This window comes from Aotus nancymaae, unplaced genomic scaffold (assembly GCF_030222135.1).
Source record: "Aotus nancymaae isolate 86718 unplaced genomic scaffold, 86718_ANA_hifiasm-v0.15.2.pri h1tg000059l, whole genome shotgun sequence".
Taxonomy (NCBI): domain Eukaryota; kingdom Metazoa; phylum Chordata; class Mammalia; order Primates; family Aotidae; genus Aotus; species Aotus nancymaae.
In genome coordinates this window covers 32460605-32604783 of record NW_026988473.1, presented here as the reverse complement: position 1 = coordinate 32604783, position 144179 = coordinate 32460605, and the positions used below count along the sequence as shown (strand labels likewise).

The 144179-nt window shown below is 38.4% G+C and overlaps 1 long non-coding RNA gene across 1 annotated transcript; it reads left to right on the top strand.

The window, feature by feature from the left end:
• Positions 1 to 50812: 50812 nt before the first annotated feature.
• On the top strand, positions 50813 to 84946 carry LOC135270106 (uncharacterized). The gene is made up of 4 exons (XR_010338343.1): positions 50813 to 50935; positions 53909 to 54135; positions 55477 to 55547; positions 84861 to 84946. It is a non-coding gene; the product is annotated as an uncharacterized LOC135270106 (long non-coding RNA).
• Positions 84947 to 144179: the final 59233 nt, after the last annotated feature.

The window sequence follows — 144179 nt, the reverse complement described above, 5'->3', positions numbered from 1 at the left end:
TGTTGAATATAATACAACTTGAGTTGGTAGGGCTGTGGCAAACTACATAGCCCATGCTATTCCTAAAAGGAGCAGTTGTAATTTATTTTAAGATAATTGTTGCCGTGAAGAAACATGTCTAATGAGCCCATTATTGTCAGATCTCCAGAAGTTTTAAAAATCCATTAGGAATCTGGATTTTCATGCATAATCTCCTAATTTCAAAATGTTAAAGAATATCCAAGGTTTTAAAAATATATATATGGGCTAAATAAAATAAACCTATGGGTCAAACAAGGCCAGTGGTTTGCAATCTCTTAACTAAGTCTTCTGGTAGAGTCTAACTGGCTTGCTGGGAAACAAGTAAACTGAAAAAAAACTACTCAGATTATTAGGTAACACCCATGGCTACAGCAGCAGAGCCAGTGGGGCAAAAGCTGAATTACTGAATTCAAACAATTGTCAGCGTGATGCACATATGTTAGGGACATGGTTGTGTGTACATATTTTGATTTTGAACTCATTCGAATATTTAAATAACCACAGAGCAATTTTCTTTTGCAAGCTGCTGCCACGTAACATGCACTAATTCTTTATTTCTCTGGCTAGTATCGAGCTGTCATTATTCACTGGGGAGCCTTGCTGAGGAGGCAGTGGCTCAGTGCCCTTTAGTTCAGTTTGTGCTTCAACACCAGACTAAGCAGCCCTGTGGTTTGACATGCATTAATTACAACTAAACAAATGGTAGAGCCATTCCCAGTCTCAGTTAAAGCTGGTTGCACTGGCTTCTGGTATAAAGAGCCAGGACTGGGCCTGGTGGGAAGCTGGCTGGACATGGCTTTTCCTGGAAAGGTGATAACTGGAATTTTTGAAGAAACTAGGAAAGAGTGTAACTCAGGGTGTGTATGTGTATGTGTTTTTTAACCTAGAGATTCGGGTATATTTTTCATGAGTGAAGATCTATTACTTTCATCAAATATCAAATAGGTTTGCCACCTCCAAAGTACTCACCATCAAACTTTTGAGGCTGGAAACTCATCAAGTAGCGGGTGGAAGTATCTCCAGACCATCTTCTAAGCATTCAAAGCAGGAAGATTTACTGATGTGTAAACATGGGCCATAGTTTCCTGCTGCTTTTCTTTACCTGAAATGTTCTTTACGGTCAGCTCTGTCTAGCTAGTTATCTACCCCCACCAACTAAAATAAACAAATAATAAAATCCATAAACCATTTTCCAATCCTCAACAGGATGTTTTTAGTTTTTCTGAGAACATTTTTTCATAGCTCTCTGAAGACATTTATATTCTGCCTCTTGGTAATTGTATGTGTATGTGTGTGTGCATGTGTATTATATCTTTCTTTGCAGAATAATAAACTCTATGAGGGTAGCAGGAATGTCTTATTCATCTGGAAATCACTGGTAGTTGCTGGTACATGTTGGATAATCAATTTAGTATGTTTCATCCTGAATTTCACTGTTTGGTTGGATCCGTAACTCAGCTGGCATGATCTGTAAACTATTGTAGGTTCCCGGCCTATAAAAAGTTGACTGACTGTAATGACAGTGGATTGAGTGTTTGTATGCTCCTAGGGTTTCCTTGGAGAGACACTGGGAAAGAGAGTGCACATTTCTTTGCCTAACCCTTTGCAAGTTCCCAGCTGTAAAGGAAAGGTATAGTTAAGGAAATGATTTTCTTTCACTCTGTTAGAACCTTCTTGCTCTGTAAGTTTGTGAGAGCCCTCACCTTGCTTCCTCATACCCAAGCCCATCTAAATCATAAACTCAGTCTTGGTCTAGCTTCCTTCCCCACTACCTTTTGGAGCTTAATATATTAAGGGAATAAACAAATGAAAATGAGTAATCAGCATGTACTCTCCCCTTGCCTCTGACATCCAAATGACATAGGTCTCTCTTCCTGGGAGGCCTCATTGCTTTTGATTTGAAGTTGTTTCTACTCACCATATCGGCCCAGTCTTTATTATGACTTAGTCTCTATTTTGATATTTCCTGTGATGTAACAGAATTATCATAGACTTGAAGTTAGACAAACCTGATTTTGAATTTCAGTGTCATTGTTTACTAGCCTTATGAACTTGGTTGCTGAAATCTTCATTTTATTTCTTGGAAAACAAACTTTTAAAATAACACCTATTTTTCAAACTGATTAAAAAGATTAAATGAAATCATAATGTGAATGGCACAAAATAAGCACTCAAAGAGTGGCAGCTATTATTATACATATTCTATTCTATAAAAGATTTCTCTTTCAATATTTATGCCTCACCCAAACTTTGGTCTTAGGATATATCTTGTCATATAAAACACCTTACTTGAGGTTATGTATTCTGTATGACTTCCTAGTTGTAACTGTGACCTGTATCCCTTATGCTGTCCTCAAAGTGCCAAAATCATGGGGTTTATTGGTACCTGAATTGCTAACCAATCTCAATCTCTCTCTCTTTTTTTTTTTGAGATAGAGTCTCACTCTGTTGCCCAGGATGGAGTGCAGTGCCGCAATCTTGGCTCACTGCAACCCTTGTCTCCTGGGCTCAAGTGACTCTCTCATCCCACCCCAGCCTCTCAAGTGGCTGAGACTACAGTCATGCACTACCACACCTGGCTAATTTTTGTATTTCTAATAGAGATGAGGTTTCACTATCTTGGCCAGGCTGGTCTCAAACTCCTGACCTCAAGTGATCTGCCCACCTCAGCCTCCCAAAGTGCTGGGATTACAGGCCTGAGCCACTGTGCCTAACCCTCAGTCTTCTTAGCACAATGTTTCAGCAGCCATTACCAATCAGTCAGCACAGACATTGCTGACTTCTAAATTTCTACATTAATTAGACCCTACCACTTGAATTCGTCCATTCTCATATTGCTATAAAGAGCTACCTGAGGCCTAATTGATTCAAAGTTCTGCAGACTGTATAGGAAGCATGACTGGGAGGTCTCAGGAAACTTAGAATCATGATGGAAGGCCAAGGGGAAGCAGGCACATTTTACATGGCTGGAGAAGGGGAAAGAGAGAGGGAAGGGTTGATGCTACACACTTTTAAACAACCAGATATCCTGAAAACTCACTCACTATCACAAGAACAGCAAGGGAAAGATCCACCCCTGTAATCCAATTACCTCCCACCAGGCCCCTCCTCCAATGCAGGGGATTATAATTCAACCTGAGATTTGGGCGGGGACAAAAATCCAAAGTATATTATCACTTTAGACCTTACCACTTCCCTGAGCTCCAGACATATATCCAACCATCTTCATAGCTTCTCTTCTTCGATTCAACAGACTTCTTAAACTTAATGCTTCTAGTACAGAATCTTGATTTTCATTTTCAGAAAATCTCCCCTACTCCTTCTCATCTCAGAAATGGGACCATAATTTTTTCAGATGTGCTGAGTTCCCAATCCTAGAAGTAATCTTGAAATTTTTTTTTCTTCATATCTAATCAGTTGGTCCTGTTATTGTCTTCTCTGACCACTTCTTGTCCCACAAACTGCTACTTCTCAAGTCCCTTAGACCATCACACCTTTCCTGGATTATCATAAACTCTTCACCACATTTCCCCTTCACCCCATTCCAGTTCTTCTCATTCTATTCTTCATAAAGAAATTGGAGTGACACTTTAAAAGGTAAATCAGGTCACCCAACTTACCATCTCAAACCTCCCAGTGATTTCCCAGCCCATTATAAAATATCTCAAATCCTCATGATGTCCCCTAAAGTGACATATACTCTTGTAACTGCCTAAGTTCTAACATCATTTTTTCCCCTGTCCTCTACTACAGTTGTAAAATGCTTGTTCTTCTGCTTTTAAAACACTTCAAACTTATTTCCTGCCCAGGGACCTGCCTCTAACCTCATCATCCAGTCCCTCCTCATTCCTTATTTTTTTCATAGCATTTATTACCACACAAATTGTTTTTTGGTCAGTTTTTTTCTCCTTCCTCAGTAGAATGTAAAGTCTACTGGAATTTATATGAGGGACAGGACTATGTCAATTTTATTGCTGTAACTAACATCTAGAGCAGAATCTGTTATATAATAGCTGCCCAACAAATACTTTTCAGTAGGTAAATGAATGACTGCATGAATGTATTCATCCATCATCCTATTTTAGAATTTATCAAACACCATCACTTTTAACTATAATTCTGTTCTTATCCAACTACCTACTTATCCATCCACCCAAAGAAGATTTATTGGCACCAATTTTGTGCCCCATTGATAGTTTAATTAGAGAAACAAGATCTACTCAAGTACCAGGCAGGAGCATATTTTCACTTGATATAAACTGATGTTTCCACGTCTCTATGGGATTTTTTTTGTCCCTTAGCCACTTCTCTTCATAGCCACAAACTAATAGGCTCTCTCTTAATTCTTGCAACGCCTACTGGGTTTAATTCTTTAAAATCATCAGACTGCTTCTGGCTTCAGGGGATGCTGATCTAAGAATGAGGTATCGAGACCTCTTTCATCTGCAATCATTTAGAATCCAAGGACCAAAAAAAAAAAAAAAAAAAAAAAAAAAATTCTCAACCAAAAAGGCAAGGGACATCATTTTGGGATAAGACCGAAGTACCTGGTCCTGGTTTGGAAAATCAAATGGGTTGGCATTAGGCATGGCAGACTAATGTTAACCTACAGACTTATCAACATTGTGCATACGAGAGCCAGTTTTCATGTTTCTAGACCATGATATTTACTGTGTAAATTTCCTGGGTCTCCTTTTTTTAATGGTGTTCCTCTTTTCATTGATGATAATGTTAAAAGGCCTCTCTGGCACAGGTTTGCAATTTCTACGCTTTCTTGATATTAAAAGCATCATAGAGTTAAAATCAGGCTGCAGCTGCTGCTTGTTAGTACCATAACTTTGCCATATGTTCTAAGGTTTGTGAAATGGAGAATAAATCCCTTGGAGCTGGAGATTTTCAAACTCTTGGCTTTCAGTGTAAACATAAGTTATTCTACTTTTGAAAGAACTATGAGTGTCCTAACCATTTTGACCAAATCATCTTTGATCTCAGGAAGCCAGCGTAGTACGTAGCACAAAGTAAATGTGTAATTGATGTATGATGAGTGAGGTCTTTCTAACTTTTTGAATAACTGCCCAGTCTTGGAATAGGTTTAAGATTAACCTGCTTTCCTCTTGCTGCACTGAGTCAATCCTTTATAATAATAATAATTTAGAAAAGCAGACTCCAAATTGTCCTTTGGATGCAACTTTTTGATTTTACATCCCAGACATCGAATGATAAGATGGAAGATTCCTGGGCAGAAAAGCAGGAGACCTTGTTTCTGCTTCAGTATGGGCTGATAACTGGGTGTGTGAACTTTTGTAAGTTGTTTTACCTCTCTGAGCTTCTGTTTCTTTATTTGTAAAATGAAGGGCTCAAATTAGATCTCCTAAGAGCTCTTCCATGTTTCACATTCTGTGAGTTTCTTGCTTAGACACGCACATTATGTCTAAGCATGCTAAGGGAGAGTGTGTTATGGGGAGCTCATTGCATTTCAGGTGTTTTCCTCCATATTGAATTAAATCCTTATTTGTCTCTGCTTTGTACCTCCCACAACTTTATTTTAGGTTGTACAGTTGGCTGCCATGTTTTTTTTTTTTTTCTATTCTTCTTGAACTAAGTAGTAAAAGAGTTACTATGACAACGGAGTAATTTTCCTGGATGGCCACATTCAATTTGCTTAAGTAGATATTAGGATTGCAACATGTTTCATTAGCTCCAAGGCCCTTGGGATGTAACACCGAAGTACTGTGCAGGCCAGAGCTTCAGGTTAAGCCCATTGAAACCTGGATCTATTGACTGTGTAGAGATGACATTTTCCTTACAGGGCCTGTGTCTTAGTTGCTTGGACTTGATAAGTATCAAAAGAAATTACTAAAGGAAATTATAAGAAGATCTGCTACTTTAGCTAACAAAAAAAGAAATTGAATAAAAACTTTAAGCATAGTACTAGATACCATAAATCAGAAAGTAAATAGCCAAGATATTAAAAAATATGTTTTGCATCTGTTTGTTTATTTTCCTTTTATATGAAAGAGGAAAATAGACCTTTATCTAAATTAAAAATTCGATTCCCAAAGGCAGTATATTAAGCAGATGGAAATTATATGTAGCTAATGTCCAACAGTGAGAAAATGGAGTGAATTTGGTCATTTGAGTAAAATGCCAATTCTGATTAATAATCACAAGAGTAATAAACATTAATATTTATGATAATAGTAGTATTGGTGAACAATTTTGAATGCTATGTGTCAGACATTATGTTTATGATTACCACATGAAGTGTATGTTATTATTATTAATCTGGTTTTACAGATAAGAGAAATGGAGGTTTAGAGAGGTTGATGACCTGCCCAAAATCATGTTAAGTATGCCTACTTCGCACTATAAAGGCATTGTTGAGCAGTTATGACAGAGAGCATATGGCAATAAAGCGTGAAGTATTTATTACCTACAAAAAGTTCGTAAATGCTTGCTATAGGGCCCATTTTTCATCTGCGTTGAAGCAGCAGGAATCAAAATGCATCAAGAAGTTACAACTACTTCTTCAAAGCCTTGGACCAGGCAAGACACACATTTCCTCTATTTTCATTTCATTGATAAGAGCACATAGCCACAATAGATGGAAAATGCTGGAAAGTCTCTAGCTAAGTCTATAGCTAAGCCTCTTCTCAGAAATATCTCAACATCAGAAAGGGTGAGACATATATCTTGATAGACCACTATCTGTTTCTGTCACAAAACATCTACTCATATCTCAAAGGAATCACAGAAGTTATACTTAATTAGTTTATATTTATCAAGTGTACCCTATGTTTTGAATAACATGTTGGGTTATTACAGAGAGGTAAATAGTCGATCATATAAGTAAAACCACATATGTAGATTTATTTCATGCTTGTTATAGAAAATTCAAATTCAAGACAGTCATCTAGAATGATTATGGAGTGAATGATGGGCTGGTTGGGGAAGGGGGCCTGGTTCTTCGTTCAGTACTGACCTAGATGTTAGCTTTTGGCTATTACCAAGTAAGTAGGGCTGGGCGTGGGGGATTGGAGAATGATTTTCTTCCTCTTACAAGACTTGGGACAGAGACTGTCAAAATTGGGGATCAGTGGGCATGGAGATCCAGGTTACAAGGGGCATGCCATGAAGCTCACCAAAGAATGTGCTGGCAATGAAAGAAGATTGAAGTTGTCAGCAATAAAACTAGCCTCAGCCGGTGAGCTGTGGAGTCATAATATACTTGCCTGTCAGGTCTTTGTAATTTAAATTCAGTGCTTTTCCCTCTACTCCATACTATCCTTTCTTTATTTGATTAAATTCAATTAAGTGCCTACTTTTTCCTTGGCAGTGGGGATACTGAGAAAATAAGATGCCTTTGAGAAACATATGATTTAGTGGAGGAGATAAGCACAGAAATAGTTTCAATAAATATGGTAATTCTTTTCTGAATGCCATGCCCAGGTGCCTAATCCCCTGTGAGGGACTGGTTTAGGTTGTTAAGAATAACTTCGTCGATGTGATGACACCTGAGTTATGTCTTGATAGCTAAGTAGGATTAGGTGGAGAGAAGAGTAGGCACCAGGGGAGGGTTGCCCAGGGAGATAGGATGTCATAGGAATGCCCACAGATGTCTAAAGCAGTGCAGTGATTTGGAGGAAGTTAAAGTTTCTGAAATTGCTGGATCATAAAGTTCAAGTGGAAAAATATTAGAACTTGAAGCTGGAACAATAAGCAAGAGTTCAGATGACAGAGATCCATTAGACCATGTTGAAGACCTCAGATTCTATCCTTTCAGTGATGGGGACATTGTAACATTTCATCTCCCTGTTGCCCTTTCTTTGCAAATGGGACTGACTCAGGGCATTCAGAATAGAGTGTTCTGCTGACTTGTTATGAAAACTACAGTGTAAGGAGAGGCATGAAAAATGCTGCATATTCTACTAAACAAATAAGCCAAGCTTTAAATCAGAATCTTCAAAAACCCCCCAATCAATGGCGGCATCCTTAGTTTGGCCGTTGAACAGCTGAAAGGGAATAATTCCAAGGGTGTTTTATTTCTTGAGACTTTGAAAGGTAGGCTTTTTTTTTTTTAAAGCTGTCTAGCTTTGTCTTCAATATCATATGTCCTAATTGTTACTTTCAAATATATTTCTTTCCATTGTTCTGGGCGCTGTTCCACCTATACAGAATTAAAGGGCAATCTTTTCTTTGTGAGGGGGGTGGGCATCCACCCTGAAGCTCTAGATGACTCGCTGCTTCACTTCTTACCTGTTTACCTTTAAAAATAACTGCTTTCTGTCCAGCCTTGCTGGATGATGAAACGCGTTTTGAGCTCTCGGAGAAGGGACTCCTTTCCCTTTTTAGCAACTTCTCTTGTTTATATCAATGCCTTATTCCTGTATTTCACTCCTCCTTGCCACTTTTTCTATTCTCAATTGTCATTGCCATTTACTTTGGCAATAAATAAGGAATGAAAGGCAAAACAAAACAGCCCGCCACGGTTACTGACAATGATACGTGTGGGGAATTTTTCAGAAACCTCAGAGGAGACTCCAGTGGTTTCTCAGCTCGCAAGTTTCAGCTGCACCGGGAACAATGGCTCTTCTGCCTACCTTCAAAGGACAAGATGAGGCATGGGCCTTGTTTTTCCTTTTTCTTCCAAGATTCAAACTAGAGCAAACAATCTTTACTTAACCCACATGGAAAACTTACAAATAGAAACACATTCCTCCTCTCCTATTAGTGCTGGGATGAAAAGCAAACTTCAAATTAGTTAATGTTCATGTAGTTAAGTGGTTCCCTATTGACCGGGAGGATGGAGGTGGGGAGCTGACTTCGAGAGGAGCTACTGCTGGCAGGACAATAACAAAATGAAAGCCAAAATTACTCAGATTGCAGGAGAAAGGTTTAAAAAAAGCATACAGAAATTATCTAGACAGTACAGGACTTCACCTCCATTGGATGCTGGAGTCCCCCCTCCACATGACACATCTGGGTGGCACTGTGAAAAAGAAAGACTTTTGGGAAGGAACTATCCTGGTTGTTATCATGGTCCATGAATATTTATGGAGCAGCCCTTAATAGGGGTGCCTGGCGCCACCACACAGTTTTATTGTTTAGCGTATTGAAAACCAGCTCCAAGCTCACTCCTGGATCCTCTGAAGAGAATGTCTGGATTTCCAGCGGTGAAGTGGCTGCATCATTCCTGTTAGAAGACATGACCCTCTTGTTCCATGGGCAGGAATGTCTATAAGCATAATTTGAGAATTGAAAACGTTTGGGAACTGACCAGCCTTTACAGCAAGGGTCTTCAGAAAGTGTCAGCTATTTGCCTAGGGGTTAGCCATGTCATCCTCATACCTGTGGTGAAGTAAATATTTAAGAAAAATTCAGGGTAACACTATCCTGGTAATTAAGAAAAACAAACAAAAAGGACATACTAATTGTTCTGAACAATTAGAAAATTGAGTTAGAGGTCCTGAGTTAGAGGCAACCTTTGGCTTATTGCAACATCAGAAGCCCCCCAGAATGGCTCCTGTGAATCACCACACTCACCCTGAAATATCACTCTTAAGTCTTGAATATTTTAAGGGTTTTAACTATAAGGCCATGGGGTGTCCATGGATGGACATCAGACAGATATATAACTGGTTACATCAACTTGCTGAAATCCTAGGAAAATTTCATATATGTATCTGTATATGTGTATGCATATCTGTTTGCATATTTCTCAGAGAGGAGAGTCATTGCTTTTATCAGATATTAAAGGATTTTTCTAAGTCTTAAATACTGGAAACCACTGTTGAATTTTAGAATAGAGATGGACTTCAGAAATATCTGACCCAGTGCTTTTTCAAATTGCTTTGCTGTGCTCAAACTTTCGTGTGGATGAGATTCACCTGAGATGCTTGTTTAGATGCACGTTCCTGAGCCCTACCTCTAGACAGGCTGATTTAGCAGATTTTGGAGTGGGATCCAGAGTTCTGCTTTTTAAAGAAGAACCTCAGAGATCATGAGCCACATGCGTGAATCAAAGGTCCTACTGTGAAAGGGGAGTAAACTTAAGAGATACTAGGGCTGGGCACCATGGCTTATGCCTGTAATCCCAGCACTTTGGGAGGCCAAGGCAAGCGGATCACCAGGTCAGGAGATTGAGACCATCCTAGGCAACATGGTGAAACACTGTCTCTACTAAAAATACAAAAATTAGCTGGGCGTGGTGGTGTGCGTCTGTGGTCCCAGCTACTCGGGAGGCGAGTAGTTCAGGAAAATCACTTGAACCTGTGAGGAGGAGGTTACAGTGAGCCAAGATTGTGCCACTGCAGTCTAGCCTGGTGACAGATCAAGACTCCATCTCAAAAAAAAAAAAAGATACTGAGAAGTGTGATGGTCAAGTGCACAGGGTTGGTAGAAATCATCTTCAAGCTAGAACAGCTCTGCTTTTTTCCTGCTTCACATATTGAGCTCCCATGTAAGATTCTATTTGCACAAAGTCTAAAAAAATAGCATAGACATCACTGACATAATTCAACCACCTTCTTGTTATAGAAGAGGAAACTGAGGCCAAAGAAGTAAAGTGACACTGTTAAGGTCAGCTTTTAGTGATAGGGGACGAACAAGAACCCAAGCCCCCTGATTGTTTTTCCAGGCCTTTTCCAACACGGCTGATTCTCCTTAAAGCTACACACTGTAGTAAAAGCACTAGTTTTCAGCATATCATTGGGGAAGGAAGATAGGAAGTATTTAAACTTTTTTGCTCAGCCACATAAAGACGTCTTCCTGGCCAGATGCGGTAGGTCACGCCTGTAATCCTAGCAGGATTTAGGAAGCTGAGGTGGGTGGATTGCTTGAGCTCAGGTATTAATGACCAGCCTGGGCAACATGGTCAGACCTCATCTCTACGAATAAGAAAAATGAGCCTGGAGTAGTGGTGCGTACCTGTATTCCCAGCTACTCAGGAGGCTGAGGTGGGAGGATCACCTGAGTCTGGGGAGGTCAAGGCTGCAGTGAGCCGTGATCAAGTGATCAGACCACTGTACTCCAGCCTGGGCCACAGACTGAGACCTCATTAAAAAGCAAAAAAAAAAAAAAAAAAAAAAAAAAAGAATCAGGGGCCTAGGAATATTTAAACTGGAAGGGAACTGGATAATCAAGAAGACTTGGATGAGGCTGCCCTGGGAGCCTGATAGAAACAACAAAGGCATCTGGAGCCCATGCAATGAAAACAGCTTCATCGCTTTGTCTGGTGCCAGCCTTGCCACCCAAGAGGTATTACCTTCAAGAAGGCCCCAAGAAAATAACTTACTGTTAGGCCACCCTGTGAGTTCTTTTATTCATCTATAAGTATAAGTCTTTTCTTTGGTTTCAGGATTATCTGGTAATTAATGGCTTCAAAGTGATTCTTCAGATTTGACTAGAATTTCTAGCATGCTATAAAATTTCAGGTGAGTTTAATAGTGGGCAGGAAAATACACCATTCTCCATGGAGTTTAGAACTGTATTCATTTAGGAAGATGAATTTCAAAAGTTTTCAAAGCCCAGTTAAAGTAAATTTGGGTGGTGATATCAATTAACTAGGCTAACAGGAGTTGTAAAACCAGTCTGAAAATGTTTTCCAACCTCTTTCAAGATTTCTGATGCTGCTGGATTCTGATTTATGAAAACAGTTTTCATTTTCAATTTTGTTTTCTTTTTCAATTTTGGGCCTTGGCCAGTTTTAAGAACTAAGAATTTCAAGGCTGGTTTACAAAACTATCAAACTTCCTTTAACAAAAAACAAAAACTTCAGGAACTGTTAACATCGAATATGCAGTGATGCATGTTCCAGGATGCAAAAAATCAACTCCTTTAAAAAACCCAGAACTGTATTTTATACAGTTTTGTATAATGACTATTGACATTCAGAATTACGACCTGAGGTCCTGTATAATCCTGATGCGGCTAAGTCATCAATGGAGGATTCCATTCTAATCAGTCCCTATTTAGTGCCAAGTATATCCTACTGTGTTTTATTGTGTCATGGAGGTCCAGGCATGGATATATGCAGCCAGTTCTGATATGTCAGGGCCTGTCTGAAGGCCCGAAGGGATGTGCCCTCTAGTGCACTATTTCTGTGAGTAAACAAGGCAATTGGGAAAAGAAAAGCCAAAAGAGCACTATACCAGCTGCAGAAGGATCTTTCCTTGATGGGAAAGAATTGGGTGTATATATTTGAGAGGTAGATGAGGCTGTTAGAGAAGAGAGACTGTTGGCTTTATCTTGGAGAAATCTCATGAAGTTATTCCCTCCTGAGGCAGTGCCAGAAGTTTAGGAAGGTGAGGCCATATACTGGATATTTGATGTTTGTGGCATCTCCAGATTCACTTTCTGTTTTTCCCCTCCCTGCTGTGAACTCCAGAGCTGATCTCGGGCTCCCTCGTGCTCCGCTTCTGGTTGTCTTTGCTTAAGCCATTGCTAGAAGACAGGTAGGAGAAAGCAGAGTGGGGTCAGGGTATTATTATCCTGGTTCCTTCTGTGTTCTAGTCTGGGGATTTCTCTCAAATATAGGCCATAGCTTGTCAGTATCCTTCTTTGCCCCACTCTTGCTGTCTCTCCAGGTTCCCCACTGGTTCCCTTACCTTGCTTTTTCAGGCCTGGAACTGTTACTCTGTTACTCACCTTGGGGTAGTGCACTGTTCCTTGTAGTTTCTTTATATGTTGTCCACAACTCTGGCAAGAATCCTTTTATTAAACTTGCCTTAATTTTTCCAATTTGAGTGTGCCATCTGTTTTCTGTTGGGACTCTGACTAATACAGGTGTGTAGTAATGAGGCAGTGAAATGAATGTTGTGTCATTAAACATTCGATCCGAAACTGAAAGCACACAAAATAGGAAAGCTCTGGGCCTTAACATGAACAGGAGGATCTGGGGGATGTTGGGCTCTGGGCGCAGCCCTCCCAATTACCTGTTAGAAGTGATTAGAGCACTGTGGCAGTCTATCTAACTGTGGTCTTTTTAGATAGACTGCTGCTCAAATAAGGGTACCCTAGATAAAAATATCAAGACCCTCAGACAATAATGCTCTATTTCTGGATCTCTTTTAGACCATCTTCTATTTGCCTATTTTACTTGGTTTCTAATTTTTCAAGTTCCTCAGCCTACTTCACCTCTGCTTCTGACATGCCATTACAATGCAGTGTTTATTCTTAACTTCTCTTTAATTAATGTCTGTTTGGAGTGTTGACTTTGACCTTGGGACCTCTTTAGGACAGAATAATCACGATTTATAGTTAATGCATGTTGTATTCTTGCTATGGCCAGGCATTTTAGTAGATGTTTTAAATTCATAATTTTGTTTCATTCGTACTAAAACGTCATGATGTAGGTATTATTATTATCCCTATTTTACAGCTGAGGAAGCTTGCATGATTAATAAGTGGTAAAGCTAGAACTTAAACTCAGGTCATCCTATGTGAGTAAACTGTGCTTTGCCATTTGGCTCTTCACACCATTGCTACAGTAAAATAAACCCAGACCCTTTGTATGTGACTGGCTGAGCTTGTCCCTGGGAGGACACAGTGAAAGACTTCTATATAACCACAATATATTAAATGCCATTAATAACATGCAAAAGTGGATAAAGGTAATGATTTGGAGATTGTACCAGGACTTCCCTTCTTTTGTGCTATGAGAGGAATGGTTTGGGATGAAGTCCTATAATTTTGCATATAAGTATTAAGCCATTCATTCATTTATTTAATTCAATACGTATTTTTAAAATCTTCTAGTATGGGCTAGATGCTAGAATTGCAGAAAAAGATATAATACAGTATTTGCCTTGGTAAGGCTAAAAACCTAGTAAAATAAATAAGTATGGGAATATGTAAATATAATTTAATTCTTACAGATTTAAAGACTTCTTTTCATCTTAGTCAAGAATGCAGCTCTATGAAGACTGTTTGAAAATAGGTATTCATGTAAAGTATAAGGTCAATATATCTAAAACTGATATGTGTATATGAGCAGTGTATTAGTCAGGATACTCCAGAAAGACCAAACCAATAGGATGTGTGTACACAGTATATAGAAATAGATTTATTTGAAGGAATTGGCTGGCATAATTGTGGAGGCTGGCAAGTGCAAAATCTGCAAAATGGCTCAGCAGGGTGGAGAAGCAAAAAAGAGCTGACTCTATAGTTCAAGTCCAAAGGCTGCTTCCTGCCGCATTTCCTCTTGCCTGGAGGAGGTTAGTCTTTTGTTCTCTCCAGGCCTTCAGCTGATTGGAGGAAGCCCACCAGCAACACAGAGGGTAACTTACTTTATTTGAAGTCCACCAACGTAAGTATTAGTCTCATCCAAAAACACCCTCACAGAAAAATCCCAGAATAATGTATCTGGGTGCCACATATCTGGACACTATGGCCCAATCAAGTTGACACATAAACAAGAAGGCAGAAGGAGCCTCAGGAACCAACACAATTAGGTAAAACTGGGCTCTGGAGACTGCATGACCCTCTCACTTCTTCACCATGGGTTAGAAAGGCAGAACCAGTTGCCAATTCTCCAATTAAGCAGAGTAAACATGAGTCATGAGATCAGGAGGAAAGTTCTAGGCTACCACATGGAATTCTATTTTTTGCTTGCTTTCCATCATCCTCACCCTTTCTCACTAGGATAGTCCACACTCTTCTGTAATGGTAGTTGGTCATTATTTCTTGTTGACTAATCCTTAGATATGTGTCTGGCAAAGAATGACTTGCTATTGTAAGGGTTTGCTAGACTAGGTCCATATCAAGAACCAAATTATTATTTATTCATCCACTTTTACATTTTTTATTCATTTATTCAACACATTTGAAAAAGTACTAATGCCAAGATCTTTGCTAGGTTCAGAAAATTAGCAACTTTGCTATGAATACAACATTGAATACAATGGATGTGGTTCTTGCATTTATGGAGTATACTGATTTAGAGGCAAGAGGGATAATAAACCAATAGTTGTTTAAATAATTACTTTATTGTAATTGCAATAAGTGGCATGAAAAACAGGATAGGGTACAATGAGAGGATATAACTAGTTAAAATAGCAAGCGCTGAGAGCTATTCCCTTGTGCTCTTGGGCACATAAGTAATCTGTATTTCCAACCCAAATGCAAATACATTTTCAGTTGCATATGACAATATAATTGAATTATAGTAAATAAAATGTGAGCAAAAATAATATATGCCATTTCACAGTCTAGCCTATAAAATTCTCCCTTATACAATATTCTGTGTTCTTTTTGCTTTGACTTGAAACATATGAACATGATGGCCCTTGAATCTATGTGTTAAAAATGGCAGAACCACACATTGGAAACAGATTGGTTCTCTGAAATACCACACAGAAGTCACCTACCAAACACCAGCATTGGACTATTACATGTGGAAAATAAATTTATGTTGGTAGCCACTCTGATGCTGATACTTGCTCATTATGAAGCTAGAATTGCTATAACTTATGTAGAAACTAATTCTGAAGTTATGATTCAACATAAACTTGAAGTGAAGTACTATCTACATATAACAAACATTTACATTGACCTATCAGTAATATGTTAGGTGGGCAGAAAACTATTAAAGGTTGGATAAATGGAGGCCCATGCTATTAATTTGACCAAATATTTGGTAAAGTTATTGGCTATGATAACTTGAAGGCAGAAAATGGGCTTATTGAGCCTGTGGTTTCAGTTATTAATTGAAGGGTGACTTTGTATCCCAGAACACATATGACAATGTCTGGAGACATTTTTGTTAGTCATGACTAAGGAAGGGTGGTGCTATAAGCACAGAGTGGGTAGAGGCCAGGGATGCTGATAAACATCCCACAAGACACAGTATATACCCCTAAAACACTTAATTATCCTATCTAACATGTCAGTGGTGTTGAGGTTGATAAATTATTTTCTAGAGGATACAGCTGGGAAGATTCAGAATAATTATAAATTGGTTTTCATTTCCACCTTTTACCAAGAAGTTACTGGAAAAATAAATCCAGAAATAACTGGACAGTTGGCAAACAGTAAGAGAATACTGAAAATTTTTGATCCTTTAAAAAGTCCCACTTCAAGACTGTGAACCATAATAGATGAAATCTAAAGAGGTTTTGAGTAACAGTGACTCATTTAGACAGAACTCTGGAAATGCAGATTAGGTTAAAGGTGTGTGGCCTTCCCACCCAAGTCTAAGATATCACTGGTCTCAAGATATCATCTATTAATTTGAAAGACATTCCCTTGTTTTTGTTTAATGAATTTACTATTTTTAGGAAATGTTTAAGCAGATGCAGATTTTTTTTAAACAAAATAAAATAAAATTTTCTCAGCTCTTTTAAAATATACATACCTATTTTTTGAGGAGACATTTTCACTTGGTTGAATGATGTTTAATACAGCTTTGCAAATAGCTATTCACCCAGAATGTGGCTGATGGTCTGTGGAAGTATAAAGGAATACTTTGATTACATAATACATTATGCTTTTGCTCATAGTTTTTCTTATAAGACACTTTGGGTAAAGAAAGTAGCACAGAGTTGAATCCACCCAGCCCTATTACTAAATGGCTCTGTTATCTTGAGTTAGCTAACTGGCTTTTCTGAGTTTGTTAGCTACTTTGTAAGGTGACATTAATTTTATCATTGCCTCACTTAATTATTCGTTCGTAATTTAATAAACAAATAGGCATTGAGTACCCCCTGCATGCCAGGCACTGTACTATATGCTGGTGACTCAATGGACTTCAAAACCAACCACAGTCAGTATCCTTGTGGAGCATTAATACAGTGAGAAGATAGGTATTTATCAAAGAACTATAAAAATAAATGCAAAATTGCAACTTGACTATCTCCTAGAGGAAGGAGACATGGTGCTTTGAAAGCATATCATAGAGGGATTTGACCTAATCAAGGAGGTATTTGAAGGTTTCCCCAAGGAAATGATAATTGAATGGAGATCTGACAAAAGGAGTAGGTGCTAACTAGGACTGGGAGGATTAAAAACAAGGCAACAGATATGAAATAAGCTACTCTTTTCTTACTATCATTACTATTATTTAATAGAGACCGACTTAGCATTTTCATCTCATTGGTGAAGTGACACTGTGTCTTATGATAATTCCAGGTCTGGCATTATTTTGTAATTCCTTGTCTGGAATAAATCTTTTCAAACTTGAAGTTGATATACCCACAAAATTCTGACTGTCAAAGTAATTGCCAACTGTAGCACCCATGGGAAGATGATTATTTTACATTTTTCTTAATTTTGTACCTATTTCTCAATCTCTACCGATATTAAATAATAACTTTTATATCAACTGTATTTCCCATGTTAAACCTGAATTATGAAATTCTTTCTGCATCTTATCTAATGTATTGAAAAGAAAGTTAATTCTTTTCAGCTTAATCTTACCCAGTTCAAAGCTCTTGTAATAATGTACTTTATTTTTGAAGGCTTCCAACCAGTAAACTGCATACTTCAAAAAGGGACCATCTAAGCCGGATAGGCACCATTCAGCAACAAACCAGCCGACTCCCTAATACTAAGCAATTATGTAAGGACTGTCCAAACATAATAAAACAGCATTTCTCCCTCAGGGGAGGACTTAAAGGAATAGTCACCTATTTCATATAACATTGCTGCTTTCCCATCTGAACCAAGACTAAGTCAGCATGATTGGTTAAACTCTTCTTACTGAGAACAAACTGAACCCAGATGTGAATTGGGGAAGGCAGGCCAATTTTGCTTTTGGTCTTGGCAGTGCCAACGGTCCAAGTTTTTCAAAGCTTTACAGTACTTGGCACTTTGGGCCATGCTATAAAGATCAGGCTTATGAATGTTTATTATTCTCTGATAATTACTTTGCCATGATTTTCCAAATGGACAAAAGTCTTAAATTATATTTTTTCCTTCCTTTAGTGTAGTACTTGTGGTACGTGTGTTTGTATTACATAGACACTAAATATTGAAAGCTAGATTTCAGATCACTTTATGTTGGCTTAACTGAACACTCTTTAAAATAGAGAAAATATTGAGACTTTTAATTGCTGAGCCATTCTGAAGCAGAAACACTGTAATGCATCTTTTAATCTGTCTAATTTTGAAATGTATGAACGAAAACGCCCCTGTAGAGAAACAAAATGGCATGAGGCAAATGTTTGACATATAATAGTAATATAACTGGAATGAGGTAGAATCCTTTCCTCAGAAGTAATGGCTTAAATTTAGCAATTACTAGAGTCCATGAATGGAGTGGGTTTGTAATCCTAACATGTTAAGGAAAGATGAAGACATAGGTGGAAATCTGCTTGTGTTGTGAAGAGAAAGACATTAAGATCAATAAACAGCACTTAGTTGAAACCACTAATGAGGTATACAACATGTCTCAGAAATCACAAGTTTATTTTGCTTTTGTGAGAAGTCGGAATAACTTGTGGCTGAGGCTGTCAACACACTAGACCGCAGCCTTGTGGCAGCCTCTGGTTTTTCTAGTGCTTAAGAAGTGTCAGGTTCCAGGAGAAGGGCAGAAGCTCTGTCATCTGAAGCACACAGTTCATCAGCTTCATACTGGAAAACAACTTGAGATGTATCATCTTAAAACACAAAGGATGTAACTTTATGAAAATCGATTTCTTGTTATTCTTCCATACTCTCCATACTCCCACTTTTTACAGAAAAATGTGCCCTTTTGTGAAGCCGGTACTTTGAAAATGCGTAACACAGAAATTCCCCCTGATCTCTCCCCTTTTCCCCTGCTTCTTTCGTGAATTGACGAATATCCTTGTCCAGATTTTATTGGTGTGTTTAGCAGCGGGTGGGAAGGTAGGAGTGTGGGAGGAGAGGAAATAAAATGAAATAAAAAATTGATTTGTATTGCTCTGTTTGGCATTTAGTGAAGACTTGATTAGTCCTGGGGGTTCTTTCACTTCTCCAACTCCTCAAATTGCCATAATCCTTAGCTCTATACTTGGAACAATATGAGTGCCCTCTGGTGGACAAAATGTCATTTAAAAGTTTTGTGTATATTGACTGAACATGGGTAAGTATGGAGAAAGTAAGTCTTCTGTTTCAAATGTCCTCATTGAACTCCTGAAATCCATAAAAAAGTAGTTTCTGATGTTCAAGGGTGATGACAGCAGAAAATAGTTCCATAAAATGGGATAAAAGGCAAGTTGGGGTGGGTACTCCTGGTCCTATTTGCCACCAAAGTAGTGTCTTGGAACATAATTTGGAAGCCGAAGAGGAACTCAAATGTCTAAGGGGAAAGCCAATAACTCTACTTTTTGGCCATCTATGCAAAGATCAGAAATGTTCTCCTTAAGAAGGAGACATTAATGAAACAACGTAAGCACAGGCAAAGCCTCTAAAGATCTCTTACTGTTGGCATTTGGTGGTTAAAATTCTTTAGGAAAAAAAAGGGGTGGGAACCATAAGGGTTGTATAACCTATTACATGCCCAAATAATGCAAAAGACATAAAACAATGCAGGCCTTTACAGTAAAGACTTATAAAGCATGTTTTCTCATTTATTCAGACTCTATCTTCTCTGTTGGAGAATGACACATTAAACGTTGAATGCAGACTATCTAGTTATTTTAATTCTTCTTCAATTTTTGACTTACTAAAAGGTTAGCAATCTGACTTAAATTACCAAATTGACAAAGCTCTGGATTTACGGGCAGGTGTGTGTTGACAAATGTTTAACAACTGTTTCCAAAAAAGAAAGCCCTGCTTGGTGATACTTGCCAATTTCCATGGTGTAAATAGTATCATCATGGTTGATTTAAAGCTACCAACGTAACATCACTGACCATATCGTTCAAAAGACATGCACACAATTGACTTTCAGAAACTGCTACAAGGCAGTTCTAGAATGCCACTAAGTAAGAGACTTTTTTTTTCTGTAACTTTCATAGTTTGGACCATGAAGATATATTATTTTTGTAATAATTAAAAAAAACTCAAATAAAAGTTATTTTAAAAATTGACCCCAACTGAAGCAATTATTTCTAACATAAATTGTTTAATATACTCTACAATGTTTTAAGACTTACTATGTCTCTCATAAAAACTCTGTAATGTAGATAAAATAGATATATGTACTACTTCTTGACAGGGAAGGAATTTGAAGTCTAAGGGGGTTTAAGCAACTTATAAAACAAGTTCTATAATTCTAGATTTTTTTAAGCTGTTTATTTATTTCCCTGTTTTACATACTAGATGGCAAATTCAAAACTGAAATTGCTGGTTTCTAAACCACATTTGTAGTTTTCATTCAACTGTGGTGTTTACTCTGCTTTAAATAGAAAAGGATTATCTGAAGCTATCTCTTCAAGAAACTTGTGATTTTATAAAGCAATGGATTACTATATAATCCTGTGCCGTCACTGCTAGACTCCAAAATGATGACAAAAACCACCATCCATCCCAGCTCTCATGGACCTAGAAAACAAGATGATGGTTTGATTATATTTTCTACACTATCTTTTCCTTTTTGTCATGCTTTTATTATTTCAACTAATGATGATAAAATCCTTGATAACTCTAATTTCTGCCAATCATCCTCATATCCTTGAACTTAAGGAACTCATGTGCCTAGGTTGAGTATCTTCAAGACCACCCCAAACCACTGAGCCATGTGAAAACCAGAAGTTTAGGACAATGAAAGAGAACATATTTGTGAATCAAGAATATCTTTATTAGAATATTGCTTCAGATACTTACTGTGTGACTTTCTGCAAGTTACTGAATCTCTCTGATCTTGTTTCCTTTTCTGTAAATAATAATGCCTACCTCACAGTAAAGTTGAGTACACTAAGTTAGATGGTATTGATTAAACGCTTATTAAAATACCTGATCTATTGTGAACACTTGAAAAATGGTAGTAGTACTAGTAATACTATTTCACAATTAAATTAGTTTTTATTAAATCAAAATTTAGTAATAATTGAAATGGTTAGCTTTGTTCCAGTATTGCATAATATTAGTTTCCAGGTAAACAGATAATCAAATAACAAATAGCAAGAGACAGAGAATCCTGTGTATCTTTTTAACCCCAATAAACCAATTTATATTATGAACAATCTACGTATTTTTATATACTCTCTATGTATATTAGCATTCATTTACCCATTTCCATGGCTATTTTATCTTTCTTTTATAGATGAAAATACCACATTAGGTAAATGGAGCACTGCCTCCATGGAGATGGAGCTCTTTTAGAAAACGTTATTTTTTTGCTCTTGTAGCCCATGTCAGATATATTGTTGCATGTCTTTCTCCCAATTAACTCAACCTAATTGATTAAACCGTTGGATTTTGGTGTATTGCTTTCTGTTCCCTATGTTGATGAGATTAGCAACCAATCTTGATCAAGGTGTATATTTTAAGAAATGAATACCAAGAAAGCAAAGCAAGGGAACATTTTTATTCCATAGCTATATCAGGGATTGTGTTTGTCCCTGAGTTTGAAAATTTTGTTAGAATTCAATTATTTCTGTGCCTTAAAAATCATGATCATTTTTCTTATTATGATAGTAATTCAAGTTTACTATATAGAATTTGAAAACTATTCCAGAAAAGCACAACTGATTATAAATCACTCATAATCCAGAGAAAACAATCATCCACATATTTTCTATTTATATGTGTATGCATGGTGTGAGTACACGTGTATGTCTTTGGGTATAAACATGTTTATAAAAGCTTTTGTTTTAACCTAATAATATGTAAAGATCATTTCTTCATGCTTTTCAATATTCCTTCATGATTTCCTTCTTAGTGATGGTGTGCCAGTGTCTAGTGGGGAGATACCATGATTTATTTGGCTAACTTGTGTTGAACATTTAGAGTATTTCCCGTTTTTACTATTTTAAAATGATGAGATTTATATCCTTGTTCTTGATTATGAGTTTGTGCTTGGTTTTAAATTTATGACTTAGAGGTAGAAGTATTCAGGGCTGCCCCAATCTCCTGATGTCCTCTCTTAGGCACAGGATTCAGATCTTACAACTATGCTGCTGTTGAATTTGGCGACTTTAAAGGTTGCTTGGCACGTCCTTTTCCCAAGAGCCAACAGCAAGAAAGGTAAAAGAATAAGCGTTGCTTGAGAGCTGGCTCCTTTGTTGTAACCAGAGTGTATCTTACAAGAAGAAACAATATCACAAAATAGGGTTTACTTTATTCCTTGCTAATTATTTTCCTGTCAGCATCCTTGAAGAAATCCACTTCTTTTCCTTTCTTAGTGATGGGGTCCCCTGCAGGAAGCAAACCTACTCACATGGATGAGAACTGCATAGTCAAGGCAGCCCTACCAGGAATAGAAAACCCAAACCAGGAACTACAAAGCAAAATCGTTCTTCCCACAATGCCCCTCCAATGCCTTCTACTGACAAAGCTTAACAATGTCAAGCAAAGGCAACATTTAAAAGCCTAGGTACAGGCCGGGCGCGGTGGCTCAAGCCTGTAATCCCAGCACTTTGGGAGGCCGAGGCGGGTGGATCACGAGGTCAAGAGATCGAGACCATCTTGGTCAACATGGTGAAACCCCGTCTCTACTAATACAAAAAATTAGCTGGGCACGGTGGCGCGTGCCTGTAATCCCAGCTACTCAGGAGGCTGAGGCAGGAGAATTGCCTGAACCCAGGAGGCGGAGATTGCAGTGAGCCGAGATCGCGCCATTGCGCTCCAGCCTGAGTATCAAGAGCGAAACTCCGTCTCAAAAAAAAAACAACAACAAAAAAAAAGCCTAGGTACATCTTTTGCAGGACAGACAATGATGAATTTAGAGCTGAGGTGATACATAGATACCTAGAACAATCAGTTACCATATACACAACTGGGCACACAAAAAAAGCATTGCAAGTACAAAATTCTAATACATCTTTTCTCAAATGTCATCCTTTAAGGAGACAGTCAATGATGTAATATTGTGATGTAAATAACACTGTCTTCAACAAAATCCATGTAGAAAACATGACTGTATTGTATATATGTATATGTGTGTGTTTGTATATATATATATATATTTCTTATAGTACCTTTCTCAATATGCTCATACCAGTCTATCCACAGTGAAATTATTCAGTGCAAGTCTTATTCACATGATGCTTCAACTAAAGAATCTTAATTGATTATTGCCTCGTAGACATATCTAAGTCTGATTGAATTTTACCAATCTTGTGATCAACAAGCCTGGTGTCTGTCAACAAGGATTGTGGCTTCACATTTAATTGTATTTCTAATATCAAAGAATAGAGCAACATAATGGAGCATGGAACAGGAGAAGTTAGAAGCGCAAAACCATTAAAAGAAGTATAGCCATCATGGACAAAAACACTTTTAGGGAAAGCTTAAAGGTCCCTCAGTTCTGAGCTATCACCATCTACTAGTATTAAAAGGGCCATCACATAATAAGCCACAAGTTTTCCACTTGTCCTTTATAGTAGAGCAAGAAAGCTTTATATTAAATGGACAAATAGTAAATACTTTAGCCTACTCAACTCTGCTGTTACACCTCACAGGCAGCCACAGACAACATGTAAACAAGTGGGTATAACTGTGCCCCAGTAGACCTTAATTAGTTTGCCATAGGTTGTTGAGTCCTGCTTTTTAGGTAAATGATACTATAAAACTGTGTTAGTTTTCTTGTTGGGCAGAGGGGTCTCATCTTTTCCTTGCCAGTGTAGGAGCATGCCAACTCATTCACTGATTTGGAACAGAGGTCAGCATACTTTTTCAGTAAAGGGTCAGGTACTAAATGTTTTATCACTTGTGAGCCTCCTATTGTCTCCATCACTTCTTCTTTTCCTTCTCCTCCATCTTCTTCCTTACAACTCTTTAAAAATATGAAGTACTTTCTCAGCTTTCAGACCTTATAAGACAAGCCATGGTCTATAGTTCTGTAACCTCTGATCTAGAGGAGTGGTTTCAAAACTTTTTTTATGTTAAATACTAGAGATTTGGGCAGCACATTTCAAGGGATGAAAGTGAACCTATAGTTTTTTGGCTTCTTCTCAACTGAATTTGTTTACTGCTCTGAACTTACTCTCTTACATATTTATATTTCAAGACTTTCTCATCCTCCAACAAACACCACATTTTTCCTTGGTCCCAGCTTGACAATGTGTATCTTTTGTCTTTTACTCCTTGCAAATTATATGCCATCCTATAGTAGTACATTGTGTGACCTGATTACCTTAGCATTTTGTCAATGTTGCCTTAAAAGTATTTATTCTCTGTTTTTTTAAAAAAACCTTTTTATGTATTGAAAAAGTTTGGTAGCATGACTTTGAACAGTCTGCAGCATATGCCTTTTTTTCCCCTATTAGGGTGTGGCCATATTTGAACTATGTGAGCTACTTACACATGTTGCCTTTACTGTCTGTGTGTGGGGGATAAATTGTACTTCCAGGCAATATTTAATAGAGCATAGAAAAGAAAAGTTCTGGAAGTTGTATGTATGCCTATCTAACTACATTAGTTTGGAAAGAGGATTGAGGGCTATTTAGAAGCTCTTGTGATACTATACTCAAACCACATTCTCCTTAGATGCAAAGAATTCTTTTTTCTTGTGTCAGATTGAGTGTTAAGAGGCAAATGAAAACTAAACAAGAGTTCATAAGGTAAGAATTTCTATTACCACTTGACTTCTTACTGTCCGTGCACACTTGGAACAACTCACCATCCCCCTCTCTTTATTCATTCTTCATATACAAGATTGCAATTAAAATCCCCTACTTTACTATGATAATTAAATAAGATAATGTATACATAGCAAAACACTATTTGCACAAAAATGAATACTACTTATTAAACGCCTGTCCTGTGCCAGACATTTTCATGACATTCCTCTCCCCTATAAAAAACATACATTGCCCAATGTCTCATTTCCTTAAGAATCTGATGGAGCCAAGGACATATCTAATAATTTATTGTGGAGGATGCACATATGTGGTATATGTGTGAGATATTAAATACTAAAATTTCTTAAACTATCTCTCTCAAATAATATATTTTTACTTGAAAGGAGACCTAGAAGTCTTTGTATATAAACACCTGCTGAACAAAATTAAGTTGACTATATTCAGTACATAGAACACTATAATCAATCATTGCAAGGCGTTTTTGTTTTGTTTTGTTTTGTTTTGTTTTTGAGACAGAATCTTGCGTGTATTTATTTGGATATACAGTAATGCCCCATTATTTGAAGGGGATAACTTCCAAGACCCCCAGTGTATGCTCGAAACCATGGATAGTACCAAGCTGTATATATCTATAGTGTTTTTCTGTTGTAATAACCAAGACAGCTACTCAGTGACTAATGAGTGGATAGCCCATACAACGTGGACATGCTGGGCAAAGGGATGATTCACATCCAGGTGAGACAAGGCAAGATTTCATCATGCTACTCAGAATGGCACACAATTTAAAATTTATTGTTTATTTCTGGAATTTTCCATTTAATATTTTCAGTTCCTGGTTGACTGTGGGTAACTGAGGCTGCAGGAAATAAAACCATGAATAAAGGGGACTACTGTATATTTGTCTTTGAAAGATATATCTTAGTGAATTCTTTAAACACAAAATGTGAATTGTTATAAATTTAATTTCTGATTATTTCTTCCTTACATTTGAACTTAGGTATGTTTTTCTGACATATGAAAATGTATCATTATTTCTATGGGCCATATAAAACAACAGATGTATACATCACATGTTGTTTATTTGTTCCTCTTTTTGGTAGACACATGGGATAACTTTAACTCTTTACTACTATAAACAATGCCACAGTGATTATCCACTAAGGTAGACTATCACTGTTCATCAGTATTAATTGGCCCTTCTTGGGGAGGTCAATATTTTTCTGCTATGTTGGACTTAGACTTGGTCACATGAGTTATTTTGGTTGATGAAAAATGAGCAGAAGAGACACATGTCACTTCCAGGTGGAGGCATGTGTAGCATGTACTTTGTCTCTGCATCTGCAGATGGCTTTTCATCTGGAACCAACAATGTTCCAGATAATTCCTGCTCTGTTATCCTGAGTTCTGAGGTCAAGGTGATTCCTATAATCAAAGTCATCCTGCCACACAGTGTTTTGCAAGTAGTATACACAATAAATAAACCTGTGCTAATAGAAGTCAATAAGATTTGGGAAATGCTTGTTACTGCAGCAAATCCTATCCTATTGTGAATAGAACTGATGTCATGATGAGACAAGACTTTTAAGTTCCTCCCTCTGAAGGAGATTTGAAAGTATTTTGTTTGTAGAAAGAAGAATGAACCCAGTATTTGTAGCTGTAGTTCACAAAGGTGAATAAGGATGGTCATTAGGACCATTAAAAAATGTCAGTTTCCTCACTCTAGATATAGGATAGGATCATATTTGCTATCCCATTTGGACATGATCTTTTGTGAACCGTTGTGCAAATTTCTTTGGCTTATGTACTCAGGAACTGGAATGCTAGACTGTACACATTGTTCTTCACAGTGGATATACCAGTTTAGCCTTCCTTTAGCAGATCAGTAATTCTTCCGATTTGCGACATTCTCAACAACACTTTACATATCCATCTCTCCAAATGTTTTCAATCTTGTGGGTATAAATTAGTATCTAATTATTGCTTTATTTAGGATTCTTCTGAGTGCTATAGAGATTGAGTGCCTGTTCACTTAACTCTGAATCACATATGAACTGTACAAGTTTAAATTATGACCATTTAAGCATTGTGTTTTTGGTCAATGTTTTTGGAAATATACAAAGAACTATGGAATTCTTTGTATATTTTCGATGTTAAATTCTTATCAGATTTTGACATTGCAAATATCATGTCCTAGTCTGCCACTCATCTATTAACTTCAACAATGATGTTCATTAGACAGGTATCTTCAATTTTTATGTGAATTCACTAATTTTTCTTCTCACAACCTTTGATTTTTGAGTCTTTCAAAGAAACTTTTTCTTATCCTCAAAGGAACAAAAATAATTCTCTACTGCAATTTTTATCATTTTATAATTTTACCTTTCCCATTTAGGTATTTAATCCATTTGGAGTTGAAGTTGAAAATATAACATTTTTCATTAACATCATTATTTAAACAATTCATGTATCAGCCAGTGATCTCTGATGCCATCTCTACCATAGGATAGGGTCTTATACAAATGAATCCGTTTCTAAGTTTTCTACCATGTTCCATTGATCTACTTGTTGATTCTATATCACAACCACACTGTTGATTACTAGGTCTTATTAAATATTGGTTTATTAATGGATGTTTATTTTTTATTAAAAATTTTTAGGATAAACTTGTTGAAGTTCTCAGTGTTGTTTAGATTGGAACTACATTAAATTTATATAGTCATTTGGTTTAAAGTTAACAAGGTTAAAGTTCTGTTATCTCCCCCAAGAGAGAAGTATATTTCTTTGTTTATTCAAGTTTTATGGGGAGAGAGATGAGTCATTTTAAAACATTTTAGATTTTTTCTCTATAAAGATCTTGGTCACTTTTATTAGATTAATTCCTATACGTGTTTGTTTTTTCATTGCCATGTTATTTGCTAGTTATGACTGATAAGACAGATGTTACTGATATTTGGGGAACTGATCTTGTCTCTGGCTCCTTTGGCCAAATCTTATGAATTCTAATGGTTTGCTATAGATTTTGTCTCCCCGCCTCTCGTGAAAATGTACCATTTGTTATGTTTTTATAAAACAGGCCAGGTGTGGTGACTCATGTGGTTGGGCGAGGTGGCTTATGCCTGTAATCCCAGCACTTTGGGAGGCAGAGGTGGGCAAATCACTTGAGGCCAGAAGTTCGAGACCAGCCTGGCCAACATGGTGAAACCCTGTCTCTACTAAAAATACAAAAATTAGCCACTGAGCATGGTGGCGCATGCCTGTAATCCTAGCTACTCAGGAGGCTGAGGCAGGAGAATCATTTGAACAGGGGAGGTGGAGGTTGCAGTGAGCCGAGAACGTGCTACACTCACCACATGCGACTATCCAGGTCTAAAATGTCTTAAGTGGTAATGACAGGGTTGACAGAGAAGGAAGTTTTAAAATTATTATCATATTTTTTGAATGATTTAGTGTACTTATGGGTTCTATTTCTTTTTATGCTTATTTTGACTTTTTGTATGCTTTTCAAAAAATATATTAATTTCATCTAGATTTTTAAAAACATAATTCATTATGGTTGTTGAATGGTTTATAGTTTTTTATGATGCTAAAAAATCTGTTACTTTTATACTTATTTCTTCTTTCTCAATTGCTTATTTATGTTCTTCAGAAGCTGTACAAGGTCCTTCTCACTGCACTAGTTCTTAGTTGGGGATATTTGTTATGCTATGATATAATCCGGTCCTCCCCAGCTGTGCTTTTCAAAATACACCCCACAGTCACTTGCTGGAGGACACTTTAACTTGGCAGGTAGACCTTCTGAGTAAGATGGTTCCCACCCAGCTACTTTCTATGCTGTTCACTTGATTTATGGGACATTCACACATGTTGATCATATAACCTTTTCCACTTACTGTTACCTTCATCATTATCATGGTCTCTTTCAATATCCTGGTTTTCTTTCTGTCATATTTCTTGTTTCCTGATTAATGTATTCAGAGCTATACACTTCTATGTACTGCTCTAGCTACATTTCATAGATTTTTGCATATAGTAATTTTATTGAGTTCTGCTCCAATGGTTTTAAAATATCCTTCATGATTTTTCCTTTACCAAAGAATGTTAGTGATATTTATCTTTTATATGAAAATCATTTGTTATTAATTTTCAATTTTATTACATCCTAGTAACTCACATAAATATGATCTGTGTGATGTTGGTTCTAGCTACCATAACTGAATGACTGACTTTAATATATATATTTCAGGCACCATAGCAGGGGACAAGGGGAAAGAGGTCTCAGGGAATATCTGCATATGGTGCTGACTCTATTGCCCATACTAGAAGGGCATAATTAAATAAAAAACTAAAAATCAAACTTTCTCCACATGGAAGGATAGGAAATCTGAGGCTAAGAGAAGCAGGACTAGAGAACAGAAAACTGAAGGTTCATCACAAGAGTCCTCTCACCATAGTAATCCTTTCATTTTGAGGGTAAATATAAAATATATTTCATTTTATAGTCAAGACAATATGATGGATTTGGGGTTATTCTGGTGAAATCTGTAGTTAGGACAGTGGCAGAGACTGGATAGGTACTCACCAAACACATTTCCTCTTCTTTCTGAGTGCACTGCTGGTTTATCCTCCTAGCTCACTCTTCCTGAGGTAAAGACATGTGACCACTTCTCATGAACGGAAAGTAGGAAGAAATGTGTGTCCACTCCTAGGTCGAGGTTGCTGAGTGGGTAGTCCTCTCTATACCCTTGGTTCTTGCTACTAGTCAGATTCAGAGGGTCCTTTGGAGGAGTCCAAGGAGATAGCACAGCCACTTGATTGAAGGGCAACCTTCCCTAAATAAGAGGGAAACCTGGAGTCTCCTTCCCACAGCCCGATCCCCACTGAGTCACACTGAATTATGATATGAGCCACAGATAAATCTTTATCTTATTAAGCTACTGAAATTATGGGGTTACTTAGCACAGTAGCTACCAAGATAAATATAGAAAATTACAATACAAATTGGAAAGTGAGCTGTAACGTGTGAGAGATGGGGAGAGCTTCTGTTCCTTTGAGATAATCAAAGAAGATTTTATTGGAGGAGGTAATAGCTGAGCCAGATATATTTTTAAATTACGTAAGACATAGGTAATTAGAAATGGGAGAGACAGAGAGTAGGTAACCGTTTAAGAGGCAGAAATAAAAGAATGAAGGGGGAATAGGGAGGTGTGAATAGATCATATATTGCATGTTAGTTTGGGTGGCAAGAATGTTATGTGATAGGAGGGAGGTAAGAAGTAAGGGTAGAGAGGTAGAATGCTGAATTCCAATTTTATTCCCTAGGATTTTTTTTTTCACTAGAAGAGTAAGACAAAATAGCTTAGAAAGATGTTTAAGATGACCAATTTAGGTATAAACTCAGTTATATCCTTTTGTTACAATTAGACCCCTAATCATAACAGTGCCTAATAATAGGATGGAAGACACAGGGAAAAAGTACAAGATGAGCCTAGAGAGGTGGTGGGAGCTAGATCATAGCACCAAATCCAGGAGAGCAGATTTTCTTAGTTCTGTGGGGTATATTGGAGGGCTTCATGTGGAAGAATGCTGTGAATGTGGTGATTTGATTTGTACGTCTTAAATACGATGATTACTGTGTGGAGAACAAAAGTGCATTGGTGAGAATGGAAGCAGGGCACCAGTTAGGAGGCAGTGATTAAAGTGAGGCAGGTCCTCTCAAAGAACTTAAAGTCCTAGTTTCAGCATACTCCTTTGGGAAGGGTAATGCACTTGCAGGACAAAGTCAAGAAATTAGAAAAGAAGCACATTGCTATAATTCCTTAAAGTAGAAGTAAAAATCAAGCAAACGAATAAATAAATAATACATAAATACAAAGAGTAATAGCAAAAACAAGTAAACAAACAAACTTATAAGCCAAACAGTCTTCCTTAGACATGCATGTAGACTGATAATGTCTCAGAGACGCAGTCTGTGTATATCTGTCTAACCTACCCCACCCTATTCGCCTACCATGCTGTATTTTTCTTTATAGCACTCATCTCCACCTAAAATAATATAATCTATTTTTCACTCATTTATTACTAGTCTCTCCAAATCCCACTTGAACCCAAGAGGGCAGAGAACTCTTTTTTTCTTTCTTTTTTTTTTTTTTTTCCACTATAGCTCCTTGTTTAAAACAGTGCTTGGAGAGAAGAGGTATTATTTATTGAATGATCAAATAAATAAATAACTGGCTATTTGCTCCAATGTATTTTCCTGAAAAAAATATGTGGCTTTGTTGGAAACTTCAACTGCAGACTCAGGAAAGTTAAGGAGTTTTTCTTTAATAAAAAAAAAACCCAGGATGAAATAATGGAAATAGCACAAGCTCTGGCATCACACAGGCGTGTATTCAAATCCTGGCTTCTGTTTCTAGTATAGAATGCTGGGTACTTGAACCTACCTCTCTGAACTTCATTCCTTATCTTTAAAATAGTATGACTACTCTTACCATAATGTAATATATATAAAGCATAATGCCTGGATAGTACCTCCAACCCTATTTTTAAAAAATCATCTTTAATTTAATGAAATAAATGTTTAAAATTTTCTAGAATTCTTATTTTTTCTAGAATTCACATTCATATCCTGGAAAATTTGGCTGTGACTAACTTGTATATCTGCCTTTGTTCCTTCCATCCCTATCCTATTAAAATAAGCAATGTCATTCTTTTTTCCCTGTGCTTTTCTTGAATCCTGCTTCCTACCTACTACACCACACTGAGCCAGTGAAAACTTGTTTAACTGCACAGCGTTGCCTAGCAATGTCATGCTCCTCTCATGGTCTCTCTCTGGGATACGGTAACTGGAGTCCTGCTACTAATTCTTCTATCTTCATATATCTATATATCCAGTCTTTTAACAACCATTAGAAAGGACATTCTGCTTTTATTAGCTGAAGGTCTTATGGAAGAGTCACCATTGTTATTCATTCTAATAAGATTAGGCTGAACTGTTTCTCTCTCTTTTCTCTAAGTCACTCAGATTCTGTGTTTAAAAGGTCAATTACATTTATTTCAAATTGGTAAGACAAACATTTCCTGTGCATCCTGAAAATAAAATGGCCCAATGAACAGTCTCTTGAGAACATTTATTTTTAAAATTTTAAATATCTATCTGGCACTGAAATGTTTCTCCTGAATCTTAGGACTGTATTGAAAGTGATATTGAGCAGATGCTGTGTCTGAAATGGAATCCATACCCTAGGAAGCTGACACCAGGAGTGGTGTGGGTGAGGTGACCTGGCCCTGTTATTGTATCCTTCACCACTAAATGATCATCTTGGCCGTGCTATGAGTTGCAAGTATTAAACAGAAAAAGCAACAGCCCATTCACGGTGCCACATCATGGAGCACTGGAAGTGGGCCAGATATAATAAATATAATTGGAAATAGAAGTCATTTCAAATCACTTATCTGAGGACGACAAAGTGATCTCAAAGAACCAATTGATGGCCGGCTTGTCTTTAGAAATCCTCACTGCAAGAATATTCAGATGCAGTAAAAGAATTTAGAGTCTCCTATTGTGTGGAAACGGACTTTGATCCCTTACCAGTGGCTTTAGTAGTGCCTTCAGAAGCCTAAGCTGTTACATGCAGAGTCAAGAATAGCCTAAGCTGTTACATATGGAATCAAGAATCAGATGTAGGCCTGCCAGATTCCATACATTTATTTATTACATGATACCACATGGATTACAAACTCAAATGCCTATTGGGGTAGTCAGGTTGCTGGGCTAAACTAGAGGAGGTACACCTGTTTAAAGAGTAGATGTGCTCTGTGAAACTGCAGACACAGATAAGCCAGATATTTTGATGGCTTTAAGAGAGCCTGGTTGTCTGAATTTTCCTGTGGAATGCCTTGATTTTCAAAGCATTGACAGTTAAGTAAAGCAGTGCAGCCAAACATGTCTTTGGGGCCCATGCAGAACAGAGCCCAGCATTCTATGATGTCTGTGTATAGTCTTTGCTATTTGTACACATAGGCTGAATGAGATAAAGGTTATTCATGGGGTCCCACAGGTTCTTCCAAGAAAGCACAGCTACGTTTTGAGTGACAGGCTGCAGGTGAAAGGCCATCTAACAAAACCAACTTTCAAATGGAGACAATACAAATACAAATGTTCCCTGTCGGTTAGGCTCTCCTACCCCACAGGTGGACAGGAGGAAGTTCCCAAGGAAAAAATTTAGGAAAGAGAAGGAAGGAAGGATGGCAGAGGGAGAAGAGAGAAAGTGAGAGCATGGCATGGCAGCTGTTTCTGCTTAGGATCCAGTCTCCTGCTCTGACTGGGAAGGCAGGATACTGTCCATCCCTAAGCAAAGTTAAATTCTGCTGTGGCCTCAATCACTCTGGAAATCCAGAACTCTTAAATTAAACACCATGGCCTTGGGCTTCAATTTTTAGTAAACTCTTTACCACTAGGAAGGGAAAATCAAACTTCACATGGGCCATGTTTACTCTCTTTTCTCTGCCCTTGCAGGAATCAGGTGTTTGCTTAGCTTATGCATTTCCCCATTTTCCTGAGCATAAACTAGGATTTTGCTGTTAGCAGGGAGGTCAAGTGAGATCCTGCATTAGTTTTGAAGAAATTATATGTGCCTAGGAATCTATTGTTTCAACACTTTCTGAAAAGTGGAGTCAAAATCTGGGCCCACCCAATCAATGTGATAAAGGCAGTAAAATCTGTATCTTTGGAGCAGCTCTCTGAGTATCCCATTTTTCCATCTTCATGGCACCTTCTGAGGCCCAGGCATCCATCTTAGGTTCTATTCTAGCTCTCAAATGATACTGAATGAGTGTCTACAAAATAAAAAGGTATACTCCTTCACAAAATATTTGTAATTTCAAAGCTTTGCAGATGAGAATAACTGACTTCAGAATGCAAAAACACAAAGCTACAATTCCTAGCACAGGGATTTATTTAGTAGAGGGAGGAGAAGACAGGTTCTGGAAATAATCCAGGCAGTGTGGACAAGTTTAGTACTAAGAGTTTGAAGTCTGAGAACCAGTTAAACAGTGCAAGCTCAACCCTTCACTATGGATCAAGATTATCACTGTAGAACCTTTAAAGCTAGGCAATGTTGTTAAGGAGGTTGGGAGCAGAGAATAAAGACATGATTAGGGGGTGCTAGAATCTAGTTATTGAATGAAAGGCAAGAGAACCAGCTCAAGGCTGACTTGAGGGCAAGCCTCTGAGCTCTTTAAAGTTTCTAGAACATTGCAAAATGGTGGTGTGGCAGGCAGAACAATGGCCTCCCAAGATGTCCACACCCTAATCCCCCAAACTGGTGAATTTGTTACCTTACATGGCAAAAGGAACTTTGCATATGTGATTAAGTTGAAGATTTTGAGATGTGAAGATTATTTTAGATTATCCAATTGGGCCCATTATTATCACATGGGTCCTTGTAAGACAGAAGCCAGAGTGTCAGAGTCAGAGAGAGATTAGAAGATGCTTTACTGCTAGATTTGAAGATAAGAGAATTGGCCATTAGCCAAGGAACATAGACAGCCCCTAGAAACTGGAAAACAAACAAACAAAATAAAACAAAACAAACAAACAAAAGCCCAGTTGTTTCCTAGAGCCTCTAGAAGGATCACAGCCCTGCCAACAGTTTGATTTAGTCCCAGGAGTAAAATTTGGATTTCTGACCTATAGAATTTTAAGACAACATATTTCTGTTGTTTTAAACTACTAATTTTGTGATCATTTGTTACAGCAGCAATAGGAAATTAACGTCATGAACAAACATGTTTTGCTTTTGAAAACAGAAAGCATTGGTAACTTAAATTTCATTTCACATAAGAATCTCTGTGTCTGACTTCTTAAAAACATCTGACAAAGCTAGTATTATGTTTGTCTTAGAAAGAGTAACTTGGGTTGCACTATGCTGTGTCCTTTGGATGAGCATGGACTTCAGATGTATTAGTCCATTCTTTCATTGCTATCAAGAACTACCTGGGGCTGGGTAATTTATAAAGAGAAGAGATTTAACTGGCTCATGGTTCCACAGGCTGTACAGGAAGCATGGCTGGGGAGATCTCAGGAAATTTGCAATCATGGTAGAAGGTGAAGAGGAAGCAGGCACAGATTACATGGCCTGAAAAGGAAGAGAGAGAAGAGGGAGGTGCTACACACTTTTAAACAACCAGATCTTGTGAGAACTCACTATCACGATAATAGCAAGGAGAAAGTCCACCCCTGTGATCTAATCACCTCCCACCAGGCCCCTCCTCCTACACTTGGGATTACAATTTGACATGAGATTTGGGTGGGGACACAAATCTAAACCGTATCACCAGAGTTTTTATCACATCTTATTGCTGTGGTTATTGTGACATCTCTCTCCATATGTATGTATGTATTCATTTATTTTTTGAGTCAGCATCTTGCTGTGTTGCCCAGACTAAAGTACAGTGGCACGATTTCATTCACTGCAGCTGCCATCTTCTGAGCTCGAGTAATCCTCCCTTAGCCTCTTGAGTAGCTGAGACTACAGGCACATGCCAGCATGCCCAGCTATTTTCTGTATTTTTGTAGAGGCAGGATTTCACGACGTTGTCCAGGCTGGTCTCAAACTCTTGAGCTCAAGCAATCCACCCGCCTTGGCCTCCTAAAGTGTTGGGATTACAGGCATGAGCCACTGTGCCTAGCCTCTCCAATTTTATATCCCATGTACCCCTTTTGGTGGTTAAGTTCCGAGGCTGATCTGTTGTAGATCATCCTCTCTGACAAGCAACATGACCGGCTCCATAGTTTGGGTTTAGGCTAAATGTGCAAGTTGAAGTTAGATGAGCCCAGCACAGATGTCTATATTGGAGGAGCAAGGGAGCCAGGACCCTTGCTCTCATTCTACAGATCATATACTAACCATTATCTGCGGAATGATAGATAATGGAGTTGTTGCTTGGCTTCTTGAAAAACAGTCAGCCTGGGGCAACACCTGTAAAGTCCACCTCCTTTTCAAGTTGGCTTTGTCAGTAGCTCATCAGGCCTAGAGAGCAGATGTCATAGAGCCAGCGTGGCCCGTGGAAGACTCTTGCACAGCCCAGGCTGCGTGGAGCTCTGCCCTCGGTTCTCCATTGAGAGAGGCAGCTCTGACAGCAGGCATATGCAGACTGTGTGGTGACAGGCACAGGTAAAATGAGAAACGTCTGACAGCAGGTCAGATTTGCCCTTGTTATGTCACATGGAGCACATCACATTACCAGAGGGCCTCGTTTACTATAGAGGAACTTGGTATAAAACTAACAACCATAAATGCTTTTGTTTTTCTATGACCCAGCATGGTAATACGTTGGGAGCATTTGCTCTGCTCTGTCTAACATAATGGTGTCATGATGAGTTTCCCAGGATTTTATTGGCACTGATGTGAAATAGCTGTGTTTTTTTTCTCTCCAACGCTATAATTTTCTATGTTCTGATCCTGCAATCATAGCACCATTTGGGTTAACTCAATTGCTTTGTCGCTTTGGTATAGACAGCCCACACATAATGGCAATTTAAAAAATCATACAATTTTAATAATTGAGTGACTAAGACCCAGAGTGTCTGATACAGGAAGCTCATAATATTTTGTAATATGATTTTGAAAAGATAATAGAGGGTAGAGAAATGAGTACGACAAGAAAATGACAACACTTTCTTAAAGTGCTGCTATTAAGTGGGTATGACAAGCCCAGCTGGGTACCTACAACGTTTAGCAAAGAATGGGACCCTTCTAAGCTGCTGCCAGAGGCTGCTTGAGTGCGGCAAGAGTAACATGGTGGTGAATTTGCTTTCTTTCCTTCTTCTGCTGCCTTTGTTCCTGAGGATTATTTTACCACTCTCCTACCCTCTCCTGAAAGGCCTGGTGGAGCTCAGGGGCAATGGACCCCACTGCCATGCTAAGCTTTCTCTTTAATCTCTCCTGCTGGATGCAGTGGTTCTCAAAGTTTTTTGTTTTGTTTTGTTTTCCCCAAAGCACTAGAGTTCATTCTTCAAGAGAAATAGTTCGTGAAAGTTCAACATATAATACTGCATATGAAGGCAGCACACTCTGATGGAAGAGATGGAGAGACATGACAGATTCTGATAATCCTGCCTTTTCCTTCTCTCCCCATCCAGGGACACAGGGGATGATGTTTGAAATCCATTGGCTTGGAGCTCACTGAGAAACCTACCTTGAAGATGCTTTGAAATCATATTTACAAGGTTGCTTCAAGCCAAGGGTATAGAATTTCTAGTTCAACTACACTTCTAAAAATTCTGTGATTTGAACACTGTTCTGTGAGTAAGGCTCAGAGGGCCTCATCAGATGAAAATGCTATTTTTGTTTGTTTTACTTAATTTTTTTTTTGTTTTGGCAAATGCTTTGCTTGTTTGGTAAGCTAGAAGGAAGTCTTGGATTTGGAAAATTTTCCCCCAGTGGTCTTTCACAATTGTCATTTATCCAAAACAATTCCTCTCAGATCAAAGAAGAGGGTATGGACATTCCAATGTCCTGAGCACTTGGTTTTCTCTCTAATATTGCTTTCTTCTTTTTAGAAGTTTATGTGAAATGGTTTCTGCTTTTGCCTGATCACTCAGAGATTCTGGAGAGCTTATTTTTAGCTAACCTTTCTCAAAGCAGCATACACTTTGGGGTCTTCTCTCTCACATAACCAAAAGGGATAAAAATGGTACCCACGTTACCTAGCCTTAGGCCTTAATTTTGCTGCTTTCAAATAAGACTCTGAACACTCCAAGAGGCCAGGTGATTTTTTAATGACAAACTTTATGCTTTTTTGGTTTCTAATGTGTTAAAATATACCTAAGCTACTGTAGGAGATTTGAAAAGCTCTAAGTGAGATGGTCTTGATTTTGTTAAAGGAGTTGTTAACATGGTAAGATGAGTTGAAGTTCATCCCAGGTCATCAGTCACCAGGTAGATAACACAGATTTACTTGATGTCAAAACCAACCTTCTATTTCCCTAGCATTTCCACTATATTCACAGGATATTTTGGCATTGTATAGACAGCTTAGATGAAGTCTCCTTGGAAATGAAAGCTCACTGTAAAATTAGAGAAAACAGCCGTGTTTTATTCTTGATCCCAGGATCAAACTCAGAAAGTAACCTTATGGCAATCTCAGCCCTTCAGGGGCTCAGTTGCTCTCCAACGAAAAATCACTTCAGCTGTGTAGGTTGCTTTAGAGAAAAAAGGGTGTTAATAGAAGAATTGCCTTTCTTACTTCAATGCTGTGGACAGTGAGTGGCCAATTTACTCAGACCTGAGGGCTGTGAGCATAGATGGGTGGCTTTCAATGCCCAGCCCAGCTCAAAGTCGTGAGAGTAGATCAGAAACTAGATGGTGGTGTTTGGTGTCACTGTCTAAATTGTATAGATATTATTGCCAGACATTTAGGCACACAGTAGGAGAAGAGAAATTTTCTATTCTTCTGCAAGCCAGAGTCAGTCTCTCTTTCCTATTCCCCTTTCATTAAACTGCCTCCCTCTTAAAGAAACTGTGCCAGATCAGCCTACAAATATTTCCAAACCATTTTCTGAACCTCTTAAATAATGTTCCATATTGACCTGAAATTCCATTTCCCATAAATGCATAAATGGTTACTTTTTATGGTGATTGGAGTCAAGTTATTTCCCCTATTTAGAATGTTATTCCTCATTTCCGTTTGTCTAAACCTTGCTGTAATAGATTTCCCAAGGACTGCTATCTCTCCCCATAAGAGAATTTTAACTCCATACTCCAGTGACAGCAAACTTGACCTGTAAATTTCTTTGACTGATGAAGTGCGAACAAAAATTACTTAAGTCACTTCCAAGCAGCAGCTTTATAAAGTATTACATGGTTCTGTCATTATTCTTTTTCCTCTGCCATCAGACATGTGTGTTCCACATAGGTCATATTCTGTCAAGTTACTTGCAGAATAAAAGAGATGTGCAGCTGAACCACAATGGACATGTAATACAGGAGGGAAAAAGAAACTGTTGCTGAGATTTGGGGATTGTTTATTACCATAGCACATGATAGCATAATTTGACTAACGCCCTTGTTTATATTTCAAAGCCCAATTCAATGTCATTTCTTCTATAAAACTTCTTATTTCTGTAATATGATATCCCTGGATTTGAACCCTAAATTTGCCCCTTTGTGAGTAATAAGACATTGGATTTATTTATTCAGTCTTTCTAAGATTTAGTTCCTTTACCTGTAAAATGAGGAGAATACTAATACCTTAAGGAGTGTCACAAGATTTAACATAATTCATGTAAAGCTCTTAGCCCTCAGTAGTTAACTAGTATTATTTATCATGTAAGTTTTCCACTTCTTATTCATAGCATACAAGTTTATGCCTTATTCGGCCTTGAAGAAATTGAAGGCAAACTGCCTTGCATATAGGAAATGCTCAATAATTATTGAATAAACCAATGAATTAAAAAAATGCCTGTTGATATCCATCTCATTTTACTTTAATCTTGAGTTGAGGATGAAGGCCACCATTGATCATCTAGAAGTTCTACCCTGGAATTTGCCATGCACCATACAGTTTTAAAAGAGCAGAACATACTTTTCCATTAGCAAGTTGTCTTGCTCTCTTGAGAGTCAGAGAAGAAATTAGAGAAAGATTTTCTAGACTCCCATGTGGCAGAAAATACTTAGGAATTTCTTCAAGGCTGAATAAGGCATAAACTTGTATACTTTTGCTCAGGTGTCTTCTGTCCCTCTTTTCCAGGAAATTCTGAATGAACGAGCTAAATAATGGTTGTAGATAATATTCCTATTATTATCAAATAGAAAGGATGATTGTAAAATATAAGATTGGATTTTATACTCCCTGAATCCTTTTATAAAATGTTCTCATTTCATATGAGGAACACTCATACTGCTTTTTTATACTTACCCTTTAATACTTACCCTTTAGGGTAATTTCCTTTTTCCATTCGGAATTAATCCTGTTTTGTTAATGGCTCCCTAAAGTCTTCCTTTGCTAATAGTTGCTCACCCATCTGTGCATATGCATGCCATCCTGTAATTCTGGTTTCTAAGCACAGAAAAATTTTATCTCCAATGATACCAACTGGAGGACATAAAATATAAATCAACTTCTTAGGGTTTATCTCCCAAGCACTATCACTATGGATGATGTATCAGGAGATGAAAAGACATATGAAAGAGATTTATAATTAAGAATTTAGTCACCTACATCTAAATCAGTATTGTTCTCCTCCAATTAGATACTAAGTTTTAGGAGACTGTCTTTTATGCTTTAGAGAACGGAGTCAGAAAGATGGAAATGACTCCATCAATTATTTGTTGATTTACTGATTATCATTTTGCTCAAGCAATGAGTCTTGGCCCTGCAATAATACTATCAAGTAGTATACGCAAAGCCAAGGGCTAAATATGAATGCAGTTGAAATTAATTGAATGGCCTGAATAGCTATGATAATGCAAGATACCAGGGATAGTCTTCATGTTTAAGGTGTTAGAAGTAAGATGAAATCAATATCAGCTTCTCCATACCTTGATAAGAGAAGCACAGATATAACTATAAGCTTGAAGGAGTACAGAAGAATGAGAGATTGCCTTGAACAGATAATAGATGGCTTTGCATAGGAGTTCTGTTTGAGCTGGGTCTGAAAGGAGTAGTTATTATATGACAAAAGAACAATGTGGAAAAATAAGAGCCCTGATAACAGAAGGCATGTGAGAGAAAACAGTAGTATGTATTTAGAAAACTAGATCATTTAAACCTGTTGAGTGTGAGAGAGTTGGGTTGGGAGACAACCAGAAAAGACTTCTGTACATGGACTGGAAAGTATTATATAATTTTCAAGGTGGCAATTTTGATTGACTAGAAGATATGAATAGATGAAGAGAGCTGGATGTTCCAGAAAGAAGGGGAGGAAGAGTGGAGGGGGTAATCAGGCTGTAGGCTGAAGGTAAAGAATAAGCATAGCATTGATTTTTGGGTGTGACTGATTCACCTGAGACCAAACCCCAAACTCACTTGTCCTAGTCTAGCTTGAATGATAAATGCATGAAGATTTGAGAAGCTTCTTGAGGGTAGGCCCAATAATTTATCCCATTGATTTCTAGGCTCACACTCAGTGAATGCCCAGCAAAAGAACAGATTTATCAATCTTTTCATTTTTTTTCTGCTTTATTCATCCAATGCTGCCTATCAAAACCCTTGCCAGTTGTGCCCCCTCATGCTTTGATTCACACGAATATTAGATATTCATGAATATCTAATATTCACGTGGTGTCAGTTTCGGGCCAGGTTCTGTTCTAAGTGCTGTGTATGTGTTCCCTCATTGAAACCCTCTAATGAAGCTGGTGCCATATATGAGATTATTCCTAACAACCCCATGAGGGTGGTAGTAGAGATAAAAATCTGAGTCGCATCAATCAACTTTCCTAAGTGGAAGAAGTGGGATTGAACCTGGGCAATCTTTGTCCAAAGTCTGAGCATTTTACCACTGTGCTCTGGTTTCTAAAGATAGCATATATGTTTGCTGATGGGACCAACAGTGAAAGTATTTGCGTACAGCTTGCCTTCTGATAATTTTCCCACTTCTATGACTCTTGGCAATGTGCTGTACCGTTTCCAAAGAAACATGACAGAGTGGAAGGAAGATCTGCTTTGGAGTCTGGACTCTACATATACGGGTTATGTAGCCTTTGGTAAGATTCTTAACTTCTTTACAACTTCCCCATGACTCTTCATTTGTAAATGGGAATGGAAATTTACACGTTGCAGAGTTGGTGTGAAGATTGTGACTAATCCAGGTAAAATTTTCTGGCAGATAGTGAGTTCTCAATAAACATTAGCCATCAGAATTTGTTGTTCTTGTTAATGTGGTGGCCACCTGCTTCTCTTGCATCCCTAGGCTTGGATACATTTGAGAACAGATTAGGTACTAAATAAAGGCTGGCTGACTAGTTGACTGATTTTTTTTTTGCTTTGCTTGGGGGAGGACATCCCAGAACAATATGTTACTATTAGTCATTTTTCTCTAATTTGTACACAGTCTCTTTAATAACCATTTGCACTTGCCTAGCACTTTCTATTAACCAGAGTTGGTTTTACTAACATTAATGAGACTTGCAAAATACCTGTGTTATGACAGGATTATTATTAACCTGAGAAACTTTTCATCAAAGTTTATCACAGATTTAAAAAAGCTAATAATTTAACAGAAAAACCAAGGCTATAATATTCATATTCCTCACACAATGACTGGTTGTCTTCATTTAGAAGGGGCACTGTTTGGAAGACTCAGTGCTTTTTCTTTCTCATGACAGTTTCCAACTAAAGTCCATTGCTGACATCAAAGGCCACTGATGTGCAAATTATTTCTGTGTTCATTACTCTTTTACCTCATTCACAGAGCAGGATGATGCTTTGCACTCGTTTCTACTTAAAATGCTCCAGATTCGATAGATACCAGGAAACATGTATTTAGACTTCAAACAGTACAATTTAAAATAAATTCTGTTGCAAAAAGCAAGTCACACTAGTGACATGAACCAATGACCTACTATATTATGACACAAAAGAAACCACTGATAATTTGTTAACATAGTAGCTAGCTCTCTGGCTTGCCAGTATTTCATTTTACAACCTAAATACACATAATTTTTGTTCCAAAGAGTAAAGGAATCTATTTATACAATGTGAGCAATTTTTTAAAACTCAAGCAACAGATAATGAGACAGTTACTAATCCCATGTGGCAAATCCTACTCAAAGAGTACTTTCTCTCCTCTTGCAGCCAATCTGTTATTTGTTATTGTATTTTTTATTTAGTATTCTTTTTAAAAATTGGGTAGAGACCTCCTAGCTTTTGAATCTGCAAGGCAGAAAAATGCTGTACTACTTGTTACTCCTCATGATCACCATATGTAGAACAGATTATCCAAAGCTGTTTCCCTAACTCTTCTCACTAATTTTTTCCTCTCACTGTCTTACAACATAGGTGGTCTCTCTGAAGCTTTCTCACCAGCTAGATAAGTACATTTTTGCTAGTTATTTTACATCTTTGAGCTTCAGTTGGCTTTTATCTGTAATGGGGGAGAGAAGTTAGAGGTGCTTGCTATTTTTTAAAGTTTCTTTCTAGCTCTAAATTATATATATTTTGTCACAATGCACGACATTGTTAAAATGCAGTTTTGCTCCGGGAACGTTGTTTGAGCTGAAGTTAATCAAGAAGCTAAAGCACTGGTGTAGGTTAATCCATTAGTTTCCTCTTGATGCTGTAGCAAGTTACCAGAAACTTTGAGGCTTAAACAACACAAATTAATTATCTTATAGTTATGTAGGTTAGAAATTCTTTACAGGTTTTACTGGAATAAAGTCAAGGCATTTGCAGGGCTGTGTGGGTTCTGGAGGCTCTAGGGGAGAATCCATCTCCTTGTCTTTCCAGCTTCTGGGAGCTGCTTCATTCCTTGGCTCATGTCCCCTTTCTTTCATCTTCAAAGCCAGCAACATTGCATCTCTGTTTGTGACTCTTTTCCTCCTCATATTTTCCTGACTGACTCTCCTCTTCTACCTCTCTCTTTCACATGTAAAGACCCTTGTGATTATATGAAGCCATCCAGATAATCCAGGATAATCTTCTTAAAGGCTGTCTGATTAGCAAACTTAATTGCATTTGCAAACGTAATTCCACTTTGCCATGTAATCTGACATATTCACTGGTTCCAGGAATAAGGATGTGGATATCTTGAGGGAAGATATTATTCTGCCTATGACAGTTATATATGCGTTTATCTTTTTTTTTTTAAACTATTTTATGCCAGGCACCCTGTTAGGTATTGAGAATGGACTAGAAAGAAAAAATGGAATGGTCTCTGACATCTTGAAGTTTATAAAGAAGTGATATGCTATGGGTTAGATTGCCAGAGATGAGTGTTAAATTGCAACCATAATAAGGAAGGAGTGATATTATGATACACTATATCATATGGTTTAGAAGTGTGTCTCCTCCAAACTTTACATTGAAATGTGACTCCCAATGTTGAAGGTAGGCCTAGTGCTAGGTGTTTGGGACATGGGGGCGGAACCCTCGTGAATGGCTTGGTGCTGTCCTCTCAGCAATGAATGAGTTCTCCTCCATGAGTTCACATGATAGCTAATAGTTAAAATGAGTCTGCAACCTTCCCCTTTCTCTTTGGCCTCCTCTCTCATCATGTTACACACCTGCTCCCCTTCACTTTCTGCCATAGTAAAACTTTCCTGAGGTTCTGACCAGAAGCCAAGCTGATAGTAGTGCCATGGTTGTACAGTCTGCAGAACCATGGGCCAAATAAACCTCTTTCCTTTCTAAATTTCTCAGCCTCTGGCATTTCTTTATAGCAACACAAAATGAATTAATACACTATAAAAAGATTTTTTTTGACCTAGTAAAAGAGGCTTCTCTCAGGAAGTGGTGACCATTTAGTTGACATGAGTGAGCATGGCCATTCAGAGACTCTGATGATGCCTCTGTGGCTGGAGCTCCAGCAAAAGGGTGCTGTGATGTCTTATGAAACGATAATATGGAGGTGGGAGGGGCCAAATCATGCTCTGTACCTGTGTTGACGATGCCCAGAAAATGCTATTTGTGCTAATGGCATTTGAAAGCCATACAATAGTTTGAATACTGCATTGATCTGATGAAATCAGATTTTCAAAAGTTAATTTTGAGGATAGAAGACCCAGTCCTTGCCTTCAAGCAGCTCTTAGTAGTTCAATAGAAGTCATAAATGTAAGGTTTGTTCTCACCGAGCTTAAAGAGAAGAAACTGGGGCCAGCACAAGAAGATCTGATGCGAAGGAATTTATTCAGGCTCCCAGACGAGGTTCTGCAGTCCGACAGGAGGGGCCGGAGAAGTCGCACGGACTCCTCTCAGACGTGGAGTTTCATAGGGAGTGAAAGAGCTCGATTGGTTGTGGGAGAGCAGGACTGCTATTGGGTAAGTTACAAACCTTGATCTAGGACTTGGCTTGTTGTTGGTTGGAATTATTCGGCTGCTATTGGTTGTTAAGACTCGGCTGCTATTGGTTGTTAAGACTCAACTGCTATTGGTCAATAAGGCTTGACTGCTATTGGTTGACAAGAGGCTATGGTTACCAGACCTCGTTTGCATATTGGGTTCTTTAAGGGAAGGCCAGGATGTGCGAGCATGGGAGAAGGGAACATGCCTGAGCATGCCCAAGCTCGTCCGGGCTTGTCCAAACTCCCGGCGAGAGAAGGTGTGTCCGAGCTCCTGGCGAGGGAAGAAGGTGTGTGCGTGAGCTCCTGGCAAGGGAGGGGGGGAGCGTCTGAGCTCCCGGCGAGGGGGTGGGGAGGGGGTGCGTCCATGCTCCTGGCAAGGCAACCAGCCTTAGAGTAAACATGCACATGAAAAGTTAAATAACAAAAACTAAATAAGTAAGACAGACAATAAGACGGTACAGATAAGAGCTCTGAATTTAAAGGATGTAAATCAGTAATCTAAGAAGTTTTTCTGGGAAAAGATAGACTTGTGATAATGACAGTTATAATTCAATATTGATACTTTATTAAGGACACTAACTACATTAGTTATCTTTTGCTAGGTAGCAAATTACTACACATTACATTTAGTGGCTTAAATAACATTCATTTATTATTCCACAGATTTATAGGTCAGAAGTCCAGTGTACTATGTCTGGGTTCTCTGCTCAGGGTCTCAAAGGCTAGAATCAAAGTGTTAGCAGACTGCTTTCCTTTCTGAAGCTCTGAGGGAAGAATCTGCTGCCAAGTTCATTCAGGTTGTTGGCAGAATTCAGTTCATTGTGGTTGTTGGTCTCAGCTCCCCATTTCCTTGACATGTGGCCTTCTCTATCTTCAAGCCAGCAAGAGCAAATTCTTCTCATTCTCTGAATCTCTCTAACGTCTCTTTTCTGCTTTTAGGTGCTCATGGGGTTATATTGGGTCTACCCAGATAATCCAGGATAAATCCCTATTTTAAGCTCAAGTGATTAACCTTCATCACATCTGCAAAGTTGCTTTTTCCAAGTAAGGTGATAACATATTCTGAGATTAAGGCATGGAATATCCTTTGAGGGTGTGGGGGTGGGTGGGTGTGGGGGTCAATAGTACTCCCTGCCATACATACAGTATCAGATATAATGGGAAATTCCAAAGGATCTGCTTTTGAATTTCTTACATTATGACTGAGGAGAGAAGTTTAAGTACAATAATAACTAACTGAGTTGTTGTTGCATGTGTGTGTTTGATATTATGATCATAAACACCCACTAGACTCAAAAATATATACATGTTTTAAACAAAACAAAGAGGCCTTTGGTCAGCTGCAGAGCACATGACCAACGTAAAGTCTTTCAAATTCAATTTTTTAAAATTATACTCTAAGTTCTGGGGTACCTGTGCAGAACTTACAGGTTTGCTTTATAGGTACACACATGCCTTGGTGGTTTGCTGCCTCCATCCCCCTGTCACCTTCATCAGGCATTTCTCCCAATGTTATCCCTCCCCAACCTCCCACCCCCCATTATCCCTCCCCTAGCCCCCCATTCCCACCAACAGATCCCAGTGTGTGATGTTTCCTTCCCTGTGTCCATGTGTTCTCATTATTCAACACCCACCTGTGAGTGAGAACATGTGGTGTTTGGTTTTCTGTTCTTGTGTCAGTTTGCTGAGAATGATGGTTTCCAGCTCCATCCATGTCCCTGCAAAGGACATGAACTCATTGTTTTTTGTGGCTACATAGTATTCCATGGCATATATGTGCCACATTTTCTTTATCCAGTCTATCATTGATGGGCATTTGGGTTGGTTCCAGGTCTTTGCTATTGGAAACAGTGCCGCAATGAATATATGTGTGCATGTGTCTTTATAACAGAATGATTTATAATCCTTTGGATATATACCCAGTAATGGGATTGCTGGGTCAAATGGTATTTCTATTTCTAGATCCTTGAGGAATCTCTACACTGTCTTCCACAAAAGTTGAACTAATTTACACTCCCACCAACAGTGTAAAAGTGTTCCTATTTCTCCACATCCTCTCCAGCATCTGTTGTCTTCAGATTTTTTAATGATTGCCATTCTAACTGGTGTGAGATGGTATCTCAATATGGTTTTGATTTGCATTTCTCTAATGACCAGTGATGACGAGCATTTTTTCATAGGTTTGTTGGCTGCATAAATGTCTTATTTTGAAAAGTGTCTGTTCATATCCTTCACCCACTTTTTGATGGGGTTGTTTGCTTTTTTTGTAACTCTGCTTTAGTTCTCTGTAGATTCTGGATATTAGCCCTTTGTCAGATGGGTAGAAGGCACAATTTTTTTCCTATTTGTTGGTTGCTGGTTCACTCTATTGATTATTTCTTTTGCTGTGCAGAAGCTCTGGAGTTTAATTAGATCCCGTTTGTCTATTTTGGCTTTTGTTTCCATTGCTTTTGATGTTTTAGTCATGAAGTCCTTGCCTATGCCTATGTCCTGAATGGTGTTGCCTAGGTTTTCTTCTAGGGTTTTATGGTGTTAGGTCTTATGTTTAAATCTTTAATCCATCTGTAGTTAATTTTTATGTAAGGTTTAAGGAAGGGGTCCAGTTCCTGCTTTCTGCACATGGCTAGCCAGTTTTCCCAACACCATTTATTAAACAGGGAATCCTTTCCCCACTGCTTATTTTTATCAGGTTCATTAAAGATCAGATGGTTGTAGATGTGTGGTGTTAATTCCGAGGCCTCTGTTCTGTTCCATTGGTGTCTATCTCTGTTTTGGTACCAGTATCATGCTGTTTTGATTACTGTAGTCTTGTAGTATAGTTTGAAGTCAGGAAGCATGATGCCTCCAGCTTTGTTCTTTTTGCTCAGGATTGTCTTGGCTATGCAGGCTTTTTTTTGGTTTCATATGAAGTTTAAGGTAGTTTTTTCCAGTTCTGGCTATGCAGGCTTTTTTTTTTTTTTTTTGGTTTCATATGAAGTTTAAGGTGGTTTTTCCAGTTCTGTGAAGAAGGTCAATGGTAGCTTTATGGGGATAGCATTGAATCTATAAATTACTTTGGGCAGTATGGCCAGTTTCATGATATTGATTCTTTCTAACTATGAGCATGGAATGGTTTTACATCTGTTTGTGTCCTCCTTATTTCCTTGAGCAGTGTTTTGTAGTTCTCCTGGAAGGGGTCCTTCACATCCCTTGTTAGTTGTATTCCTAGGTATTTTACTCTCTCTATAGCAATTGTGAATGGGAGTTTCCTCATGATTTGGCTCTCTTTAAATCTGTTATTGGTGTATAGGAATGCTTGTGATTTTTGCACACTGATTTTGTATCCTGAGAGTGCTGAAATTGCTTATCATCTGAAGGAGATTTTGGGCTGAGACGATGGGGTCTTCTAAATATATAATCATGTCGTCTGCAAATAGAGACAATTTGACTTCGTCTTTTCCTAATTGAATACCCTTTATTTCTTTTTCTTTCCTGATTGTTCTGGCTAGAACTTCCAACACTACGTTGAATAGGAATTGTGAGAGAGGGCACCCTTGTCTGGTGCCAGTTTTCAAAGGGAATGCTTCCAGTTTTTGCCCATTCAGTATGATATTCGCTGTGGGTTTGTTGTAAATAGCTTTTATTATTTTGATATAAGTTCTACTGATACCTAGTTTGTTAAGAGTTTTTAGCATAAAGGTTGTTGAATTTTGTTGAAGGCCTTCTCTGCATCTATTGAGATGAACATGTGGTTTTTGTCTTTGGTTCTGTTTATGTGATGAATTACATTTATAAATTTGTGTATGTTGAACCAGCCTTGCATCCCCAGGATGAAGCCTACTCGATCTTGATGGATAAGCTTTTTGATGTGCTATTGTGTTTGATTTGCCAGTATTTTATTAAAGATTTTTGCATCAATGTTCATTATGGAAATTGGCCTGAAATTTTCTTCTTGAATGATGACTGGATAAACAATGAAATGCAGGTAGAAATAAAGATGTTCTTCGAAACCAATGAGAACGAAGACACAATGTACCAGAATCTCTGGGACACATTTAGAGCAGTGTCTAGAGGGAAACTTATAGCACTAAATGCCCATATGAGAAGTGAGGAAAGATCTAAAATCGACATTCTATTGAAAAAATTGAAAGAGCTAGAGGAGCAAGATCAAACAAATTCAAAAGCTAGCAGAAGACAAGAAATAACTAAGATCAGAGCAGAACTGAAGGAGATAGAGACACAAAAAACCCTTCAAAAAATCAATAAATCCAGGAGCTTGTTTTTTTTGAAAAGATCAATAAAATAGACAGACCACTTGCCAGACTAATAAAAAAGAAAAGAGAGAAGAATCGAATAGATGCAATAAAAATGATAAAGGGAATATCACCACCGATTCCACAGAAATACAAACTACCATCAGAGATGACTACAAACACCTCTATGCACATAAACCAGTAAATCTAGAAGATATGGACAAATTCCTGGACAGTTACACCCTCCCAAGACTAAACCAGGAAGAAGTTGAATCCCTGAATAGACCAATAACAAGGTCTGAAGTTGAGGCAGCAATTAATAACCTACCAAACAAAAAAACGTCCAGGTCTAGACAGGTTCACAGCCGAATTCTACCAGACGTACAAAGAGGAGCTGATACCATTCCTTCTGAAACTGTTCCACACAATACAAAAAGAGGGAATCCTCCCTAACTCATTTTATGAAACCAACATCATCCTGATACCAAAACCTGGCAGAGACACAACTGAAAAAGAAAACTTCAGGTCAAATTCAATTTTTTAAAAACAAAGTCTGTGGTGGCCAAACAAAATATACTTGTGGGTAAAATCTGGCCCATTGCCTGCTGGATGTGAACCTTGAGACAGGTTCTTTAAAAACTGGTGAAAAGATAAGGTAGAAAAATGACAAAATTTGAGACACTTGGTGCTAAAACTTTTCATTTCTTTTGTCATCACCAGCATTTGCTAAATAATTGCTCTCTCCTCCTTGAAACATGTTTTCTGGGACACCACTCTCTCAGTTCTGTTCCTACTTCAGTCTCCTTTGCCCCTTCTCTTCCCAATTCTGCATGCTGACGTGCCCCAGGACCCAGCCCTTGGAATTCCTTCCTGATCCATGTTCATTCTAGGTGATCTCATTCAGTCCCTTGGCTATAAATGCCATGTCTAGAAGGATGATGCCCCAATTTATACTTTTAGCCCTGACTTTCCCCCTGAACTCTTGTCATTTCTATCCAGCTGCCTTTTGGACATCTCCACATCCATTTCTAATAGCCAACTCCATCCTAATGTGTCCAAACTGGGCTTGTCTTTTTTCTTCCCAAACTTGCAGCTCTCTCAATCTTTTCCACCTCAGTAAATGGCTGCTCCATTCTTTCAGCTTCTCAGATCCAAAACCTTGGTGTCATTCATGATATTTTTCTTTGTTTCACACCCTACATCTCACCTATTAACAAGTCGCATCCACTAGATAGATCTTCCAGAATCTGGTCATCTCTCACTCCTCCTAATGCCATCACCTTGGAATAATGCAAAACCATGTCTTCCCTGGAATGGACCCCTTGTGTACACTCTTACCCCGAGCTACTGTCTATTATCCACACAGCAGCCAGAGTGATTTTGTTTTAAATGTGAAACCCAAGTCACATCATATCACTCCTTTCTTTATATACTCCAGCAGCTTCCCATCTTACCCAGAATAACTTTTAATGTCCTTCCCCTGGCATACCATCTGGCTCTCCCTGAATCCTTGACCTCATTTCCAATCTTTTCTTCTCTTTCATATTACTTTAATCACATCAACTACCTTGATCTTCCTTGAACAGACAAAGTGCACTCCATCATCCTTTTCTCTTCTTTTCTTACCCTGTTGCTTCATTTGGTTGTCTACTTAAATGTTAAATAATAGTGACATCTTACTTTGTTTAATTTTTAATTAGCATTTACCCTGCATGGTAAATGGCATGTTATGTATTTATATGTTTATTGGTCTAGTGACTGTCTTTCCTCACTAAAATGTAAGTAAAATCTGTGACATCAAGAACTTTGTTTTGTTGACTGAAGCACTCAGTACCTAGAACAGGGATAGAAATGTATTTATCAAATGGATTAATAATTTCCTCTCCCCCCAAAAAAATTTTTTTTGGCAGGGCTTTCATTCCGAAGTAGTGAGTCCTACACTAAGCTTTAAATGAAGAGATGAGCTTGGATTGATGGAGAAAAATGAAGCAAGTCTGGGAGGGGAGATAATTTCAACAAAGACACAAACTAGAATTGAGTAAGACACAGATCCTATAAATAACTATGAATAATATCTAGTGTTTATTGAGTACTTACTATGTATCAGGTACTGTTTCACTTTTTGAGTCATTTAGTTCTTGTAATAATGCTAGTAGGTAGTTGGCGTTACAGTTTTACTACTAAATGCTGGTTTATCCCATTGACTGCATGTTTAATGTAAAAAGACAGCCTTCCCCTTGACAAGCAGCAGTGATACGATAAAGATTGCTGGTCTTTCGAGAACACAAAAGAATATTCAATCAGAAGTCGACTGTGATATGGCACCTATATAAAATCCTAAATAGGAATAAACAGTTATGCAAAATGGCAGTTATTGCAACATTATATATGAGTAAAAAACAGTGCCAAGTTACTTCTTTCACATAGAAGTAAATCCAGGAATGGGAAAGACACCCCCCCCAACTGCCCACACATACATATACACGTTTTTTTCTAAAGGGAGTTTTTGTCTGCTCAAGAATTTAGACAAGTAATTGGCTGAGTTCCCAGAGTTCTGCACCTTAAACCAGAACTCACTATTTTTTTTTTTTCTTTTTTTCTGAGATGGAGTTTCGCTCTTGTTACCCAGGCTGGAGTGCAATGGCGCGATCTCGGCTCACCGCAACCTCCGCCTCCTGGGTTCAGGCAATTCTCCTGCCTCAGCCTCCCGAGTAGCTGGGACTACAGGCGTGTGCCACCACGCCCAGCTAATTTTTGTATTTTTAGTAGGGACGGGGTTTCACCATGTTGACCAGGATGGTCTCAATCTCTTGACCTTGTGATCCACCCGCCTCGGCCTCCCAAAGTGCTGGGATTACAGGCGTGAGCCACCGCGCCCGGCCAGAACTCACTATTTTAATCTAAGAAAAAGAAAAGAAATAAAAGGAAAAGAAAAGAAAACCTCAAGGGTACAGGCTTTAAAGTCATATGGACCTATGCTCCAATTCTCACTTTTTCATTTATAAAAAAGACAAACTAAAGAGATTTCCCTCATTTAATCCTCAGTTTCTTCACCTGTAAAATGGACTTAACAACTACATTATATCAGAGGGGACTTTGAGGAGATAATTGCTCTTTTCCTGTGAAATGAGATCCATTCCACTTTTTCTTGTGTCTTAGGCAATAACTGGAGCTACCATCAATCCAATTTTGTATTCTAGAACCTATACCACATCCAAACACTTCTCTCACCTTCTCTGTCTTTCCCATCCCTAGATTCTGCCAGTGCTGCCACCTACATATCTATCAGAGCCACTTACCTCTTTCTGTCTTTTCTCTTTGGGTCTCCTATACCCTTGTCAGTACAGATTCTCAGCTCTTGCCTAGATTATTGTAATAGCCTTCAAAAAAGGATTCATTCCTGTGCCTTGGCCTTCTTTCTCTTCATTTCCATATTGCAGTGAAAATAACATTCTCACAGTGAAAATATGATCAAGTTCTCTTCTAAACTCACAACTTTAAACCTTTTACTATTTTCTCTTTGATCATAGATATGTACGCAAATCTATACCTTGTCCCACCTTACCTAACGCACTTGTCTCATCATTCATTCTCTTCCCACCCCTCTCTTTCTGCTTTCCAACTCATTGGCTTTCTTTGCATTCTTCAAACACACCGTACCCCCTACTGCCTCAGAGCTTTTGTGTTCCCTTTGATCGAATGCTTTTGCCTCCGCCCACCCCATTTTCATTTACCGACCTGCATGATTCAGCCTTTATCTCACAGCCTGTGTCAGTTTCATTTTTAATGTGTTTTCTCAGTACCTTCTTACCCCTTTAGAACTCTATTATCAATTTGTAATTAAGGTACTCCCCCGCTTATCTGCGGTTTCACTTTCTGCAGTCTCAGTTATCCACGGCGAACCACATTTTGAAAATATTAAATAAAAAAATTCCAGAAATAAACAATTCATAAGCTTTAAATTGCCCGCTGTTCTTCATAGCATGATGAAATCTCACACCATCCCACTTCACCCTGCTCAGGATGAGAACCCTCTTTTTGTCCAGCATATCCAAGCTATATATGCTCCCTACACAGGAGTCTCTTCATAGGCATCTGGATTATCAGATCAGCTGGTTGTGATACTGCAGAGCTTCTTGTTCAAGTCACTCTTGTTTTACTTAATAATGCTTTAGCAATAATAATTTCATTATTGGTTACTGTTATTAATCTCTTGCTGTGCCTAATTTTTAAATTAAACTTTAACACAGATATGTATGTATCCATGGAAAAAATAGGAAATAGGAAAATAGGAAAAAAATAATATATAAATATGTGTGTGTGTGTGTGTGTGTGTGTGTGTGTGTGTGTGTATGATTTGCTTCTATCTATTATTTCAGGTCTCCACTGGGGTTTTTGGAACTTATCCTCGTTGGAAAAGAGGGGACAACTGTATGCATTATTACAGTGGTCATTTGATTGATTCCTCTAGGGGACTCTGCGCTCTGTGGAAGTAGAAACCTGTCTGCCTTTGTTGACTCTATTTCCAGTGCTTAGCACCACATCCTCTGCATCACAGATGCTTCATTAACATTTGCAGAATGAATAATCAAATAGGACTTTACAGAACATCTCCACATAGTAGGCTCTCAATCATACTAGTTATTACCACTATTATCTTTTAGTTGTTTGAGTCATAGAATCACCTGTTTATTCCCTGAAGAATACCAGTTAGAGTACACTTTTGTCTTAATGGCTTCAACATTTTGCAAGAGCAGACCACAAATGTCCCCCCAATAGTTGAAAAACCTTCCTGTGTGTACAACTCTTTAACTTAACATTTAACTCTGCACTTAAATATGAAATAATGAATGCCAAATAAAATGATTTCTAGTATTGTTTAAAAGGAGTTTCCAGTAACTAGCCAATGAATCTCTTAAATATGAAATAATGAATGCCAAATAAAATGATTTCTAGTATTGTTTAAAAGGAGTTTCCAGTAACTAGCCAATGAATCTCTTCTTTTTTAAAGACCCATCTCAGTTTATAAAAAAATAAAACTTGGTGCATGCCCGTAATCCCAGCTACTTAGGAGGCTGAGGCAGGAGAATCGCTTGAACCCCGGAGGAAGAGTTTGCAGTGAGCTGAGACTGCACCATTGCACTGCAGCCTGTGAAACAAGAGCAAAACACCATCTCAAAAAAAAAAAAATAAAAATAAAACTATCATTAGCATAAGGGATGCTGCCTGTTTCCTTTGGTAAGTAGGCAAGCAGCCCATTCTTCTAACAATTGAATCATATTCATGAACCATAAATTAAAAAGGAGATTATGACCCAAATCTTTCTTTTATTAAATATAATTGGAATTTCATCTGTTAATAGATCATGTCTACCTACTTTGATTTTAGACTGTCTTTCCAAATTTATTTCTGGCTACTTCTTTTTTTTTTTACTGCTTTCCATTCATACAGAACTGCTTGCTATTTTCTATCTACATCCCAAAAGTTTCTCATTCTGTGCTTTCACTAGTGCCTTCTTTGTTTCCTAGCATGTCTGTTATTCCACCAATACTTCAAGGCCCACTCAAGGCAATCTCCTTATTGACTTCCAACTTGGAAAGAAATCTCTATCTCTTGGGTCTTCCTGCAATTGTCTTTTTTTTTTTTTTAAATTTTCTGCAATGGCATTTGTAATTTCACCTTTTGTAACTTTATAATCGGTTATGCAGATTTGTTATATCTTCTGCTAACTTTTAAGATCCTTAAGGGAAGAGTTTATGTCTGACTCAATTATTATCTGGCATCTTACCTGTATATTGATGGCCTTAGATAAACATTTGCTAAATGAATAAATTAAAAGGTAAAAATGTAAATGGAAGAGGAGAAATACAGACTTTAATAAAATGCTGTTAACCTAGAAGAACCTAGAATTCATATTGATGGAATATATCCATGATCCCAGATTATACCTGTCTATAAAACAAAAAAATGAAAAAACAATCAATATATCCTGAGAGAAGCCTTATGTTACTCCTAATCATTTTCTTGAGATATAAATTAATCAGGATTCAAAATGGTTTTGTGTATACATTTGAACTTTAGTTTTTACTTGTTCCTCATATAACATATTAGAAAAAACATAGTCCTACAAATTGTTGAATAGAAACAAGTAAGATCACATTTATAGTATTGAAGAGCTGGACAGAAATGAGTATAGCAAGTCCATTCATAGACTTCATTCATGGAGTTATCCAGTCCATATAAATAATGGGCACTGATATGGTTTGGCTGTATTCCCACCCAGATCTCTGAATTGTAGCTCCCATAATTCCCATGTGTTGTGGGAGGGACCCGGTGTGAGATAATTGAATGGTGAGGGCAATTTCCCCAATACTCTTCTCATGGTAGTGAATAAGTCTCAAGGGATCTGAAGATTTTATAAGGGTTTCCCTTTTCACTTGGATCTCTCATTCTTTCTTGTAAGATGGTGCCTTTTGCTTTCTGCCATGATTGTGAGGCCTCCCCAGCCACGTGGAAGTGTGAGTTCATTATACCTCTTTTTCTTTATCAATTGCCAAGACTCTGATATTTCTTTATCAGCAGCATGAAAACAGACCAATACAGGAACCACGACTGAAAATGACATCTGGATCAAGGATGGCAAATACCAGGTACATGCACTTCTATTTCTGCATTCAGTGAACAGAGTAGACATCACTCACCAAACCTGACACTCTTTCCCACCAACACAGGTGATCTTAGAATTTTTCCTAACTCAGCACTCCAGATACGACTACCAGTTGCTATATATGGTATATCTCAAATTTAAATGATTCTAAATGTTGAAGGAATTTTCTCAAGGCCTTTTATCTTTTGTTTTGTTTTAGTTTCAGGTGACTAATAACATATTTTAAGTCACATAAAACTTCCTGAATCCAGTAAGAGATATGTATTCGATCATTATAGAATTGTATGAGTGAATAAAACAATTTCTCCAGTGATCACAATATACCTGTTCTTCTGTAATACCTCCTACAAAACCCATGCTCTAGGCAACAATGATGCCTAAACTGTATTCATTATTAGATCTGGTAGATATCAAAGCCTCCTAGGCAATTGACTCTGTACTACTAATTTTTTTTTCGAAAAATAATAGGTTGCTTGGGAAAGGCTCAAATTTCTCTCTCTGTCTCTCTCTCTCTCTCTCTCTGTCTCTCTCTCTCTCTCTCTCTCTCTCTCTCTCTCTCTCTCTCTGTGTATGTGTGTGTGTGTGTGTGTGTTAGGCAGAGAGATAGAGAGACTTCATCTGAATTCTATTAAGGAGTTAATGTCATCAACTTTTCTAGAAACCAAAAATAGCCTAGGATTCATTTTTGAATTTTGGTGGCCTTGACCAAGAATAGTACAGGGAGCTTCCACTGACTGCAGTTACTTATTGTACTCATGGTTATGTAGGTCTGGACCACTGGTTCTCAACTGGGGCCATTTTGTTCCCAAATCTCTCCTAAGGGATATTGTCGATATCTGGAGAAATTTTTTGTTGTCAAAACTGGGAAAGGAGGTGCCACTAGCACTAGTGGGTAGAGGCCAGGGATGCTTCTGGAATCCTGCAGTGTACAGGACACACCATACAATACAGTCATTCAGCCCCAAATGTCAATAGTAAAACTTTTGAGAAATTCTAATTTAGAGAATTGCTCTAGAATGTGAGCTCACTGAGGGTCTTTCTGATTTTCTTAGAGTCCATAGCACAATGCCTGGAACATATTAAGTGCTTATTATTTCTTAAATTATTGAATGGAAGAATGGATGAACAATTCCATTTTAGCAGCTCATGATATTGCTTAGGAAATGGAGCGATTCTTACTTTATCTTCACAGCATCTTTTTTTAACCAATGAGCATGAACACCCTTAAAGCCAGTAATGATGGAGTTCCCAGTATATTAAAGAGGCAAATAAATACTCTTGCTTTGGCCCAAAGTATCAATCTTCATTGTGGAATTAAACAATGAAGAACCGATGGCTGAAAGATCTATGACAGTATCTCTATCATTGGAAATATAAGACTTTCTTTTTAGGCCATGTATGAGTTTTCATCAATTTTTGGTTGTGAGGATAAATTAATTTTAAGACATATTTTTCTCTTTTATTGCCAAGTTAACTTTAGCTATATTAACAATAGTGACAACAATGTCATAAAAAAGATAGTCAATCTTCCCAGCTCATGTGGTGGAGTTGAGTCTTTGACAAGCTTATTTCCAATAATTTATTATCCAAAATGTTATCAAGACAGCTAAAACAACTTGGATGTGTAAAGTTCAAGATACTGTCAGAAGGTCTTTAGGAATTAGAACGTATATTATGAATCTCTGTATTTCCAAGACTCTGCTCTGTTAGGGATGAATTTTGTCTTAAAACTCAGCGTGGGCATAGTTGGACATGTATCTGTCAGGGTTTCTTTGAAAGCTATCTCTTAGGTCTCATCCTGTGACTTCTGTCAGTCACTGGGTAAAAACAAAGTTAAAAAAAAAACTCATGCAGGAGGAAAGAGAATTGACATTTGTCAAGCAACAGCATGATGCCAGGGTTTAAAAATACACCTTTTTCTCAATTAATCGTCATAACTAATCCATGAATATGTATTATGTCTTTGTGTGTTTTATAGATGAGGAGACTGTTACTCAGAGAGGTTAATAACCTCCACCAGGATTACTCAGATATAAGTGGCAGAGTTTACATAGAACCCAGGTCTTTCTTATCAATTGAGGCCTCAATTTTTTTCCCCATCTAGCATTTATTTATTTAGGCCTCTAGCTAGCTACAAGTGTGTTCCTTTACCCAGATACTTTCTCTTCCATGTTTAAAAGAATATACATAAAATATATAGAAAGTATTGTAAACAATAAAATAGATTGAAGGTAAGTTTCAGGGTTTTTTTTTTTTTTTTCTGTTAAGCAGCAAGAAAATTCCTCTCCTGAGCTAATATATTTAAATCTGTTAAAAAAATAATCTAGGCAACTACTGTAATAAATTTTTTTTTTTTTTTAAGAGACGCACTTGCAAAAGGCTGGGTTGCAGGACAAGGTCTTTCCAAAAAGTTCTATAAACAACCTCCCATTATCCATTTATATATATACACACACACAAACACATACATGCACACATTCCTCAAAGTAGGTTTGAAATGCTATCTATGATTTGCGAATTACTTAAATTTTCTGTCCTAATGAGTAACATGGGAATAATAATTCCTGCCTCACAAAGTTATTGTAAGGACTGGATAAGGTGATGTGGATAAGAGTTTAGAACAGTGGGCTGGATGTGGTGGCTCACGCCTGTAATTCTGGCACTTTGGGAGGCCGAGGCAGGATCACCTAAGGTTGGGAGTTTGAGACCAGCCTGACCAACATGGAAAAACCCTGTGTCTATTAAAAATACAAAAAATTAGCTGGGCGTGGTGGCGCATGCCTGTAATCTCAGCTACTTGGGAGGCTGAGGCAGGAGAATCGCTTGAACCTGCGAGGCGGGGGTTGCAGTGAGCCGAGATCGTGCCACTGCATTCCAGCTTGGGCAACAAGAGCAAAACTCCATCTCAAAAAAAAAAAAAAAGTTTAGAACAGTGTCTGCTTATTGCAAGTGTTCTGTAGTGATTTCTCTCTCAGATCTTTACAGAGGACAAGCACCCTGGGGTCCTGCTAGCAGTGCCTTGGTGTCACATGTTAAGATAACTTTGTTGATATTCCATTTTCCCACCATCTTAGTGGATTTTCAAGCAGCCTCTTGAAATTCATTGTTCATTGTCAGTCAATGAATTGTGCAAAATTGCTTTCTCATCTTTCCTTCAATCACTTGCATATCGTCCTCAAGGTGACACCTCTTCAGGTGTCTGAATCTGCCTATTAACAAGGCTTTATTACCAAGATTCATCAATCCCTGGGAAAACAAAATGGAAGATAAATTGTGGTCACCTTCTGTAATAGTCATATGTAACTCCGAAGCAATTAAAATTTACAATTTAGATGTATACATGTTTGCATTTTTCAAACAAAGTCAAGAACCAAAGTATGAGATGCATATAAGCAATAAGAAATGTCCCGTGGCTCTCCAACACACGAGATTTGCCCAATGCCTTAAATAGTCTGATTATTTTCATGATCACAGCTAATGTTGATCCCAGTATGCCTTTGTAAAATCTCCTTTATAAATCAAAATTTTATTTGTTCAAAAAGATAAGTCATGCTTTCTCCAAATGATATCTCCCAAATAAGATATTCTGTGGACCACATCTAAGGGAAATGTGTCTATATTAAACCTGACTTTTCACAGAAATGAGAAACATGTTGCGTTTTTTGCTCTGTGGTCATTCTTTGACTGAACAATGAAATTCATGCTGAGAAATGTACTCTCAAACTGTGTATCAGAGCTCTAGAATTCTGGAAAAAAATTGTTCCTTTATCGTTTTGATGACTGATCTTAATGATTCCAGTGTGCAGTATTTTCTTCACTCACCAAATGCTTAAACTTCATGTTTTGATATTAGCATGGAAAGCAAAGTGAGCTAAGATGTATCTCCAACCAGTTTGCCTTATATATGAATAGCTTTATTTTCTACCAATCAAGAAAATTATCTTCCAGGATCAAGCCTGGAGTTAATCTTGAAAAACTCAAACTTGTGTAAGTAATTGGATTGTTTTTGGAAAAGGATAGAGGTGGCCACCAACCAGACCATGGTTTGTTCAGGAAAAAAATAATTCTGTGGTTGTTACCTGTTCCACAAAATGCTCAACCACATCTTGCTTTTTCAGATTCAGTTTTCTTTCCCAGATCATTCCAAAATTGCAGCTAAATATAGTGCTTTTTAGACTTGCCAAGTTGTGACTCCCTAAAAGTTAATTTGGAAATATCTGTCAAAGATATTGACAGAGTGACCAAAGCAGACCTGTGACTTTATTTCAGGGAGAAGTGCCTGGCAGGAAAACCAAGTGATGTTTTATTTCAAAGGATTTAGGCAGGCTGGGAAAAAAAACTCAGTGTCTGAAAGAAAATTTTACATTTATTATTTCCTAGTCTTTTAGATGCTCCCGTTATGGCAGTTGCAAACAGACAAATAAAATTACAATAAATTCAAGCAAGCAGTCACACAAATAATCCAAAGAAGACAATATGTGTATGTACTCTAGAAACTGAAAGCCCCAGGGCTGATTGGTAATGAAATGCCTGTGGAATTAAAATAACATCAGAAAGTTTTTTTGGAATAATAAACTGTCAAAAGTAAACCGCCCTGCTCAGGATTCTGCTTGTTCCCTGCAAAGAGTTTCCAACACAAGAGGAAAGTTCCTCATTTGCAAAAGTACAGCTAGCAGAATGGAGAGAAGGAAGGCAGAAGACTTTGTCTTTTCCCTCTCTCTTCATTGTGGCCGTGATAAAAAGCTCCAGGGCCTCCTGTCCATGACCTTAGTCCTTTGGAGAAGGCTGGTCGGGGGAGTGCAGGCCGGGCTCAAGCTTGCCATTAGTCAGTGATCTGTGAATAGCTCTCGGTCCCTTAATGACGTGAGCGCAGGCTCCAAAGGGAGCGGGTGACTCAGAGCGCAGGAGGCTCGGAGATTGCCTGAGCAGCCATTAGCACGTCATTGGTAATCCCAGCGACACCTTTCACATCCGCGGTATTTGTCTCCATGCTCTCCGCGGAAGGCTGCGAGAATGTTTTATTTAAGGGCTCTGGGCTGCCTTCTGCCTGACAGGATTGCTTGTCTGCAGGGCTTACTAACACTTGCAGATCTTCCAAGAGAAGAGGGGTGGGGGATGCGGAATTCCTAGTATAGTTACAGGCCATTTCCGTGAACGCAGACATTATGCCTCTGCACGTTGGAAATTACATGGCAGATTAAAACTGTAGCCCTTGCCCTTTTACTTCATGACAGAAAGAAGCAAAGGAAAGGCTCAGTCATTACTGTGCAAAGTCTGCTTAATTCCATAAACATCTATTAAACGTCTACTATGGAAGTAGTGTAATATACAATAGCGATCAATAGCACATCTTGTGGCATCTGATATAACTGAATTTGAATGACAATTCTATTGCTATTTGTGTGACTTCAGGTGAGTTACTTAAAGTCTCTGAGCCTTGTTATCTGCAAAATGGATTCAACAGTGATCTTCTCAAAGGATAGTTGCAAAGGTTAAATGATAACAGTGTATATATAGCACTTGGCAAATAATAAGCACATAAGTGGCAGCTATTTGATTTCTATTTACTGAGCACCGGGCTAGGTGCTGGACTACTGGGCACATGGGACACAGTTCCTCCTTAAAGGAACTCACAGAGCAAGGAGAGGCAAACAAGGAAACAAACAATTGTAATGTGGGGTGATAAGTCTATATTAGCATAGTGGTTCTAAAATTTTAATATGCATTAGGATGATCTGGGCATCTTTAATTAAACAAGCAAAGAAAGAGAGGGAGAGAGAAAGAAAGACATCTATTAAAGAGTAGGCAAAAGACATGAACAGACACATCTCAGAAGAAGACATACAAACAGCCAAAAAATATGTGGAAAAATGCTCCACATCACTAATCATCAGGGAAATGCAAATCAAAGCTACAATGAGATACTATCTCACACCAGTCAGAATGGCTATTACTAAAAAGTTAAAAAACAGCAGATGCTGAGGCTGCGAAGAAAAGGGAGGGTCTATACACTGTTGGTGGGAATGTAAATTAGTTCAGCCACTGTGAAAAGCAGTCTAGAGATTTCTCAAAGACTTAAGATAGAACTACCATTTCTACCCATAAATCCCATTATTGAGTATATATTCCAAAAGAAAATTAATCATTCTATTAAAAAGACACATGCACTCATATGTTCATCTCAGCACTAATCACAATAGCAAATGCATGGAATCAACCTAAGGGCCCATCAATGGTGGATTGGATAAAGAAAATATGGTACATATACAACATGGAATACTATGTAGCCATAAAAAAGAACAAAATTATGTCCTTTGCAATAACATGGACACAGCGGGAGGCCATTATCCTAAGTGAATTAATGCAGGAACAGAAAACCAAATACTGTATCTTCTTACTCGTATGTGGGAGCTGAACACTGATTACACGGGCTGCTAGAAGGGAGGAGGCAGAAATGGGGGCAAGCACTGAAAAATTCACTTTTGGGTACTATGCTCAGTCTCTGAGTGATGGGATCAATTATAATCTAAACGTGAGCATTCTGCAGTATACCCAGGTAACGCACCTGCACATGTACCCCCTGAATCTAAAATAAAGGTTAAAACTATTAAAAGAAAGGAAAGGAGAAGAAGATTTTGATTCAGTAGGTCTGGCAGGGGAAGGCTGAGAATCTGCATTTCTATCAAGCACCTACGTGTTGATGAGGGAATCTGGTCCAAGGACAGTACTTTGAGAAGCAAGAACCTAGAGCAATGGATGTATAGGTACATGGAGAGCAAACAAAGGGGCAGCAGATTCCTCTCTGTTCACCTTTGAGTTTCTGCCTGTGGATGCTAGACAGTCTTCACCCTTTCATCCAGTTCTTCCGTCTCCCTGCTAGCTGCCCAGGACCTCACTGGAGTCCAACACCAAACACAAATGTAAAATGCTAAGCAAAGGAAGGAACAGGGAAGCCAGGGACAACTTTGGTAAGAACAAATCTTGAGCTAACCCTTCATAGCTGTGGTGGACATGTGTGGTCATCTAGATAGGTCAGAGAAAAGAGCAGGAAAGTATGCTTTTACTGTCAAGTGCATGAAATTGTTGGTTTAACATATTTTAAGAGCTAAGGAATATGCAACAGGAGTTAAATATAGTTATTGAACATTTGCCACATTTATGAACTTCAAAAATGTTAAGAGAACATTTTTATTTTTTCCTTCTCACACGGGAGGCTTTGGAGATGTGTACAATTAGCACGGATTATCAACCCCAGTGGGTGGGGAGTCCCATGTGCACCTCCCACGATTTCTTACGAGTGTAACTCCTGCAGGCAGCATCAAGCAAACACAGCTCTGGCTGCTTTCCTTTTGACAACTAAGGTTTCATTCCAAATCAAACCTAGAGGCAATGCCTGGGCTTAATTGTAAGCATTTCGGAGTTGGAATGGTTAGATTCGCACTCAACCTTTCTGCAAATCTGTGTTTGGGAAACTGACACTTTCTAGTATGGCTTTTCCATATTATCTGTGTTTTTTCCTTCAATTTGTCCACACTTCTGAGACTCTGCTCACTCGGATTCTCCTGCCTGAGGTACTCTCCCAACTCTCCTCACCCAGTTGAATTTTAAAACCTAGTTCATTGTTCTAGTCTAGGCAATCTTCATCCCACACTACGTTCTTTTCTTTTCAATCAGATCATCCAGCTGAACTGTAAGACTGTAAGGTCTTTGAGGGCAGAGTCTGTGGGTAGTCTTTATACTACCTAGTTCCTAGACATCTGCATGGTAGAGGTCACAGTCTTACACACTAATAGTGATTAGGAGCATTTGCTTTGCGATTGGTCCGTGCTGGGTTTGAATCCCAGCTGTGTGATTCAACAGATGTCTAACCCTGAGAAATCACAATAGCAACAGCACAACTGTACTAACAGTGTTAATAATGAACATTTTTGAGTTCTTATGACATGCTAGGTCATTGTGCAAGTATTTTATGTATGTTCTCTTATTCAATCATTGTAACAACCTTATGAGGTTGACGCTGTATTGCTTGGTCAAAGTCTTAACTTATTTGTCTATAAAATGAAGAGAGTAATTGCAATTTCAGTAATAGCTATCTCTTCTATAAATAAGATGATATATGCAAAATTTGTCACAGTGTGTTACATGAGTGATTAAGCATGTGTGAGCCTGTATGCATACACAGACACACACAGACACACACATAGACACACATACACACACACACATATGTTGAAACTATGTACCTGGGAAGCCCAAATGCCTCCAACTCATCTTGAGACACCTGCTCCTATTCTTTCTTTCCCTATTTCAGTTATTCGCATTACCACCCATCCACTCACCCAAGTAAACCAGTAAACTAAGATGCATCCTAGGTACAACTTGTTCCTGTAGCACATACTGTGTGCCACACACTGTTCTAAGCACTTTATCATAAAAACCGTATGGGGTCTGCATCCTTATAATTCACACTCTACATTTTAATTAAACTTTAATACACAAGGCTGTGAGGTATGTACCTATTTTGGAGATGAGTAAACTGAGGCACAAAGTGAATAAGTAACTGGCAGATGGTCTCAGCTTGGCCACAGTGCTATCCTCAGCCCCATTTCTAATTGATCACCATGTCCTATTTATACTACTTTATAGACAGTTTTCTAACCTGTATCATTTTTTTTTTCAATTCCCATTGTCATTTCTTAGGACTTTGCTACAATCATCTAATTGGTTTCCCTGCCTCTGATTTTTCACCCCTTCTAAATCATCCTCCACCTGCTACAACATTGACCTTTCTAGGGGTACAGTTATTATTAATTCTTAGTGTATCATCTTTCGATGGTCCTAATTTCTCTTAGAATCTAAGTCCGAGTTTTGGGCCCTCCATCATGTGGCCTCTCATCTTTTGTCACCTACTTTCCCTATTTGTTACTTTATAAGCGAACTGAATTATTTGCAGTTACCAGAATTTCCACTGTAGGCAGTGTGGATAGAAAAACAATAATAATGAAGGAATCAGGTAGTATATTAGCTCTTTACAGATGTTATGAACTTATTCAATCTTTGGAACAACCCTATGAGGCCTATACTACTGTAATTACCATTTTACACACAAGGCACAAAGTGGCTTACAAACTGAGGCAAAGAGGATTAAGTAACTTGCCCAATTTTATACAACTTAGATTTAAATCCAAGTAGTCTTGGCTCCATAGTGTATGCTCTTTGCCAGCATGCTTGGAAAAGCAAGTAGGGTATGCTGATGAAGTGAGAATGTATTTAAAGAAAGACCAGCTCTCTACCCAGTCAGGTGCCTAAGGAGGGCATAGTTTGGTCTATATCCTTGCAGGTCCAGAAATCTGATCTCAATGCTATTCCTGCCCACACTCACAATGACCTGATTTATGAAGCCAGAATGCAAATTTACTAAGTTACAATGAGCTCTACAACTCTCAGTTGAACTAGATAGACCATAGAAACACATCATCCTTTTTTAAGTGCAGTATCAGAGGAGGAGAAATAAGTATATAATTCTCATATGCTTTATACTTCAAGCTCAGATAGCCAACTTCATCCACGTGAACTACTGGGATACATCTTTGAGGTGGACAGGGTACTTGCATTTGCTTGACAGCCTCCTCCCCTCACCATGCTGAGAGACAAGGCGTGGATGGACACTGGCCTGTTACTACTACTGCCTTACTCATCCTGTGGGAATATCCTATGAGTATTTCTTGATCTACATTCCTACTCTTCATCTGGTTACAGGTACAGGAGCCATTCTTTTCTTAAAGTTTGTTTTGAATATCTCAACTCCAAATCATAAGGTGTGGATTTTATTGGTTAATGACTTTAGGACAGTCACATTTTCTTTGCTTTCAACAATGTTGATCACTTTTATAAACTGGATTCCTCCAAGTTTCCTCACAACTCTTTGCCTTTGCATATACTAGTCAGACTACTTGACTAACTTTCTTTCTTTTTTTTTTTTTTTTTGAAAAATAGGAAGGAGGAAAAAGGAAGAGAAAGAGAGAGAGAGAATGGGGAGGAGGGAGAAGGAAAAGAAAGAGGGAGAGAGAATGGGAGTATTGCTTTCTTGCCCAGGCTAGAATGCAATTTAGTAATGGGTATTGAAAAGCTCTTTTATACTGATAATTATACTTAATGATGTAGTCAGGAAGGAATAAGGGAAGAAGATAACAAACAAACAGCCAACCAATATTTAATTTAAACCTATGAAATGCTATGCGATTACTGAGGAGTGATTTACTTCCAATTATATAGTCACCTTTGGAATAGGTGTGAGGTGGTAATGTATGTTTTGTGTATTTGAAGTGGAGAGTTCTATAAATGTTTATTAAGTTTACTTGTTCCGGGTCTGAGTTCAAGTTCTGAATATCCTTGTTAATTTTCTATCTCGTTGATCTATAGAATCGTTAGCTCTTCTTGTTACATTGATCCTTTTGCCATTATGTAATGTCATTCCTCGCCTCTTTTGATCTTTGTTGCTTTAAAGTCTACTTTATCAGAGGCGAGATTTGCATCTCCTGCTTTTTGTTTATTAGTTTATTTTTACTCTCTGTTTGATTGGTAAATCTTCCTCCTTCTCTCTGAGTCTTTGTGTATTGTTGCATGTAAGATGGGCCCGGATGCAGCATACCGATGGGTTTTGGCTTTTTATCCAATTAAAATATATATAGGTTTAATACCGGCGTTTGATGCTAGCTGGCTGTTTTGCCCATTAGTTGATGTAAATTTTTTATTGTGCTAAAGTTCTTTGCTTTTTGATATATTTTTGGAAAGGCTGATATTGGTTGTTCCTTTATATGTATAGTGCTTCTTTCAGAAGCTCTTGTAAAGCAGGCCTGGTGGTGGTGAACTCTCTAAGTACTTGTTTGTTCGCAAAAGATTTAATTTTTCCTTCACTCATAAAGTTTAGTTTGGCTGGATAGGAAATTCTGGGTTGAAAGTTCTTTTCTTTAAGGATGTTAAATATTGGTCCCCACTCTTTTCTGGCTTGTAGGGTTTCTGCTGAGAGATCTGCTGTAAGTCTGATAGGTTTCCCTTTATGGGTAACCTGACCTTTCTCTCTGGCTGCCCTTAGTATTTTCTCCTTCATTTCAACCCTAATAAATCTGGCGATTATGTGCCTTGGGGTTGGTCTTCTTGAAGAATATCTTTGTGGTGTTCTCTGTATTACCTGGAGTTGAATATTACCCTGCCTTGCCAGGTTGGGAAAATTTTCCTGAATGATATCCTGAAGAGTATTTTCCAACTTGGATTCATTCTCTTCATCACATTCAGGTACACCTATCAAACGTAAATTAGGTCTTTTCACATAGTCCCATATTTCCTGGAGACTTTGCTCATTCCTTTTCATCCTTTTTTCTGCATTCTTGTCTTCTCGTTTCATTTCACTGAGCTGGTCCTCGACTTCTGATATCCTTCCTTCTGCTTGATCAATTCGACTGTTTAAACTTGTGCATGCTTCACGAAGTTCTCGTGTTGTGTTTTTCAGCTCCATCAATTCACTTATATTCTTCTCTAAATTGTCCATTCTCGTTAACATTTCGTCAAACCTTTTTTCAAGGTTCTTAGTTTCTTTGCATTGGGTTAGAACAAGTTCTTTTAATTCACAGAAGTTTCTTATCACCCACGTTTTGAAACCTGCTTCTGTTATTGGAACACACGTGTAATCTATTAAGCCTTGTTCCGTTACTGATGAGGAATTGCAATCCCCTGTAGAGGGAGAGGCATTCTGATTTTGAGTATTCTCTACCTTTTCACGCTGGTTTCTTCCCTTCATTATATATTTGTCCGTCTGTCGTCTTTATAATTACCGGCTTTCTAACTGGGTCTCTGACGTCCAACTTGTTGATTCCCTGCGCCGAGATCTGAGCAATCCACTGAGCCGGCCAAAACAGTGGTGTTAAGATTGATGGTGCTTTTCTGTCCGGGAATCTCCGGACTCTGCACCAAGAACTGGCGTGCTAAGGCACCAGCAAAACCACCACGCCGGCCACAAGAGTCGCCCTGGCGACCCGTGGGGCTCCTCCACTGGGAATCTCCTGGTCCGTGAGCAACAAATATTCGTCTGAAAGTGTGGCGTCCTCTCGTTCTTTGCGCTTTCACTGGGAGGTACGTGCCCGAGCTGCTAATCATCAGCCATCTTGGATCTCTCCTCTGACTAACTTTTTTTTAACTCCAGGAAACAGTCTCCAATTTGGCCACACCAGGTTGGGTAACCCACTTGTGTGTGTACACTACCTTGCTATCTTCGATGACATTTCTCATAATGTGTCTACTTATTTGTACTTGCAATTTTGTATGTAATGCCTGCATTTTCTCTGTGTATCTGGCTCAGAGTCTTGCATGAGATTGCAGTGAAGATATCAGCTGGGGCTGCATTCTTCTAAAGGTTTCACTGGGTCTGAAAGATCTGCTTCCAGTGGATCTTACTCACATACACAGACAATTACTGCTGGTTGTTGGATGAAGGCCTAAGTTAATCCATCTTAGCTATGTGGCTGCATCCTTAGGGCTACCTGAGTGTCCTTATGAAGCAGCAGCTGGCTTCCCCTGGAATGATTGATTCAAGATAGCAAGATAGAAGTGATGCAAACCATTGTTTCTACAATATACTATTGGCTGTACAGCTCATTCCTACTCAGTCTGGGAGGGACTACACAAGGGTGTGACTACCAGGAGGCCATTTTGGAGGCTGGCCACCACAGCCCATACTTGCCTTTGTCTGTCTTGCTGATTACAAACACAGAGCCTGGTGCTTGTTGAACAGTAGAAGCTCTATAAATAGTGACTGGAGCCAAAAGATAAAGGAAGAAAGATAAAGAAGGAGGTGGGGGTGGGGGAAGGAGAGAGAGAGAAGGAAGGAGAGAAGAAAGGAAGAAGCAGAGGAGAAAAGAAAAAAATGATTTCTTCACCTGTGTCCCTGAAAGGATTATTGGCTGCTTAAGAATAGGGACTGGGATCCTCTTCAAAAATCACTTTAGCTGAATCAGTTTGTTCCTAGCTTAGCACACACTGGAATCTTAATGAACGTCAGTTGATTGAATGATTGAATGAGTGAGTGACTAGTACATGAATGAGTACTGAATTAAAGCCAGTTTGTCTTGTTTTCTGACTTTGAGCAAAAGCTCACTGAGGGCTAGAACTGGATAATTTCCTTCTTTACTCTTGTTATGCCTATGATGTTATTGAGCTCACGTTAAGCCCCTAAAAATACCCTCATTGAATGAATGCGTGAATGAATGAACAGGTCATAGAAATCACTATCTAATGACGCTTTATACATATTTTATGTAATTTGTATAGTGCAGGAATATGGTATATCAGCACAAAAGCCCAGTTTCCCTCCTTCTTCATCTCTGCCTAAACAGCAGAATGGTGGATGGTATGTTCATAGAATATATCCATTTTTTTTGGGAGGGGAGGGAAGGTTGTCACTGCTGTTTGCAAAGTAAATGTGGTGCCCTTAAAGTATCTACAAAAGGATTCTCAAATGTAAACTTCTAAGTTCACTAGCATTACAAATTGAGTTGCTTCTTTTAGTACAGGCCTTTAAAGTTTATTTTCTGTAAAGGAAATCATGGTTCTTCATTTTTGTGTAGCACTGAATAGTTTATAGAATACTTTCATATTCATTTTCTCATTTAATCCTTAGAGTAACATTATGGGATGGGTGATATTATCCCTGATTTTTAAGATTAAGAGGCTATTATTTTTGCTAGGTTGTGATTGTCCAAGATCACATTATTTTGGATGCAGCAGAGCTAGAATGAGAACAAAAATCACTCTTCCAATTCTCAAAATTTCTCCCTTAACAGAAAAACCACAGTATGTGTGTGTATGTGCATGTGTGTGTGTATGTTTGTATATCATTTCTTTCCATATCCTGAAAACTCTCAGAAGTTTCCATTTTATTTAAAAAATATCATCCAATGTCATCCATAGCCTTGTTGGAGAGAGACTGAAACAGCAAACAACAGTAGTCAATCTAGAAAGTATGCAGTTTCTATCAAAAAGGTCTGGGGACAAATGCAAGTATCTCAGCTGGAGGGCAGAGGCTGTCTTTGGACAGATACTGTTACAGGTAGGTGTGGGGTGAATTAAGATAGTCTGATAGGAGACACTCTACCTCAAGACATTGATTCAAATGTAGAACTCTTCCCCTGGTGTCTTGGGCGTGTTTGTTGGAAAGCAGAAAAAAGAAATGAACACACATAAGTTAAGAATAAGGAAGTGCGTTGCATAGTTATAGGAAAATTGCCCATAAATAAAATGCTGGAATTATAGCCAAGCCTCAAGACACCCAGAAAACCAACAGCCATCTCTCTTCTATCCTTGCTTTGTTTCTGGATGCATATGGGAACTCATCTTTTCTTCTCTTCAGAACTGTTTTTATCCCTTTTTCTTAAACTGATTGTTCTTATTCACTCACTTATAGCAAGTGGTTCATATCTTTTCCAGTTGGCAGTCTCTGATCTCCATGACCTTTCTGCTTGGGTTTCTTCAAAGTGTCATAACCGTTTGGTGTCCAGATACCAAAAGCGTAGAAGAGGAAATATGAGTAGTCAGTCTTGGGCAAGTGTTTGCCTCTGGTCCAAGTGTTGTACTGGCCCGAGCATAGAAAGTCAACACCAAGACAAAAGTATGTCAAATTGCAGGCTCTTTATTGCCGGTGGCCACGGAGGACTCGCGTCTCTCCAACCCGTGGCTCTGAAAGGAGGGTGTCAAGACCTTTTATACCCGTAAAACCACCTCGGGAGTGAGCGTGAGGGGCAGGGATGGGGGTGAGGGGCTTCAGACGTTCTGAGGGCTAGTGGATTCTGTAAATCACCTCCTGGGCAGAGATGAGGGTGAGGGGCTCTGGACACTCCGAGGGCCAGGGGAATTTTGACATTCTGATTGTTACTTAAGTGGTTCACAAAAGTCAAGATTAGCATTTGTTTACACATTGTCTGGGTAGGGTGGAAATTACAGTCCTTAATTACTTATTCACATTTGGGTTATAGAGAGCAGTTTCAACAGAAAGACAAGGTATGGTTGAGGTATGCAGGTTTACGGGGCATTTACCATGTCACACAAGTAACCATGATCAAGAAGAGAGGTGACATGAGATGAATATCAGGAGTCCATGGCTGTGGGCTGTATGTTTCTCTAAGAAGAAAATTAATACAACTTCTGGGTCATTGAAGACCTTATAAAACAAAAACTAAGAGGAGCAAAACCAGGATACATTTGATGAGCACTGGATGCAGGATTAAAGCATGGTCATTATGGGATGACTTAACAGTCAACTTCTAAGCTACTTATCCAGAGATCCTTAAGATGGCTTTAAGTAGGGGTACAATTGTCCGCAGTCCCCAGCCTTCAGTACAATGGAACTGAGAGAGGTGAGGAGTCTTAGCTGAGAAGACAAAAGTGCTATAGGTGTATAGAGTCAAGATCGTTAGTCTTTTTGAAGCTAGGAGAGCCGATTGTTTATCTGGGTTAAAGATTTTCTGAGACTAAAATTTTGGCTTTCTGGGTAGACCCAACAGGTATTTTTGCCTCAATAAAAATAGCAACATTAAAATCCCCAGGCAGCTTCTGGAGCTATACTTGTCATTGAGGAAGGCAGAAAACCAACATCTGATGAGCAACTGCTATGGGCCAGGTACTTTTCCTACGTTATTTAATTCTTCCATGGCAATCCTCTGAAGTAGTGATTAACATCACCCCTGTTTTACAGAGGAGGAAATGGGTTAAGTAATAAACAAACAATACTCTGCTTCTCAAGCTACCAGTCAGTCTAAGCCCTTTTTAGCTGCAGCTCTTCCTTCCCCATCTCTCTTCTTTTCTCTTTCTCTTCTTTCCTTTCCTTCCCCTCCTCTCCTTTTCCTCCTTTTCTTCATTTCCCTCCCTTTCTTTTTCATTCCATTTCATTGAATTTTTTTAAAGACTTTGAATCAGACTTTGTTTCTCAGTGCCTTTTTGGACTCCCTCTTTGCTACATTCTTCCAATTAATCAGATCTGGGAGTGTTTCATTCCCTGTCATCCCTTGCCCTGTTGATGGTGATGCTAGACCCTCAGGTCCTACCCATAGACCCAGAATTGCCTGTTCCTAGTTCCTGACTCTCCATATATAGCTGCCCATCCCAGGGCACTTGAGCGGCCTTTTTGGCCCAAGTGCCATTGTTCTGGATGCTGCCAATTGCTGAAACCATTACAGTCACTGTCAAGTTTGGAGCCTCTTGTACTTTTTGGCAGTCAACAGTTAGCATTTCTTTTTCAAACTTGAAATGCCCAAAGCACTCCTCATTATTAGCAAAAGGGTCTCAAGACTCACACTTTCACTCCAGTCAGATTTGGGTCCAAATGTGATTACAGTGAGAGCAATTGTGATGATAAATCTGGCCAGCTCCTCTGTAACTCAATCAGTTGGACACTAATAAAGGGAATTGGTAAGGGCTTCAGGGAAGAGTCAGGACAGCAATTAAGGGGCTGGCCTTTAAAGACAATATTGGAAATATTTAAGGCTTTACATTTGGGTCTGGTGGCAGGGAAGAAAAGGTTATGATCTCATAGAACATGCTGAAGAGTAATTTCTCCCATGCTGTGGGAGCCTCTGTGGGGTTGGGGTAGTAGGCCACAGTGGCGCTCTAAGATGCTGCCTGTGGGGTTTTCCTTGCTCTCTCCCCTAAAAAATTATAACATCATGACAGTGTTATTACTTTTGTTCCTTTCTTATCCCACACAAGTCTTGCTCTCATATCCTCTGCTCCACCAGCATCTCTGTAACATAATGAAAGGTAGATGTTTCAGTCCTCATTCTATGTAAACTCTCAACAACATTTGGCATTCTTATCCACTTCCTGTTTACCTTACTCTCCTGTTATTTTCCTCCTACTACCTTGCCTGTTCTTTTCTAGGGTCCTTTGGGTTATTCTCATCTGATATCTGACTTTCACCTGACCAACACTTATGTAGCATTTGTTATGTATTAGGCACCTGTCAAAGCACCCTATATACACTATCTCAGCAAATCCTCCTAACAGCCCATGAGAAGTCGTCCCAGCTTTACAGATAAGGAAATTGAGACCCAAGAAAGTTATATGACTCTTAGAGTTGGGGATTTGAACTTAGGAAATATAATTACAGCATCCCTGTTTTGACAACTAGACGAAACTGCTTCTGTTTATTGAAACTCCTCCTACTCTTATTCCTAAACCTTCTTATCTTCTCAGTCTGTGCTTCCTCTCTAGGCAGTTGTGGCAATTGCTGTGGCTTAAATTACCATCGAAAGGCTAATAACTCCCACAATTATGTTGATAATCCTAATCTCTCTTCTCACCTCTAGATATTTACATTCAACCATTACTAGACATTTCCACTGAATACCCAACAGAGACTTCAAATAAAACATGTCCATATTCTTAAGACTCATTGTACATCTCCTTCCCACCACTTGTCACAATTGCAATTAAATAATTACTTTTGTAATTATTTGCTTCTGTCTTCTGTGTTAGAATGGAAACATGATGAGAACAGATCTTGGTGGCCACAACTCCTATCACGGTGTCTGGCATACTTTAGCTGCTCAAAACTGCTTTTTGGAATGAATGAGTAACTTTTGAATGAGTGAATAGGAAATAAGTTTTTAAAAGAAAGAAAGTCCTATTACACCTATTACATTTTTCATTTCAATATACAACTCTGTAATGTCAATCAATCCCTGCATACATTTTAAGTAAGTCATATTCATACTGAATTAAAACTTAGTATTCCCTTCTTTTCACCTAACATTAAATCTTTAAATAGTTTCCATATGTATTCTATTATGTTAATATTGCATGTGTTAAATAACAGTTCTCTATATTGTTGGCAAAGATTTCCTCCCAACATTTAATTAATATAGACATATTTGTAATAAACATTTTTATGCACACAGCTATGTAGTTCTTGTGAAATATTTTCTTAAAATAAATCCCTAGAATTATTCCAAGTTTAAATGGCGTGAACATTGTTATGTGTGCTGACATATATTATAAAATTACTATAAAAGATGGTTGCATTGACACCACTCACAGCAATAGATGAGGGTTTGATCAGCATTGGCAACAGCATCTCAGTTTCTGAATGCAAACTTGGATGAATTGCAGAACAGCAGATGGAATGTTTCTTATGTACAAAAGAATCTCACTCCTGGCCCAATTATGTTATCTTTCTACCTATCATTTAAAAATATTTTTATTGTGGTAAAATATATATAACATTAAACTTACCATTTTAATAACTTTAAAGTGTAACATCGTGGTATTAATGATGTTGTGCAAGTAACATCACTGTCTATTCCAGAACTTAATTGTCATCTCAAATAGAACCTCCATACCCATCAAATAGTCACTCCCCATTTCCCCCTTCCCCTATCCCCAGGCCCTGGAAACCACTAACCTGCTTCATGTCTCTATGATTTGCCTATACTGACTATTTCACACACGTGGAATCAGGTGTTCAAACAAAAAAAAGTGTACATTTTCATAGCACCTCTATTCACAATGGGGAAAAGCTGGAAATGACCTAAATGTCCATAAACAGATAATTGAATAAACAAAATATGATATATCCATGCAATGGTATATTGCTCAGCTATAAAAAAGAATGAAATACTGATACACTCTACAATGTGGACGAACCTAGAAAACATTATTCTAAGTTTAAAAACACAGATATTCATCTCTTTTATACTTCGTCAAACCATTTTAACAGTGTACATCAACATAAACAGCTTAGGAAGATGAAATACAGTTGAAAGGAACAAAAGATTCAGCAAAAAAATACAACCTAAAACACTCATTTTCTGGGACTGACTTTATGCTAATTAAATGTAACAAGCATTTATTGAGTACCACTGGGAGTCACTATTCTATGTGCTAATACTGTAAACTGAATGAAAAACAGCCCTGATTTCAACAAAATGATGTCCTAGGAAAGATATAAACATGTCAATAAATAATTAACATGTTTAACATGCATAGTGTATTATACAGAACAATATATTCTGTGTTGTGAGACCCCGATGACGGAAAAACTAATTCTGTCTGGAAAAATCAAAGAAAGATACAGAAAGGGGCTATCATTTTTGTTTGTTCCTGAACTTTCAGTAGGGACTGTCAGGCAGGGAACTGAGGTTTAAGTGTGTTAGGGCAAGGAAAATGACTTTAACCTTCCCCTTCCTTTATACTGATTTAGATCTCTATGGGTCTCACAATTGTTGAAATCAGGGCTGTTTTTAATTCAGTTTATAGCATTAGCACATAGAATAGTGACTCCCAGTGGTACTCAATAAATGCTTGTTAAATTTAATTAGCATAAAGTCAGTCCCAGAAAAATGAATGTTTTAGGTTGTATTTCTTGCTGAATCTTTTGTTCCTTTCAACTGTATTTATGTTCCCATAAAGTAATATTACATCAGTGCAAAAGTGATTGCCATTTTGCCATTACTTTCTTTGGGAAAACCGCAATCACTTCTGCACCAGCCTAATATCACTTTATCACTACAGTTTTGAAATAAGCTGAGAATAATTTTTATTTTATTTTTACAAAAAAGACAACTCGAGCCTTGAGGATGCTCAATGACAATAATTTTTCAATATTAGTAATGTCAATATTAATTGGCATTAATAATAGGGATTCAATGCCACCATTTTTTAGTACATTTTTTTTGGTTTCTAAGAAGAAATAGGATATAGATTCAGTGATCTTCTTACATGAAAGGGAAAAGTTTCACTGCTTGTTAGAATTGTAATAATTTTAATTCAAAACACTTCTGACTGGTCCTTCAAATGCATGAAAAAGTGAGTCTACCATCTCTGACTCTGAATGCTCATAGTACAGAATGAGTACCCAAAACATGCAGTAGATGTGCCACTGTGCCTCCTTCCTGCTCCGTGACAGGTATGTCTAATTAATGATTATGGTCATTGCTGATGAGTGCAGACATGCCTCTTAATGCCTATTCATATAGGCAGCCATACCATGATTAATCAGCAGCAATTGATAGAATTCTATTGCTATGTCTGTCAGAGAGGAGAGTATATTGAGTCAGAAGTTGTGGGTTTGAGGCCTAATTCTTTATGCAGCAAGTTAAGTAACTTCTCTGAGCCTCAGTTGCTTCAGTAGGAACATGCTATCAATATTGACTTTAAGGGTTGTTGTAGGAGGATTGAATATGGTCACATGAATTAAAGCACACAGCTCAGTAATATAGTAGGTGCTCAGTAAATAAGTGTAGTAAAATAAGGATCCTTCTGATTTGCCTAGTTCTTTCTGCATCTTGCTTCAACACATCTCTTTCTGTCCAAAAGAGAAATGACAGCTGTTCCTATTATTGCCAGTGTGGCTGCCATTCTTGCTTTTATCCAAATGAAAAAATACTAGGAGCCATTTTCTGATTCTTCTATTTCACCCTTTGTCATTAAATTCTGCCAATTTATTTGAAGCAACTCTAATTCTTTTCCCTCCTTTGAGCTGACCGAACACTTCCCTGACACTGGCCTTGGTTCATAATTATATTCCTGCATTATTTCATCAGCTTCCTGTTTTTCCTTCCTCTATGCTGCAGTTTTTCAACCTCTGCACTATTAACATTTTGGGCTGGATGAGTCTTCATTGTGAAGGGCTGTTCAGCACATCTTAGGATGTTTAGCAACATCTATGACCTCTGGCTGCTAGATCCCAGGGGCATTTCCTCAGTTGTGACAACCACGAATGTCTCCAGACATCACCAAATAGTTTCTGGTGGGTGAAGGAGGAAATAAATTGCCCTCAGTTGAGAACCACTGCTCTAACATTATTGTTTTAAATCATTTTACCAAGCTGAGAGATTAATTGTCAATCGGTAGTATTCTTGCTATATTTCTTCACTTCAAGGACTGTTAATTGATTTCTATTTCCCAAAGACATATCTTTGCCTAGTTGTTAAGTTCATCAATAATCGGCCCTAGTTATTTTTCTTTAACTAGAACTTTTTAAAGTTTAACGTACCTATGAATCGTAAAGTCATCTTTTAAAAATGCAAATTCTGCCTTAGTAGGTCTGGGTGAGGCCTGAGACACTGCATTCGAAAAAGTTCCCAGGTGGACTTGATGCTGCTGAACTGTAGAGAACTTTGAGTCGCAAAGTGTTGAAGGACCTCAACCAAGTGCTTCAATACCTGCTGAGCGTTCATAAAGGACCAGGTCCTGCTTAAGAGGAGCTCATAGAACAGCAGAAGGGAGAGATAAATAAACAAGTAACTATAATACAAGTTGATACTTGTTATCATTGAAGTAGGACTACAAAGATGTGAAGATGCAAGTAAGGGAGAGATTCATTCTACCTGGGGCTGGTAAGTGAGGGGTAAAGAGGAAATACTTGCAATGATTAGAGAAAGCTTTGCTGTGGAAGTCCTCCTTCATTTGGGCCTGTAGAATAGGTAGGTCGTCTATCAGGTGGAGAGGAAAGGGAGGTACCTTTCCTGGAAGTGAGAACAGCATGATCAAAATCAGAGAGATATAAAAATGCAGGAACTGTATTCAGTGTGGCTAGCTCTCAGGTTGGGAGTGAAGAGGCTCAGTAAACTGCCTTCAGACTGGGAAGTGCCTTGTCTGTTATACTATGTATTTGATATTTATTATGTTAGCCAGAGGGTTTTTAAGTAGGAAAAAAACACGATCAGGTGCTTGTGTTTGAAAGACCATGCTGATGGCTATGTGGATGGTGGGTATAATGAGGAACATCTAGGAGTCAAGCCAAGCTGCTAGAGGTGAGCGTCTTAACTAGGATGAGAGCAGAGGAGGCTGTGGTGAGCTAGAGCTGACTCACACCAGCCCACGCGCGTCGATGGGGGGCGTCTCTTCCCAACGCCAAATGTAATCATGGTGGTAGCTTGAAATCAGCCACAGTGGGAATATACACCATGAAAAGTGGCAAATGCCAGAAATATTTCCCTGAGAGCCAATTGTTAAGCATTTATTAGCACAACACTGTGTGTCACTGAGGAAGCCAGGTGTTACAGCCACCTGGAGGTGTTTATTAGATGTGTCAGAATGAAAAACAAGAAAACATCACCAATAACATGCCCTTATTTGGGCAATTTAGTTGAGTCATTTATTCATACAATACATATTAATTGAGGACCCCCTGTATGCCTGGCATTGTTCCAAATACTTGTCCCTGTGGAGCTTACATTCTAGTAACATGGTGTCACTAACTGAGAAAAGCTGCGGGCAGTGGAAGATACTTATTTTAGTCTGGGATGTGGATGGTATCCAGATGGAGTTGGATATGGTTTGGCTGTGCCCCCACCCAAATCTCCTCTAGAATTGTAGTTCCCATAATCCCCACGTGTCATGGAAGGAACCTTGTAGGAGGTGATTAGATTATGGGGGCAATTCCCCCACGCTCTTCTCATTATAGTGAGTGAGTTCTCGCAAGATCTGATGCTTTTATAAGGGCTTTCCCTCCCCACCCCCTTCACTCAGCGCTTCTTCCTGCCACCAGGTGAAGGATGTCTTAACTTCCCCTTCTGCCGTGATTGTAAGTTTCCTGAGGCTTCCCGAGTCATGCTGAACTATGAATAAATTAAATCTCTTTCCTTTATAAATTACCTAGTCCCAGGCAGCATGAGAATGGACTAATACAGAGTCTTTCAGAATTCACAGAGAGTCTTTTAGTTATAAATGTACAGCCATATCCTGTGCTATACTTTCTAGAGCATTTCGGATACAATTCTAATTAAATATTTACAATAACTTAGTCGGGCAAACGGGAGAGGTAGCTGTTGCTCAGATGGGAAAAACTAAGGCTCAGCTATTTGAAGAGATTTGCTCAAAGTCACAGAGCAAGTTAGCGTCTGAGTCGGGATTTGAGTCCTGGGTTTCTGGCAACTAGCCTAGTCCTGTCTGCACAGTGCCCATTCTATTGTCTGCTCAATCACCATTATACAAATGATCACTATCAATTATATGATGGGACCATCATGGAGATGTTCCCCTGCAGGCTGATGCCATTTTCACCCACAAAGTGCTTCCCGGGCTGTGATCTCAGTTCCTGCTCACAGCCCTAGGTGCTACTCCATGGTGCTCATTTGGGCTTGTTGCTAGGTGCAGCTGAGCTGAGAGTCACAGGCTCCCTGCTCCCTGCAGTAAGCCATGGTTGCTCTGATTAGCTAATAGAGGTTTTGCCTGCTGTTGCTATCAGAGACAAATCTCTTCCAGTCCTGTTTCTGCTTCCCTTTCCCTGTACCTGCTCTTGATTCCTTTCCATCTCACTAATTTCTGTCCCAAAATTATACAGTGTTACCTCAGTGATTTACTAAATAATAATAATAAAGAAAAAACAGTAAAAACAGGTAGCAGTAGAATCTATATTTGTTGAATGATGAGTACAGTATCCATAAATACATTCTTAAAATAGAAAATGCTCCAGACTGGTTCAAAACTTGTACTACAATATTATAAATATTAAGTTTATAATGTTATAATATTAAAAGAGGAAGGCCTGATAAATGGACTTAGAAAATCGGGGCTCCAATTGCTCAAGAGTCAGGAGTTAATAAAACCAAATACTGCTCATGTTTGAGATGATTAAATGCTTTTCTGTAGGCATTTGGGTGAACACCCAGACGGAACAGGAACTATTTTCCAAATGGCATATCACACTAACTTTCCAAAGTGCAGCTACTTTCACATAACTAGCTTTCCCTTTTTCTTTTGTAAAAGCATTTTTGTGTGCACATGAGTATATGTCTGAATATATATTTATATATGAGACTATATATATAGACATGAGTGTATCTAAAGCAGCTACAGTAGTGTTGCTTGGCTGAGTAGGAGGTGATACAGGACTGTGCTATTAGTGAGCGGGAGGTAGGAGGTGGCTATGGCTGATGGGCAGGCGTGTGAGGTAATCGCAGGGTAATACTGTCTGCAGGTATTTTTAGATGACACCAGAATGAGAGGATGTTGGTTGGTGGTGATGGTCTTTCTTCTTCTAGAATGCAGTGATGAAACACACATAATAAGAACATAAGGCTTGCCAATTTGGAGCAGACCTTTTGTCCATCCAGCCTAAACTATTGATGACAGAGGCATAAACAGCTGTGTTGTGGGAGAGTAGGTTTTTAATCTTCCTTGGCATCCACCATAAATGTTAGGGACTATGCCCTCGAAATCCTGGGTTTCCCTTAATAAGTCACTGTAGATGTGTCATCTTTTAATCTATTTCAATCTTTTAAATAAACGTTGGCTTGGGCTATTTCTTGGGGAAAAAAGTGTTTCTTGGTTTGGCAAAGTTTGCTTTCCACTGCGTCAAGCAGAACGTCTTTAAATTATCTTCAACTTACTCTTTTTTTCCTCAAGCTTTAAGGGGGCACACAAGTTATTTAGCTCTAAAATTCAGTGCATTTTGTAGGATTTTAGCTTATCATCATGTTTTCCCTGTGAGAAATATACCAACTGTAATCAAATGAGATTATGAAGATGTGTTCTGGAAACTGTAAAATTTCTATAAAGTTTCTGTCATTTTTACAATTTTTACTGTTGTTTTACTCATGATCAAAACCTAGACGCCTTCCCCAACTCACATCCATTTTCCAGATCCTAGTTATTTTGTCAAATAACTACCTACTAATGTAACATTGTTTTAAAATTTAAATGCTACGTTCAATGGTGGAAGCTCTTTAGGATCTATATCCCTGAGAGGAACGATATAGTTAAAAATATTCATTGGGACAAACCAGCTTGAACTTTCTCACATTACATCTCCCATTCCTGTTGAATATAGGCAAGACCAAGTCTCTTTTATCTGGAAAGCCAATATCTGAGATACAGGTTTAAAAGCTCTTTCTTCTTTTTCTTTTTTTTTTTTTACTATGAGAGTATTCTAAAGTGTGCTAGGAAAATTTAAAACAATATTCATATTAGAACAGCACTTTAAAAAGCAAATTGCTCATAAATATTAGTTGAAGTACCCTTAAAGAAATTTGATGTATTAATATACTTTTACATTTCAGTATAGCTTGTTTTTATATACAATCCTCCTATAACTTTGACAGAGTTATAATTTATGTCTGTGTGTGTGTGTGTGTGTGTGTGTGTGTGTGTGTAATTTAGTTTCAAGACTTGTTGTAGGCCCTGAATATCTCTTGCTGGGTTTCCCATCTGAGTAATGGCATCTGCCTCCAAAGAGTCACTAGTGTAAAACCTACAAGTCTTCCACCTTCATATGCAATCGGTTTCCAGGTGCTGTACAGTCCATCCACTTTTCTCCATCTACCCTACCACATTTTGAGTCCAAACTGTAATCTTTTATAGGTTCCAGCAATAGTCTCCAACTAGTCTCTCTGCATTCACTGTTGCTTTCATCAATCCAGTCTGCAGCTAGAGTAATTTTTTTTTAAAAATGCAAATTGGATGACATTACTTTCTATTGGCGAGACCAGCTCCCAATACATCAACGTGGGTTTAAGATCTCTCAAAGTGATGAAGTGGTCGGTGAAAAAGAAAGAGAGACAAGGAAAAAGTTTTCCTTAAACCTGGGCCCAGGGGAGACACCACATAATGCTGCTCCGTGGTTGTCTGACATTCCTTTGAGAACCTCAGTTTTTTATTGTGCTCTTTCAATAGGGGAGGAGGAGCGAAGTTACGCAAAGTTTCGGTGATAATCATACAAAAAGAATACACATTTGCAGAAACTGGTGCACAAAAATCACAACGTGGTATTATAAAAGCAGAACAATGTAAAGATAACTTTCTGTGTGTCAGCATAGAAATCATACACCTTAGCAAGATTGTAGGTTAAACATAAACTTATGATTACCAGCAAGAACATATTGGGCTCACAGCTACAGGGGGAACAGGATCTGACACAGGACAACCAGCCTGACCACAAAATCTGCAAGAGGAGGGGGCCTCTATGCAGGCCTGGAGGAGCAATGGGAGAAGAAGGACTTTGACATCGTATCTCAGCCACAGAGACAGACGCCCCTTATGCATCCATTTAAAGGCTCTCCATAAGGGTTGTATTCCCTTTCCAGGGCCCTAATCAATATGCCTTTCCTGGGAAAGGAATCTAGGTAATAAGCCTCTCCATTACACATCCATTTATAGGCTCTCTGCAACGAGAAGCCCATTACGCACTGTCATCTCTCTCCGGCAGTCAAGTTATGTGGTTAGTCCCTTTCACAGAGTTCCTGTTTTTACCAGAACAGTTCAATAGAGCCAAAGTTACAAGTTGCAGCTCAGCAGAGCCAAAGTTACAAGCTACATCTCAGCAGAACCAAAGACAAGTTACCTCTCAACATTTCACATTATCCTTCATTTTCTCAAGTATAATCGATACAGTAAGTAACAAGCATCACAAAGCAAATAACTCCCAAATTCTAAGATAATTTACAGGTTAAAAATCAACAAGAGTTTCTTCTTATTTGAGGTAGCTTGGGTTTTGCCAATTCTTCCAGAAGCTTGGGGTTGCTCAGTCACCACAGAGGGGTTCAGAGTATTCCCAGCAACTTTTCTACTTCAAAGGTTTATTCCTGCTTTTAGGTTGGAACTCATTACTCTTACCACAGTCTGTAAGGCCGGCAGGAACCTGTCTATATTCTGTTCTCCACCTTCTCTCCCATCAGATACCAAATTACTACTCCAGCCCCATAGATCTTCTCTCTTTTTTCCGTCGTGCCATTAAAGATTTCTATCCCCTCTTTCTGGAACACTCAACTCCTCCTCTCGATGAGGCATACCCTGACATACATGGGCACGCACACACACGTCCCTGAAGTCTTTACCGAGTTAATGCCTACTCACTGTTTTAGGCCTCTTCTTAAAAGGAACTTAGGAAGCCTGTTTTGACCACTCAGTTCCCCAGACCACCTGCCTTATGTCTTCCGAGTCCTATCTCCTAATACCCACTTTCTGATTTTTGATTAAAAAACCCAGAGCAATTCTAAATATATAATTTCTCTGTGATTCATTTATGTCTCTCTTTCCTTCTAGACCATAGGCTCAGTGAGGGCAAATAGCTCCTCTGATTTACTGCTGTATCCCTAGCACTTAACATTGGTCCTCATCCATGATGGCCATCCATTCAATAGTTATTTATTGGATTGACATATGATTGTTCTGTAAATATTACAGTGATCTCTTCTAATGCAATCTCTTTCTAACCTATTGTTAAGGCACTGTTTGGTATCGAGATAATCAAGTGGTTTCTCTTTCAGGTAAATACCAAAGTCATATGCCTCAGGTTGCACACTACCATCAACCTGTGGGAAAAGAATGTTAATATCACTGGCTTGCACCTAGAAAACCTCAGTCATCCTAAATGACTTTATTTAAAGTTCCTCAGAAATACACAAGGACTATGGCATTCTATTGGGGAAAATTTTAATAAATCTTCTTAGGTCATTTGACTTTCTCATTCTACTATTTTTGTCAAAAAAAATTTAGTTTGTCTATAGAATGGCCTTTAATTCAGGAATTACAATATTATTTAACATGCATAAATCAATCCATTTATTTACTTATTATTTTGGTATTTATTCCCTGGACTGCTTAGCAGAATTTATTTCCTTCTTTTTTTTAGGGGTATATCTATATCTATCTATGTAAAATCTCTTTATATATATTTACATAAATTTATTAAAATTGTTATTTATATAAAACATTTTAAACTTACTGATTTTTTTTTTTCTAGAGATGAGAGCTCACTGTGTTGCTCAGGCAGGTCTTGAACACCTCGCCTTAATAAGTGATCCTTTCACCTCAGCCTCCTAGAGCACTGGGATTACAGGTGTGAGCCACTGTGCCCAGGGATAAGTCAATCCTAAGTCCCTGGCACTTATAATATTGGAATATATAGGCTTAATATGCCCAGCATGAAGATTCTCTCCTCAAAAGACTAAGTTCTTTGACACTTGTGAAATGGTTTTGTTATTTACATAAGGATAGGCCTTAAAGAGCAGTTTAACAGTAGCTGCTGTTTCTTCAAGAATCACATATTTTTTGCTGCCTTTTGGAACTCATCCTATCAACACTAGCGGCATACATGAGTGAATTAATAAAATAGTTTAGGCCAAAAGGGCAAATTAGAAGGCAATCAGTATATTGTTTTCTGTAGCCAAGTTATGGAATCCCTAATTGCCCTTCTACCTCTGAAAGTCTGTTGAATAAATACCCACAGTTTCCTGGGCAGAGTTAGATTAGTGACCCTGAGTGGAGACTTCCTCACCTGGCAGAACCTTCTTGTCCCCAACCAATGGAAGAGAGTTAGGAAATTATGTCTATCCCAAGAGGACTTTCCAGTAATTGTGCCGGGAAGGGATATTTTGATGGCAAAAAAAATTATAGAAGTATGAAACTCATGATGAAGTTTTTTAAGGAAAAAAGAATAGTTTCTAAATCTCCTTTAGGCATTTTGAGAAAATATTTTGGTATGTATTCTATGATGTCAAACTCTGGCTTCTTAATGATTAGTATAAATGGTCATGAAGAGGCCAATTTTCTTTCTTATAGTAGCCACCGAGGCTGACAGGATCCGGCCTGTATATTCATAAGAAAATCGTATATGCAGGTCACCCTTCCTTCCTCTTTCCATCTTCCTTCACGTTGTTGACTAAAGATTGCCGAAATAAAACTTTTATTGGTCCCCAAACCAAAGCTGCCTCTTCCATGAGAGAATTTTACTTTGGGTTGATATTTAACTAGAAGCAACAAAAAAATATTTAGTGGAAGGGACGTGAAATTTTATGTCAGGAAACGTGAGTTTCCTTACTATTCCTTACTGCATGCACAATCTTGGTCTGCTCCTTAGCAATTCTGAGCCTTTATTTTTTTTGTCCCTAAAAGAAAACCAATGCTAGGACCTGTCTTTCAGGGTTACAATAAAAATACAGCATGATCATGGATATAAAAAATGCTTGATAAACTGAAAAAAGCTCTACACTTGTTAGTTACCATTGTCATTAATTAGCAACATAGACTGTTTATGCTATTGGCAATTACTAGGGCATCGATCATAAATTTAGCATCAGCCAAATGCTCTCCAAAGACAGCTGACATTTAAATAAACATGTCCTTTATCTGTGGAACTGGAGACTTTATATTCTATCACTGTATTAAGTCAAGCAAATTATTTGAACTATATTATTTAGATTATTCTGTAGCAGTTTCCTAGGTGACTTTTAGTTTATGATACTCTATGATTTTGTAAAGATTTGATATTAAAATTATCCGCTTAAAGTAGCCTTTCTCTATTTTTTTGCAGAACGTGGGCTAAAGATAGCACTCATAATGCTGTTGTTAAACAGCATCATTTTTGCTAGGATAAATAAATTCTTTCTTGATTATAAATCTAAGGTAAGTTTTGACCGCACCTAGATTTAAGTTCTTTATGACAGGAAATAAGACTTCTATGACTTCATGTTTTTTTTTCCATTTTTATTAAATGTATTAGACTGTTTAGAACTAAATTTTGTGAAATTTAATGGAATATCTGCCCAATCTATTCACTTAAGTACATAGGAACATCTTTGCCTTGAAATTGCTCTTGGTGAATGGAATCCTGGTTTTTGTTAAGTTACATTGTATATTAGCCAGTACATTGCTTTCAGTCATTTTGGGTTCAATGGAGTGTAAATCTTAAATATAGAAATAAATACAGTCAGGGCAAAGATGCTATATAATTCAGATTTCCTATGTCTTAATGAGTAATCCCACAGTGTTGATTCAATTCTGTATCCTTTTAGGACTCAACCTGATAAAGAGAAAATTGCATTGTAGTTTACAATAGTAAGAATGAGTAGTTATGCAATAAAGCTTTACTACCCCCGCAACAAGAAAAATCCACATTTCAGAGAAATGTCATGGTTGAGACCTTTTACCTCTTTCAATTGTTCATCCTTATCCCTCCCACATTAAAAAATTACAAAAGTGGCCGGGCGCAGTGGCTCACGCCTGTAATCCCAGCACTTTGGGAGGCCAAGGCGGGTGGATCACGAGGTCAAGAGATCGAGACAATCCTGGTCAACATGGTGAAACCCCGTCTCTACTAAAAATACAAAAAATTAGCTGGGCATTGTGGCACGTGCCTGTAATCCCAGCTACTCAGGAGGCTGAGGCAGGAGAATTGCCTGAACCCAGGAGGCGGAGGTTACAGTGAGCTGAGATCACGCCATTGCACTCCAGCCTGGGTAACAAGAGCAAAACTCCATCTCAAAAAAAAAAAAAAAAAAAATTACTAAAGTTTGGTTTTTCTTCTCTATGTCCATAGAATATTCACACTTAATACCTACCGTATCTCCTCATCTCTGGGCAGGGTTCCCTTGGCTGTACTCTGGCTCCTTTAGTAGTTTCTCTGATATCTGGGCCCCCTATGGGAGCCCGAGCATAAAAAGGAGGCAATACAGGACTGGGCTTATCCTACATGTCCTCCCAAGAGTCAAATTCTTTTTTCTTTTTTTTTTTTTTTAGACAGAGTCTCACTCTGTCACAAGGCTGGAGTGCAGTGGTACGATCTTGGCTCACTGCAACCTCCACCTCCCAGGTTCAAGCAATTCTTGTGCCTCAGCCTCCCAAGTAGCTGGGACTACAAATGTGAGCCACATGCCCAGATAATTTTTTGTATTTTAGTAGAGACATGGTTTCACCATGTTGCCGAGACTGGTCTCCAACTCCTGAGCTCAGGCAATATCCCTGCCTTGGCATCCCGAAATGCCAAGAGTCAACCTCTTAAGCTGGACTTTCATATCTTACTATCAATCTCCTAAGGCCACATTCTATTAAGCACTTATGTTTTAAGTAAGATAAAAGAGAATTTGATCCATCAATATGCCTTGAGGTTTGCATCTTGCTGAGGCCAATCTTGTCAACTTTTTAGATTCTCCTTTCTTGTGTCAGAGGATTCAAGGTCCAATTAAGACCTATCCGTAAAAGAAGCTACATCCATCTGGTGTTTATTACACACCATCTGGTGTATAATAAAAATATTATAACCAGATGTTTTAAAACTTAGAAAAGTTTTTATCTATTTCATTTATTTCATTAAACATTTCAGAGCAATGTATTAGACACTTGGGATACAAAATAATGCCAGTTATAGTTTTTACCTTTAAAGAGTTCACTAGCTCATGGTTGTCATTGCTATTAGTACCTAGCTCAATACCTGAGACATAATATGCAACCAAGCAATGTTTGCATATTATGAAAAAAGAATAAAAGAATTAGATGTTTAGTTTTGTATAAGTTTTGCATTAGCATATCTATAGTATTTTACAGAAAAGGAATTGAAACCTTCATTCCTGTGTCTATTAAGTCTCCGGGTGTCCCATTTGAAAGTTTAATAGTTCACTAGAATCTGCATTCAATATTACTCCCCCCAGTGAAGAAATATTCACACCATTCTATCAGATGAAGGTCACCCCAAAATCCTTTTTGTTTTATTTTTTCTTAAACAGAATGGATGGGATGGAAATCATTTTCGCAGTTTGTTTCTTTTCCACATGGCAGAATTTTCTCCAAAATGCTCAACTGTTATTTCAGGTACTTTCCAAATTGTCCAGTCTCTCGCAGTTAGATCTGGGAAGTAAAATGAACTCTTGAGAGTGATTCTTTGAGAACGTGTATTACTCCCTTGTCCATTCAATTGTAAGAGGAAATGGTGTGATCTTCAAGGTCAGGGAAGGTATGTACAAAAGTACATTTTGAAGACTGTGACAGGTACATTTAAAAGAACAGTCTCACTTGTTTGGAAGGTTTCTTTAGAGAAACAACAACTTAGAATCATAGAGTCATGAATTTTGAAGTTAGCTCAAAAACCGGATCATTTCGGAATTTACTCAGACTTTTTTAGATTTCCTGCTCAACTTTATCAAGTGCCACTAGTGGAAATAATCAGTAAAAATAGTAGAATAGGATGCTTCATGTAAGTGGTCCAAGCACATTCAGATAAATGAACTTAGAGCACCAAGTACTTTGTTTCAGTCACACCAGATTAGACTGCGTTGCTTTCACATTCTGAGACAAAACTAAACTTTGTGGAAACAACATCCTGCAAGGAGTAGCTGCCTTCTTGGTTTTGCCCTCTCTGGGCAGCATAATCTTTACTGTAATAGTTAAGCAGTACTTATTTTATCCATTTTGGATACAAAGATGCTTATGCCTGGCATGGTTTTGAACACAGGATTTATGAGGGCAAACAAACAGTGTATAAATAAATGAATGTTCGTAGTTACACAGTGAACTTAACTAAAATTTACCTCCAACAGTTACAAAAGCTATAGAGTGCTTATCTTACTTGTATTTCATACTGGTTTCTGCCTTCTCAAACCATGGCCCTAATTATTATTTATAGAAATGGCTTCATATTTTTATTTTTAATTACTCAATGTTTACTTTTGTTTAAATTCCTGTCTGGTGTGGTTAAGAGCATGCGCTTAAGTTCCTTACTTGGCTTGGCCATTTATAATACTAGCCATGTGATGTTTGTCTATTTAACATTTAAGTTTCTTCCTATGTGCAAACTGGGAATCCTTATAACATTTGGCTCACTGTGTGGTTGTGAGAATTAATGGATTGGTACCTGATCTTAGTTCATTGAAGCATTCAGTTAAGTCTTAACTATGACTATTTTTACTATCTGTAGAAAATTTACAAGCTTATATCATAAAGAAGCTTTCCCAAATGTCTATCATGCGTTATTTACAACTGTGAAAATGATCTGAGCAGCCCAGGGGTGTCCTCTCTCATGGTCTTACACTATGGCCTTTGTTCCATGAGCTACCTGTGGACCTCTACACTTATTTGAACCTATCTTTGGGCAACTTAAATCTCTGCATAATTTATTTATAAAATTATAAATTATTTTTTGTCTATGAAATTCTGTATCCTGTGGACAAGATCCCTCTTTTCAGAGAAGCTATGTTAGTCACATGGAACATTTTTATTTAACTCTCTGAAAGAGAGACCTAGGTGGTTAAGTTGCTATTTTAATGAAGTAATAGGTTTGGACATCTGTTCTACAGTAGATACTCAGTTTAGGTAATTTACTGACCCTGCATGCAATAGACTTCTATCTCGGTGTTTGAGGCACACTTTCTATTCTTTGTAATGATTTGCTGTGACAAAACAATGCCTCCCTACTCTCGCTGTACATTCGCTGAAAATGTCTCCCTCAATCCACTGATATTCAAACTGCCCTGAATTGCTTAATTCTTCTTAGATCAAAGCTGATTTATTCTTTCAAGGACTCCTAGTGTATGGGAGGGACACTGGGGATGTGGGTGAAGGCAGTTTATTTTAAAATTTTCAAGAACCCCTAATCTGCTGTCTCTCTGACACTCCTTCTTTATCTCATTATTCTTGTCATTTCTGGGAACATTGCAGATGCCAGTTTGTGTTTGTGCATAAAAAAATATGGTAGTGAGGAATTGACCCTTTTGCCATACTAGCTGGGTCCATTCCCTTTAATATGGAAATGGGACCATTGAGGGAAGAATGGCCAATGGTTGAAGTGAAGCTCCTCTGCAAGTGAATTTAGATTATATAACAAGCTAAAAACACATTTCCAAAAGCATATTTGAGAAGAAATTTTCCATTTATGGTACAATGACTTGTTCTGGGCCAGATGCCCACTGAAGTCACTTAGGGCATACAATGTTCAGTTATCTTTGAGATGAAAATCTCTCAGGGATTGCAAAGCCTCTAGGCCAATGTACTGAGTCAGGATTGATGTAAGCACTGTTATAGGACCAAGAAGCAAAGATCTCCTTTTGTTTATTATTTCCAAGGTATTAGAAGACACAAGGTATATCCATGAATTTGTTTAAGATGAGGCTTTCTCTCCCTTGGGCTGCTGCTGAGACTGCTGAGAGTCAGCAACCTTCAGCTGCTTAGAAACTCTGTTAGTTGGCTGAATGGTTCTTTGAGGCACTGGCTTGACTCTTTCTGAAGTCACATCTTTGACTTCATCTTTATATATGTTTCCCATTTCTCATATAATCAAATGGGACAGTGCTTCTAAACTTCCTGACATTATATAACAAGGATCTCCTTCGCCAGATTCCAGTAATAGTTTCTTTACTCTGCTATTAAGCCCTCACCTGCAGCCTTCACAGAGTATTCTACTAGTAGATCCTTAAAGATGCTTCAGGATTTCACTGACATTTTTCTCAGATTCTCTCCAGCTGCCATCTACTGTCCATTTTCAAAGCCACTTTCATAATTTAGGCTTATGTTATGGTAGCACATAATTCTTTGTATGGAAATCTGCATTAGGTATCTGTTGCATAATGATTTACACTAAAACTTTATGGCTTTAGTGATAATAATCATTGTCTCATAGAGTTTCTGTGGGTCAGGTCCAAGGACAGCTTTGCTGTTTGGTGCTATCTCAGAGTCTGCCATTAGATTACAGTCAAGATGCCAATCTGAACTGCGGTTATTTGAAAGCTGAACATGACTGAAGGATCTACTTCCAAGCTGGTTCAAATAAATGACTTGTTGCTGGAGGCCTCATTTTCTTCCTACGTGGATCTCTCCACAGGGCTGCTTGAGTCTACTCATAACATAGCAGCTAATTTCTCCAAGAGTGTGACTCAAGTGAGAGTAAGGCAAAAGCCATTATGCTGTTTGTAACCTAGCCTTGGTAGTCAGATACCATTATTTCTGCAATAATCTAATGGTTACACAACTCAGCCCTATTTATTATGGGAGGGAGGGACTACATAAGGGTGTGAATATTATGATACAAAGATATTTGGGAGACATCTTGAAGACTGAATACAGCAGGAGATAATCCAGAAATTAGCAAATGGTGGAAGCCAAGCAGTGGTGTACTAATAAACCAGCTTTTTGAAAACTAAAACCAAAATATCCTAATTGTAGTGTTTTTCATGATATAAATGCTCTTACTGTATTCGATTTTAAGCTACCAATGGTTTAACAACAGGCTTGCAAAATTCCCAAATACTTCACAATTGATTTTCATGAGTCAGCAAGAGCCAACTCCAGCATACCATTACCCCCAGGGCCAGAAAGGGAGGAGGCTATGTTCTTGGAGGCTAGGAATCAAGGCTCTTTGAGGAAAGCTGAAACTCCAGTGGGCTTGTCAAGTGCCAGTTGGAGACTTATGGAAGAATCTCAAGAGCTGCTTGAGAAGCTGGTGATATAGGGACCTCAAGAATACAGGCAGCAGGAGTTAGTCCCTTGCAACTTAGAGCAGAAAAAGGAAAGGGGTGCAGAAGGACTGGCTCATTTTGGTGTCAAAAAATGTAAGAGCTTGGAAAAATCTATAGAGACAGAGAACACATTAGTAGTTGACTGAGGCTGAGGGTGAGAACAGAAATTAACTGTAAATGGGCATGAGGGATCTTTTTGATATGAATGAAATGTTCTAAAATTGGGTTTTGAGAATGGTTACACAACTCTGTAAATTTACTTAAGTTTTTTCTTTTTAATGGAACAGCTAAGATTCTATCCAAATCTCTAATTCTACCAGACCATGTGACTATGGGGTATCAGAAGAAAAAGAAAAGTTTGCCCATTATACAGTGTCTGGTATTTTAGCCTTTAAGGCAGCCCCAATGATCTCCATCTCTTGGCATTTAACTTCTTGTTTAATCCCTTCCCTTTGAGTTTGGGCTTGCTTCTAATCAATAGACTATGACAAAGGTGAGGAGATGTTATTCCCTTGGTTATGTTACATTGCATAAGATTTCATCTTAATAGTAAATTCATCTCTTTGTCTTCAAAGTCTCTTCCTAGCTTTGAAGAAGAAAGCTACTCTGAGTCCTGTAGTCAACACAAATACATTGTGTCAACAATATGAATGAGCTTGGAAGTGGCTTTTTCCCCAGTTAAGCCACCAGATGAGAATGCAGCCCAGCTGGCACTTTAATTGCAACTTGTAAGATGCTGAACTGTGGACTCAACTAAGCTCTGCCTGAACTTCTGATCCACATAAATATAAGAGAATAAATATATACCTTCATCAGATGCTAAGTTTGTGATAATTTTTCATAACCACAATAGAAAAATAAGAAACCCTTATTTGAATATAGATATATAAAAATTTATGGTTATATTTATGTTCAATGTTTATGCTATCATAATTTTGTGAACACATTTTTGCAGGTAAATGATGTGGTGTTCTATAGTTACATTTTATTTCTTTCAAAATTTTTTCTTTTCCAGGATAAATAATTCTATTGGTTTTCTTTGGTTTGCTTTCTATATATCAACCACTAATTTATTACCAAACCCCTTGTATAACTGTAAATCTATTATCAATATGGTCAAACATATGAGGCAAACTCTCAGCTTAATTGTTGCTATTGAGAAGTTTAATTCCATTCTGATTCTGTCTCCTCATTCCCACCCCAGAAAGCTTTTCAGTTATCTTCATCTTCTGAATTCTGAATTTTTATGATGATGTATCATGGTGGTAGCTCTCTTTTATTCATTGTGTTGGACACCCAGTAGGAACTTTCAGTGAGGAAACATATGTCAGTTCTGGAACGTTTGTTTTTCATACTTTCTCTCTCTTCTTTTGGGAGAGGTGATGTCCTCCTTTACGTTTCTCCTCAAGTGGGAAGACCTTTACATCCTGTTTTTGCTCTGGATTTCTCTTTCCTGCCTTCTCAAAGACTTCATTCCTACAATTATATTCTGGGGCTGAGGAGTGCAAATTAAGTTACTTATCTGTTTTCCTCTTTAGGTTTCAGTATTTTAGGATCTGTTGAATCAGTTATCACTCATCCATCTGCCTTCCAGCTTCCAAAATGTTGCTGTATTCTCCTCTTCCTTTTTTTATATTTGTGAGCTTAGCCCTTTTAAAAAGATCACTTTACTGTCATTTCAGTGTATTTTTGGGAAGAGGGGAATATAAACTCTTTGTTCATTCTAATATCTTTAACCAGAATCTGACCTCTCTACATTTTACTTTCCTGTTAGCCTCTAATAATAATCTTATGAGGTAAGCAGGGAAGATATCATTGTCCCTCTATTATTGGTAAAATACTCATAATTCAGAGAGGTTTAACGACTTGTTTGGAGTTACTAAACAGGCTGAGAAATATTCAAGTCTCAGCAGCTATAATTTGTTGTTCTTGCCATGTATAGCATATTGCTTCCCGATTCTGGCCAATAGACTCAAAGGTTAGTAAATTTGGAAGTGGTGTTCTATTCCAGTTATTCCTAAAATGTATAGCAGAGAACACTAGTCCCAGAAGCTCTTTAAAAAATATTCCACAATCAACATGGTGAAACCCGTCTCTACTATATATACAAAAAAATTAGCTGGGTATGGTGGCATGTGCCTGTAATCCCAGCTACTCGGGAGGCAAAGGCAGGAGAATCACTTGAACTCAAGAGGCAGAGATTACAGTGAGCTGAGATCACACCACTGCACTTCAGCCTAGTGACAGAGTGAGACTCCATCTAAAAAAAGAAAAATTCCACACTCAACCACATTTGAGAAGCACTGTACACTAATGGATTTCCTTAATTTTATGATACCACTAATTGTAGGAAGTAATTATTAAGAGTTAATAACAGGTTTTAGTGGAGCCATAGATAAATAAACTTATAAAGCACTATATTATAAAAAGCATAGAATTTGAAAAATGTAAAAAGTATTTTTAAAAGCGTATCTTAGAATTAAGCAAATATAATATATCTCCTTTGCATTACCTTTTTATAGTCTTTCACATATTAAAGAATCTGAAAATTGTAATAAAGAAACCTGTTAAAATAGTTAATTCAGCATTTCTCATTTGACATCAATTAATATTCCAAATAATTCATTTATTTATGTAATAACTATTTGTTGAGCCTCTGCTGTTTACAGGGCACCATACTGTGTGCTAGATATTGGCAAAATGATAAATGATTCCAGCCCCTCAAGGAGTTTAAGTGAGGTAGCTGTGTGTCAATAGAAATCTCAACCTAAACTGATAAATTAGTTTACTGTGAGGAACTAACATTCCAATTAAAACCAGAAGGGGTATGTGTTACTGAACTTCACTGGGGTGTTGGGCAGTGGAGGTTGTGGGGTTGGAGATGGGGAGAGAACGAAGAGCATTCCAGGAATAGATAATGTTGTTGCAGACGCCACATTGAGAAATGCTAAGAATTTCTCAACCACCTTTACAGACAAGAATAGTACAGGCGAGATAAGTTAGGATTAAAGAATGCTGATGTTGAATGGAGTCTTAGACATCTAGTACAATACTACATCCAGTACATAAATTCCCATATCCTTAGATAGATGCTCTTTCCCTTTCAAATGATATAAGTGGCAGGGAACTAAAATGTCTTACAGGTTGAGAGATATCTGAGTAATTTCTCTGTTTTAGGTTCATAAAGTATTTTTTTAATGCCAAGCCAGGATTATCTTATATTTGTAATGTTTGTGTTAATTTTTTGACATATACAGAGAAAACACTGAGAAGATAATACAGCAATTAAACACAAAACCTCATATAGAAATAATGCCAAAAGTTCTGAACATAAGACCCAGACCAGATTATCTTCCTGAGCCTCACCTTGCCTGCTCCTCCCCATTTTAAGCTTTACAGGAAGCTTCCTAGTTCTCATATCTCATTGGCAACATATGTAACAGTCTATCAGAAAACATTTTAAATATCTGTGGGTCCCCACGGCTAAAAAATCTTCAGGGCCTTCGGCATTTCTAAGATGCCAAAATTTCAAGAACCTTCATTCTCCTGATTTATCTGAAAATATTCCTAGAAAACCTAGAGGTTTCCACTCATTTGGCTCTAGGAAGTACCTCTGTCAATATAGGGACATGATAACTTTCTATTTGTTTAAATACAAAGCCTTCAGTGAACCATTTCAGGCTCCTTTGCCTCACTTGATATTGATAGGGAGTTTCCCTCACTGCAGCTCTATGCTGTCAATATCTTTCAATAGTATATTCTTTCCCTGAGTGGAGTAGGTTATTGCAGCAAAGCAAAATTAATTTTGCATGTTACTCTGCAGTTTGGGTATTCAGATGGAACACATGTACCCTGTATCTATATTTCACCTTATTTGATGTGCCAATAGGCCACACACATGCCAGTCACTGAGGGAAGCCAAAGATGCTAGAGAGATAGATATTTTTGGAATTTCCAGGACTCCCCTTACTCTTCCTGACTAGTCTCCACTTGACCTCATGCCCTGTTTTAGACTTGATTCTTTTATAATTTTCACTCAGCTCTGACTCTTGATACTCCTACAAGTGCTTTGACTGGCTCTTATTTCTTTGGCTAGTTCTCTTCCCAATGGCCTCACATAAGATATCTTTGTCTTCATTTTAACTTCTTGGATCATTGTCACTATAATAACCTCCTTGTATATCACACAAGCAGGGCCCATGTTTTCCATTTGTGAAAACAAAAAACATACAGCATGAATACCTGGGAAAACTAGTTTCCCATTAATTCTAGAGAGTTCTTCATGATACCTAAATTCCTGGGAGATTTTTATTAATATCTGATACATGCAATTGTTACACAGTGTAGATAAAGATCTCCATACGTAAGACCTACATGAAGGCTTGGAGAAGAAAGTCCCAGTCCCAGTCCTTAAGTCTGAGCTCCTTGAAAAGTATCAGAGTCCCACTGAATAAATATTTGGTAATAAACCTTGTAAAATATTGGATAATTTTTCTCAATTCTTCATTCCTTTTTATGCCTCTCATTAGAGTGGATAGAATATCCTTCCTGGCTCCATTGGATGTTGGGCTAAGTCAGGTGAGTTTCTTTGGTCAGTGGAACATTAGCAGAGGTGTTACAAGCAAAGGCTTTATGTGTGCTTGCCTGGATTGCTTGTTTTCTTGCACTTTGGCCATTGACTGTGAGAAAAGGACCCCTGGTCCTATAATGAGAGACTTAAAGAAGGCTTGAACCTGACCTGACACTTGGGGAAAAGCTACCCTGGCCAGCCTTCAGCCTCATTAGCAAGAAAACGTTTCTTGTATGTCACTGAGATTTTGGAGTTGTTTACTATGCAGCTTTATCCTAGCAGAAACCTAACTAAGAAAATTATCTTTTATACTACTTTAAGAATGATTGACTTCAAAATGTTGTCTTTATTCTTTCTCCTGTAAGGCTTTCTGTTACAGGTTAAATTGTGTTCCCAAAAAAGATAAGATACAGTCCTAACCTCTGGTACCTTGAATGTGATCTTATTTGGAAATAGGACCTTTACAGATGTAATCAGGTTAAAATGAGGTCATATTTGATTAGAATGGGCCCTAATTGAATATGATTGGTGTCTTTATAAGAAGGAAAAAGAGAAACATAGAAATGTAGAACACTGCACAAAACAGAGGCAGAGATCAGTGTAACACAATTGCAAGCCACGGAAGGCCAGGGATTCATGGGCACTACCAGAAGCTAGGAAGAGACAAAGAAAGACTCCACCTAGAGTCTTAAAAGGAAAATGGCCCTACTGACACCTGACTTCAGACATCTGGCTTCCAGAGCTGTGAGAAAATAAGTTTTTGGTTTTTCATGCCATCTAGTTTGTGGTATGGCGACCTTAAGAAACAAATACACTTTTCCTAATAATCCTAAACCCACAAGTTCTTTCTCTCTTAACAAAATATACTGCATTTAGTTACTTTCATCTCTCCTACTAGGATTTGCATCCCTGAGGGTCCCTGAGGAGTCTCACCCCTTAGACTTTGCAAAATGGTAACTGCAAAGAACCACATATGAAGTTACAGCATGTTAGTGCTACTTGACTCTTAGTAGATATTTACATGGTTGTCTTGGAAAGAGCAGCAAATTTACAGTGAGAGAATATGTTTCTCATGCCTGGATTCTTCCCTTAATTGTCGTGTGATCTCATAAAATTTACTCAACCTCTGAGAGCTTCATTATCCTTATCTATAAAGCAATCACAAAATAATTACCTCACAGAGTTCCATGAAGATTAAGTGAGTTAATGGATCTGAAAATGTTTCATGGATAGCCAAATTGCAATAAAATGTTGGGTTGTTTTGTGATTATTAATATGAACTGTGTTGCATTCTGTCATTTCCTCGGCACATATTTATGAGTGCTTACTAATGAGTGTTGAGCACTGTGCAATGCGTAGTATACATGGAGCTTACTAATGAGGTAAATTCATTGTATGAGATTAAACAAGGTGTGGGATGCAGAATAATGGGGTAGGGGATCAACTTCAGAGAGAGTTGACAGTCTTCTCTGATGAGTTGATATTTGAGAACTGAATGATGAAAATATGTCATCCATGTGGAAAGCCAGAAGAAAAGTATTTCAGGCAGAGGCAAAAGCAAAGCCCAGAGATCTTGTTTTGAAAAAGAGCTTGGCCAAGTTCTAGAGATTGAGAGAAGGTAAAGGAGACAAGAACCAAGTGAAGTGGGCTCGAATCACATCATTTGATATTTGGGAGGCAGGGAGGGGACAGATCTTCCAGTACCTTGCAGGCCATGGTCAAGAGTTTAGATTTTAATTCTAAATGAAATAGGGGAACTATTGGAGGATGTTATATAAAGGGGTAACAAGGAACTTCAATTAAAAAAAGAAACTCTCCAACTTCTATTATGGACTAGACAGTGGGAGGAGTGGGAGGAAACGTAGGAAGATAGTAGTTAGGAAGGAGGCTATGGTAGTTATCTGGGTGAGAGGTGGATGATAGCATGGACTAGGATAACATCAATGATAATTTTAGTAACTTGGATTAGGGTAGATATTTTCAAAAGAGAACTGACAGGTCTTTGTGGATCCTTAAGTGAGCGCTTGAGAGACAGTAAATGAAGACTTCCAGGTTATGTGCTTTTGTAACTGTGTATATACCGGCCTCTTTTATTGATATGCAGAGATGGCTTTTGGGGGAATATTTAAGAGTTAACAAGAAATTTTTCTTCATGTTTTCCTTCAGATGTCAACTTTGGATCTTAACAAAAGGGACAGAAATTCTTGTCTAAGGTACATGGAACTCAGGTGTTGATATGGTTTGGCTGTGTCTAAACCGAAAATCTTATCTTAATTGTCGTCCGCATAATCTCTACAATTCCCATGTGTCATGGGAGAGACCAGGTGGAGGTAATTGAAGCATGGGGGTTGTATCACCTATGGTGTTCTCGTGATAGTGAGTGGTTCTCAAGAGATCTGATAGTTTGATGAGAGGCTCTTCCCCATTCGCTCGGCACTTCTTCCCGCTGCCTTTTGAAGAAGGTACCTTGCTTCCCCTTCACCTTTGGCCGTGATTATGAGTTTCCTGAGGCTCCCTCAGCCATGCTCAACTGTGAATCAATTAAACCTCTTTCTTTTATAAATAACCCAGTCTCAGGAGGTTCTTTATAGCAGTGTGAAAACAGACTAATACAGGTATCAACTAGCCCTTATGGTTAAGAACAGTGATTGGCAAATTGCCTTAGTTGAGGACACTATGCCCAAACTATACCCATACCACAGATATAAACAACATAAATTTATTTCTCATAGATCTAGAGGCTCATAAGTCTAAGAGCAAGGCAATGGCAAATCCAGTGTCTAGTGAGGACACTCTTTCTGGTTTGCAAATGGCTGTCTTCTCACATCCTCACATAGTGAAGAACAGAGAGAGGAAGCAAGATCTAGGGTCTCTTCCTCAGCAATGGCATTAATCTCATGATGATGGTTTGCCATTATGAGCTAATTACCTCTCAAAGGCCCCACCTCCTAATACAACAACATTGGGAGTTAGGATTTCAATGTATTAATTTTGGGGTGATACAATCATTCAATCCATAGCATAACCTTTTTCTTAAAGATCCAGATGGTAAATATTTTAGGCTTTTCAGTACAAGAAGCAAAATAGTAGATATTATGTGGGTACTTATATATAATCATTTTAATGTAATCATTTTTAAAATAAAATACATTTTGTAGCTCACGGCCATAAATAGGCAGAGGACCACACTTGGTCTTTGGGAGGCGGTTTGCTGAACCCTGGTTAAGATCAGCAGATGGCAAACTACTGTCCATGGACCAAATCCAGCCAAGCACTTGTCTTTGTAAATAAAATTTTACTGATACACAATCACACTCCATTGTTTACACATTGTCTATGGCTGCTTTCCTGCTACAAAGCAGAGTTGAGTAGTTGCAACAGAGACTATATGTCCCACAAATCTATGTGATTTACCAGCTGGCCCTTCAGAAGAGAAGTTTGCCGGCCAGGCCTGGTGGCTCATGCCTGTAATCCCAGCACTTTGGGAGAAAAGTTTGCCAACTCTGGTCTAGATAACAGTGCTGGAGCCCCCTTCTGTTCTATGGAAAGGCTCTTACTTTCTCTAAGTTTTCTGCAGTCTTCCAGGGGCTCATATTCTCATGGTTCTCTCCACATCCAAGTTATTGTAGGTAAAAATGGATTATTTCAGCACCTCACACGTGTTCTCCCTGTCGTGTTACTTCAGAAGGAGAATTCTATCTTCACTGCTTGATATCCATAACCACTACAGGACAAAACCCAAGTGATGAAACATTCTTCCAGAACTTTGTATGAGACTTAGGTTTTGAGGATATGGAGGGGGATTATACATCATTAAAACAATACCTTAAAGTTGATTATGGGACAGTTCCCATTTTCCTCCTTTAAAAATTCCCCTGACCTCATTGGCTAACTTAGACTCTAATCTCTCACCATGATGCTCTGCTCTCTTCATTTTTCTCTTTTTTCTTTTAAGTAAGTTCTCTGCTTTCTCCCATCCCTAAATTTCAGTTCCTTCATCTTGCTCAGTAGTTAAGCTATGTTTTTATTGCTTTCTGCCATTGTATGATAGGTTTCAATTGCTACTCTTTAAAAGATTTATCAAGATTTTTTTCTTAAACAAAAATTACTTCCTCTTAAGAATTCCATTTCTAACCTTAAGCTAATAATTTCTTTTTATCTTAACATTAAGATATCATAGGTGGTGAACAGCCATCCTCTGCACAGTTACCTGCTCCACCATCTTGTCACAGTTACGACATTTCTGTATTTGGAGACACTGTTGGTTCCTTCATATGTGTCAAGCAGTGTGTTAGTTATGTAAACTGCAGAACAATGATCTCATTTAACTCACCCAACTTTGTGATTTAAATCTTTGTATCCCCATTTTGTGGACAAGAAAATTGAGGTTTATATGTGTTTGTATTCAGCGTCACATCTCTGATCAACAGAATTTAAATTCATCTTTCTGCTGCTAATGTTCAAGCTGTTTTTACTGCACCACAGAGTTTTGAATCTGGCCAAGCTTTTATAGAACACCAGATACAAACAGAGAAAATATATTATTTTCTGGAGAGCAAGAAAATAACGAAGTATTAGTTGATATTTTTAGACACTCTCAACTGTTGGGCCAGATTGTGGAGAACAGGAAAATGACAAATATCGTATTTCTGTTCCAAAAAGGACAATAAACCACGTAAGTAGCTCTCCCTAGGTTAGTATACAAAGCAGGTGTGGGGGAAAATATGAGAAACAACCTTGTGGGTTCCAGTGAGGAAACACTTCAAAAAATATCATTTGATTAAGAGACAGCCCGCATGATTCAATGAAGAGGCGGAGGTATTGCCTTGGAAAGGCATCAGATAAAGAAATACTAAATGCCTGTAGAAGTGTCGTGGGTATGGGGGCTAAAAACAGCTTGTGGAATGGCAAACTTTCTGAAAAACATGGCAACAGCAAGTGTCCATAAATGGCAACTTCACTCTCTGTGGATGAGTGGGAAACAGCAGAGGGTAATTTTTAGATTGCTTGTTTTTTTACGTTAGTGGAGTGAAGTGATGCCATTGGAAATATTAAGAAGGATGAAAATGTGTTGGTGACGAAAGAACACTCATGAAAATAGAATAGCACCAGGACGTGGTAACCTGATGGAGATCATTTGATGCCTAAATAGAGAATATTGTTGATACCTGAAAAATAGTGCTGTCAGCCAACTGACCAGAATAGACCTCTTTTTCTTTATGTAGCACGCTGGTGTAAAACAGTGTTCTCCACATAGGGAGGCCTTTTGGAGTTTCCTTCTTTATCTTTAGGTAACAGAAAATCTGAAATAATCAGATGTCTGAAGCTTGGGGAATTCTGGAAAGTTATATTTTCTGATTATTTGTTTAATTGTTTATCTTGTTTCACAAATGTCCAAATTTCATTTGCTGCCTTTCTAATGGATGCTTGAAAATCTTGCTATGCTGCAAGACTTCTTTGGATTAATAAGGCTCCTTTATCCATTTAATAGATTTTTATTGAGCAATTGGAGTATAGCAGGTTTTATGGTGGGTGTGGATATCTTAAAGATGATTAAGATAAGGACCCTGCTTTGTAACATTCCAGGAACATTAAAGGTGGCCATTAAACCTGAAACAGATTGAGATGACTGCAGATAGAAACATATTCTGTTTCTAAACTAAGAACCCTAAGAGAGTATCTTTTATGATCATCAGACTCGTGTCTCCAAAACATGAGAAGCAAATATATCAGATGGAAAACTCTAGTAAGCTCGATTCTGGTTGGCTGACGAAATGGTTTGGCTCTGGGTCCCCATCCAAATCTCATCTGGAATTGTAATCCCCATGTGTTGAGGGAGGGACCTGGTGGGAGGTGATTTTGGATCATGGGAGTTTCCTCCATTATCCTCTCATGATAATGAGGGAGTTCTCAGATCTTCTGAGGGAGTTCTCACAAGATCTGATGGTTGTAAAGTGGCATTTCCCCTGTACCCTCTCTCTCTCTCCTGCCACCATGTAAGACTTGCCTTGCTTCCCCTTCACCTTCTGACATGATTGTAAGTTTGCTGAGGCCTTCCCAGCCATGCAAAACTGAGTCAGTTAAACATTTTTCCTTTATAAAGTACTCAGTTTCAAGTATTTTTTATAGCAGTATGAAAATGGACTAAGAAAGCTGAGTTTAGTGTATATCAAACTATAATGAAGATATCAAATTCAATCTTATCATTTTTTGGATTAATATTTTTTATTACTTGCATGATTTTTGTGGTAAGAACCCATTGTCCTGGATTATTAGGATGAAATCAAATATTTATGCCATTTTTAAAGTAAGACAAAACAAGTGATCTCTTAGCAAAGAATATTGCCTAGGGAAACTTTGAGGGCTAGGCATATTTTGAAGAAAGTAGGTGTTTGGGAATTTGAAATTAATGTCTCATTAAGAAACATTGCTAAAATTTTATTTTATCATGTGATTATAATCACACCTACACAGCACAAATAATCCAAATGAATAAGGCCTTTTGTGAAATTTTCCCATCAGCTTGTATTGATTAAATGATCACTGAATAACAGTTACACTGTGAAAGATACTCTAGAAAGCACTGGGTGAGAGTGAGAAACAGGATACAAAATGGATAAAACACAGAACCCAAGATGCAGTCAAGATGGAGACCAAGACATTTCTCATGTGGCTAGAGTACAGTGTTGAAAAAGATAGATACTCTCAAGAGAAGATCCAAAATTCAGTTGGAATTCAAAAGCCAAAGAAGTCACATGTAATTGAAGGGATATCAGGAATGATTTAATGAAGGAGATCATGTTGAAGCTGAGCTTCATGGTTAGATGATATTTTAACAGGAGAAAAGTAGGTAAAGTGCCCAGATGTACAGAATGTTGTGAGTACAAATATAGCATCAGAAAACTTCAGGCTATGCCTGGGGGATAGATCATGGTTCAGTTTGGCCAAAGTGATAGATTTCAAATTTTGGTTAGTAATAAAACTCCTTTTTTTTCCATTGCCAAGTGAAAGGTTATGCTGAACTCCAAAATATAACATAAATAAAAATAACAAACTGCTCTAATTAAAGGGTATGTGTGAGGGGTAAATGTGCATCTGTGTATGTGTGTGTGTGATAGAAGACAACCAGAAGGAACGTATTAATGTCTTAGGGCCATCATAAGAAATTACCACAGACTTGGTGGCTTCAAACAACAGAAATTTATCCTCTCATAGTATGAAATCAAGGTGTTAATTGGGCCATGTTCCCTCTGAAGCCTCTAGAGAAGAACCTTTCCTCACTTCTCCCAGTCTCTGGTGGCTGCCAGTAATTCTTGGTGCTCCTCAGCTTGTGGCAATATGATTTCAATCTCTGCTCCATCTTCACATGGCCTTCTTTCTTGTGTCTGTGTGTATATCTGCATCCAAACCTCCTACTTCCTCCTCTTATTAGGACACCAGTCATATTGAATTTAGGGTACACTCTAATTCTGAATGACCTAATCTTGGCAAGTAACATCTGCAGTAACTCTGTTTCCAAATAACATTGCATTCACAGCAACCTGGGGTTAAAATTCAACATATATTTTTATTCAATCTGTCAGTTTAACCCATGACAGGGAGGGTTTTTGAGATTCTGAACTCCCTTTGCTTCAACTACTACCCTCTTCTAAAGTGATCATTGGGGCACCTCAACCGAGCCTTAGGACTGCCCATCCAGAACACTGGAAACCACCAGGCCAGTGCCGTCTCCCCATGTTGCTGGATCAGGAGAATCATCTAGGGTCTGTCTTATACACAGAATCCCTGAGCCCCACCCCAATCTACTGAATCAGAATCTTGCAGTCTGTGTTTCTATCCAGTGCTGCAGGGCAGTCTTAGCATAGATTAGTCAAGTTCCTAACAAACCCTGTGCTAGAGCAGAGAGCCATTTTGGAAAATAGACTGAAAAGAAAGATTATAGAGAATGTCGGTATCAGGCTGAGGGACAGTAGCTTCAAGAAGAGTTTGCAGTGAACGTCTTCCTGATGCTCATCATATCACACTGCATTCAGGTCTCCCACTGTGTTAATACATGAGAAAAGTCCCAAGAGCAAGTGTCTAAGGGTTTCCCCTCACCACTGAGACTGTGTTGGTGCCTTTGGGGTCTATGAGCCCAACCTAGTATTCCTATGGTTCCCCATCCTAGGGGAGAGCTCCAGGTTACAGGGGTGAGGGGAGCCTGGGTTGAGGGGTGACCTGCAAGGCAGTGGGCCAGCAGGCCCTGCAGGCAAGGCTGCTGCAGGCCTCCTTTTGCTGGCTGAGGAAGAAACGCCTGCCACAGCAGCTGCCTCGTGATTCCTCATTAGGGTTGCCTCCACCTTGAGCACACGTGTGGGAGCGAGCGAGGGAAGTCAGCATAGGAGGGGAGCTGCCGGGCCTAATGGGCGGATGGGCCGCAGGGGAGGGAAGGCATGCTGTTGGTGACTCAGAGTCAGCGAGAGGTGGATTTCGCCAGCAGGAAGTTGGATTCAGGAGACACTGCTGGGTACTTTTCCATCCTCCCTCCTCTCCCCCTCCCCCCCATGATCCTGTGGTTCAGGATGCCAAAATGCACAGGCCAAACTCAGCTTGTTTCCTAGAACTGCACAAACTGTTTGGACTGACTTGAGCTGGTCAAAATAAAACAACCGACGAACCTGTCAAAATCCAGTGAAGAATGTACAGCCCTGCTTTTGTGCAGGTGATTGTTTTGACTGATGAGATTAGGCCAGGTGTTTGTGACCAACAATCAACCACTGTTTTCCACCATCAGTCATGCTCTGCTCCAATCAGAAAAAAAGAGAGAGAGAGAGAAACAAGAATGTATGAGAGATTCTCTTTAAAAGCAGAAGTTGTATCATTGAAATCTCACAACAAACCTTAGAAGCAGTTATCCCATTTTATAGAAGAGGAAACAAAGGCTGGAGACCTTTTCTGCTCGTTAGTGCTGTTAGTAACTTACAGAGCTGTAATGTATATCTCACTCTGTCTGGCTCCAAAGCTTGTAAATGCCTGAGTACAGGCTTCCTCCCAGTCAGCTCTTTCTCAGTACTGATGGGGAAGTGCATCCTCCTGTACCCATTCCAGCTCCAATTCTTTTTTCTCACTTACGATGGCTTCCCCTCTCTTCTGCATCTCTCTGTGTGTTATCTGCTCTTTAGAACAATAAGCAAACGGACCTAGGTCTGAAATCAGTTAAAATTCCATCGCCACCCTGGCTGTGTGAATCAGACATAGTTAATTCCTCCAAGTCTTTCTTAATATGGAGAGAGTAATAATAATTACTTATAGAGCAGTAATGCACAGTATATAAAAGGATACATGAAAAGTGCTTCAATATAGGTAGCATACGTTTTATTACTCAAGTAAGAATTTCTGGTCTGTTTGAGAGGCAGTGAGTTCTTCTGTACTCCCTGACCAAATGACATCACATAGTAGCTACGCACTTATTTGTTTCATGTGTGTCAACTTTGTATCCCAGAAGAGACTTTAAAGTACTTATGAGCATTAGTCAATGCTTGTGATTTTTTTTCTTTCTACATCTTGTGCTGGTCATTGGCTTAGATGCTCAATCACTGTAGATTGAAGGTCTTTTATTATAAAAGTCAAAACAAATTATTTTCCATATGTAGAGCCAACCACCAACTAATGAATTATTGTTCATTGTGCAGCATTTCAGATATAAAAAAATTGGTTGTGTCCTGCATATGACTTTCTAATAACCCATTCTTCCGGTCTCTTCCTTCTTTTCCTATTTATGAGGTACCTTCTGAGTTATTAATACTGGGCAAATCACTGTGGTGGATTCTATGAGCCGTATCTATAGGGAACAGATAGGAGAAATGAGAGTACCCAGGGGCCTGAATACTTAGCCAGCACTTCTGATAATCACAGTGAATTCTACAATTGACAGGGAAGATACAGGACAAAGAAAAAGACCAAAATCACACTTAACTATTTTGTTTTTGGTTTGTTTTTTCCTCAAATTGCCCTGCAGTACCCCTAGCTGAGTTGTAATGCTTGCAATTACAGGGAATCCTTTGAAATAGACCAGTTTCCCAAAGCATGGGCCTCAGATCACTTCCATAAAAATCACGTCAGCACGATATCACAAATTAAGCACATCGGTTCGAAAAGAATACCGTGAGGAAAATATTCCTGAAAGGTGCTACCAAAAGGCCAAAATTCCCAGGACAAAAACCATGCCTTGGAAAAAAACCATTTATTGCATAGTTTATATACTGTAGCTTTATTTTTATATTTTAGTCAAAGTAATACATGTGCATATTTTAAGATACCAAAGAGTACATATAATTTTTTATATATATACATAAATAGCACTCCCTTACTCTTTCCTATTCTATCTTGTCCTCCAGATTCTCTTCTCAGAGGGATTCATTTCAAGCCTCATACCTATTGATTTGGGTATTCACCTCCAAGTTTCTAAATAGCATGCTTATACTGCTATTTCTTGGCTTGTTAACTTTAGACATTAGTTATTAATTGCCCGTGTTGAGTTAAATCAAGATTTACCCCTTTCATAGTCCTCATTCCATTTCTTTCTGGAGATTTCCTTTTCAGTTCTGGGAAATTTTGCTGTATCCCTTCCTGATAAATTTATCACTTCTCTATTTTTTGAGTCTCCCTCCTACCCACACTAGAGAGATGTTAAACTTCCTGTTTGACCCTCTGTTTCTCCTTTCCTGTTTTTCTTTCCTCTTTCCTATGTTCTGTTTGTCCTTTGTGTACTTTCCTAGAGATTTCCTTGATGCCTTCTTCTAAACCTCTTATTGAGTGTTTTATTTGGCTACTTTAAACTACCAGGAGTGATTTCTTCTTCACTACTTGTTTTGTTATTTTCGTGGCATCCTTTTCTTATTTGGATGCAAAAAATTTTCATTATGCTTTCTTAACTGTGAGACTATTAAGTATGAATTTGTTTTTGTTTGTTTGCCTGTTTGAGTCTTTTTCTTTCATGTTGGAAGCTTTCCTAAAATACCCACTTGTCCTCAGCTGTCAGTTCACACTCAAGTTTGAGGCACCAAGAGACAAATTGAAAGTTCCGTGTCTAAGAATGGATTGGTGAACTACTATCAGGTGATTGAATGGTGAACAATGCATTTCAGTAGGAAGATCCACCAAATTTCACGGATTTTCTGGGGATTGTTCAGTTTTCCAAGGGAAAAAAAAGAAATGTATAGTATTTTTCTTGGAAAATAGGTCTTATAGAGTCTTATAGGCCATCATAAGGAGTTGAGATTTAATTTAACATAAACATTGGCAACCCAATGAGGGTTTTGTGTAGGAGAGTGCTAGGATCTGATTTGTATTTTTAAGTGATAATTATAACTGTGACATATGGGGACAACTGTGAAACCAGAGAAATCAGTATGTCAGGAGTAGTCCAAATGAGATTGAGTGCTCTATTCCTTACCACTATAGCGCAAAACTGATTCCTGAAAAATCAGCATTTTTTTTTTTTTTTTTGCAAAGAAAGAGTCTTCAGGGTTTCCAATAGAACAAAAGATTAAAAGACAAAACAAAACAACAACCACTTATTCTCCAAACCCTTCTAGAAAGAGTTCAACAGATGAGGAACCATTTGGAATCCTTAGACCACTTAGAGTCCAGCAAGTGACAATGAAGTTTGTTGAATTTGTTTTTTATATTTTATATCTGGGATAATTTAACACAAAAAGACCCCCTTCCAAACTGCAGAGGCTAACTTAAATGTCAAATGTATTTAACTTTTGCTGAATTTATCTAAGCTAAGCTCATTCATTCATTCATTCAACAAATAGCTTTTATAGAGATTATATTCTAGTTATTATACTAGCTTGTTCAAGTTTATGGTTGGAAATTCCATACATCTTTGGCTAATTAAAGAAGAAAATAAATTCATTATTATCTAATAAAATTTGGTAATTCATATCTAATTAGTTTATATAGACAAATGTTTCAAAAAAAGGTTTTCATAAAGGAAAAACGTGATTAAAAATAGTTCTTGAGAAGTGTTAGAGGATAATAGTTAAGAAGACAGAGTATCTGAGTTCAAAGCCTGATGCTTCCACTTATGAGCCGAGTGCCCTTGGGGAAATAATGTAATATCCCCAAGTCTTAGTTCATGCTTCTACAGAATAGGAACAATAATAATAGAACCTACTTCACAAGATTGTTGTGAGTACTTGGGTGAGGTTATTATTATTACTTTGAAGATAAAATACTTGGGAACTCACTAGTTTAGATGATATGGATTGAGGAGGCATCTAGTTGGGGAGACCACCCTGGGACCTCTAAGCAACTGGAAAGTAAAGTAAATCTGAAATAAAGTTGTCATCCAGACTGCCAGTACTGAGAAGCAGAAGAACCGAGATGTGCTCAATTTGATATGGGGCTCATGAGGGGGAAAATCTCAAAGGGGTTGAGTCTCAGATTTGGTCTTCAATGTATAGAACTTTAGAATAAAAGTGAATGTGGAAATCATCCAGCTCGACTTTCCTCATATAGCCTTTTGCATTCCTCTAGTGGGAAAGTGAGAGAAGGAGGGGAAGGAAGACAACATAAATTTGATCAATGAGAAGCTTCCGGCCTCCAGGCAATTGTGCTCAATGCTGAGGGGGCTCCCAGGAGGCCAGGTAGAATTGCTTCCTTTTACTTCCGATATCCACTAGCCCAACAGGTGGACTCTTCCTTTCCCCTTTGATATCTACTAGTGCCACATATTAAGTTTATTCTGTTCCCTTACTGGTTCTTCATTATAGTGGATGATTACAATTTATTGGAAGAAAAAATAAAAAGAGGTTTAGTGGCATAAACTACAGTACCCACTGCTGTGGATGGTCCTGAAGCTACTATTGATACTTACCATTGCCTTCCTCTACCATCCATCTAGATATCCCTCATCCTCAGCCAAAACTTCTGCTTCTCTAGGTTGCTTGCCCTATTGAGTAGTCCAGACCTTCATCCCTCAGAGGGTCAACTTTCTTATTACTGGCCCTAGTCATTCTGTGGCTTCTGGAATTAATGCTTCATGTTTATCAACTGTCTGGAAATACCAAGAGGTGGCCCAATGAATCCCCTAAGTTCCATACATTCTCTCTACTACTCCAACTCTGTAGCAGTAATCTTCTCATGGTTCCTAGGGTTAGTTACTGCTGACAATATGGAAGCTTCCAGTTGTTCCTGTCAATAGAAAGCCCCAAATGATCAGGCAGGTGGTATAGCTTTAGGGTTAGAAGGACCTTTATTGTCTGCTGGCAAAAGTGCCTCCCCATGAAGACCAGTAGACCCTGAAGTTGTGGAGATGAGAAGCACAAATTCCCTTTGTAGATCACTGGAAGTAGAGATTTTGCCCATGAGTTCCCAGATTCTGGTATTCTGGTGGAAACAGAGCACCACACAATGACCATTGGCTAGAACCATATGCCATATCTTGAAGAGCAGCACTTCAAGTTTGCAAGGTTAATCCCTAAGCTGGTATATTAACTACATCTCTAGAGACTATTCCAACATTCTATCAGGCCAGCAGCTTCTAGATAATGCAGTATTGGTAGGAAAAGTTAATCTCATTATCACATGCCCATTTCACATCTCCTTTGTCTTAAAGTGAGTCATTTGTCTGAGGTGATATTATACAGGATCTTTGTAAATAGACATTCTCTGTACCATCAAATAGTGATGCTGACTAAGATATTACAGACAGAGAAGGAAAATTCATAACCAGAATATGTTATCAATTTCAGGATGAATCACTACCCTTTTAGAGTAGAAACTGCTATCATTGACTTACCAACAAATGGCTGGTTGGTATTAGCCAACAAGTTAAATATTTGACAGTGGGGATTACTACATTACCCTTGGTGAGTGGGGCATCATGCTGTTGGGTCCATGCATAGCCTCTATCCTTGGCATTACCACTGTTCAAAATCACATGGGAATGATGTGGAGAGGCCTGAGTAGATGCTACACACACAGTGGGTTTACAACATGGTTGAGGAACACTGAGTTTGGGGAGTTACTGCTTTTGTAGTAAGCAATAGCAATTCTGCTGTTTGTGCGAGGGTAGACATAGCCCCATTTCTTTTGCCCAGTGTAATAGTTTTGAAAGTCATCTATGTTGTGTGTACTTATAATGTATTCTTTTCATTAATAAGTGTATTTCACTATAAGGATATACCATGCTTTGTTTATCCATTTGCCTGTTGATGAACATATAGACTGTTTCCAGTTTTTGGCTTTCATGAATAAAGCTGCTTTAAAAATGCATATACAAGCCTTTGTATGGAAGTATACTTTCTTTCCTCTTTATATGCATCTAGAAGTATATGGATGCATGACATAAGAGGTGCATCTTAACTTTGTAAAAAATTATCAGTTTCTTTCCTAAAATCGTTGTTCTGTGAGTGTTCCAGTTCCATCACATTCTCTCCAGCATTTCATATGGTCAGTCTTTTTAATTTTAGCTATTTTCTTAAGTGTACAGTGGTATCTCTGTGTGGTTTTAATTTGCATTTCCTAATAACTAATGATGTTGATCATCTTTTCAGGTGCTTATTTGCCATCTGGGTATCTTCTTTAGCAAAACATCTGTTCAAATGTTTTGTACATTGTTTTATTGGTTTGTTTTGAAAGTTATTATTGAGTTTCAAGAGTCATATTTTTGCTTTTATATTTTTGCTTTATGAGTTAAGCTTTATTCTTGTTAACTGCCCATCTACCTTGCCTTTGGCACATGCATGGTGTATTAGCAGTAACCTCAGAACCCTGTGGCTCAAGGATCATGGTTGCCATTTTGGTCCCGTTCCCATTTCAGTAAGTCTCTGCTTGGGCCATGCTGTGACTTGGTCGTATATATCCTGTATGTCTAGAGTCACTGCTATCCAAAAGTATTTTCTGTAGTGATTGCAGGTTCTATGTATTTGACATAATTGTACTATCTTATTTGAAAAATAAACTTAAGACTGTGTGTATTTTTTTCCTTTTTCTACCTTTACTAAATAAATAAAATGCAAGGGCATAAATCTTTATAATGAAATCTATTTTAACATTTAGTTAGTTCACATAAAATGCTTAAAAGTAGGAGTTCTTTTAACTGTATACAATGAGAGGCACACACATGCTAAAAGTTAATTAATAATAAATCTTCTAATTAGTCAAATGTATTTTTCACTGTTCTCAAAGCAATGGGGGAAGATAAGGAAAGATTTTGAAGAAGTCAAGATTATCTTACAATGAGTCTATCTCAAACGAAGGGCTTTGCATACTTTGTAGGCCGTGGAGAGATGTTCTTTATCTATGTGGAAGCAGCCTCTTCTGTTAGCCCAGACAGGTGAGGGTAATTTGAGGTTTGAATGTTCTCAAGCAGATTCACCAAATATTCTTACTCCTGTTCTCAGGAACTCATTCATTCCCTTTAGGACCTGAACTCTCACATAAGGGTCTTGCCAGAGCTGTGAATTTAGCCTCCTTTTAAACTCTGTCATTTTTACAATCAGATTTTGGGTGTTATCTTCATCCATAGTCTGCCTTCAAGCTGCAGGAAATTAAGTCTCTTTTCATGCTGCCATGGAGCCTCTCCACCTTTCACATTGTGCCCTGAGTTGATAGTTGCCTGATCTGTCATTGTACTTTCAAGTTTTCTATTGCCATTAAAACAAGACAGACAACTTCACCATTTTTATGCTTAATATTGCATTCGTGTCTTTAAATCCCTAGAGCTAATGCCTAAGCCTTCTACATGCATTTCATCCCAACCCTCAGGAGAGGAACATCTTAGTAATTGTGATGCAGCACATACTGCACACATGCCAAATAAATAACTTGTACTGAAATCTTTAAGGGAAACCCAAAGTAAGACAAACATTTCAGTGCAAGTTATTTATTTATTTGGAGAGTGTATTATTAGTGCATTTTCACACTGCTATTGAAGGCATACCCACGACTAGGTAATTTATAAAGGAAAAAGGTTTAATTGACTCATACTTCAGCATGGCTAGGGAGGCCTCAGGAAACTTACAATCATGGTGAAAGTGTAAGCAAACACGTCTTTCTCATGGCGGCAGGAAGGAGAAGTGCCAAGCAAAAGGGAAAAAGCCCCTTGTAAAACCATCAGATCTTGTGAGAACTCACTTGCTATCATGATAACAGCGTGAGCGTAACCACTGCCATGATTCCATTACTTCCCACTGGGTCCCTCCCATGACACATGGGGATAATGGGAACTACAATTCAAGATGAGATGTGGGTCGGGACACAGCCAAACCATATCAGGGAGTCATCCTGGGAAACAATGTTAGGCAAGTGGAGAAGTGAAACAGGGAAGGGAAGAAAGCTAATTATGTGTGCTTATGTGCACACTGGGAATTACAGGGCACTGTCTCAGAGGCTGAGCTTGTTGAGTATTTATCAACCAACTACCATCCATCATTGGTGTGTGGTTTTAACACCTCAGTACTTCAGTCCACCCTGTGAATAGGAAGAACATGCTGCTGAGATCAGCAAAAGCACTCTGGAAAAGATTCACTGGTGCAGGCAGAAAGAGTAGTCAGCATGAATGGGAATAGTGAGTACTAAGTGGATAGGCTCAGAGGCCTGGCAGTATAAGGCACAATGTCCTATCCCATATCTTCTGTTCATTCTCACCCTGCACAACTCATAACACCCTTGGTTCTGTTGAAGATTTGCAGTTTCCTTCAACAAAACATTTGTTTTCTTACCTCAATGCCATTGCTCATGCTATGTCTTTGGAATATCCTCCATCCCCAGAGGAGGCCAGCCCCATTTCCCTGGTGAACTCAACTCTTCTTTCAAATCTTAATTCAGCTGCCACTTCCTCTTGGATGCATTTCCAGCTTCCCGTGGGCAGAGCCGCATTGTCCTCTAAGCCCACTTAATACTCTGCATATTTCTGCCACAGCATGTTGCTGTCGTTGCAATGCTGTTCTTGTCCCCAAGGAGCTTGGAATGTCTTAGAAGAGGATTTCTCTTGTGCACCTTTATTTCTTAAGAACATAGCATGGGGCCTGGCATTGTGTAAAGTATCAAAGGCTATTGAATGAAAAAACAAATAAATGTCATGTACTGTAGCTCAGATCCTTTTCAAGGTCTCATAGCTAGTTAGTAGCAAAGCTGGGAGTAGAATTAATGTCTTTTAACAGTGAATCCTGGAGGAAGTGACTTTTTTCTTTAGAAACTAGGAGCCAAAACACAAACAAACAAACAAACAAAAAACCCACAAAAGTAAATGTCAAGGATGACATGTGGAAATAATGTTGTTTTATTTTCTTTGTGTAGGATACTATGTGGTTATACTGCCAACCTGGAAAAATTTGGTTTTAGAGTGATATTTGGAATGGGTGTGGGGGCATCTTGGAAGCTGTGTGATGGCTAGGCTCTTCAGATGTCTGGGTAGAAAAAGTCCTGTGGAATGGGGTTGCATTAAGGGAACAAGCTGTTGGTGTTTTAGAAGTTTCATTTGTACTTCATTGTTTGGAAGTCCCTTTTAGTCCTTTCATGGGTGTGGTTGATTCATTGGCTGCATTTCACATTTTCAGCAGGCAAATTTCTTTCCAAATGATTTGAGCAGGACCTCAGTGATTAGTTTTATTTGCTTTCAAACAAATACCTTATTTGTTACCTTGTCGTCACTTCAAATAATGATCCTTATGGATGTTCATTTGGAGTTGCTCCCCCAAAAGTCAGAGTTGTCGAACCATGGCATTTCCTTGCGCATAACTGCTCATTTTTTGAGATCAGCCACCAGCTAAGCTGGGTTTTGCATTGGCTTGGAATTTCATGTAAGTCTACAAAGGCCTCTTCAGAATTAAACAGTGATTTTCTGCTTAGTAGCCCAAAGACTTAAGTGGACAGCAAGGTTTGAGTTTGGGGATTTATCAGGGCAGGTCAGCTGGGGTGCTGCTGAGGCGCTGCAGAATGGACATTTAATTTAGGCTTATGGGTGAGACCTAAGGACTGACCGTCAGCTTTACTGCTTTAGGCAGGATCTATCTCACAGGAGGGTTTCAGAGAACCTGAGTTTGACGAGACTGACAGGAAACACAGAATATGCATTTACTGCTTTATGTTGACTCACGCATCCCTCATGTACATTCGAAAGCACATGTCGTGGTCTCTCTCTGTCAAATTCCAGAAAGCCAAATTTGAATCAGAGACGAGTTTAGTGAGCATGGAATCAGAGAAGGGGAGTTTGCTGCATGATTCAAATGCGTTATGGCATTTTCTGATCCCTCTGATCCACCATCCAATCAGTAGCCAGGATGACATTTTAAAAATGAAAATCTGAACATGTCATCTCTGTTTAAGGCCTTCCATGGCTTTGAACTGCTCTTAAAATAAAAGTGGAAAAAATAACTTGTTATTAAACTCATGTCATGAAGTCTGACATGATTCTGCCTCATCTTCCCTCTAGCTCCATTGTTTAGTCTCCAAGATCTTACCTGCTCCTCTCTTCCTACTACGGCTTTCCTCTTCCTGATCCTAGTATACTCCTATTACTCTTTTAACAAATTGTAATAACACTTTCAGATGATATATATATATTTTATTCATATTTTTAATAAACATGTATCTGTGTCTACTATGGATCCTAGGAATATAACAGAGCAAAGCCCATGTTCTCATGAAGCTAACTTTCCATCCTTCCAAGAACAGAGCCATACAAAAAAGAACCACCACTAAAAGAAAATGTGAAACATATACATATATGTAATATCTGAAAGTAATAAATATGATAGAGAAAATGTAAATGGCACCCAAGAGGTGAGGAAGGAGGAAGTTGGTGTTTTGCATTCAGGGTTATCAGAGAGGGTTCCACTGATAAATGATGTTTGAGCAGAGACCCAAAGAAAGTAAGCAGATAGCCTTAAGAGTATCTAGGAAAAGCAGGTTCTAGATAGAAGACATAGCAAGTGCAAAGACCCTAAGGTTGCATTGTGCTACTGCTTTATAGCATTTACCACAGGCATTACTTAGAGAAATTACACATTTCTATGTGCCATTATTTGACTAATGCCTGCCTCCTCCACTAGATTTCTGAGTTTCCTGAGAGTGGAGATCATGTCCACTTTTTTTCCATGTATCCCCAGACTCTACAGCACAGGGCCTAATGCCGAATATATAGTATACACATGTTTGTGGAAAGGAAAAAGGGAAGATGAGAGAGAGAAGCGGGGCACTGGAGAAGGGGGATGGGTGAAAGGGAAAGAAGTTTTGAAGAGGGGAGAGATGCGAGAGATTAGGGAGAAAGGAAGGAAGAAATCCTCAAAAGAGATAAGTCCTGAGCATCCTCTCTTCCGCTTTGGGCGAAGAAAAGTACCACAAATGTTAACTCCTCACATCTTCCTCTCCACTCCAGGCTTCTCTTGCTGAGCAGTTTTTCTGTTGCCAGGCACATCCCCCCGTCTTCCTTTAAATGTGCTAATAATCTCGTCTGGATGAACGTCAAGTCTTACAGGCCTGGAAGTGCAATCTTTAACATGACTTCTCATATATTTAGTATGATTCATTTCTGTTGATTTTATAGTTTAATTCTCAGAAGGCCTCACTTTCCTCATGCCAAACTCTTAAGAGCACCTACTTTTGCTCCTGCCCCTCCTTCACATGCACCCTTCCTAATTTCTTTTTGAGCTTCATGATTGACGAATCCAGGCGAATGGAACAGGTGGGAAGAGTATCCAGGAAAAATGCCTCTTTTCTGGGACAGTTTAAATTCCCCAGGAAGTTAGCAGAGATTTACTTTCTGTGTTTTTGAAGCTCTCATAATTCTATGACAAGATTAGAATAGAAACTGAAACAAGGATTCTCAAAAGGATTGGCTTTTTATCAAGCAAGATGGGTCAGACCACAAAATCTGATCTGGGTTCCAGAATGGGTGAAAACAACCATATACCTGCAGTTTAACATTGCCTTTGCTTGAATTTACTCCTGAACCAGCACACCATTCTTTCACAGGTCATACCCAAGGATATAAATGTGCTGAAAGTGTTTTGCAATTGCCAAGAGTTTTATATGAACCCTCTTGGTTCATATCTCCTACCATCTCTCTGACCAGCCAGATGATGTGGGGATTTTCTGAACAAGATAATTTGGGGGGGACTTTGTATTTTTTCTTAGCACTGTCCTAGACATTTGGATTTGAGGGCAGAAAGCTTAAAGTGTAGCTGAGTGTGTAAGTTCATAGCTAGTAAGACATTCAGAAATCGTGTCCTCAATCTTACAGGACCGGGAGTCAGCAAACTTTACAGAAAAAGGGCCACATAGCAGCTAATTTAGATTTTGAGGACCATATGGTCTCTGTGGCAGTGAATTAACTCTGACGTTGTAGCATAAAGGTAACCATAGACAATGTGTAAATGAATGGGTGTAACTATACTCCAATAAAGCTTTATTTATAAAAACAGGTGGGGGGCCTGGATTTAGCTCATAGGCAGTACATTGCTGATCCTTGTGACAGGCCTTAAAAGTCCTACATTGTTGTTCTGATTGGAATACACATTTGATAGTAAGCAGCCTCTGTTTGAACCAGTATGGGGAATAAAGTTGATTACAGTTATTCTTTTACATGTTTTGCAATATATGATCTCTTCTTCCAAGGATTCTATCATCTAGGATGTTTAATGATAGATAGGAGTTACTTCAACAAAGTGAAAGATGTTCTAGCACTTTGCTGCTAAAAATGTGGCTCATGGGCCTGTAGCATTCATGTTAGTTAGGAGCTAGGTAGAAATACAGAATTTCAGGGCCTACCCCCCTTATCTATTGAATCAGAATTTGCATGTTAACGCAATCCCCGGATGACTCATATTTGTATTAAGATTCGAGAAGCACTCTTCCAGCTCTCGGCAATGAATGCAGTCTCACAAGCAGCTTCATACTGCAAAACCTTAAAGATGCAGTGCAGATTTCCAATAATTCTCTAAAACGGCTTTAGATTTCCAACAACCCTCTAAAACAACTCTAGTAATAGGTTTCACATTTTGTTAAAGAGACTGCTATTGTGAGTCTTGTTATGTGATAACCATCAATTTACTTATCTGTTTTGCAAATGATTGATTTTCATACTGTTTCTTGAACAGTGTGGCACATTCCTGCCTTTATACTTGGCTTTGTCAGTTTCCTTAGCCTAGAATGACCTCACACTAACTGACCTCTTTCACTGACTAAATCCCATGGTTACACTGGTGCTCAACCCATGTTCCTTTTCCTTTGATATGTTTATTCCCTTTGTCGAACTCCTATTGTTTGGTGAACCGACCCTTTGCTGAACACAAGTTCTAGACTGCAATCTCTTTTGAGAGTGGAGACATATCTTGATTGTGCTTGAAGCCCTAAGGACTTATAATATCTTACCTTAAATGTGATAGTAGCTGTGAATATTCTACATTGATTCCCATATCACAGGAAAGGGGGTGCACTTGTACTTGTCAAATGTGCAGAGGACAAATTCTTTCTCTGAAATGACAGACATTTCACTATTACTTAAGTAATGTACATCTCGATTCCATTTAAACCAAATAGGGACTAGTGGCAGTGGTACTAACATAACCCTAGGAACTCTGGGGATAGAATTGCAGATTATGAACTAACTGTAGATAGATAGCATATGATACAGGATCCATGGAAGCTCATATTTTCCAGCACCTGATCCTGTCTATCAAATGTCGTTTGGTTGAGGGTAAAATGAAGATCTGCCACTGATACTCTGGGGTTTTCGGGTCAGGAGAAGTTGATTCCTGTAGAAAGCCTTGTCTGTGTCTATTTAGTAGATTCCTTTACAGTAAGCCTTTCCATGAATGAGTAAACCAGACAATCTATTTAGCCATCTGTTGATTGATTCTCAATTTTTTTTTTGAGACAAGATCTCTCTCCGTCACCCCTTCTGGAATGCAGTGGCATGATCACAGTTCCCTGTAGCCTTGAACTTCTAGACTCCAGAGAGCCTCCTGCCTGAGCCTCCTGAGTAAATAGGAATGCAGGTGTATGGCCCCACACCCAGTGATTTAAAAAGGTTTTTCTGGGTCTCACTATGTTGCCCAGGCTGGTCTAACGCCTCACCTCAAGTAATTCACCCACCACAGCCTCCCAAAACACTGGGTTTACAGGCAGGAGCCACCATGCCTGGCCCTGATTCTTAATATCTTAATCACAAACAGCACTGTGCTTAATGCCACAAAAGTATAAAGGACACATACAGAAGTACACAATGTAATCCCTGACCTTTCAATCTGGTTGGGGAGGAAAGTGAAGGCTTGCTTCTATTGTTAAATAAGAAAATGCATGGCAACTCAGCCATAGCAGTTTGTGGCAAAGTGGTCAGTACTTAGTACCAATGGATGTTTGGTCAGTAAGTGGTATGGTGGTTGGTAGGAGAGTCAGAGAGATTGCTGTAAGTTGGAGAGTTAGGGAAGGTTTAATTGAGGTGATGGGTTTAGGGAAGGCACGCAGCAAAGGGCACTCTTCGGACAGACTTGTAAGGAAAGGATGGAGTTACTCAGATTTGGGACAAGATCAGTGTCCAAAAGGCCTCTTCTCCCCACCTCCCTTCTCTTCTTGTAGTGTGGTATGTGGCCAGGGAAAATTCACTGTTTTCTCTTCCCTGGAAGCTGCATTGCACCACTGGCCGGGGTTGGTCTATTAGTCTTCCTTCCTCCTCCCCATCACCCAACAAATGCAGCCGCTTAGCAGTCTGCTGGACTGATACTGTGGTGGAAAATCCCCCCCTTTCTCATCAGAACGCAGTTCATTCACTCAGTGCCAAGTCGTCTTTCCTCTAGGCTCCCTGAGGAGGCCATTGGAATAGACTGCACAGCAGCCTGGGCCTACCTGAAAGCGAAAGTGAATTCTTGCTGCAGGAAAAGAGCAAGGAGCTGCATATGCCGCATCATCTGTTCCTGCTTATTTTTTCCCTCTGCTGCAATGAGACCTGTTCTCAGCTCTGAGGGAGGCAGCAGCTAAGGTTGACTCCCATCTTTAGGAGAAAATATTTATCAACTTTAGGGTAGAATATTTTTTCAAGTTACTGTACACTTAACCATGCAGTCTACAGATATTTATTAGGCATTGATTTTGTGCCAAGCTCTGTGTCAGATGCTGAGGATATGACACTGAATAAGACACAATTCCTACTTTCATGGGATTTTTGTATAGGCAGAAAACAGACAAATTAAGCCAGGCAATTATAATTCAGTGCTGCAAGAGAGGTATGCACAAGATTATTACGTACTACCCAGGAGGAATATATCTCACCCAGACTTGGGTAAGGTGCAATAGGAAAGGCTTCCAGATACACTAATGTCTAAGCATTGTTTTGAGATCAATGTCTGACCACTTGTTTTAATAACAAGTAGGTAGGGTTGGCTGGGGAAAAGGGAAGCAGTAGAGAAATCTTTCCAAAACAAGGAAACTGAATGAACAAAAGTCAGGAGGTAAGACAGGTCAATGCATTAAGGGAATCGATTGTAGTTTAGTATGGCTGAAGAGAAGGGTACAGGTGAGGGGAGTAGTTAGCAATAAAGCTAGAGAAGTAAGCATAGACCTTCCATGTAGTGTAAGTTTCAGATATTATACTGTAGGCAATGGGGAGATATGGAAGAATTTTTAAGAAAGACAATAATATTATCCTATTACATATTTTAGAAAATTTTTACAGGGTGCAGTGTAGAGACTGGATTAGAGAAGGGCAAGACCAGGGCAGGAGGTTGAGGCAAAAGTCACGCAACTGCTGGAGTTGTTTGTAGAAAAGTGACCTGCACACAATACCAAAGGATGGCGGTTGACAGGACAGAAAGAAAGGCCCTGGTAGACTGAAAGAGTAAGAGAAAGTCTAATGCAGGTGGTGGTTTCAGCATAGTCATATGATCATGTCATGTATTTTAGAAAAATCACCTTGATTGTAGCATAGAGATTGGCTTGGAGAGAGTGAAAAACAAGAGCAGAAAGTTGAGGCTAAAATTCAGTAAGCAATGCAGATAGCAAGCATCTCTTGCCAGTGGATATGGCACTATCTAGTAAAATAGACAGATTCAGGAGATATTAAATGGGTGCAATGGACTCCATTTAGTGATTGATTGGATAGGAGAGGGAGAGTCCATAATGATATAAATTTCTACTGCAAATAACAGAAAACCCAGCCCAAGCCAGCTTAAACAAATAGGAAATGTTTAGATTCAAGTAACTAAACAATCTTCAGGTGTAATTTCATTAAGGTGTCAAATGTTGTTCTCAGGGACCATCTGTCCAGTATTTTCTCCAGGCTTTGTTCTTAGGCTCAGTGTGATGCCTCTAGTAGTCTCAGCCTGACATTATCTCAGCACTCAGCCTCAGGAAAGAGAGATTCTACTTCTCCAGTGGGTCAAACAACAGTAGAACTGAGCCTTATGGATGTAGTCTAAGTTAGACCACTATCCTTCTTGGAGCCAATCACTGTGACTGGTGAAATGAGTATACCTGATTTTGACAAGGTATGTGCACTTCCCCTAGAGACTGTGTTATTCCAAAGCACTTGGGCTAAGAGTTAGCCAGGGACAGCTCCTTCAAACAGAGTTCATGGCATGGTTCATCGGAATGAAAGTGAAGAGCTAGTGGGTAGATAAAACAATAGATGTCTACTTCATATGATGTCTTATCTTCTGATTTGGGTAACTGTGGGTGGTGGTATCATTCATTGAGATCAGAACTGCAGAAATAGAAATATATTTGTGAGTTTTGAGTGTAGGAGCATGACTTAGTCCATTTGTGCTACTATAACAGAATGCCTGAGACTGGATAATTTATGATGAACAGAAATTCACTGGATTGTAGTTCTGGAGGATGAGAAGTCCAAGACTGAGAGACCAGCATCTGATGAGGGCCTTTGTGCTGTGTCGTCCCATGGAAGAAGGGCAAAGAGAGGGCAAAAGACGGCAAGAACACATAGATAAGTGTAAAGGGTCTTGAACTCTCAGCCTCAAGCCCTTTTATAATCAGCATTAATCTATTCATGAGAGTGGAACCTTCATGACCTAAATATCTCCTACCAGGCGCCACCTCCTAACACTGTTACATGGGGAATTATGTTTTCAACAAATGCTTTTTGGGGGATACATTCAAACCACAGCAGAGAGGTTGATAATTAGGTTTAAAACACAATGGCTTAGTACATTTGAGCTTTATGTATAAGAATTTGATATTTAGGATGGGTGGAGAAAATATGAACTCTGCCCCTGGATTTTTTTTATTTAAACAAACATTGCCTCTTTACTGATTATTCTGGCTTAAGAATTTCTGTTTTCCAGACTTCACACCACCATTGTCCCAGACAAGGTACTAGATACTGAAAAGGTGAGGTTGAATGAGCCATGATACTGTCTGTTCTCAGGGAGCTGTAGGGTGGTAGGAAAGGAGAACCATATCAACCAGAAACTACACTATTGTGAGTTAGGTATTATAAGAGAAGAACATAACAGGAAAAGAATTAATTCAAAGGAAAGAATGAGAGATAGACTATTGGCAAGTTGGGGAAGTCAGAGAGAAGGTGATTTCTAAGTAGAGTTTTAATGTGAGTGGGAAGGGAGTGGAAATCCTATGTTGTATGTATGTGTTTGCAGAATTGCAAGTAGTTCTGTATAATGGGAACACAAAATGTCAGAAGTGTTGGCAAGATGCTTTTCTCATTGATAATTCTTATTCTAAGTAGCAACATGACCACTTATCCATGTGATATAATTTGGGAAAAAACAAACATTTTATTTTTCCACAGCTCTGCCTATTCAATATATTATAGTATTTATTTTATAGGTAAAGAGCTAGGGTTTGGGGCAAAAATTAACATACTGTCTTGAAGCAAGTAGTCATCAAGGTAGTTATTAGCCTTTGTTATGTATTTCTTCTCATTAGATAATTACATATGATTCAAACAAGCAGGGCTTATGGAAGTGAAATACTGTTTCAACTATCACTTTCTAATACTCTCTCATCCCTGCTAAACACATATTAGGTTTCCAGTCAATTTTTTCTATTAAAAGTTCAAGAGCATTGGTTGCTGCTACAAGAAAGACTGATTATTCATCAAGAACTACCAGACATGTATTTCTCCCCTAGTTCTCTCTTAACTTCTTTAATGAGCAAACTCCTATCAAGAACAATTTGTTCAGATGTTGGCACATTGTATCACAGTTCTTCTATTCACATATCTGTCTTATCCATCAGACCTTAAGCTCTTTCTTGGGGGCAGCTTCTTCTTGGGAACAGGAAAGATATGCCTTACATACCTTTATAACTTATGTATCTAATGTAATGTGTATGTATAATGTCTACCTCTATGTATGTATGTATGTAATGTGCCACTCAGACAAAATTAAGCCTTTAAAAGACAGTCATATTTTTAATCATCTTCTTGCTCTGGAAGCTTCTGTAAGCAGTTCAGAAGGAACCACTCATCTAGAAGGTTTAAACAAGAATTTCTAAAAATGACAAAATTATTAGTTGATGATGACTGTCTTAGTCTGTTTGGGTTAAGAAAATATCTTAGACTGGGTGGCTTATGAACAACAGAAATTTATTGCTCACAGTTTGGAAGGCTGGGAAGTCCAAGATCAAGGTGCCACCAGTCTCTGGGGAGGGCTTAACCTCTGGCTCATAGATCATGTCTTCTAACTATGTCCTCACATGGTGTAAGGGACAAGGCAAGTCTTTGAGGCCTCTTTTATAAAGGGCACTAATTGCATTCATGAGGACTTCACCCTCATGAACTAATTATTTCATAAAAGGCCTACCTTCTAATACCTTCACTTCGGGGGTTCAGATATCAACATATAAATCTGGGGGACACACAAACACTCAGACCATAGCAATGACTAAATCCAGTCTGGGTTCTTTCTTGCTCATTTTCTGTTATTTCTTATTGTGTACCCAATATTTTTATCCTATGATTTTTGTTGAGGGCGGTTTGCTTCATATAGTAGGACTTTAATTCAACGGCAGAAAGTTGAGTTATAATCTTTGTATAAACTGATCTAATTTTGCTATTAAAATCTTTACAAAAACTTATTTATTAAAAAAATACAAATAACACAGGCTTCTTATGGAATATTTAAAAATATAAAAGTGTATTAAGTAAAGAGATATATTCTCTTCCTTCTTTCTATCTACCAAGCTCCCTGCTCACCATATTCTTCCAAAATCCTTTCTATGCATTTACAAATTTACTCATTTATTTTTTCTGTCAATATGTAATTATTGAACAGCTGCTATATGCCAGATTGTGTTCACACAGTGATGACACAGCTGTAAATGAAAGAGGCAAGTTTCTTGCTTCCTCGGAGCTGACTTTCGAGGAAGAAGCAGAGGTAAAGGGGTTGATAGAATAATAGAGAAACAATCTCTTGCTAAAATAGATTAACTTTTAAAAAATGAATGTTTTCCATTGACGAGTGCATATCATTTCCCAGGTGATAGTGATAATGATAAATAACCCAATAACGGCAGTAACTATAATTATACTTCTGTCTCGAAGTGTCTGGTAGCACAATGTCTGACACACAGTAAGTACTCATCAAATATGTAAATGGATGATTGATATCAGGAACTACAAGGGTGACCCCCACAGTCATCAAAGAAAGAGAAAGCACTGAGTACCTTTCAAGGATGGGAGGTTGTCCTGAAAGAAAAGAGCATTCATTTATTCAGCAAATATTTATTGAGTAATTACTATGGGCTAGAACTCTTCTAGGCATTGGGCATGAATGAACCCTGAAGATAGAATTTACCTGCTTCAAAGATTTATCAGAAACCTCCCCAGAAAAATCTGTAATTTACTGTAGCCACTTGTTTTAGAACTGACTGTTGTGAAGCTCTCTGTGGGAGGGGAATATGAAGATGGTAACAACAACAAGAAAAATAGGATTTTAAGTTATTAGAGTGCCAAATATGATATATATATATTTAAATCATTTCAACTAGGTCACTCTAGAAAGAGCCTTTCTGTTTCTGAAGAGCCTTAATCCTCCCAGCTAATTTCCTCTAATGTGCCACTCCAAACCCAGTCCTCTTTTTCCTTTTGTCTCCTATTGCTTAAGTCTCATCAGAGGCTGCCGAGCAATCTTTTTGAACACAAGAAAGAAGATCATTATCATCATTATGCTGTTACCCTTGAAGAAAGCATGTAAAGAGGCTGAAAGAGGATGCATAATTTAAGAAAACATGGAAACTCAAGGTTACATAATAGCCTCTTGATTCTCCAAACTGCCACTAAATGTAATTGAGACTAAATCTGTGTGCATATATACACACACACACCCCTATTACGGGATTGTTTTGATGTGTTCCATCAGACTGTAATTCATGGTGACAGGGAGCCACATCTACTTGTTCACCAGCATACAATCCAGTGTTTGGGTATTACTTAGCACAAAGTGGGTGCTTCATAAATATCAGTTGAATGGACAAATAAACTGTGTTTCTAGCCCCCCTTTTTCAAATATTTCTCGTCTCTATCTTTTTCTATTTACTGTAGTTTTTATATTCTCGTTATTTCATTTTAGATATTTCTCTCCTGTTCCCACTTCCCAATTGTCCTCATTAGTTTATGGAACTCCTGTATTACTAGAGAATAGCCTTTCATTACCTATGCTTCTATCTGGCTCAGCAGTTTAGGGGAGGGTCAGCTCTTCAATCTCCCCACCCCCACTTTGAGCTGATCCCCAGATGGGGCTGTCTACTCCATGATACCCACAGTCCCTGCAGAGCACTCTTGAAGGCCTGGCGGTGTAACAATGGCCCCAGGAGTCTTCTTTATATCTATTGATTGGGATTCAATGTCCTCACGCCTGGGGTTCAACTTCAATTCAATTTCAAGTCAGGGAAGTTGTACTGAACAAAGCAGCTGTGATGTGGAGGAACATTGGGAGTCAGACCTGGGTTAATGTTGGCATTAACACTTACTAAATGTTCAGTCTTGGGAAAGTTATTTAACTTTGAGGCTTGGTTTCTTCATCTATAAAATGAGATGAAGTACATTGACCTATCTAACTATCTCAGCTCAGTGCTTAGCTGATGGGAGATGATACAGATTCATTCACTTTCTTACCTATTCTCAGGTTTCCCTGTATACTCTAATTCAAGGTTTCTCAACTTCAGCAATTTTTTTTTTTTGCTGTGGGGTCTGTCCTGTGCATTGTAGGATGTTTAGCAGCAACCCTTGTCTCTACTTGCTAGATGCCAGTAGCCTTCTCTCCTGGTTGCAATAATCAAAAATGTCTCCAGACAATGTTAAACATTCCCTGGGGATGAAAATTCCCCCTGCAAAGAGCCATTGCATTAACCTTAGAAGCTGAATGCATTAAACTATTAAACTCATTCTGCAAATTTAGCTTACTTCAGATACCCGAACCAATCCTGGTCAGATTGGAAGATGTAATAGTTGTTCATTATCCATCAATTGGTCTTTAATTCATTCATTGAAAAGCTTCTTGAAGTCAGGATCTTAAAAATTTATTTTGTACCCTGCTGTATGTCCAAGGGCCTAGAGTTGTATCTGACACATAATAGATGCTCAATATATATTTGCTGAATCAACAAATGTGTTAATAAATCCTTCCATGTGTCTCAAATTTACTGAAAATATCTATCATGTAAGAAAATAAGGTGGATACAATACAGACTTTGTGTTCAGAGAGCTTAGACTCTAATAAAAGATACAGAAATTTACAAAAAACCTAATAGGGCATGTGTGTTAGTTTTTTAGGCTTGTGATAATAGAGTACCACACACTGGGTGGCTTAAAATGAGAGACATTTATTTTATCAGAGTTCAAGGATAGAAGTCTCAAATTAAGATGTTAGCAGGGTTACGCTTCCTCTGGAGCTTCCAGAGGAGGATCCTTCCTTGCCTCTTCCAGCTTCTGGTAGCTGCAAGCTTTCTTTGGCTTGCGACAGCACAACTACAATCTCTGTCCCTGTCTTTACTTGGTCATCAGTCCATAAGGATGCCTTGTCTCTGTCCCTTCTTTACTAGTAAGAACAACAGTCAAATTGGATGAATGATCTACCCTACTCCAGTGTTACTTTGTCTTAACTAACGACATCTGCAATGACCCAATTTCCCAAATAAGATCACATCCTGGGATACTGGGAGTTAGGACTTCAAAATATCTTTGTGGAGGACATAATTCAACCCCAAACAGTATTACATTTGAAAATTGAGGTATTTTTATTTAAAGCATTTTCCTTCAAGTACTTTCTTTAAATAATTTCTGTAAGTACTCTGGGACCAGGAAGAGGGAGAAAATAATTCTAATTGTGGATGAGGAGAGTGAGGAGTGATCAGGACTGGCTTCTTGGAGAAGCCTTGAATGATTAGTAGAATTTGGGCTAGCAGGGAAGAGAAATTTCAAACTGGAGAGGCAGAATAAAAAGTGACAGACCACTGGGTTGGCAAATAGGTGGGCACAGGCTATTAGCCACTCCCTTGCTTACACAGCCACTACCTGCTATCCTAATTCATCATTCTTGCTGATCCCAAACATCAATCTCATAATCTTCCTCAGAGCAGCACTACAGACAGCTATGGCCAGTCAAATGAACTAGGCATCAAGAGAAAATGTATTTATTACCCTGGCATAGCAGCAGGGAAGTAGTTTAAATAACTGAATAGTTCATGTGTCTAGAACATGGGGTTCACAGTGAGGTGGGTAGATGAGGTGACTAATTCAGTTATAAAAGTTTTGCAAGAATTCAGGCTTACTCTTTTTAGTTGTTTTTATTTTTATTTTTTTTAGTATTCAGTTTTTTATTCTGTTTTTGCCCTTGGATTCTATGCAGTTTCTGCCTTTATAATAATTATCTCTCATCCCATTTTCTATTCTACTCAAGCTGGTTTGATAAAGCTTCAGTTCTTTGAAATCAAAAGAGCCCTGCCCAGATAAATTCATTTGGGAGTATATTAGTTTACTTTTGCTGCATAACAAATTAGCACAAACTTAGCAGTTTAAAACATAACCCATTTATTATCTTTGAATTCCTGCAGATCAGAAGTTCAAGCACAGCATGGCTGGATTTTCTGCTTAATATCTCACCAGTCTGATATCAAAGTGTTGGCTGGGGCTTTAGTTCCCATCTAGAGCTTGGGTCGTCTTCCAATCTAACTTGTTGGTTAGAAATATTCATTTGCTTACAGCTGTAGGACTGAGGTTCCTATTTTCCTATTATCTGTCATCCAAGGACTTCTTTCAACTACTGGAGGCCACTGGCAGCTCCTTGCCACATAGTCCCCACAGGGAGTTCACAAAGTAGATGCTTTCTTCTAGGCCAGCTAGAGCTCATCTCTCTGACTTTATTTTCTGCCACTAGCCGGAAGCCAGCTTTTTAATTAGATCAGACTCACCCAGGATAATATCTCTTTGCCACAAAATATAACATAATCATGAGAGTGGTATCTCATCATTTTTACAGGTGCCACCCACACCAAAAGGGAAGCGGATTATACAAAGATGAGAATCACTGGAGGTCATCCCAGAATTCTGCGTAGCAGAAGGCATACGCTAGTGGGGGTGTTCAGCTCTCATGGCAGGCCTGTGACTACCTATAACCTTGAGTGATATGCTTTTACCACTCTTCATCCAGATTTCTCTCACCTATAAAATGAAGGAGCTGTTGGTGATAAGGCTAAGGTCGCTACTGATTCTGTGAGTCTTTGGAACTGATATAAAACATATTTGTGTCTACTGCCTTCTGGAAGCTCTCGAAGGTTCTCCTGGTCAGGCTGATTGGGGGTGGAACAGGTGGGCCACCCTTTCCCTTTCAGTACCACGTGGAGCCCTTTGATTCTAGTGCCATCATATACTTCTTGTTTGTGTTAAGCTTCTTTTCAGAGATGAAGAAACATATGGACCATTCTGTTCATCCATGGCTCTAACTCCTCTAATCTTGACAACACCTATCATAGTGACACCTATCACAGTTAGGGGCATCTTGGGAGCAATTTTTTATGTGGATACTATGGCTTGAATATTTATGTCCCTGAAAAATTCATATGTTGGAACCTGATCACCAAGGAGATGATATTAGGAGCTAAGGCCTTTGGGAGGTGATTAGGTTATGAGGGCTCTTTTCATCCCATGAGAATGGGATCCATCCCTTATGAAAGAGGCCCAATGGGGCTTGTTCACATGTTTCACCATGTGAGGACACAGTGAAATGGCACCATATATGAACAAGAGAATAGCCCTCATCAGACACTGAATTTGCTGGCATCTTGATCTTGTACTTCCTACACTCCAGAACAGAGAAGTAAATTTTGGTTGTTTATAAACTACCTAGTTTTTGGTACTTTGTTATAGCAGCCTGAATGGACTAAAACAGTAAAATGGACACAATCACATGTGATTCTGATCTTCTCTGAATTTCTGCCTCTCTCCAGCTTTTTCAAGGCAAGACATAAATGAATTAAAGTTAATACTTTAAATGTTCTGAACATTACCACTATTGCCACTGGCAAGAATTGATAATTCATTGAGTACCACATGACTCAGATTCCAAACTGCTTTATGTTTGGGTTAGTGTGAATCACCTCATCTTTCTATGTGCTCTACATTTTACAAGAATTTTTTTTGTATCTTTAATTATACCATAGATGTTTTCATTAGTATAGACTAATGTCAGGAATTTCCATTTGATCTGCATGTCTTCACTGTAGTTGCTCATTTAGTCAGAACTAAATCTGAGGCACAAATGCCTTTTCTTTTTTCATATTTTGTCACGTATCATGCTGTTTATTGTCGGTGACAGAACCAGAGGGCAGAGTCAGTGGGTAGATAGGTCATCTGATGAGTTATGCTTGGACATTCTACAAACAAGCTGGAAGAATAAATCCTCAGAGGGTGTGCATTCCACTCACAGGGCATCCATAAACAGAGCCAGAATATTATATTCAACTGCGCACCCTCCCATATCTTCTTTCAAATCCTGTCCTTACACATTTTCCATGGCGTGTACAAATGAAGAAATCATGGGAAGGCTAAATGGGTGGAGGTGAAAAAGAGAAGTCCTGTTGTACCAATAATGTCTCCTCCCTCCAGTTCTCTCTTGGAAAGGCTGCTCGTGTTCCCTTCACAGAGTATGCTTCTGTTATCTGTGCTGAATGGCTGAGAATCACCACCGGTCTGCTTGATGGCTTGAATGGATCATAGGACCCCCCAGTTAGCTCCTTAGATTCTCTCTGTTTGGAACTTAAAATCAAAACACAGAAACTTCATATTTATGCAGGCACTAGTCTTGAAAAGTCAGCAAAGACATGTCAGGGGCAAGAGTTGCTAGTTTAGTCTGTCTGCATAAAACCAGGTAAAGCCAATGAGAGAGTGGGTGAGGGAGCGAGACAGGGAGAGAGAGGGAAAGAGAGAGAGAGAGAGACAGAAAATAAGAGAATATTTAAATATGACCAGGCAAGCAGAGATGAGACTCTTTGTTGTATTTACCTCAGAATCTAACCCAGTGCCTGGCACACAGTAAGAGTTCAGAATATTTGCTGAAAGACTGACAGACCATCTAGTCTTATAGAGGTGAAAAGAGTAATTACAGTAGTCCCTTCTATATCTCTTTTCTTTAGATCCCTTTAGATAGCCCTGTGTCCTCACGATATATTCTTGTTTTTGTTATTTAGCACATTTAAGTGCATTTCTATTACTTGCATCTTGATGATCCAGCTTAGATACCAGCCAGCATGATCACTTAACCTCAACTCCTTCCTTCTCCTTTCTACCTGGACACCAGCTCAGACCAACTGAATGGGTGGATGTTGGTTTATATTGCATGCAGAAGGCATTCCCTAACATTTGTGGTTGTGATCTGTGTCTCACAATTTATATGACCTTTAGACTTTACAGAAGTGTTTTACACTGAACAAACTGAAATCTAGTCACTTTTTAGAAGCAGCTTTCAGGTATGGTTTTCCATTCCATGCTCACAACCATCACCCGGTTAGAAATACTCTTTGAACCAAACCTGTGTTGTTCCTGGTTGTTCTGATGTCCATCTCATGTCTTTCTCATTCACAGGGCATTTAAAAAAAAAATTCATGCACACACATTATTGACCATTCAAAGTATAGGAGGCAATGTTCTAGCTGGTGGGAAAATGAAGCAAACGAAACAAATGAAGTCTTTATATTTGATTATTCCCTATTTGCTTCTAGTCTCAGATTTATTCTCTACCTTCTCTTCCCACTGTGTGCTTGGGAGTCGGATTACTGTAGAGTGCACCTGTGTAACCTCAATGGCTGGATTCCAGTTGGGTTTAGCCAATGATATAGGAAATGCAAAAGATGCAAGGGTGGAGTGGCGAGAGATTGGAGTATTTTGCCTGGGGTTTCTCTCTGCTCAGAGATGCCCCAGCATTGGCTATCTCCTCTATGACCACAGCTGCTGTTGGCCGGCCTTTCCTTTATGCTCCAGAAATAACTGATTTCAGGAACAGTATTTCCTCCCCTTATCCCTCCGCTAAGCCTAGGGATGGTAATGGCTTCCATTTTTTCCCCACACTTCTAGATGTCTCAACATTTTTCTTTGTTTTCTTTAAATCTGCCTAAATACCGTGTAAAGTGTCCACCTTTCTTTTTAAATCCTTTCAGTTAAACCATCATAGTAGAGTTCATGTTTTGCTAAGACCCTGCCTTATACAGTCTCTAACTTACTTAGAGCTTACATTTTATGGGGAAGTGACAACCAACAAATGAATATCAAATACATTGTCATACAGTGATAAGTGGTATAAAGGAAAATAAAGGAGAGTAAATGGAGTGACAGGCACTATTTTTGTGAATGTGGTCAGATAAGGCCTCTCTAAGGAGGTCACTGCTGAGCAAACATCTGACTGAGCGAGGGACAGCTACAAAAACATACAGACAAGTGCAAGGCCCTGAGATGGGAACGTGTTTAAAGAACACAAAGGCCAAAGTGGAGCCAAGTGAGCAAAGCACAGGCTGCTAGGACATGACACTATCATGTTTACTGTTTTGCCTATTTGCTGAAAAGTGGCACCCTAGTAATTTTAGGGAGAGGGAATGTGGTGTGACGAAAATAACGTGGGTTCTGAAGTCAAGCAGTTCTGATTTCAGATCTAAGCTCTACCACTACTTTTGATGGTGAACAAATTACTTCAAATCTGACTCTCAGTTTCTTTGCTCATGAAATGCAGATAATAATGAATACCTCAAAAACCTGAAACAATATTTGTCAATTTGTAGCACGGTGCCTGGTGTATGATAGGCTTTCCCCACTTCCCTCCTCTTCCTTACTTGGCCGTGATACTGTCATATGCCAAATTAAATCTAAGCTCTCCGGCCCTGTGGGATTTACCAGACTCCTCTGTTGAATATTTTCATAGTACCCTTTATTCATTCAGTCAACAGAGATGATCATAATTTACTACAGTTTGCAGTTATAATTTCATTTTTGAGATGATCTTTTAATGTGTATTACCCCCACTAGGTTGTAATTACGATTACAAGAGCGACTCCTCTGAGAGTTTGTTCATTCTTGGATACCCAGCCTCCAGCACAGCACCTGACACAATGCGAACATTTCATAAATATGTATTGGAAGGAAGGGAGGGAGGGAGGAAGGGAGGGATGGAGGAAGGAATGAAGGAAGGAAGGAAGGGAGGGAGGAAGGAAGAGGGAGGGATAAAGGAAGGAAGGAGGGGCATCTATCTTAATAAGATTTAATTATCATAGTGACTTTATTCTCTTGAGGAATTCAAATTACTCATTAAATACTAGTTTAATTGAAATGAACTACATGTAAAGCTTTATACTTATTTCTGTGGGGTAGATAAAGAAGAAAACTCTGTGCAGGCCAAGATCACTTCATCTTTTTCATCTTTATTTCACTCATGCTTAGCATAGTACTTGGCACTTCTTGATAAACATACCTAACAAATATTTGTGAATACAAGTAAGCTAACAAATGATTTAATATCTATGAGTGTCTGAGTGCGTATGTTGGGGATAGGGTAGGGAGGATATTATTAAATAGAATGATCTTCAACATTTTTATAAAATCACAATGAGGCTTTTAGAAAACATTTTTCCTTTTCCCATCTAGCACAAAAAAGAGGGCTCTAAAAAGAGGCTCTTTTGGAAACTGTCTAGACAAAGTGTCAGGTAGGAAGGGGCAACACTTTGAAAACATCATTTTCCTTTTTTCTGTTTGGAAAAGATTGATGGAGGGAATGTGTAAAAGACAGATGAATGATTCGATTGCCCTTGGGAGACTTTGAAGCCTGTGGTGACCTGGGAGAGAGGCCCAGTGAGGATTTCTTTTCCCACCTGTTACTGGTTGCATGGAGCAACTACATTCCAAGGCTGGACAGCATCTGATGCTCTGCTGAGAACAAAGCCCCACAGGCGTGGAACACATAGTTCTGGTTATCTGGAAGATGGTGCCTTTCAAGGACAATAATGCCTCCCCTTTATTTGGGCTATATATCAAAGGGGCTCGTGGCCCTTCCCAGGCATAGCACCTATCCAGCAGCACAGACACAGACAACAGTCCTGGGGTCTAGTGGAAGCGCCTGTCTCACAAAACTGGAGCAGGGTTGCTTAAGGCCATGCTTCTTCTGGGCCTGCTGAAGCACTATGGCTATGTGGTGCTTATTGAAACTGTCTCATCAAAGTCTGAGTTACAGCCTCTGCTCAAGGCATCCACGCTCTCTGTCTATGAAATTCTTTAAAAGGTCTATGGCTGAGAAAACCCTACAGCCCAGTCGAGTTCACAGATGCAGTTGTAGCCAGTTACATCTGTGCCCTCTGCATGTTTTTATCCCTGGATGAAGCCCATGCTTGAACATTAAAAAATATGTAAAATATCCAATGCCTTGTACTTACACATCTGCAAAAAAACAGGTTTTCATGAGAAGCAAACATGAACATGGCTTTCTGCCTGCTTCATCCTATCCTCTAGGTGTTTGGGTTAAAAATGTGTCCCTGAGAGGTTAGAATAACTAAATCTTTTATATTGCTTATGACGAGGGATAACATATTAATTTGACTTTGAAGAGTAGATATACCTATCATTGGCAGCACAGCATAATAAATTCTTTTCTATATTTGGAAAATTCATCATCGTGTGCATCTTTGTGGAAGTCTGGGTTTACCATCCTATGTGCCAGACATGAAAAGCCAGACACTCACTTTTCCTTTCTGCTGGTCCCTCGGGGTAGGATTGTCAGATACATTAAGGACACTCAGTTACATGTGAATTTCAAATAAACAACAAATTTTCGGTATATTTCAAATATTACATGGGAGATACACTGAAAAAATTTTATTGTTATCTGAAATTTTTAACTGTGCATTTTGTATTTTTATTTTCTAAATCTGGTAACCACGTGGGGACCAGGATATGTGACTAAACCTTGACCAACCAGATTCTACAGAGAAGCAGCAGCAGTTTAGAATTTATTCTGCAATGGCAATGGTACACGTGATATTCAATATCCAGTCACGGCAGTAGTGGTGCCAGTGACGGTGTCCACTATTCAGTAAAATTTGTGGGCCTGGTATACAGTGGTAGCAGTGGCAGCAGGAACAGCATCTTGCTCCAACTTCAGATTACTTAAGCCTCCCACATAGCTTTGGTTTACAAAGTTTTCTCAAAGATAGTATAAGTGATAGAAATGGAAATACTAAGATGGCTCACACCCTCATCTTTGGCCCCTTTCTCCTACCCTCCTGAAGTCTAGAAGATGACTTGCATGTATTTTAACAATGCATGGCTAATGGTATACTTAGGTGCCTGAGGAAATCCTGCTTCTGCTTTCTCTGGTTCTCTGGCTCAGAAGACAGCCATGGTTTTGGGCATAATGTAATATGGTAAAAGTTTCCCTTATTTTTCAACACAGAAATTAAGTTATACATAATCACTCTGGAACTGAAATTCAACTTCTGGTCACATTGCCTTTTCCTGATAAGCTCCATCCCAGCTGCACCTGCTGCTGGCATTTTCACAGCAATGGCCATGATGGGAGCCTATTCTTTACTGCCACTTAGCTCATGGTGGCTGGTGTTGAAAGGAAAGTAAGTCACACTGCTGTATTTTGTAATGCAGCATTATAGAGAGGTGTAGCTATGACCAGATACTCAACAGCCTAGAATTAGCTTTGAGGAGAGTGTTTCTAGATAGTGGAGGCAGCTCTGCTTGTCCAACTACCTGCTCTAGAACTCTGCTGCAGTAATGTGAATTACCAAATTCTTTCTGTAGCTCCAACCTGGAGACAAGGCAACTTGAAGAGTAGGAATGAAACAACTTAGCACTAAATGAGGAATCAGAAGACGCGTTTAGCACTGACTGTCTCTGGGTGACTGCATGAGCTGGCTGAAGTTATTGAACTATCTGGGTATTGGTTAAATCAGATATCAAGGTTAGAAATACGAATAATGTCTACTTTATAGGCTTTATAGTCTCTGTTTATTGAGTACTAAATGCTCTTTTTTTTCTTTTGAGATGGAGTCTCGCTCTGTTGTCCAGGCTGGCATAGCTCAATCTGGGTTCACTGATGCAATCTTGACTCACTGAAACCTCCACCTCCCCCAGTTCAACTGATTCTCCTGCCTCAGCCTCTCAAGTAGCTGGGATTACAGGCGCATACCACCACGCCTGGCTAATTTGTGTATTTTTAGTAGAGACAGGGTTTCACCATGTTAGTCAGGCTGGTCTTAAAATCCAGACCTCAAGTGATCTGCCTACCTCGGCCTCCCAAAGTGCTGGGATTATAGGAGTTACCCATGTGAGCCACTGTGCATGACCATCTTTCTGTGGAAATCTAATGGCCACTTGGGAAGCTCCACTTGGTCTTCTGGTAACCTCCAGCTGGTGGCCTCAGGGCACAGTCCTTTGATGAGTGTTCTCTTTGTTCCACAAGGTAATAGCCTCCAGCAAGCTTGCATCTCCAGCCTAACATCTACCCTTTGAGAGACCCTGGTGCAAAGATGAGATATACTTTTTGTGCCTCTTGGAATCTTGGGACTATCTTCCGGATTGGATCACTATACCATCTCCCTGTGCTCTTTACTTTATCTCAGTAACTCAGGACCTAATTAGCAAAACTAGACACTAACTGGATGTCCCAATCAGAAATGGGATTTCAGGCTCCTTGCTGACACACTCCTGCACAATGTTTTCAAGGCTCTTCTCCCCCAAGTGGCTCTGGGAAGGACAATGTAAAGCACACCCTTTCCCTTCTGCTATGGGGTACATATTTGTATTCCCCCCAAATTACTATTGAAAACAACAGAGTCCTTTAGTAATTGTAACCCTGCACTGTTACAGAACTTTTGGAGAAGGAAAGATCCAAGTCAGTTCCTCATACCATTGTTACCCATGCATCGCTTACGGTGGAAACCTGGGCATTCCCACACTTCCCTTTCCTCTCTTGAGACTTTAACCAGCAAACTGATAATGCATTCCCCTAATTTTTCTCTTAGGGTTACTGCTGCTTCTCTCCCATTTCTGCTTTCTGCTTTTATTTCTCTGTTCCTTTCTCTGTGCTTTTTCAGTCCCTGGCCTGAAACTCTTCCTATTCATTATGTGTGGAGTAGCCTAACTGTGGTTAAGAAGCACAGATTCTAAATAAGACTGCCTCAATTTCTCCAGCTATAAAATTGATATAATAACTTCAGTATCATAAAATTCTTGTGAACTTTAAATAATGAAATGTATTTCTTCAACAAACCTTTATATAGCAGTTTACTTCATGCCATGTTCTTTTCTAAGCCCTGTGTAAATACTAACTCATTTAATCCTCATAACATCCCTATGAGATGGAAACTATTATTTTTCTTACTTAGAAGTGAAGAAACTGAGGCACAGAGAAGTTAATAACTTACCTAATGTCATATGACTAGTAAGTAGAAGATCTAAGAAACAAACCAGGATATCTGGATCCCAGCTCTCATTGACTACACTAATACCTGCCTTTAAAAGCGCTTGTCTATGTGAATAACCCTTGACACAGTGCCTGGCACATGGAATATGTCAATAAATGTCAACATTTAATACCTGTAATAAGTGATGTTACTTTTTTTTGGCTAAAAGCATTTTTGGAAAGGCCTCCTAGAGGAAGTAGGACTTGAGGGAAGACAGATCAGTGGTTTTCAAGTATAGCTCCACCTTAAAACAATCTGGAGAGCTTTACTAAAACACACACACACACACACACACACACACACACACACACCCCTTCCCCATGCCTGAGTCCCACTTTGATCCTATTGAATCATAATCTCTGGGGACAGGCTCTGAAACTGCATTTTTCAAAATTTGACAGGTGAGTCTAATGTGCAACCAGGATTGTGAATCGCATAGTCTCAAAAAGCAGAAATAGAAGGAGGAGAATTCTAAGTTGAAGAAACGTCATAAATGACGGCACTGGGAAGGAAAGAAGAGGCACGACTTCGGGATGTTGACTAATGCAGCATGATCACAGCATTGAAAACCCATGGAGATGTGGGACAGATGGGGCTAGAAACATAGGCAGGGACTTTGGAGGGCCCTGAGGATGTTGGGGCCTCAGTGTAGGTTGGTGCTTGATTTCCACCTACTCACCCTTTTTACTTTCAAGTTTCTGGGTTGAAGAGCCAGATGGGGCAAGGGACCACTTTTAGATAGGACTTTCTGAAAACAGATAGAAAAGAGTGAAGCCTATATCTTGAGGCCACATGACCCAGATTTCCCTCCATCTGTTTGTAGGAGATGAAGCTGGAGCAGAAAAGCAGAAATCTCCCCTTGAGTTCTGGGATCTGTTGCCAACTGATCGGTGGGGTGGCTTCACTCTCTGGTTATGGTTTTCACCAATTATATTAATCACTTTACTAGAGAAGGACAGCAAATGTGCCTTCAGTATGACTGTCTTTTGGAAAGTAGACTTGAAGAACCCCCATATTTTTTATAGAGACCATGGGAAAGGGAATAACCATTCTCTCTTAATGATTAGAAGTTAAAACTTAATTGTGTAGGAAATAGGAGGCTTTATGTTTTTTGAACAAGGACATAACACCATCACTGTTTTATATTAGGACTCCTAATATTCATATCATATACAGATATAAAGTTTTAGTGTTTATCAAGGGTTTTTCAAATATATGATCGCATTTTATATGTGCTTTAGCAAGTGAGTGAGTTAAATTTTGAGCTACATATACAAGGTAGTATCTTGTTGGCTCCACTTCATACTAAAAATCTGAAGATGGATGGTGTATCCACAGGTAAGGCAGAAACCTCTTGTGTTGAACTCTTAGGCAGAAAGTTCCTTTTTCTTTTTTTTTTTTCCTTGGTGAGGTGAACGTGTATTTTGATAAGTTAAACTTGAAAAGGTCAACCTGTCTTTTAGGCACTGGGTGTCTGGGAAACCATACGGCTGTGAGCATTTGCGACGGAAGGTTATCTCTGTCTGGAATTGGATCTGTATACATTATGTCAGCCTCCACCAGTTGTCCAGTGATGAATGCAGTGCCTACCTCAGCCAGCTTGGCGTTCCAGGGGGCCCACTGTCTTCCAACTGATGAAAGGATAATTAATAAACATGACAAAAAATGGTGAGGAGACTTTTACATGGAGAATTCTGGTTGGCTTTGCCCATATGTGTGAGTGTTCTTGTGTTCTTGGGGGCAAATCCTTTTGTCCAATGAGAGTTAAGAAAGCATAGCTTCTTAGTTGGAGCCTCAGGTCATGTGTGAAGGAAAACCAGCTTGAAGTTAGAACTACTCACTCATACCATTTTAATGAAGACATGAAATGTAAGGCGGTCCCTGTCTTTTCCTCCAGAAAATTCAGTGGTGAATTCTCTAGCTACCCACTAACTACTGAACTGGAATTTATCCACTGGAACCTAAGAGACACAATCTTCTCCATGCTGTTTTCACCAGGGGCACAGACATCCACTCTACTCCCTGCCCATTCTTTCAATTTAATGTTCCATGACAGTAGTGCATATATGTATGTACATACATAGACACACACCCATACCCACACACACCCACACACACCCACACACACACACACACCATTTAGGCTAACTCATGGAGTTTGTGAGTCAAAACAAATTGGTGGAAAAAAATGAATTCTAAACAATGGACAGTGAGAGACAAAGTCTAAACAAGGGTTAGTAACAAAATTGGAATCAATTTTTAATGTTGTATTTTAATGTTCCTTATACTATGCTACACTCTGTAAAAGGTGGAACTGTATCTGCCCGGTTTTTATTGCTTTTTACATTCATCTTTTCAATTAGGAATGCATTCCACTTCAAATAACAGGATGCCCTACTAGCAGTAGCTTAACTAAATAGGAGTATTTTTCTCTTATGAGCTAGCTGCTGGTTTGGTTCAATTATTTGACAATATTAACAAGGACCTGGACAATTCTTTATTCTTCTGGTCTACCTTTCTTTTTCTTTCTTTTTTTTTTTTTTGAGACGGAGTTTCTCTCTTGTTGCCCAGGCTGGAGTGCAATGGCGCGATCTCGGCTCACCGCAACCTCTGCCTCCTGGGTTCAAGCAGTTCTCCTGCCTCAGCCTCCTGAGTAGCTGGGATTACAGGCATGCGCCACCATACCCAACTAATTTTTTGTATTTTTAGTAGAGACGGGGTTTCACCATGTTGACCAGGATGGTCTCGATCTCTTGACCTCGTGATTCACCCGCCTCAGCCTCCCAAAGTGCTGGGATTACAGGCGTGAGCCACTGTGCCCAGCTTGTCTACCTTTCTTGAGCTTTTCTACCATAGTGTTATCACTCATGCTCTCAATATGGCTGCAACAGATCCGGAAGTCATGACTGCATTCAAAATCAGAAAGCAAGAGGACTGCAATGGTGGTGAGAGCCTTTCTCCTCATTCACCATTTTCTTATTTGAGAAAGAAATGTCTTATCATGAACATCCCATTGTACTTCCCCTAATGATGACTCATGGCTACTCCTACAATGAGAGGCTAAGAAAATTGGTAATTGACTTTTTCAACTTTATGAAATCCATAAAAGGGCTAGGCACAGTGGCTTATGCCTAAAACTGAAGCATTTTGGGAGCCCCAAGTGGGAGGATTGCTTGAGGCCAGGATCTTGAGACCAACCTGAACAATATAATGAGATTTTGTCTTTACAAAAAATAAAAATAAATTAGTCAGGCATGATGAAGCATGCCTAGAGTTCTAGCTACTTGGGAGGCTGAGCCAGGAGGGTTGCCTGAGCCTAAGAGGTTGAGGCTGCAGTGCACTCAACCTCCTCTACACTGTAGCCTGGGTGACAGGGAGAGACCCTGTCTCTTAAAAACAAACAAATAACAAAACAACAGCAACAAAAGGTTTAAAAAAGACAGATAGATAATAGGCGTTGTGAGGATAGGTGACCTAAGAATATATCATAAAACTCTTATCTCTTAGTGCTTGATAATGGGCCTGATATGGGGCTTACTACTGCTTAGTAAATAATTGTTGAAAGAAAGTGACCCAATTCCTCAATAATCATTGGCTCTGCTGACTATAAGACAAGAGCCAGAAATGATCTTTTCACTGAATATAGCACATTTTATAATTATTGCAGCTCTATAACATGTCTTATATCTGACACAATTATTCTTTTTAGCATTCTTCCTTTATTTAAAAAACATTGGATTATTGTTGTTTATTATCTATAAAATAGCAATATTTTTCTACTTTCTATTTCCCAAATACATCTGCTGCTTTTTTAAAAATTGAAAATACACCACATTTGTTGATTAAAGCACAACTGAAGTATGTGATTTTGAATTTTTCATCCAAGATCATGACAAACCTTTTCATGTTTTTGTCTACTACTTCTGAGCCAATGATTAGCATTTTTAAGTTGTATTCATCTTGATCAATGAGAGTTTTCTTAAGTTTGAAATTTATGTTGTTGACTTTGTAAATGGAGATGTTTTCATCTAATGGTTTCATTGGCATATATTAAGCTCATCTTTTTCTGTATATAAATTTTATATATAGATACCTTACTAAGTTATTTTAAATTTATAATAGTTTCTTATCTATGCCCTGGATTTCCTACAAAATAATTTTTTATGTGTACAAATAATAATTTTATTCCATATTTTAAATGTTTATATACTTCTTTTGTTTTCCTAATTGCATTGGTTAATTTTTCCACAGAGTGTTAAATACTAATGATGATAAAGACATTCTCAATTAGCTTTTTACTTTATGGAACTAGTCCCATTGTTACCCCCTTAATTAAGATGCTGGCTCTAAGTCCTATTCCTATTTTATTAAGAGGTATTTTCAAGAGTGGGTGTTAAATTTTATGAACCCATCTTTGCCACATCTATGGAAATAATTACATGTTTTTACTCTTATTATTTTTATTTGATTGTATGTTATTACTCATTATTCTTAAATAATGATTATTTTCCAATGATTCATTTATTCTTTATTGACATAAGTTTTTAAGACTGTGATTTTTTTCTTTGAGCATTTTGTTAGCTATATTTCGTAAATGTAGACTATAAATTATGGTTATTTAAAAAATGATTTTCAGCTTTACTTTTAATTTCTTCTTTCATCTCATACTTTTTAGAGAGAAGTTTAGAATTTCCTGGAGGTAGATTTTGTTGTTTTCTTTTTGTCATAGTTTCCCTCCCTCCTTCCTTCCTTCTCTCTGTTTCCTCTCTCCCTCCTTGCCTCCCTCTCCTTTTCCCTCCTCACATCCTTTGCCTCGTTTCTTTTTTGATACTTTGATTAGGAAATACTCTCTTTACTTTTTTCTGTTTTTTGGAATTCATAGAAACTTCCTGTTGGCCCAGTTTGACTTTAATTTTTCTTCCACTTCTTTTCTGCGCTATTTATACTAATGCTTTATCTTCTGTTTATGTTTCATAGATTCCTGAGCTCTTTTAGCTCTCCTTTGTGCTCTTGTTTTATAAAAGTTGTTGCTATATTATGTTGTAAAAATTTATAGTGGGTGGGGCACAGTGGCTCATGCCTGTAATCGCAGCACTTTGGGAGGTTGAGGTGGGTGGATCACGAGGTCAGGAGATCGAGACTATCCTGGCCAACATGGTGAAAGCTTGTCTCTACTGAAAATACAGAAATTAACTGGGCATGGGGGTGCATGCCTGTAGTCCCCACTACTTGGGAGGCTGAAGCAGGAGAATCGTTTGAACCCGGGAGGCTGAGATTGTAGTGAGCTGAGATTGTGCCACTGCACTCCAACCTGGCGACAGAGTGAGACTCCATCAAAAAAAAAAAAAAAAAATCATAGTGATACATATTGTTACAATTTTCTTCTGCTACAAAAATCCTATTCTTTGTTTCCTTTTCTCATATAGCATATAGACTACAGCTCTACAGTATATAGTCTTTAAATAGGAGAGTTTTTCAGGTGATTAATGTGAGGGAGCAACAAAAGTTCTAGTCTGGATGAGAAGGATGAGTGAATTTTCTTAGCCTTAAATGTGTACTCTAGTACTGTTGATAATATAGAATGTATCTTTTTTCTATGCCTCACTGACAGATTGCTTTCCACATATTTTCCATTTTGTCATGCTGTCCAAGAATCTAGATTTCATGCTTAAATTGATTTATGGAAGCTCATACTACAACCTGTATACTTTCCCTACCACTCACCTTTTGTTCTGAGTTTTGTTTCCCTAGATGTGACACATACTTTGGATAAATAACCTTTTCTGGGTTTGTCTGAGATATAAAGCTATGGATATCCTCACTCATTGTATTTCCATACCCTGTAATTTTCAATTATCGTTCTTTCCTGTATTTACAGTCTACGTATGTAGAATTCTGCATGTGTAGTTTACATATGTAGACTATTTACATTCTAGTTGCTGTAGTTTTGGTGAAGAAGGATTTTGTGTTCTTGTTTTCTGTTTCTTTTTTGCTTTGAAGGTGCTTTATAAAGGAATCACGAAGTAGCCACTGTATGTTTTCTACAATTTTAAAGCTTGAAAACAGTTTATCTTACATTTAATAATGCTTAAATTATTATTGCAACTATGTGCTCAGTATTAGGACAAAGAGTATATTGAGCATTGATTTCATTTGGCAACTTTTTTCAGCATAATCGTATGACAATACAATATTAGAAACTAGTTTACATTTGACTTTTATAACATGATAATTAAGAGGGCCAATTTTGCAAAAATATTCTGTATTGGCACTAATTTTCTATAGGACTGCTCTTATCCTTTGGTATTAAACTTTTTCTACTTTGAAATGCATATCTCATCATCCTTGCTGATTTTTCTTCTGTATTAATTAGCTGATCTAATTTTACCATATTCTCCTGAGTCAGTGAATGACTGTGGGAAGATCTGAGAAGTTCTGCATTGAAAATTTAACATACTTCATAGAGCTGTAAATCTCTTACAGGATGTGTATCTTTATATGTAGTTAATTTGCATCGTGTTTACATTGTATTTTTGGATATTTAATATCTTACAAACAATAAAAAGTGATCAACATAAATAATATCAAGAGTAGAAAAGACATTGTTAGTAAAAAGAAGGGATGTTAAATTGAAGAAAAATTTTACCTGCGGTCCTAAGAGTATATTTCCATTGTATGACGATTTCTTTCCTGTAGTCTGATAATTACAGGGATTTAAATTATGTATATTACATAAAGAGAGCCTTCAACAACTTCTTTTTTAGGAATCATGCAAATTCATAAAAGTCTAGCCTAGACAAAAAAATTCAAATGTCCTCAAAATGAACTAAAATAAATAAATGGCCTTTAGTCTGTTCTGTTGAGATCCTGAATAAAAGTAAATTGTTATATTTTGCATGCAACATATGTTTATATATTTCATAGCTAGTTCAATGTGATTATAAAATTAAGACTATTTCCTACTTAAAATTGTCCTGTCCCAGACATTTTTTTAAAAACTACAGTTAGCCACTTTTAGAAGTTTTAATTCCATATTTGCTGTTGTCTAAATGATTCTTCAATTCTTATTAGTGGCTGAATCCTTCTTAAGTGGAAAGAACACTAGATTGGGAATTAAAAGACTTGAGTTGAAGTTCTTCCCTGACACCTGTGACTTTAGTCCTGTGATATCACCTTTCTGAGTGTTTAACATGAAGGATACTTTGAGATTTAACTATAATATTGCTGAAAATTTCAAAATGTCTAAAAATATAAAAGATTATTCCTTAGTGTGTCTAGAAAAATATCTTTGTGCAATATCTAGTTAAAACAAGATAATTAGGCAAGTAATAATTTATTTGGTCATTTAAGTGCCAAAGATGTCACTGGTGTAATTACCATGTTTGTTTTTCAACAATGGATTTGCCTCACTCACTTCCTAACCCTTCATCGCTGTTTTCTTTTGTATTTTACATTTCTCAGTCTCAGAAGTCATAAGATAACATTCTTAGCACATTTAGCACATTAAATTAATTAGGAATCACATACAAAAATATGCCCACTAGCAGTTCTGTAACACCTCAATGCTTTTCACATGAGTGATCTCATTTGACGGAAAAACACCAAAACACAAGACTCGCTATTTATTATCCATGCAGCGTTGTTTCTGTAGTTACATGTGTTTAAAACATGTCACATCTGGCCTAATCAGAATGTATTATTCCGTTCCAAATCTGACAATCACTTACAGAGTTCCCAATAATTAAATCATGCCTGTATCATTTGTTATAAATATTTACTGAGCATTTTAGCATCCACTCTTTGTTGGTATTATGCTGGGCACTGGAAATGTGGAAGCAGAAGATGCTGCCCTGCTTAGGAGGAGTTTAGAGTTGTGTGTGGCAAACAGATATATAAATGGACAATTACATTAAAACCAGACATATATGCTGTTTCTTACCACTCTTCCCTTGTTTGCTCTACTTCAGTCTTAACGACCTCCTTGCTGGTCCTCAATCATGTCAGTGGCTGTTTTCTTCACCTGGAATGTTCCTCTCCGGATAATCATATGGCTTCTCACTTCACTTCATTTAGCTCTCTGCTTAAACCACCTTTTTAATGATGCTTTCCATGACCACTCTATGTAAAGTGGTCACTTTTTTACCCTGCTTTATTTTCCTTCCTGAAGCTTACTAATGCCTGATATATTGTTACACGTTTTATTATTATATATTTATTTGTTTTATTTATTCCCTATTGGTAAGTAAATATCACAAGGGCAGCAGCAGCCTTGGTTTGGTCATAACTTTAGTATCTAAACTAGACCCTGAAAAAAGAATAACAATCATGTTGATAACTTAATTATGGCAGCAAGAATATTGTCATTGTTTTCTAATAAGCCAACAATAATGATTAACAAAATCCCAGCTGATCTGTGGAAAAGACATACTACGGACCTTAGGTTCAAAGACTTATGGTAGGAATCTTTGAGAAGGATGTGAGAAAAATCACCGCGACAGTGAAAAAAAAATATTATATAAATTTCCTCTATATTCTAAAGAGTAGGGATATAAATGAAAACCTTTGAGGGGCTGATCAGAATAATAAGTGTGAGGATTCAACCATCAGAATCTCACAAAGGTAAACGACTCCAGAATGGGAAGAGATTTGGAGGGAATTACATTATTTAGAAAGGGCAGGAGCTGATGCCCATCTGTCTTGTAAGGATATGAAAAGAGTCAAGATTAACTAATGAAGACTGCTTGATGAAGTTTTATTGGAAAATGTCATTGAACCTCCCTTTTTTGTCCACCTGAAGATGACAATCAATGTGCATTGAATATTTTTTAATAAACGAAATAAAATAGCATAGTAGGCTCATAGTATGCATTCAGTAAATATTTTTTGCATAATTTAGTTGCTAGAGTGAAAAAACACAAATGATATTTTATGC